Source organism: Callorhinus ursinus, unplaced genomic scaffold (assembly GCF_003265705.2).
Source record: "Callorhinus ursinus isolate GAN/ISIS: 27379988/994484 unplaced genomic scaffold, GSC_fseal_2.0 scaffold41, whole genome shotgun sequence".
Lineage (NCBI taxonomy): Eukaryota > Metazoa > Chordata > Mammalia > Carnivora > Otariidae > Callorhinus > Callorhinus ursinus.
Genome location: NW_027397103.1, coordinates 12,303,073 through 12,442,980, shown reverse-complemented (window position 1 = coordinate 12,442,980; position 139,908 = coordinate 12,303,073). Strand labels below are relative to the sequence as shown.

The following is a 139,908-nucleotide window of genomic DNA, read 5'->3' as shown; positions in this document are numbered from 1 at the left end:
CTCCAAACTTGAGTTTCCTCATCCATAGAAGGGAGAGATGAGTCCCTCCCCGATAGGATTGTGTGAGGATTAAATGAACTATAATATACTGATGAGTCTAGACCAATGCCTGGCATATAGTAGGCACTCAATAAATGTTCACTCATTGTTAGCTCTCAGAGGGATGGTATGCCGGTTAGCTGAGAGGATCCATGTCTGCACGATACCTGATAACAGCAAATGCCAAATAAATGTTTGCCGTATTAGTTGATCAGCAAACCTAACATTCTGAAAGCAATATGAAAGCTGAGGTTCTACAAATGCCTTGCACTGAGCTTTGCTTTGTTCTTACACTCTTGCAAAATCGTGGGATTTGTGCAGCGTACTACTGGCAGGAAATCCCAGCCACCACCCCGCACATCAGCTCTAGGAGAACTGCAGTGTTATATCTCTTGCTATCTGGGACTAAAGCCTAGGAGAACGTTAGGAGCAGGAGGGTTGTCAGACACATTGCTGTTATTTACTATTCCTTAACAAGAGAGTAATAAGCGTTTTCATTGAGGAAAATCGTTGTCTTGAATTACTTGTAATCCCTGGGTCAAAATCATTGTCTTGAATTACTTGTAATCCCTGGGTCAAAATCATTGTCTTGAATTACTTGTAATCCCTGGGTCAAAATGCTTTTACATCGAGGGGAAACATGAGAAAGTAATTTAGGCAAACACAAATGTTCGTGGGGGTGTTTTAAATACACCACAGATCTTGGGGCGCCTGGGTGGCTCAGTCGTTAAGCGTCTGCCTTCAGTTCAGGTCATGATCCCGGGGTCCTGGGATCGAGCCCTGCGTGGGCCTCCCTGCTCCGCGGGAAGCCTGCTTCTCCCTCTCCCACTCCTCCTGCTTGTGTTCCCTCTCTCGCTGTCTCTCCCTGTCAAATAAATAAATAAAATCTTTAAATAAATAAATAAATAAACCACAGATCTTTATCCTCACTGAGTTCTACTTTGTAGACCTTAACATTATTGCCATGTTGTCACATACTGTAGGTAGGCATCGTTAGTACCATAGTTACCTGTATTGGCAAATATCAGTCATCAGACACTCAAAATAGGAACATTTTTGTTTTAGGTCAGTTGAAGACCGTCCTTTCCTTACCAAACAACAGATAAACCTGTCAATTCTTCCAGCTGCGACATCCTGCTACAGTAAAGAAATGCACCAGGGGCACCTGGGTGGCTCAGTCGGTTGAGTCCAGCTCTTGTTTTCGGCGCAGGTCATGATCTTGGGGTCATGCATGGGATGAAGCCCTGCGCCAGTCTCCTCCCTCAGCAGGGAGTATGCTTGAGATTCTCTCTCCCTCTGCCCCTCCCCCTGCTCTCTCTAAAATAAATAAATAAATCTAAAAAAAGAAAGAAAGAGAAAGGAAGAAATGTACCAGATAGTAATTCACAGGGATTCTCTAACCCTCCCAATTCTGGGTGTGTGGTGGAGGAATGATTAAAGCGGGTTTTCTCTTTTTCTCCTCCACCCCAAGTTTTTTTGTTTTTTTTTTTTTTTAGATTTTATTTATTTATTTGACAGAGAGAGACACAGCGAGAGAGGGAACACAAGCAGGGGGAGTGGGAGAGGGAGAAGCAGGCTTCCCTCGGAGCAGGGAGCCCGATGCGGGGCTCAATCCCAGGAACCTGGATCATGACCTGAGCCGAAGGCAGACGCTTAACAACTGAGCCACCCAGGCGTCCCTTCCCCCCTAGTTTTATGTACTTTCTTTTCTTTAAAAAGCATACAATTGTTTTCTGTTCTAATCAGAAAAAATAGTACTTATTAAAAGTATGTTTTTATTTTCTGCTTTTGGTTGCATTAAGCTATTTAGCCAGTAGTGGAATGAACTGCGGAATTCTAGGGCATTACAGTTAAAAAAAGGGGGGGGAGGGGCTTCAAAAGTGAAAAATAAAATGTCATTTGTGAGGTACAATGACATTATTAAAGATTAATTAGAAAACTTTTCTTAAAGTGATTTGTAATCAATTCTATTAATATAAAATGTAGGCATAAAATGTAATTCAACTATTAATGAAAAGCCCTGGTTTTTAAATACTGTACTTCTCATATAAAAATGTCATTGGTATATTTACTCTCTTCTCCATTACTGCTGGAAGCATTCCATGCACTCTTCCAGGAATTACTAACAGCCTTACAAATCATGTTTGGATTATTTGAAAAACAAAATAACTTTTTTTTTTTTTTAAGATTTTATCCATTCACTTGAGGAAGAGACAGGAGAGAGAGGGAACACAAGCAGGGGGAGTTGGAGAGGGAGAAGCAGGCTCCCCCCGAGCAGAGAGCCCAATGCAGGGCTCGATCCCAGGACCCTGGGATCATGACCCGAGCCGAAGGCAGACGCCTAACAACTGAGCCACCCAGGCGCCCCCAAAATAACTTTTTTTAAAAAAGCAAGGGAGCAGGAATCTTTTTGGGGACTTACCTACAGAAGGTAGCCCAAGGGACTGCCTTTAGAAAGCAGATTGGATAGTCACAGCTATCTATTTATAAGAGAATAATTTCATGGTTTTAAAATTAACTCTTATGAGATAATAAATGTCCTACTTTTATGACATTAAAACATACATTATACTAGCTTCCTTTAACCAATGAAAATATCAAATATTTAAAATGTTGCTAACCTTGCTCCCAATATAAAATTACAAGCAAACATCAAATCTTTCTTCTAATAGTTTCATACTTAGAAACTTTATATTAAATACTTCATACCAATCTATTATTATGCAGTATTTGTAACAATATTTTCATATATAGTTTAGCAAGATTTTAAATTAAAGTTCTTCAGGGGCACCTGGCTGGCTCATTGAGTATGAGTACAGCATGTGACTCTGGATCTTGGGATTGTGAGTTCAAGCCCCACACTGGGCATAAAGCTTACTTAATAAAATAAAAGTTCTCCAGAGCTGAATAAAAAATTAACATTTGACCAAATCCAGTTAAAGTACAAACTTGAAGGTAAGCTGAATTAGCATGAAATAAACAAGCAAATGTGAAAATTTAAATTATTTTATTATAAAAATTTATATAAACCATAAACACAACAGTTAAAAATAAAACCTAAACAGAATTAAGCCAGTACACAAAACATCTCAAACAGAAAAGTAGTAACAAGAACCTGATCAGCTTCTTTGAAATTCTTCATCTTTTAGATATCTGATGACTTTCTAGACTTAAAACAGTGATTTCCATTACACTTAGGCTGTGAAATATTAAATATTATTTCTAAAAGACAAATAAGATTCTCAAACTCAAGGATTAACAAATATTTGCCAAGTGATAACCAAAACCTGTGTGAATTTAACAAAATTATAAATCCAAAGTACAAAAATCTACCTGAAATCATCTAGCCAAACACCAAATTACTTAAATGAGACTCAGCTTCTGAGATGGTAGAAAGAGAAAATTAAAATCTTATTTACATACAAAGTTGTGTACACAAATGGGTTTTTGTCAATATACGTTTAAAAACAAACCAAACCAGCCACCACTCCTGAAAACTCTTCTTACACTGTGATGGAATTTGAAGACTTCTAATAACCTCAAGGTTACACAGAAAAATAAGTTTTTTCTCGTTGAAATTACAAATAATTTTTCTTTTGAACCTATCGCACTTGTTCTAGAGAACAGTTCTCCAACATTAATGCTTTTTTTTTTCCTCATTACAAAAGGAAAGAATTCTATCTGGGGGACAGTACTGAACCGTAAAGAATCCATTCTCCACCAAGAAATTCCCCATCCAAACCCAGACACCAGCTTTCACACATAAGCTCTTCACACAACTATCTCTGAAAAGAAAGTCGTTGCCAGGGTACCACACCCTCTCTCCTCACTCACTTAAGATCAGACTTTGTACTTATGCAGCGACAAACAGTTATTACGTGGATGACTATGTCCAAACGCGCAGTGATGGCAGACAAAAGCAAAACTATCTGCTAGTATCTGAAGCTAAATCTCAACTTAGACAATAAGGATGATATTTACAGGACTGTCGTCAAAGTCAGCTGTTGATTCAAGGAAGATGGTCTATGTGGATCAGTGCCATTACTGCATGGTTGCTTTTTCCAGAACTGTGCTCAAATTTCACCGGTTGTACATTTCACAGGCAGAACCCAGACTCGGCTACAGTCAAAAGCCTACAATCAGTCAGGCTAGACTGACTGGCAAAGTGATCATCTCATTAAAAAAAAAAAAAAAAAAGAAAGAAAGAAAGAAAAAAGTCACTAATTTGTGCCTTCTTCTCCCTCTGTGGACAAAAACCAGTCAGAAAAGATTGCACAGAATGACCCCCTCAAATAAAGCAGTCTCCCAAAAGCACAGCATGAGGATAATGGTCTAGAAATCTTTCCTGTAAGAAACTTGATTCAAAATTATCCCACACGCACTGTATTTCTTTCAGGGCCTCCTAAAATTCCACCATACAATTTCTATTAATAGGCTCTAAAAGACTGGGGGGTCGTATGATCACACGGACACTTTCAGTTTCTTTTTCTTGGCCTTCAGCACAGGAGGCAGAGAAATCTTAAAGGCTGTCCTGTAACGAGACAGAGAGGAAGACCCTCTTAGGAGCTCTGAATCTCTCCCGCGTGAGCCAGCCACACCAGCCCAGGGATACTTACTCGCACGTCGTACAGATAGGACTGAAATTGCAGAATACTGTAAATGTGAAAAACAAAACAAACGGGATGTTGAAAAAAACCACCCAGTTGACTTATTTTCTGCCACCCCCGCCCCCAACACAGAAAACTCTATACTTGAACTTACTTGACAAGCACACAGAACAAACATAGCCAATTTCAATGAGATTTCGATGGCAGAAGCAAGCTGCCCGGTAGTCCACATGAACGGGGGGTGGGAGGATTAACTGAGATCTCTGATCTTGATCAGGAAGAAAAACCCACTAAAAAAAGAAAAGAGAGAGAGAGAGAGAGAGGCAAGGAAATTTTATTTAAAACATGGGGGAAAATAATCAGAAGCTGCAACACAGGTATCAGACACTAGCCAGTGAACACTAAGGTAAATAATAAATTAGGATTTTCCTTAGGAATCCATCAAGAATCGCGTTATTCATTCCGCAGTTATGGAGCACCTCCCCAAGCAGCCACTGTCGTGCGAACACTCCTACAACAGTGTGTATGCAGCTGCCTTCGAGGACGACCCGAAGTGTCCACTTCTAGCACCCATCTACTTCCTCTCCCACTTACTAGCATCAGTCATTGTGCTCCCCTTCATTCCCCGGGAGAGAGGGGCTCACCCAGACGCAAGGTGTTAGGTTCCTTACCAGTAAATACTGCAGAAGGGACGGCATCTGAGGCACCTTCAAGTATAGTCCCCCCGTGATGTCACAAGCCTGCAAGACACCCAAAGGGCTCTCTGCCAAACCGGCCCTCGCTTAGCTTTTCCAGACAGATGTAATTCTCACCAGCAATGCTTCGGGTCTCCAAAGGAGAGGGGGATATGACGATGCCAATCAAACGGGCATGGTTTCCCAAGGGTGCATGAGGACCAGAAACTTCCTGCTGCCTCTCAAGGTGTTCAACTATTTTTCCCACAGGCAGCACACTCTTGCACCCTTTGAAGACCTTAGCGGAGCACAGTGCATGCCCTTTCTCCTCTGTGTTTGCTACTGATGAAATTTTTATTCCGGCTGCGTTTACTCAGTTTCATTATATTTTTAACAACAGCCTTGAGATCATTCTCAGGCCATAAAATTCACCCTTTAAAGTGTGGGCTTCACTACTTTTTACTGTCTTCAGAGTGGTGCAACTGTCACCACTATCTAGTTCCAGAACATTTCCTCACCCCAAAAAGAAACCCCATACCCATTAGCAGTTATTCCCAACCCCCTACCCCTAGGCTACCAGTGACCCACTTTCTATCTCCATGGATTTGCCTATTCTGGACATTTCGGATAAATGGGCTCGTACAATTTTCCCTTAGCATCATGTTTTCAAGGTTTATCTACACTGTGGCAAGATCAGTACTTTATTCCTTTTTATGACCAAATAATATTCTATCGTATGGTTATACCACAACTTATTTAACTCCATTCATCCACTGGTGGACACTTGGGTGCAAGCAGGGGGAAGACAGAGAGTCAATCAGTTAAGTAAATGCAGAAATAATGTCAGAGGTTATGATCACTTCGATGAAGACAACTGAAGTTGGGTAAGGGGACAGGGAGTGACACTGGATGGCCAGGGAAGGCTTCTCTGAAGAGGTGACACAGAAGCAGAGACCCAAATGAGGGCAGGGAGTAGACCAAGCAAGTATCTGAGGAGAAGCCTTAGAAGCAGAGGGAACAGCAAACACAGACACCCTTAGGCGGCGGCGGGCCTATAGTTTTAAAGCAATAGCAAGGAGCCCAGTGTGGGTGGAGTAAAGAGGGAGATCCCATGGAAACAAAGAGATACCCAGAAACCATACTGTGCAGGGGGTACAGACAGCCATGGCAGAACTCTGGGTTTTAGTCTATATGTGAGGGGATGCCATGCGAGGGTTTTAAGCAGGTGAGTGACAAGATCTGATTTATATTTTGAAAGCTTCATTCTGACTGTCTTGAGAACGGACTTCAGTGGGCAGGGTAAGCATAGAAATAGAGACCAGTTAACAGACACTATAATCCTCCACTTGAGGGGTAGCAACGAAGGAGAAGACATACGGTGGGATTCAGGGACTATTTCAAAGATCAAGTCAAAAGGATTGGCTAATGGGTTGGAAAGGGAGGAAGAGAAGAAACAAGGCAGAGTCAGGATTTTGGCTTGGATTTTTGGCTGATGAACTGAGCTGCCACTTGCTGCGATGGGGAGGCCCCTGGGAGGCAGCATGGAAAAAATCAGTTCTGCTTCAGACAAGTTAAAGTGGAGACGCTGCTGGATGCCCAAGGGGAGACGCTGCCTGAGCAGCTGACTATGCAAGTCTGGAACACAGAGAGCCTGCATCTGGCCCAGACATAGCAATGTGAGGGTTGGGGAGGCAGAGCATTTAAACTTAGGGTATAGCCAAGATCTTCTAGGAGTTAGCAGACACTGTGTAGAGTGAAATGTGCAGTTAAAAAATGTATTCAACCTTTTCGATTTTTTAATTCTGAACTATAACCATATGTGCAAGAGTATATATATATGTAACATGTAAGTGTGGTTTAAATAAAACGAACGCCGTGTATCTACCATCAAGCTTAAGAAATAGGACAATTTGGAACCTCTGACATTAGTATACTTTCTAATCATATCTCCCCTTCCCACTCTGTGTCCTCGGCAGTATCCTAAACTCAGCATTTCCCAGTTTTGTGCTTTTAACTCATCTTTTAGCAAAGAATATTTCTTGTGGTCGAAAAAAACATTTATCAAAAGTTCAGCAATTTCTTCAGTCTTATTTGTTTCTTCTTTCCCCTTTCTGGTTACCTTAGTTTGCAGTTTCATATATTTGACTGAAAAGCAACATCTAACAGTGCTCTCCAAGAGAAATAAAATATGGGCAACATGTGATACTTAATTTTTCTAGCCACGTAAAAAAAGGAAAAAAGAAGATAAAATTAATTTTAATAATTTTATTTAACTCAGTATATCCAAAGTATTATCAGCTTAATATGTAATCAATATAAAAATCTTTATTTTACATTCTGTTCTTCATATTAAGTGTGTGTTTTACACTTAACAGTACACCTCAATTCACCAGACTCATTTCAAGAGCTCAACGGCCATATAACTATCATATAGGACAGCATAGATCTGGGGTATGATCCTAGCTTTATAAAATCCTCTGCTTAGCGATCCATTCTTCCATCTATACCTATAGAGATCTGTTATGCTCTTTACCTAATATTAGCAACGGTAATTTTAAGATGATAGGATCTAAAGGGATTTTTTACCCCTTTAAAAAATACTTTCCTGTGTTGCTTGAATTCATTTCAATATGTGACTCACTTTTACAGAATCAATCATTATGTAAAACGTAAATAAAAATTCTGAAGGAACCAGAGAGTTGTACACCTGAAACTAATGTGACATTGTGTGTCAACTTACTTCAATAAAAAAATAAGGACCAGAGAGATGTTCGTGGTCTAAGCAACAGCATCACACAGGCTAATTCCTAAAAATGTGTGAAGGTTGGTGACAGACATTTAACAATAAAGAGAACACACCATGCTCCCCTGACCACCAACACCACACTTCCACTGAACACGTACCTGTTGGAGGAGTCCTGAATCCGAGTCTAAAACACAGGCATCAATCAAAATATTCTGAAATGAACATTCCAAAAACATTATAGGAATAATAAAAATACTGACTTACACTGGGAACCTACTATGTGCTATTTTTTTTTAGACTATTCTTAAAACAGCTTATTTGATATGCAGAATAACTCTGCAAAGCAGATATTCAATCTGCATTTTGCAGCTGAAGCACCCAGGCCTTGGCCAGGCTGTGGTCACAGAGCCGGGGGGGAGGGGCAGTGCTGTCACCCCCAGTCTGTCTGTCCCCAAAGCCCATGGTCTTTTCACTACATCATGCTGCTGCTCCAACACAGAGAATATTAGGCATGAATATGGTAGCATTTTGGGTTAAAACTTAAGTGTTTTTTTTTATTAAAGATTTTTATTTATTTATTCATAAGAGACAGAGAGAGAGAAAGAGAGGCAGAGGGAGAAGCAGGCTCCCCGCTGAGCAGGGAGCTCAATGCAGGACTCGGTCCCAGGACCCTGGGATCGTGACCTGAGCCGAAGGCAGATGCTTAACCATCTGAGCCAACCAGGTGCCCCAAAACTTAAGTTTTAAGAAAGCTTATTTTTTAAACATATCAAAGAAAATGTAGTAGTGATAATTCATTTGAATTAGTGTAAATTCATTCAATTATCTGCAAAATAAAAAATATAAATTCTTGGTAAGACCTCCCTAAAGCAAAGAGATAGAGGAATTGAGGCAAGGCACACAGCAAAACTGTAAACTAGGGATTCTTAGCCTGAGGTCCAAGGATGTGCTAAACGGGGTTACACGAATACCATGAAACCATAGGCAAAACTGTGTTTCAGTGTACCTTTTTCTGGGAATCCATAAGATTCATGGGGTCCAGGACCCAAAACTGAGAAATGATTAGTTTAAAATATGAATTCCAGATTCTTCATCCACTGATAAGGCCATTTAGTCAAAATATCTCTGTATGTAGGTCATTCAAAAAATAAAATTCATTATGAAACAAATATTTTCTAAAAGAAGGCTCCCAAGGGGGGGGGAGAGAAAGAGAGAGGCAACCCAAGAACAAGCTCTTAACTATAGAGAACACACTGATGGTCACCAGAGGGGAGGGGGGGTAGGGGAAACAGGTGATGGGGACTAAGGAGTACACGTGTCATGATGAGCACCAGGTGGTGCATGGGCGCGTTGAATCACGATAGGGCACACCTGACACTAATATAACACTGTATGTTAACTGTGCTGGAATTTAAATTAAAACTAAAAAAAAAATGGGCACCTGGGTGGCTCAGTTGGTTAAGCGACTGCCTTTGGCTCAGGTCATGATCCTGGAGCCCCGCATCAGGCTCCTTGCTCAGCAGGGAGTCTGCTTCTCCCTCTGACCCTCCCCCCCTCATGCTCTCTCTCTCATTCTTTCTCTCAAATAAATATTAAAAAAAAAACGGGAAAAAAAAGGGATGCTCCCAATTCACCTGCTTTTGTGCTGCAAAGATGACATTCATGAAGTTCATATACTGCAGCGCGCTGTCTTCTGCAGCCTTAATCACCTAAAAATCATATCCGCATGAACACCTCACAGGCACACCCGAGTTCTCACTGCAAACACAACCAACGCAGCTTTTCTAATCTGCCTGCCCAGTTACCATTCTTAAATAATACATACAGCGTAAAGATGACTGCAAGAACCTCCCCAGTTCCTACCCTCCAAGAGATAGTCCCTGTTAATAGTTCCAGACAGCACCTAGGTGGGTGCGTGCACGCATGCACACACACGCACACACACCCGCGCACACAGACACACCCTGGGATGATTATCTAGTGCTCTGCAACCTGTTTTTTTTGTTTGGTTTTTTTTTAAGTAAACTCTGCACCCAACATGGGGCTCAAATTCACAACCCTGAGATCAAGAGTCACACGCTCTACCCACACTGAGCCAGCCAGGCACTGCTGCAACTTGCTTTTTGGTTCCACAGTATCTGGGGGAGTGGGGAATCTTGTATCAATGAATTTGGATGTATATCATCCTTTGTGCTAACTTCATAGAGTCCACTGCTGAACCAATTATCTATAGAGGAAACTGAAGCAGCTTCCAATCCTGTTTTAGACAATGCTCTGGTGAACATTCTCATATACACTTTACACAACTCTCTGACTAGCTCCTAAAATAATCAGGGAGATTGCTAAAGTATACCTCCTGATAGAGGTTACCAAACGTTCCTCCAAAAAAGTTGTACCAATTTACCCTCCCGTTGGCAATGCAAGAGAATAACCCATCCCCAGTCCTGCCATCAACGCTGGGAACTGCCCATTTGTGCTGAGCAAGAAGCAAACAAGGAAAACCATGTTACTGGATGTTTCTATTTCTTTGCTTACCAGTAAGGCTGCATGTATTTTCAAATGCTTACTGGTTATTTGCATTTCTTCTTTTGCAGGCTGCTTATGTTTTCTACCTATTTCTTTAGAGTAAACCTTAACTTTTAAAATTTAATTGGTAAGGGCAGGGTGCCTGGGTGGCTCAGCTGGTTAAGTGTCCAACTCTTGATCTCAACTCCGGTCTTGATGTCAGGGTCATGAGTTCAAGCCCCGAGTTGGGCTCCACGGCCAGCACGGAGCCTACTTAAAAAAGTAAATGAGTAAGATAAAAAAAGAAATAAAATTTAATTGATAAGAGCTCTTCTTCATTTTAAAACTACTAAATTAATCCTCTGTCGGGTAGCTATGCTGAAAATACTTTTCCTTCTAGCTTCTCTTTCATCCTTGCTTTGGGGATTTGATTTTCTTGAGGTTTTAAGCTTCACATCATGCTCAGCAAGCTCCTCCCCAACCTGAGATTATAAACAGGTATTTTCTTTCAGCACTTCTATGACTTGAACTTTTCCAGTGACATGTCTGACCTTTACTAGAATTACTTAGGTGTGAGCAATGAGATCTAACTTTGTCTTCCCCCAACCAATGGCCAACCAATTGGCCCAGCACCTTTAACTGATAATTCATTTTCTTCCCACTAACTTAAGTTCTTCCTTTCCACAAGTCAAACTCCTCTGTGGACCTGATTTTATTTCTGGAGTCTAGTCTTCCCCATCTACCCTGGGCCAACTACTGCCCCAGAACCACACTGTTACTGTAGCTTTGCCATGTGTTTTAAGGCCTAACAGCAAGTTCCTGCTTATTATTCTCTTTCAGAAAGCACCTGGCTATTCTCATTGATTTATTCTTCCAGACAAGCTATTGAAAAAAAAAATTTTTTTTTTAAATTTTAAGTAATCTCCACACCCAACATGGGGCTCGAACTTTACTACCCCGAGATCAAGAGTCACACAGTCTACCAACTGAGCAAGCCAGGCGCCCCTTACTGTTGAATTTCTTAAAGCACTTGGCATGGAGTCGGCTTCAGATTCCCTCTTCCTCTGTCCACCGCCCTCTCCCCTTCCCCCGCTCTGCCCCCATGACATGCATGCTCTAAATAAATAAAATCTTTTAAAAAAATTCTGAGATTGCATTGAATTTACAGTTTAACTTTGGAAAAACTGACATCTAAGAATAAAATATGGCCATTCTTTCAATTCTCTTGTCTCTCAGAATTTTTCATCATAATCAATTTTACACATCGCTTGCTAATTTATTCTGGATACTCGTATTTATTATAAATGGGTCTTACTTCCCATTATGCTTTCTAATTGGTTATAGTTGGTATATAAACATAGTACTGATTTTTTTAATCTTACCAAAATCCTTGATTTCATTTCCTGATTATCTATAAAGAGATAAAGACAGATTACAATTTAACTGAATCTTACTAAACATGTTACAAGGTTTTATTACCAGTATTTTCAAACAGTCCACCAAAATTATAGCAGTAAAATAAGGATTCCAGATCTTACAAAAAGACACAGACACCTACCTTTAACATCCTTGCTCATTCTATGAATGTCTGATTTTTTTAGCATTAAGGAATTTTAAAATATTATTTAATTTCATGAAGATTTATAGTAAACAGAAAAATAACCTCAAATTTTAAATAAATCCAGTATCCACCTAGCTGAAAAAAGAAATGCTCTATTTCCCATGATAAACACACAAGAGTAATTAGGGGTTTCCAATTACCGACTGTAATCAACTGAGCTTTGTAACCTGACCAAAACATGACCTCTGTCCCAGAAAATTAAAATTACCAAGATTTATCCTTCTGTGATTATCCACCACACCCTAGCTTTGAATACTGGGATGACAAGTAAATCGATAAGCCAGATAACAAATGTGAAAACCACACACACATGACCCGGCACCCCCAAAGTCTAGGGCACAGGAATCACTCAATACTTTCCAAAACAAAGAAATTAAATTACACAAGACAGGGAGAATACAGGGGCGCCTGGGTGGCTCAGTCGGTTAAGCATCTGCCTCCAGCTCAGGTCATGATCTCAGGGTCCTGGGAATGAGTCCCACGTCAGCCTCTCTGTTCAGCAGGGAGTCTGCTTCTCCCTGTCTCTCTCTCTCTCTATGCTCTCTCTCAAGTAAATAAATAAAATCTTTTTTTTTTTTTTTAAAGACTGGGAGAACATCACACAGACAACATCAACATGCTTAGGACAGTGTTGTTCACTCTATGCTAAGTGCAAATAACCTGTGGGCCTCTGGAGAAACCACTCATTTATTAACCCTCAGGATCACTAAATGGTTTTTTTTTTTTGTTTTTTTTTTTTAGGTTTTATGGTTTTATTAACACAAATATGATGTGCACAACAAGCCGTCTATTCATTTTCTTCGCTGCGCAGCCTGGCGTTGGGATTGGTGACTCTGATTGCCAGCTGGGCTGCTCTTTCCACAATAGCTTTGCGGTTCTTGGAGGAGACATTGTGAGCAATCTCTGCACAGTAAGATTTGTTGCACATCAGCAGCACTTCAAGCTCCTTAACGTTGTGGACTAGGAACTTCCGGAAGCCACTGGGCAACATGTGCTTTGTTTTCTTGTTGCTCCCATAACCAATGTTGGGCATCAAGATCTGGCCCTTGAATCTTCTGCGCACCCTATTGTCAATGCCTCTGGGTTTCCGCCAGTTGCGCTTAATTTTGACATAGCGGTCTGACTGGTGCCGGATGAACTTCTTGGTCCTCTTTTTAACGATCTTGGGCTTCACCAGAGGTCTGAGGGCAGCCATGATGCCCAGTAACAGATGGCGGCCACCTCCACAGGCAGCGCCGAGAAAAAGAGAGCACTAAATGGCTTTTATAAATACCAAACACACTGCTCCTAACTTAAGGAAGGTGGAAAAAACAAACACCCTCCCCAATTTGTCAAAGCAAGATACAAGCATCCTGAAGAATTTGTTGTGAGCAGAAGGACATACTAGAGAAACAAGAGTTTTCTTTACATTTCTAATTTTTACAGCTTATCTTAAAAATATTCCAAAGCCAAGATAAACTATTTTCTGGTTACCGACCACTTTAGGATATTCATGCTTTTCCTTAATATGGACACCCAAGGTTCTAAAAATTATCACAAGTTAAGATATTCAGAAGCCACCTTCTGAGTAACTAGAACACCAAGGATACAGCAAAGAGCTTTGGCGAGGGATCCTGCCAGCAGCGTTTCTGTATGTTGACCCTTTATGTCACCTACAAAAAAAAAAAAAAAAAAAAAATGTGAGCAGAAAGGGGTCAAAAATGAAAGCTCTGAATTTGAAAAAGTAGGTGGATGGGCGTGTCAGAAACTAGGAGTGGAAATGGTGGTACAGCTGGGGGGGAAAGATAAGGAAACTGATCTGGGCGCGTGAGCCACGCCGTGGAGCATCTACGTGCAGACACTTGGTGAAAGAAAGGCTGGATTAGAGACAAAGACTGGGAAGTGTTCACATAGAAATGATAATTAAAGACGAGTGGATGAAAACACACAGAGGAAGAAAAACTAAGAAAATAATGTGCGGAATTAAAAAACCTACTTTTTATGGGACAAGATAAAAGAAAAGTCAGAAATGGAAGAATGGTCCAAAAACAGAGGAAAAACAAGTCAAAAGGATATCGTGAGATGCTAAGAGTATGTTTCAAGAAGTACAGGCTGGTGGACAGCGTGAGATGCTGGCAAGGCAGGTAAACAAGGCACAGGCTTTGAGGAAAATGATTTTACAAAAGAAGAGAGAGAACACAAGTAAATCTCTCAGGAACCCCAAATCTCTGGACTTAAAGCCTCAAGGACCACCACATGCAACTGCAATTGTAAAATAATAATGGAGAAAGAAAGCTGTTACTCTTGGTCATGAGATCTTTAATCTCTTCAGCAATAACTTCATTCGCTGCTGTGAACAACTCATATTTCCCGTCCTTGCTCCCTGAGGGGTTGAATTCAGAAGAAGGGTTGCCAGGCTCTCCAAAAAAGTCTCCAAGTCTGCCATTCTTTCCAGGATATAAGAATCGACTGAAACAGTGAGGGGAGAAAACACTGAGTTACACCAGGACTCTGTCCTCACTCAACATTCAGATGAAATTCAGCAACCAACCAACCACACCAATTCTGCCTCACAAGACTCTGTAATAAATTTATTTTTAAGAAATGTATAAAACAGGCAAATTGGCAAACATGAGTCTACCACCAGAGAATGTTTTAGTGATCCCACTGCTTTCTAACAAATGAGAGGAAATAAAGTGTGTGCTGGGTCCCAGTCTCTTGAAATGCTTCAGGGTCGTTCTCATTCTATTTTCTCAGATACCAACTGGGAAGAGAGTCATACCAAATTCTAACTTACAACCAGTTTTTTATTTGAGGTATATTTATCTACCCCAGTAATAAAAATCTGCTCCAAGGGTCCCTGAAAAGATTCTCCTAGGGCTTCATGATTTTTATAGTAATCCTGTAAAAACACGTATTTGATTTTTCTAAAAGTTGGAATACTTTGCTTTTTACAGTTTTTCTTTTGATGTCTTAACCAAATCGGTATCATCTTTTTCATTCAACTCTGAGAAAAATGCATGGTGATCATGGGAGCAGGAGCACTTAACTGGTGGCCCACAGGCTCTTTCAACACACCAAAGAGAGCAGCCCTAAGAAATGAGATATTTGAGAACTATCCACTGACCTCATATGAAATACGCTGGTACACAAGAGTCACTTCTACCAAGATGTGACATTTAATCAAGACATAGAAGAGCCGTGTCTTACATGGAGAATATGATTCTGTGGTCAGCATATACATGAAAAGTAAATATGGTGAAAATATGTACCATATACATGGTCATGTTTGCAAGGCATCTGCAAACCTATGCACCCATCCTGAAGAGAATCACACTTCCCATTTCACCTGCCCACCTGGGGCAGACTCACGCAAAGAACAGTAATAGGAGCTGCCAGCCTTGCTTGATAATTCTCCCTGTTTTTTGCCTACCATATGGTTGAACCTGAGTAAGTTACATGTGCACAAGATGCAAATCTATTAGATACCAGCTAATGAGGTTTCCAATATTCATTTCTATCAAAATGTACATGTACTGATTCTTGATGCTGTTAGTCTTGCTCAATGCTACATTAAAAAAAAATTCTGCAACACAGAAAAGGAATAGTACATGCTGACTGGCATAAAGACCTCACAAATGTTAAGCACTGAATAGGCAGAGTAATCACTAAGGTCATACCTTTCTTGAATGTGACTTGCTATCACAGCAAGTTTGTTGGAACGATTCATGAATAAATGAGAATTTCCCAGTACCATCACAGCATCTATACATTTTGATAAAGTAAACTGTTGAAAAACAGAAAACATTAGAAAAGGTAAAGTAGCTATCCAAATAACTAGGTTAGGTCTTGAAATGATAAAGATTTCATTTAAATTGTAGACCATTATTCACTGCTAAAAATTTGCTCAGGAGCTCCCTTCTCCAAAGCCATAAGCAAAAACACTTGAAAACTAGTTTTCTAATTTTACTTATATGAGATGATTTCTACATTATTCCACAAATATTTTCTGCAAACATTTAAGGAAAGCAAACATGTCACATATTCTGTGATAAAATTACTAGCAAATTATTACTACGCACAGAGTAGATGATTAATACATATTGATTAAATTGGTGATTTGTAAAAGTTTTCAATTCATTCACTCACTAAGTATGCTAAGCCCCTGTTATGTGTGTTATGTGTCAGGCAAAGATCCCTTCTTTCATGGAGCTTACATTCTCATAAGTACTATATTACTAAAAAATGTACATGGGTATTTTTATAAACCTGGAATAAAGCATGTCTCTCTTAAAGAAAAGGATACTTCTGGCAGCAAATAAAACACTGATAAATTCCACTTTATTAAAAAAAAAACATAAACCAAACCTATTAAAATTTCCATACGGCAAAAAAATGTAAACAAAAGTGAAAGGCAAATTACAAACTGGGAAAATATAATATCAACATGTGACAGGCAAAAGATTAACCTTCTAATATAAAGAGTGTCCACAATCAGTTAAAAAAAAAGGAGAGGAAAATGGGCAATGCCCCAAGGGAAAAATACAAAGGGTCATCAAATACACTAAAAGCAAATTGAGGGGCGCCTGGGTGGCTCAGTCGTTAAGCGTCTGCCTTGGGCTCAGGTCATGATCGGCCCGCATCAGGCTTCTTGCTCTGCAGGGGGCCTGCTTCTCCCTCTCCCACTCCCCCTGCTTGTGTTCCCTCTCTCACTGTCTCTATCTCTGTCAAATAAATAAATAAAATCTTATAAATAAACAAATAAAAGCAAATTGAGATAGCTTTTATGGTACATGATATTGGCAAAAGATAAAATAAGGAAAGAGAACATCTCGTGTGGGTTCCAAAAAAAAAAGGCATTCTCATATACCACTGATGAGAGTTCAAAATAAAACAGTATTCTTGGAGGGCGCCTGGGTGGCTCAGTTGGTTAAGCGACTGCCTTCGGCTCGGGTCACGATCCTGGAGTCCTGGGATCGAGTCCCGCATCGGGCTCTCTGCTCAGCGGAGAGTCTGCTTCTTCCCCTGAACCTCTTCCCTCTCATGCTCTCTATCTCTCATTCTCTCTGTCTCAAATAAATAAATAAAAAAATCTTAAAAAAAAAAAAAAAAAAAACAGTATTCTTGGAGAGTAACAGGGTAATATGCAGTGATGTGCTGTTCTATCTATAAAATGGAATACAATTCAACGATAAAAGGAATGAATTACTGTAATAACATAGACAAATCTCAAAATAATTATGCTGAGTAAAGAAACCAGACCAAAAGTAATCCCACTACGTATTGTTTAATTCCATTTATATAAAATTCCAAAAGTGCAAACTAATCTATAATGACAAAACAGATCAGTGGTTGCCTGGGGGTGGGGACAAGCAGAGAGAAGTGGTTAGACTAAATTACAAAGGAATGTGAAGAAACGTCTGGGGGTGACAGATTTATATGTTCGTTATTTTGATTGCAGTGATAATTTCACAAATGTATACATATACAAAAACATAACAAACCAAACACTTCAAATATGTGCTGTGCACTGCATGTCAATTATATCTTGATAAAGCTATTTTAACTTTGACTTTTCTTTTGCTTTTTTTTTTTTTTAAGTAGGTTCTATGCCCCATGTGTGGCTTGCACTCATGACCCTGAGAGTAAGAGTCACATGCTCCACTGACTGAGCTGGCCAGGCACCCCTTGATTTTAAACAAGACACCATTAAGAAAATGAAGAGACAAACCATAAAGTCATAGACTAGGAGAAAATAGTAAATCATATATTTGAAAAAAGACTTGTATTCAAAATATATAAAGAGTTCTTATAACTCAGGAATAAGAAAACAAACAGCCCAATTTAAAAGTTGGGTGTAATAACTGAATATGCTTTTCAACTAAGAAAATAAAAGGACAGCCTATAAGCATGTACTACATACATAACAGATATACACAATATCTATCTATAGATAATAGTCATTAAAGAAATGCAAATTAAAACCATGAGATACCACTATCTACTTACTAGAATGACTATAACAAAAAAGACAGACAGGTGTTGGCGAGGATGTGAAGACGCTGGAACTCACACACGGCTCAAGGGAATGGAAAATGGCATACCCACTTTTTAAGTCTGGCAGCATTTTAAAGTTAAATCTAAACCTACCACGTGGCCCAGCAATTCAACTCACAGGCATCTACTCAAGAGAAATGCAAACGTATGTCCACACAAAGACTTGTTTGAGAATTATCAGCATTATTCATAATAGTCAAAAAGTGGAAACAATCCAAATGTCCATGAATAGATAAATAAGTACATCCATGCAATAAAATACTATTCAGTAATAAAGAGGAACCACCAATACATGCTACAACATGGATGAACCTCAAAAACATTACATTAAGTGGAAAAAAACAAGATCGAAATATTACCTAAACCAAAACTCGCCCAATATGAAAAATATCCTTCAAATAGTTTAATAACTATTAAAAAAAATCAAATCATAGTTTAAAACTTCCCCAAAAAGCAAACTCCAGGCCCAATTTCACTGGAGAATTGTACCACCCAAGCGTCCCTATACAGGACTTTTCCGATAAAAAATATAAAACTCTAGGGCGCCTGGGTGGCTCAGTTGGTTAAGCATCTGCCTTCGGCTCAGGTCATGATCCCAGCATCCTGGGATTGAGCCCCACATCGGGCTCCTTGCTCAGCGGGAAGCCTACTTCTCCCTCTCCCTCTGCCTGCCACTCCCCCTGCTTGTGCTCTCTCCCTCTCTCTGTCAAATAAATTTAAAAACTCTTTTAAAAAATGTTTAAAAAATATATAAAATGCTAATGAAAGAAATCAAGATCAAAAAAAAGAAAAAACCAAGACCTAAACAAATTGGAAGACCTGACATAACAGAGACATAACAAGGCTATGCTGAGTATGTCCTCAGATTGATAAACAGGTTTAACCTAATTCCTATCAAGATGCCAATAAGATCTTTTATAGACATAGACAAGTTCTTTCTAAAATTTATATGGAAAGGCAAAGGAACTAGAATAGTTTAAAAAACAATTTTGAGAAAGGAGAATCAAGTCGCAGGAATCAGCCTGCTGGAGCCCAAGACTTACTATGTAGCTACTGTAATCAAGACTCTGTGGTACTGGTAGAGGGAGAGACACATAAATAGATCAAGGGAAGAGAAAGAGCACCCAGAAATAAACCCACACATGTATACCTACGTGATTTTTGACAAGGCTGCAAAAGCCATTCAGTGGAGAAAGAGTAATCTTTTCAAAAATTGGATTATACACAGGCAAAATAATGAACCTCAATCTAAATTTCACAGATTAAAAAATTAACTCAAAATGGGGGCACCTGGGTGCAGTTGGTTGAGCAACTGACTCTTGGTTTCAGCTGGGGTCATAATCTCAGGTTGTGAGATCAAGCCCCACGTCGGGCCCCGCACTCAGCATGGAGTCTGCTTAAGACTCTCTCTCTCCCTCTCCCTCTGTCCCTACCCCTGAGTGCTTTCTCTCTAAAAGTAAACAAATAAAACCTTTTTAAAAAATTAACTCAAAATTGATTGTGGATTTTTTTGAAGACTTTAAGTAATCTCTACACCCAATGTGGGGCTCAAACTCACAACCCCGAGATCAAGAGTCACAGGCTCTACCGACTGACCCAGCCAGGTGTCCCTGGATTGTGGATTTAAATGTAAAACTTTTCACAGAAGACACCAGTGAAAATCTTTATGATGTAGAGCAAGGTTGAGAATTCTTACAGCACCAAAAGCATAGGCTATATTTTTTAAATATCGAGAAACTGGACTTGATCAAAATTAAAGACCTTCTGCTCCGTGAAAGATCACCAGAAGAGGATGAAAAGACAAGCTAAAGATGGGGAGAAAATACCTGCAAACAAGATATCTGACGAAGAGCTTATATCTCAAATACATAAAGAAATCTCAAAACTCAGTCGTTAAACATAACCCAACAATCCAACTAGAAAATGGACACAGGACATGCACAGACATCTCAGGAGGCTTATCTGTATGGGCAACAAGCCTATGAGAAGCTGTGCAACGTCACCAGCTACTGAGGAAATGCAATCAAGACCACAATAAGGGATCATTACACAACTATGAAAACAGCTAGTACAAAAACACGTCAGCATCGAATGAGGGGAGGGAGAGACTGCATCTCTTACACTTTGCTGGGGGCAATGTAAATCCATTCTAGAGAACAGTGTAGCAGTTTCTTATAAAGCCAAACACAGGACACATGTTCTAGCAGTTGCAATCCTGGATGCTTATCCCACAGAAATGAAAACCTCCATCCACACAAAAACGTCTATACAAATTTTCAGAGCAGCCTTTTATGTAACAGCCAACACCTGAAAAAAACAATGCAAATGTAGAGCTTTCCCAGGTGAGTGAAGGAACAAACTGTGGTATCTCATACCCTGGAATACCACCTGGCAATAGAAAGGACAAACTGATACACGAAACAACCTGAAACAATCAAGGGCATTCTGTTGAGTGAAAAAAATAAACCAACCTCAAAAACACTTTATGAACTATTTACAGAACTAAAGCACTGGAGAACAGTAGTAGATCAGTATCTACCACGGTTCAGGACCAGGGACTGGCTACAAAGGGGTAGCATCTATAAAGGGAGCACTAGGGAGCTCCTGTGTGTGATGGAACAGTTCTCTGTCTTGACCGAGGTGGTGGTTACACAAATGTATACACATGATAAGACAGCACAGAACCACACATATACATGAGTGCAAGTAAAACTGCTGTGATCTGAGTAAGGTCTCAAGAGCGTACTGATGTCAATTTCCTGGTTTCGCTATTGGACTCTAGGTACATGAGATGCTATCACTAGGAGAAGCTGGAGCAAGGGTACACGGAACCCCTCTGTTACCATTTTTTTTCTTACAATTTCCTAGGAGTCTATAATTATTTCAAAATAAAACATTTCAAAATAGATTTTTTTTAAGATTTTTTTTTTATTTGACACAGAGAGAGAGAGAGTACAAGCAGGGAGAGAGCGACAGGCAGAGGCAGAGGAAGAGGGAGAAGCAGGCTCCCTGCTCAGCAGGGAGCCCGATGTGGGGCTCGATCCCAGGACCCTGGCATCATGACCCGAGCCAAAGGCAGACGCTTAACCGTCTGAGCCACCCAGGCGCCCCTCAAAACAGACTTTTTTTAAAGGACTACCTATTGCGTGGACTATTTTAAATGTCCAGAAAAGGCAATATAGAGGCAGAAAGCAGATCAGTGGTTGCCTGCAACCCGGAGGGTAGAAGCAGTGACTGAACAGGCATGAGGGAACTTTCTAGGGTGACAGAAATGTTCTAAAATGAAATTGCAAGGCGGGCCTAAGGGGGAAATACATAGCCATCCAAGCCTCACTCAAAAAAATAGAAAAATTCTGAATTCACCAACTAACTCTACACCCTAAAGAACTAGAGAAAAATCAACAAACGATGCCTAAGCCACGCATTAGAAGAGAAATAAGATTAGAGCAGAGATCAATGAATTAGAAACCAGAAACACAGTAGATCAGATCAACGAAACTAGAAGCTGGTTCTTTGAAAGAATTAGTAAGATCGTTAAACCACTGGCCAGACTTATCCAAAAGAAAAGAGAAAGGACCCAAATTAATAAAATTATGAATGAAAGGGGAGAGATCACGACTAACACCAAGGAAATAGAAACAATTATTAGAAATTATTATCAACAACTACATGCCAATAAACTGAGCAACCTGGATGAAATGGAGGCCTTCCTGGAAACCTATAACCTCCCAAGACTGAAACAGGAAGAAACTGACAACCTGAATAGGCCAATAACCAGTAACGAGATTGAAACAGTGATCAAAAACCTCCCAAAAAACAAGAGTCCAGGGCCTGGTGGATTCCCTGGGGAATTCTATCAAATTTTCAAAGAAGAAAAAATACCTATTCTCCTGAAGCTGTTTTTCAAAATACAGAAACAGAAGGAAAGCTTCCAGACTCATTCTATGAGGCCAGCATTACCTTAATCCCCAAACCAGGCAAAGGACCCCATCAAAAAGGAGAATTTCAGCCCAATATCCCTGATGAATATGGATTCCAAAATTCTCAACAAAATCGTAGCTAATAGGATCCAACAATACATTTAAAGGATCATCCACCACGACCAAGCAGGATTTATCCCCGGGATGCAAGGGTAGTTCAACATTCGCAAATCAATCAGTGTGATAGAACACATTAATAAGAGAAGAGAGAAGAACCATATGGTCCTCTCAATTAATGCAGAAAAAGCATTGGACAAATTACAGCATCCTTTCCTGATTAAGACTCTTCAGAGTATAGGGATAGAGGGAACATTCCTCAAGTTCATAAAATCCATCTATGAAAAATCCACAGCGAATATCATCCTCAATGGGGAAAAGCTGAGAGCCTTTCCCTTAAGATCAGGAACACGTCAAGGATGCCCACTCTCGCCACTACTGTTCAACACATTACTAGAAGTCCTAGCAACAGCAATCAGACAACAAAAAGAAATAAAAGGTATTCAAATTGGCAAAGAAGAAGTCAAACTTTCTCTTTTCGCAGATGACATGATACTTTATGTGGAAAACCCAAAAGAATCCACCCCCAAATTACTAGAACTCATACAGCAATTCAGTAATGTGGCAGGATACAAAATGAATGCACAGAAATCAGTTGCTTTCTTATACACTTACAGTGCAACTGTAGAAAGAAAAATTAGAGAAACGATTCCATTTCCAATAGCACCAAAAACCATAAGATACCTCGGAATAAATCTAACCAAAGAGATAAGGATCTATACTCTAGGAACTACAGAACACTCATGAAAGAAATTGAAGAAGACACAAAAAGATGGAAAAACATTCCATGCTCATGGATCGGAAGAATAAACATTGTGAAAATGCCTATGCTACCCAGAGCAATCTAATTTTTTTTTTAAGATTTTATTTACTTACTTGACAGAGAGAGAGAGAGAGACAGCAAGAGAGGGAACACAAGCAGGGGGAGGGTCAGAGGGAGAAGCAGGCTTCCCGCTGAGCAGGGAGCCCAATGCGGGGCTCGATCCCAGGACCCTGAGATCATGACCTGAGCCAAAGGCAGTCGCTTAACCAACTGAGCCACCCAGGCACCCCTACCCAGAGTAATCTATACCTTCAATGCCATCCCGATCAAAATTCCAATGACATTTTTCAAAGTGCTGGAACGAACAATCCTAAAATTTGTATGGAATCAGAAAGACCCCGAATCGCCAAGGAAATGTTGAAAAAGAAAAACAAAGCTGGGGACATCACGTTGCCCGATTTCAAGCTATCTTACAAAGCAGTGATCACCAAGACAGCATGGTACTGGCACAAAAACAAACACATAGACCAATGGAACAGAACAGAGAGCCCAGATACGGACCCTCAACTCTATGGTCAAATAATCTTTGACAAAGCAGGAAAAAATATGCAATGGAAAAAAAGACAGTCTCTTCAATAAATGGTGCTGGGAAAATTGGACAGCCACATGCAGAAGAATGAAACTCAACCATTCTCTAACACCCTACACAAAGATAAACTCAAAATGGATGAAAGACCTCAATGTGAGCCAGGAATCCATCAAAATCCTAAAGGAGAACAGAGGCAGTAATCTCTCTGACATCGGCCACAGCAACTTCTTTCAAGATACATCTCCAAAGGCTAGTGAAACAAAAGCAAAAATGAACTTTTGGGACTTCAGCAAGATAAAAAGCTTCTGCACAGCAAAGGAAACAGTCAACAAAACAAAGAGGCAACCCACAGAATGGGAGAAGATATTTGCAAATGACACTACAGATAAAGGGCTGGTATCCAAGATCTATAAAGAACTTCTCAAACTCAACACCGAAAAAACGAATAAGTCAAAAAATGGGCAGAAGACATGAATAGACACTTCTCCAAAGAAGACATACAAATGGCTAACAGACACATGAAAAAATGTTCATCATCATTAGCCATCAGGGAAATTCAAATCAAAACCACACTGAGATACCACCTTACACCAGTTCGAATGGCAAAAATTGACAAGGCAAGAAACAACAAATGTTGGAGAGGTTGTGGAGAAAGGGGACCCCTCTTACACTGTTGGTGGGAATGCAAACTGGTGCAGCCACTTTGGAAAACAGTGTGGAAGTGCCTCAGAAAATTAAAAATAGAGCTACCCTGTGACCCAGCAATTGCACTCCTGGGTATTTACCCCAAAGACACAGATGTAGTGGAAAGAAGGGCTGTATGCACCCCAATGTTCATAGCAGCAATGTCCGCAATAGCCAAACTGTGGAAAGAGCCAAGATGCCCTTCAACAGATGAATGGATAAAGAAGATGTGGTCCATATATACAATGGAATATTACTCAGCCATCAGAAAGGATGAATACCCAACTTTTACAACAACATGGATGGGACTGGAGGAGATTATGCTAAGTGAAATAAGTCAAGCAGAGAAAGTCAATTATCATATGGTTTCACTTATTTGTGGAACATGAGGAATAGCATGGAGGACACTAGGAGAAGGAAGGGAAAAATGAAGGGGGTGAAATTGGAGGAGATGAACCATGAGAGACGATGGACTCTGAGAAACAAACTGAGGGTTTAAGAGGGGAGGGGGGTGGGGGGATGGGTTAGCCCAGTGATGGGTATTAAGGCAGGCACGTACTGCATGGAGCACTGGGTGTTAAACGGAAACAATGAATCATGAATCACTACATCAAAGACTAATGATGTACTGTATCGTGACTAACATAATAAAGTAAAAAAAATAAAAAGAAATTAAAAAAAAAGAAATGTAGTTTTACCCTGAATATTTCATTGTTTCTCCATCATGGGTGGTTTCTCTGATTATTCTTTACAAAAGTGTACTCTGAGTTTCAATTAAATGATTCTTAAACACAAAAAAATAAAAAAATAAAAATAAGTAAAATGAAAGTACAGTGATGGTTACACTCTTTTATTGTGATTTTTACTAAAGAAACACTGAATTGTACATTATAAAGGATGAATTTTATGGTATGTAAAATATGCCTTAATAAAGGTGATTTTTTTTAATGAAGCTGATTTTTAAAAAAGCACTATAAACACACAGTTAAACCAGAATTATCCACAGTCCTCCTCCAGCAATCTTACCTGAGATTCCTTTAATGCTTGCTTTCCCCACCAAATTGGGTTGGTATCAACTACAATAACTAGAAGATTCAATTCATCTTCTGAAAATATTAACAAAAAATATACACATTAGCCTCATGAAAGCGTTTCCAAGCCAACACTCCCAATTTGTAAATTAAACCCACAGCAAGCACCACCACATGCCTTTACATGTTTATCATTCTACAATCATGAAATTAATCAAAGGTCAAGTGCTTTTATTTTTTTTTTTTTACTTTTTATTTTTTTAAGGGTTTTATTCATTTATTTGACACTGAAAGAACCAGACTGAGAAAGAGAGAGACAGAGAGCAAGCCCAAGCAGGGGCAACGGCAGGCAGGGAAGAAGCAGGCTCCCAGGGCCCTGGAATCATGATCTGAGCTGAAGGCAGCTGCTTAAGCAACTGAGCCACCCAGGTGCCCCAAAGGTCAAGTGCTTTTAATGATTTAAAGCTCTGTGGGCCCGTAGCAGGCTCTTGCCAGCCTTCTGTCCCACTACATCATTCAGGCATTAGTACGTAAGCTCCCCGTGAGGGGGGATTCTTCTCTGTCTTGTCATTGCTTATCTTCTGCTCCTGGCACAACAGATGCTCAATAAATACCTGTTAAATGCACCCAAAATATTCACATTTTGTCCGTTCAAGGACAGAACCCACTGACTAACTGGTTAATATTCAACAGCAGTAGGAGTCCCCCATTTCTGTCTTAGTGTAATATAGTGGCTCAACTTGCCACAGGGCCTTTGCAGTCATTCAAGACTCACTTTTAGCACCCGGACTCTTCTCTAAAGGAGCTCCTCCATGATCATCCCCCTAATCACAACGCAGTGCTGCATCCCAGTATACTGTCTTCACAGCTCTGTCACCCTTCCAAATTGTTCTGATTTACTTGCCTGACGTCTGCCTCGCGCACGAGACTGTAAGCTCCACGAAGGCCCCTGACTGCCATGTTCTCTGCCGTATTCCCCAGCGCATAAAACAACGCCTGGCACACAGGCCATTCAAAACTACTTACTGAATACATGAACACATTTGCTACTCCTCTAAAGACCAAACAGATTGCCCCAGCCCCCCAAAGTAATGCTCCATCTGGGCGGTCCTGGCTAGGCCGAGTCCGCCCAGTCCCGGGGTCGCGGGTCCCTCCCCGCACACCCCTCACCGTCTGACACCATGGCGGCCAGGCTCCCCCGACGGGCAGGTAGCAAGCAGTCAAGCGCTCCTCCCGGATCCTGCGCGCCCCGACTTCCGGCGCTGCCGAGTGACCCGCAGGCGGCTTGGCCCAGGCCGCGCGCCGTACCCACGGCCCCGCCCCCAAGGCGCCGGAAGTGGAGTGTGGAGCCGCGCTGCGTGCTGTCAGTCTCTGTGGCCGCGAACCCCTTGGTCGTGGGATCCGTCCAGGCAGCGCGGGCTGTCCCGGTCCCCTTTGGCTGCGCGATCCGGAGAACACAATGGACAGCAATGGTAAGTCGGGACGGACGGGCCTGCCGGGCCTAAAACGGAGCCGCACGGGGGTCCCTCCATCTGGCACGCCCAGGCTGGGCTCGGCGAGAAGTCACTTTCCAAGTTTCGGCTGCTGGACTGGATGTGCTGCTTCTAGTGGCGACTCGATCCCTCTCGCGGTCCCTGTATCCGGGGAATGGGTCCTGAGAGTATCCCCAGACCTTCCTGTCCCAGCGCTTTACAGCGCCCTCCTCCAAAAAAGGGAGATTTAGACGAGGTGCGCAGATCTCGGTAGTCGTGATTCCCTCATGTGAAGTATGAGTAAGATTCCCCGCCTTACTGGATCTGGTACTAGAATTTTTTTTTAAAAAAAGACGTATTTGATGTGCTCATCTAGTATGGTTATCAGGGTGTTTTATTAAGTGAAACACAAGGGCAAACTAACATATATGATACTTCTCATTAAAAAAAAAAAAAAGAGGGGCGGGTGGCTCAGTCGTTAAGCGTCTGCCTTCGGCTCTGGTCGTGATCCCAGGGTCCTGGGATCGAGCCCCGCGTCGGGCTCCCTGCTCAGCGGGAAGCCTGCTTCTCCCTCTCCCGCTCCCCCTGCTTGTGTTCCCTCTCTCGTTGTGTCTCTCTCTGTCAAATAGATAAATAAAATATTTAAAAAAAAAATAAGAGAGGGATGGACCTCTGCATATACATGTACGTATGTAAGTAGGTGAACAGGCTTGAATTGGCACAGACTGTCTGGGCAGGTGGAGGGAAAATTGATTAAAGTGATTGACTCTGGGATTCTCCCAAGACTTGTAGTCAAGGATAAGAGGGAGGATGACCTTCGACTATCATGTGGTGGTGCTTAAATTTTATGTCTTTTGTGCACAGATAGTTTTTCAAAAATGAGAAAGACAGCTGATAAATGCTAAAGTGGTGTCATCCCTAGTCCCATCAACATTTATTATAATGCCCCTGAGGCCAAACACCCTGAAAAGAAAGTATGTTTAAAATTAGTTTGCTTCTGGGGTGCCTGGGTGGCTCAATCTGTTAAGCATCTGCATTTGGCTCAGGTCATAGTCTCAGGGTCCTGGGATCAAGCCCCACATTGGGCTCCCCACTCAGCAGGGGTCTGCTTCTCCCTCTGCTCCCCCTTCCGTGTGTGTATGTGTGTGTGCACGCCCTCTCTATCGCTGTCTCTCAAATAAATAAAATCTCTCAAATAAATAAAAATAAATAAAATTAATTTGTTTCTTAAGGTCAGCAGTCATTGAAAACTCTCTGGCCTTACATCCTGCTAAATGAATTTGATGAATCACTTTTTTCTCCCTCCCCAGAGTTAATTGAATACTTTAAGTCTCAGATGAAAGAAAATCCTGACATGGCCTCAGCAGTAGCTGCCATCCGGACTTTGCTGGAGTTCTTGAAGAGAGATCAAGGTGAAGAGGGTCATATTTGAACACTCCTCTAGTAACTGTCAGAAGTGTAGAAAGTTGGGGCGCCTGGGTGGCTCAGTCAGTGAAGCGTCTGCCTTTGGCTCAGGTCATGATCCCAGGGTCCTAGGATCGAGTCCCGCATCGGGTTCCTGCTCAGTAGGGAGTTTGCTTCTCCCTCTCCCTCTGCCCCTCCCCCCTACTTGTACACATGTGCATGCTCTCTCTCTCTTGCTGTCAAATAAATAAATAAAATCTTAAAAAAAAGAAGTGTAGAAAGTGAGACTGTGTGAGGGCCTACTTAAGGTAATGCAGCTCCAAGTTCAGCTTCTCCTTCATTTCAGTCTTCATTTTAACTTGGAAAGAGCCCACCAGTTATCATTAAATGGGTCCCCTTTCATAAGTGAGATACACTTTGAATCAAGAGTGACCATGTTACATATCAAGCTAACCATGAAGCTTAAATTATAGCAATAGTTCAGCTTTGTAAGTGTTTATTGAGCTTCTGTCTTGTGTCAGATTATGTGCAGTTGCTACAGAGTGTTCCAGAATTCTAGTATTAGCGTCATTCATTGTGATCGCCTACTCATTCAGGCATCGTAAATGTAAGTTTCTTGGTTGAGCATACGTCTTTTATAAGCAAAATAACAATAAAAATAATAGTAATAATAACACCTTCTTTGATCCGAAGGGCTGGCCTAAAGACATCGGTCTCTAAGACAACCTTCATTGTCTTCCCATTGTACCTACAATAACACCCAAACACCTAAGTCTTGCCTACACCGCCTCTCTGACCTCATCTGCCACTTCTGCTTAATTTCCTTCCATGCCGTCCCTCACTAAACTGTGCTTCAGCCCTGGTGGCCTCTCTCTGTCATGTCAAGTTTGTTCCCATCTCAGGTCCCACTGGATCTTTACGTGGCTGGATCCTTTCTTACTCAGATCTCAGTTTAAATGGCCTCCACTCCAGAGGCCATCCCTGTTAGCTCTGTCTAAAGTAGCCCCACGTTTCTCATCATTCTGCTGTTTTCTGTCCTCATTCAGTCTGTAATTTGTGTATTTCTTTGTGTGCTTGTTTATTGTCTGCTGCTTCCACTAGAAGGGGAGTCCCATCAGAGCAGGGACCCTGTCTGCTCACTGATGTGCCTCTGGCATACAGGATGCATCCAGTAAACACTGGTTGCATAAATGTATGAATCACAGACCCACCAAGGGGCTGTGATACTAACCTGAACATCGCATTCCTCATGTGATCCATTCAGGGGGGACGATCCAGGGCCTGCGAGCGAATCTCACCTGTGCCATAGAAACTCTGTGTGACGTGGACTCCTCCGTGGCCGTGTCCTCCGGCGGGAAGCTCTTCCTGCGCTTCATCAGCCTGACTTCCCTGGAATACTCTGTAAGCCCTGCCCTCCTTGGGTTACTTTCTCCTTCTGGGTTGGGCTGCAGGTATTCTCAGCTTTACCTGGATGTCAGCTTTACCCCTCATTTTGCTCTTTTCTTCCTAGGAGTACTCTAAATGTAAAAAGATCATGATTGAGCGGGGAGAACTTTTTCTCAGGAGAACATCCCAATCGAGAAATAAAATTGCAGATCTGTGCCATACTTTCATCAAAGATGGGGCGGTGAGTAGATTTTCTCACGTGTGGTAATTGGGAGCAGGGACTTTGGACTTAGACTCCTGGGGTGAAATCCCTCCTCTGCCACTTACTCGCTGTGTGACCTTGGACAAGTTACTTAACCTCTCTGCTGCAGTTTTCTCATCTGTTAAGTAAAGGTAAGAACAGCACCTACCTCATCAGGTTTTTGTGGGAAGAGGTATTGAGATGATCTAAAGACTCTGTACTAGGCCTGGCACATAGTAAGCACTATACACATGTGTAGACGTTATTACAGAGGCTGTCACATTAAACCGGCTGAGAAGGGCACCTGGCTGGCTCGGTCAGAAGGGAGTGCGAATCTTGATCTCTGGGTCGTGAGTTTGAGCCCCACGTTGGGTGTAGAGATTACTTAAAAACAATAAATAAACTTTAAATAAAATAAACAGGAAGAGAAAAAAACCACTGGGACAGCATGGATGGTTCATGGTTTAATAAGATGTCTTTACCAAAGAAGTGTTTTCATTGTTGGGTACGTACTAAATCGAAATGAAATCAACACACCAGCTGTTGGCACTGGTTCACCCTGACTGTCTTCCCGGTGAAGGTCAGTGCCCGGCTGGGATGTTGTCTTTAATTTCATTTCCAGTGCTATTTCATAGATGCAGAACTGCCAAGGGTTTCTAGGTGAAGTGAGGATGGGAGCTGCAAGTTAAGCCAGTCCCCCAGCAAAGGGGCAGTAAAACTTTTATGGTGCCTCTCCCATGGCGTCCCTCTTCCGCCATCCAAGCCTCCACGGACCACAACAGTGTTTGCTTGCGTTTTGACTCTGCAGTCTTGTCCTCTGTGTTATTATCCCCTTCCCAACCTTTGAAGTGTGCTCTTCACGAAGTGACGCAATAGATGTGAGCGGAACTTGTACAAAAGCCAGTTGTGCACAGAGTCGCTTTGGGCCACATGGAGGCAAGGTTGTGACCGCCTCTCGCTGAGGCCTTCTCCTTCCACCAGACTCCCGCGCTCAGCATTCTGCAGGTTTCACGTGCTCTGGTGGATGTGAGTGTGTTAATGCCCACGTGCAGCAGTGCTGACTTTAGGCTGAGTTCAGAGCAGAGCTGCCCACGCTGGAAACTGTAGACGAACCACTTGGGATCTTATTCAGTGCTGATTCTGACTCAGCAGGTCTTGGGGCAGCTGAGAATCTGCATCGCTGACAAGCTTCCAGGCGAGGCCCAGTAGGGCGCTCTGTCCACATCCATTTTGCATTATACAGATCCGCGTAGTCTGTTCATTAGAACAGAGCTGAAGTGAGTGTCTACCCATTGGATCTGGCCTGCAGATGGGTTGTGTTTACCCCCAAATGGTGTTTCCAAATTTAAAAAAATTAGTTAGCCAACACTTCTATCTTGGATTTTCAAGAGAAAAATGAGATCATCTGGCAACAGTGGGACCGTGTGACAACAGCTGGAGCTCAGTCTCTCCTGTTTGCTGCTGGCCCCACCCGAGCTGCTGCATTTCTTTCCGCAGCCTGCCTTGTGCCGTGGGCCTGAGTGTGCGCACCATGTCTTAGAACTAGGAGAGCCAGCCCGAAGGGACCGGACGGAGCCTTGAGATAGGCTTTTGCGTCTTGCGAGCAACACCACGTGGAGATTCCCCTCCCACATTGGCTGTGGGAAGAGGTGACCCACAACAGATGGGCCATCAAGGATCTCGCTTCTGATCCCAGCCGACTTGCGAGACAGCGTAGCGAGAAGCCCGGGGTACCAAGAACAGGCGCCAGCGTGGCACACGGTGCGCATGATCGCTGTGAGCCTTGCCCTTTTGACGGCGCTTTCTTGGTCCACAGAGAATACTGACTCACGCCTACTCCAGAGTGGTCCTGAGAGTTTTAGAGGCGGCAGTGGTGGCCAAGAAGCGTTTCAGTGTGTACGTCACAGAGTCACAGCCTGACTTATCGGGGCAAGTATCATTCCATTCGGTTCTGGGCCCAGCAGTCATTTTAAAGAGCAAACAAAGGATTAGGCCCGGGGTAGGAAGCCCCAGAACATGCCCCCCGCCTGGCCAGTTACTCAGCCTTGCCTTTGTGCCTTTTCCTGCCCCCGAAGAAAAGTTTCTGTGAAGTGGCAGTAGGCCACCGTACAGGATCTAGGGTGTTTCTTTAGGAGTTAAGTCAGAGGAACAGCAATAGATATGTCAATGGAAAGATGTTTATCAAGGAGTAGATAATTCACATCTCCATCCAGAAGAGAATGAAAGAAAAAAACTGTCTCCTCTTTTGCTGAATTTGCATCTCCTATCCAGAGTCCCCAAGAATATAATTTTCCTGAAACACATATTTTCTTCTAAAGAACCCAGATTCTTATTTCCTTAGTCCAGAGTCTTGGGACGCGCCCCTTAATCCCTGAGTATGAACTGAGTTTCAAGCTAATGTGATTTACCATTGTCCAAATTAAATGACTCATCATATGCCACTACGGGACTTTCTTGGACTTTCTCTAACATTCTCAAAATGTCATTTTCCAGTAAGAAAATGGCCAGAGCTCTCTACCACCTCAACGTCCCTGTCACCGTGGTCCTGGATGCTGCTGTTGGGTAAGCTTCCATCTTCCCTGAGCACCGTTACTTGTGGTCACCCACTCCCAGGCTTGGCTTGGAGCGAGGTTTCCGGATTGAAGGTTGGAATCCCATTCATAAAACTCCCCTGGGTAATGTTCTGCCTCCAAATTGATGGCTGCATTAAACCAGCAAGCTCGTGAAAAGGTCTTGATGGTATATGCAGGAGACGAGCTGTAGGGTGTTGCAGAGAATGGGAGTCATTTATGTAGTCTACGGTGCATTTTGTCTTTTTTTTAAAGATTTTATTTATTTGTCAGGGAGAGAGAGAGCACAAGCAGGGGGAGCAGCAGGCAGAGGGAGAAGCAGGCTCCCCGCTGAGCAAGGTGCTCGATGTGGGACTCGATCCCAGGACCCTGGAATCATGACCTGAGAGCCGAAGGCAGACAAGCAGAGCCACCCAGAGTCCCTTACGGCACATTGTAAGAGCAAGGTGCCAAAGCCGGGTTAGGGTCAGCACACGTAATCAGTGCTCCCTCCTCAGCGGAAGGCATGGGCTGTCCTCAGTGGCACTCTGGGGTTCTTGGACTTACCCATGCAACTTCGCTTCTAAAACTGAGGACACACGTTCTGTGAATTGTCAGTGTACCTCACAAAAGAAAACAGGACTAAAAGTCCCTCGGGAAAAAAAAAACAAAACACTTATTAAGGCAGATGATTAAGGAAATTAGGAATGCGTTCAAAAGAAAGCATTTGGAATAATTCTACTTAATTGCCCATTTTCAGAGGTAAATTGGCCTTCACCCTAGCTGAAAGATTGTTGAATTACGTAACATTTTCTTCCAACTTCGGATCACAACAGGTTCTTAAATTTTTGTTTTTTGTATTGAAGTAGATCAGAAAATAGAGTGTACCACACATAGTGAGGATAAATACTGGGTCACGAAATTCTCACGTCAGTCACTACACCTGTACACACACATGTGCTGGGCGGCCGTGTGGAGGGCACATTTACCAGGGGGTTGTGATCACAGTGCATTTTCATGCCCCTGCTGGCAAAACCGCCAACAGTGCCCAGGGTGGTCTCATGGATTGAGTGCTCTTTTGAAGAAAGTAAGTGATGAGAGGAACTTTCGGTGGTGAAAATGGAGTATTAATCTTTGCAGGTGATGCTGCTTGCTACTCATAAGAGCATAATTTTTTTTTTAAATTTCTTTAGCTATATCATGGAGAAAGTGGATCTTGTCATAGTTGGTGCTGAAGGAGTTGTTGAAAATGGGGGGATTATCAACAAGGTAAGAACATCAGTTCCCCACAGCTCCTTGCTCCAGGCAGGGAGGGGTCGCTGACCCACATCCTGGCGGTAGCAGGCGATGTTACGGTTCGCTCATCCAGCCCCGCGTGGCCTCTGGACATCACCGTCGCAGCAAATTGTCTCCGAGTCCCCAGAGGCCACTGCAGTGGCCAAATTTTGGTCACATTTCTTTGATCTGTGTGACTCATGAGAATGCAGTTTATCTTTTCTCAAAAACTATTTTAACTGGAATTGGGTTTGATTGTTGGTTTTGTTTTTTTTTTTTTAACGGGCATATTTGACATCGGTATAGTGTGGTGTTAAAATTTCTCTATTCCTTGCTTAACATGGAAAGATTTCATGATCACTTGTTTTTTGCATGGTGAAATATACATAACATTCGATGTTCACGTGTACAATTCAGGGGCGTGATTTCACGCAGCACGATGACGTTCTCAAAGCCCATCTTTGTTGTAGCAGGTGTCCGCACACCGTCCCTTTTTACGGCTGAGTCACATTCCATTGTGCGCAGAGAGCACATTGGTTTGTCCGCAGACTCCTGTCCACTTGAGTTGTTTCTACGTTTCTGCTGTTGTAAATAACGCTACTACAAACATGGGTGCAGAGTTATCTATTTGAGTTCCTGTTTGCAGTTCCCGTGGGTACGTTCCTGAGTGGAATTTCTGGGTCACTTGATAATTCTGAGGACCCACCAGACTTTTCCATAGTAGCTGCACCCTTTTCCGTTCTCCTTAACACTGTACAAGCATTCCAGTATCTCTACATCCTTGCCAACACTTGTTAGTTTGGCTTTTTTTATTATAGCCATGCTGGTCTGTGAAGTAGTATCTCATTGTGGTTTTGACTGTGTTTGCCAAATGACAAGGATCTTGAGCATCTTTTGAGCATGTGTATATTGGCCATTTGTGTATCTTTAGAGAAAAGTCTATTCTGTCATCTTTTTTAAAAGATTCTAATTCCAAAGCCAGACTTAACCTATATTATGTTCATTCACACACTTTCGAATATGCTATGAGATCTCATCCTTCTACTTTTTCTCTGACTCTCCAGATTGGAACCAACCAGATGGCTGTGTGCGCCAAAGCCCAGAACAAGCCTTTTTATGTCGTTGCAGAAAGTTTCAAGTTTGTACGACTCTTCCCACTAAACCAGCAGGATGTCCCAGATAAGTTTAAGGCAAGAGTTTTTTTACATATTTGAAGGGGTATTTGAGTCTAAACTGAAACCTTTGGGAAGAAGCCGTGTAAGAATATTTCAGTAAGTTACTCCCCTCCCGTCACTAGTTTCTCCAACACTTGGGACACAAAGATCAATTGTTGGCTGAGCTCAAGACTCGGAGAGTCCCATTTGTCCCCAGAACTTCAATCTCTCGGTCTCTCTTAGGCGTGAGAGGGGGCTGCGAGGACGCAGGGAAAGCTGATGGTTCAGTCCCAGCTTTGGAGTCAACTCTCTGGGCTCAGCCCCCATCCCCACCGCTTACTAACCATGTGGCCTGGGGCAGATGCTCTCATTTTACGCTCTGAACTTCAGTCGCCTGTAAAATGAGATGAAAGTGCATTCTGAGCGTCATGACAGTTCTGAGATGATCCAGGAGAAAAGCTTGGCACGTGCCAGGCACATAGTAAGCTCTCTGTAAAGACTCGAAATTGTTATCTCGAGAGGTTTAGAGCTGTGAATCCAGCACACCAGTGAGGGGAGACACAGTTTGGGTTTTTCATTCAAGTGAGGCCGTTGGCCGGTAGGCCGCCATCCTCTGGCTCCGCCGCGCTGCCCTCCGCCCTCCGCCCTCCTCACCAGCGCACTGCCCGGCTGGCTTCCCCCATGCAGGGAACACTTGCAGGTAGTAGCTAGTAGCACGCTGATTGCTCAGGCCAAGCCCACACCACTTCTGAGCCCGGGGTGTGTGGGGAAAACCAACACGTGCTTCCTGTCTCCTCAGTATAAGGCAGATACTCTGAAGACTATGCAGACCAAACAGGATCTCAAAGAGGAGCACCCATGGGTCGACTACACCTCCCCTTCCTTAATAACACTGCTGTTTACAGACCTGGGGGTGTTGACACCCTCAGCAGTCAGCGACGAGCTCATCAAGCTGTATCTGTAGCCGCTGGATCCCTTCCTGCGGGCGCACAGCTGATGCACTTGGGCAGGGTGAGTAGCCTCTTGACCCCTCCGTGAGCCAGGCCACACTAAATTTTTTTTTTCTTTAAAGCTTCTATTTTTAAGTAATCTCTACCCACAATGTGGGGCTCGAACTCACAACCCTGAGATCAAGAGTCCCATGCTCCACTGACTGAGCCAGCCAGACGCCCCTAAAAACTAATTTTTTTTTTTTTTAATGAAGACTTAGGGACGAAGGACCTAAAGCCTTAAGACTTGGAAACTTGATCCATTTCAGCCCCATCTAAAATGTGTTCATGGTTTCCCTAAAACCCAACCTGAGTTGCGTCTATGGTTTCTAGACACTTTCCAGTTTCCAGAAATACAAGTTAATTATTGGCTACTTAACCAATGAAAGACATGCCCAAGTCCACCTCACCTCCCTTCCCTGCACTCCAGACTGATTTGCCAAAAGCATCGATTAAAGAGATGCAGGCCTGCAAGAGAGGCATTCCTACCTGCAGCCAGGCGCCCCTGCAGGAACCAACAGGCGCCCAGGACACGTTACAAACGGTGCCTTATGAGAGGCTGGAAACCCGGGTTGAAATCACATCAGGCATCCAGTGGTGACCAAGAGCCTGGGGCTGCCCTCCCCTCGGGATTGGGACAGACGGGACCGGAAACCACCCAGAAAACCCAAGGAGGGTAGAAACAACATTTAGGAGGAGTAGCCTCCGTGGCTCAGCACGTATGAAGACCCTCCAGAACATCTGTAAACTTGAAAGTCTGCATCTGTGGAAGATGTGAATTTCCTTTAAACGTGTTTGATCCCTGAAGAGCTTTTTAAAAATTGTACTTGGGGAAAAATTCAGCCATCTTTTCAAATAAATTACATGAAAGATTTTGATATGGTGTTGTATGAGTATTGAGCGCTACCCGAGGCCCAAAGGTATTGGCCATCTTGGCGAAGACACTGCAGCCACATTCACATACTCAAGACACTCAATTGGAAGGAAATAGTTTATTCGACACAAAGCATAATTTTTTCCCCTAGAATATGACTTGCTTCCTTCCCCCGCCAAAACTGTGGTGGGGACGATTCTTCGAAGAGAAGAAAACCCCAGCAATAGCAGCTGCCCCACGCAGGTGTTCTGTGCAGTTCCTCGGAGAGAGAACTCAAGTCCAGGGGTAGGGACACCAACGAAGGTCAGGTGCCTGAAAACACTAAGGAAACTTAAAAAGCCAAAAATCAAGTATACCTCAGTATCTTTATGTTAGAAAATAAGTATAAAATAGCCACAGAAAAATGAGCTTTAATTAAGATGTGACCCATCAAAATAAATACTGACCTCTGTTATTTACACTCAGTCTTACACTCTTCCGTTGGCCTTAAAGGCTGGTGTGGTTTTCATAAAACAGTCATGAGTGTGAAGTGTAGGCCCCCTCCCGACCCCGTCCCCAGTGTGAACATGGCTCGCTTGGGTGCCGGCTGCAGTATGGCGCACAATGAAAGCACGTGGCGCTGTGCGGGGCCGCTCGCCATGATCCCTGCACTTGTGTGTGCCCTGGGGCCAAGGTCAGCAGTCCTCTTCCGAATCAGGGATCCCCAGATCTGCTGTCGGGACTGTTCTCTTGCCACTTGAAAACAACCCCTTCTCAAATTCTTCTTCAGTAATTTTGCCTTTCTTAAACTTTTTCAAGAGCCTCGTGTCGTTGAGAAGTTCCTCCATGTCCTCGTCTTCAATATCACAACCCTAAGTGCAGAGAGCAACAAACCACCGAATTTCTCAGGGACCTGTTCTCACGGCAACAACACACTCTCAGATCAGCTTCCACAAACCCGTCATGCTCCCACCCGAGGCCCAACAGAATACAGAAATACAAGAGCCCCACGCGCTCCCCACTACTAGACACTATTTTGATAAAACTCATTCAGAATTCTCAGCTGAGTGTTCAAGTAATAAAGAAAAATGGTACCTCTTCTCTCTTCCTTTTTTCATTCATTTTTTTCTTCTTCTCCTTTTTGGCCTTCTGCTTTGACCAAGCTTTATTTTTTATGAATTTTTTTCTGCCTTCATTTTCTCTCTTCTCTTTTCTTTGTTGCTCCAGGAGTTTCTGCCTCTGCTTCTCTCTAACTTTATCTTTAAATGGGATGGTGTCTGTGTTAACATCCGCAGGCGTGAAATCTGGAAAATGCCTTCCCCTCAGCTCTGGCATCTTCGGCATCCTTAGCAGGGCAAACCCTCGAGCGAGACGAGCAAAATCAAGATCTGATTCAACCAAAAGGGCAGAGTTAGCACACCCAAAATAGAACCATGAGCACCAACCCAAGGAAGATGGCTACTGGCTAACCAAATGATCTAATGGGTTCATTTTAATTAGAATTAAAATAATTACATTTTTACCAAAAAGGGATAGTCAGCAGTGAGTCTGTTCTGTCTACACAAACCCTAGGAAGACTTCTTTTAAATATTCTCAGAAAATACTAACCCTGACATACGCCTAACATTTTTATAAGACAAAGCAGTTTCACACCTGCACTACTTGTAAGGCCGTAGGTGTTTAAGGAGACAATCACGTGAAGCGCACCTTACCCTTTAATCTGAATATGAGGTTGCATTCGTGCTTCGCATAAGCCTGGACGTAGGACACAAAGGCTTTCATGCCCTTTTCAAACACAGCTCTGTCGGCCAGGGCCATGGACTTGAGCTTTGGAAGGAGGTCTCCTGTGTTTTTCTGGAGTTTCATCTCCTGCAGGGGGCACTGCACACCGACCACATGCTCACCTCCTCTGTCCGGGATCCCCTCACCTCCAAAACCCCATCAGAGCCAGTGCAAAACCAAAGGCAAAACAATCCACTGTAATCTTCAATCAGAGACACTGACTGAAGCCCAAATTCCCAAGTATTTTACTTGGCCTGACATTTTTTTAAAGAAAAGTTTAAAATTTACTAACAATCCTCATTTCTGGTTGGAAAGTATCCAACAGCAGGTCTGGGTTCCCAAGTATACGGACACCAGCTGGAGCTGAGCAGTGGCTGCCACCCTGAATGGAGCTCGTGCCTCCCCACAGCCATGAGGCCAGCTAGCTCCTGCCCTTACATCACCACCTGGCCCCTGAGAGTGTGCAACCCCTCCTCTGAGTTCCGGACCGCTTGCTGGAAAAGAACCTACCAAGTATCCTGTCACTGGGCATGCTATATGAAAAAAGGAGACCACTTACTTTTTGGTTAATTTCAAGGAAATTGATATAGGACTCTTCCATGGGAAGGAGGAACACGAGCGCGCTGCCACCACGGCCAATGCGGGCTGTACGGCCACAGCGATGCACAAAGGCACTGTGAATGGAGGACGGGACCACGATCACCATGTGAGAGTGGGCGGAGCGGGGGCCTAGGGCCGCCAGACTCCACGGCTCAGCCCAACCCTACCCCTCACTAGGGTCACAACACAAGAGCTGGCAGTTAAATATGGACTGCAAACCAGGTAGGATTCTGCAAGACACTTAATGTGAACTAGAAAACTCTTAACATGTATGCCTATTTGATGACACAGGTAACACAGTCCTAGTAGAAAACTGGGAGACAAAAGCATAGAAAAAGTATAGAAAAGAAAAGTGGCCTGTAATGATCGTTATCGCCAGGAAGTCTATTCCCCCACATTTTCCTATGTTTGGAAGCATTTATGAGGAATATATGTTTGCTACGGGAGAGTAAGACGTTCATATACGGCGTCATGTATTACTTTCCTTTAAGCATCTATCAGATGCACTTGTGCAAGAGCTTTAAAAAGCATGTGGAGGGGCGCCTGGGTGGCTGTCGATTAACCATCTGCCTTCGGCTCAGGTCATGATCCCGGGGTCCTGGGATCAGGGGGGAGCCTGCCGCTCCCCCTGCTTGTGCTCTCGCTATCTGTCTCCCTCTCTCTCTCTGTCATATAAATATTTAAAAAAACTAAGCCATTGTTTAAAAAAAGAAAACCCGTGAAAATAACAAATTGCATACTATGGCATCACTATTTCCACACACCAATTGACAGTTCACCTGTTCATCCATTTTTGCTATTTAAAGTAATGTTTTGATGAACATCGTTATGCATATCTTCCTCAGAGTTCATGGGGCCAGATTCCTGACAAAGAGGGTCACATTCCGTCACTCCGTACCTTGCGCTGCTGGGAGGGTCGTACTGCAAAACCCAGTTTACTTCAGGAATGTCTATTCCTCGGGCCATGACGTCCGTGCACACTAAAATTCCACTAGAAAATGAGAAAACATCGTTCTGAGCAAGGGGGCCACCAATGTCATCACCACCAGTCTTTCCCAGCCCTCAGGAGGAGGACGACAGTAATGCACAGGTTCCAAACCTCTCACAGAAGCAAGCAGTTAGGAATCACATTTTGACTTGTTTTTCCTCCTAAGGATATCTAGGACTTCACAAATTCCCAACAAAAACAGGAGGTAGGGGCGCCTGGGTGGCTCAGTTGTTAAGCGTCTGCCTTCAGCTCAGGTCATGATCCCGGGGTCCTGGGATCGAGCCCCGCATCAGGTTCCCTGCCCGGCGGGAAGCCTGCTTCTCCCTCTCCCACTCCCCCTGCTTGTGTTCCCTCTCTTGTTAGGTTTCTCTCTGTCAAATAAATAAATCTTTAAAAAAAAAAAAAAACAGGAGGTAGGGAGGAGACCAGAAAAGACTTTTTTAAATGAGCATACTTCTCTTTAAAATAAGCCAAAAACTGTAGCAAGTCTAATCCTGAGGTGTAACAATCCATTCTATCACTCTGTCTAGAAGAGTGCTTTTAACAACACAGCCAGCAGGCTCTTAGAAAAGCAGAAAAATGTTACTTCCACACATAAAATTAATTACGGCCACTGAGAGATGCGAGGTCCCAACTGTGCAGTGACCAGACGACAACCTATGAGACTTCAATGAATTGCTCCCATCCGCACCCTCCACCCGTTCAACCAGTAGGTATCAAAACCCCCTGGGCCAGGCGCTGGGCCAGATACTGGGGAACCCGGGAGTGAACACAACACACAGGTCCCTGTTCTTATAGAGCTTACGATCTTGCAGGGAAGCTCATGATAACTAGGGATGACGGGGTCAGGCCGGGGCCGGGGCCCCCCCGGGGCCACACAGCTGTGATAACTACGCAGAGGAGAGAGAGGGTTCTAGGCAGAGAAAACAGCCCGTGTGAGGGTTGAGATGCAGAGGGACCTGCCAAAGCATAGCTCCGAGGCAGCTAACTCACCTTTGCAGTTTGCGGAACTCCATGAAGATCTTATTGCGCTTGTGTTTCATCTTCCCATGAATGCACATGATCTTCACACGCTTCACCAGGGCCTCCAGAGCCTTTCCATAGTATTCCACACAGGCGCAGGTGCTGCGAGAGGGGACAGCGGGCTCAGAGTCGCTGGCCACCTGGGTCCCCTACTGCTGGGGAAGGGAAGCGGCAAGCACCAGATGCAACAGAGAGGACCCGATCCTCTTTGGGAGAATGGCTACTGACAACATCCACCCTAAGCTCTACATCTGAAACCCTCCTGGAGTTCTGACATCAGGACAAAACCCCACCGTGGCAGCCACGGGGCTGGCTGCTTCAAGGCCATGCCCAGCCACTTCCTCCCTTGCCTCCCTCTACGGCAGAGGCTGGGACAGCAGCACACGCATTTCCTCTGCCTCTCTGGAGAGGAGCGGCTGCCCAGTGACTCACCTTTGGCCCCTGAAATGAAAGCCTGAGTCAGCTGGGGAAGCGGGGCTTCTGAGAAAGCTTTCTGCTCTTCTGATGTGAAGAGTGCCCTTCCCCTCCCCCTGCCTTTCCTCCTTTCTGTTTTCAGTGCAGACTGAAAACAGCGGGCATGACAGTGGCCATCTTCAAACCAAGGAAGGGACAGACATGAACAAAAGGCCAAGAAAGTCGCAGAAATACTGACCTGGACACTGGGGAGACATAACCCAATGTCAGGACCTGCCTAACCTCTGGCCTTCTTTCTACAGGAGAAAAATAACTCCTCCCGCTTAAACCACAAAAGTTGGGTTTTCAGTTACTTGCAGCCAAACACATTCCTGAGACAATTCCAAACCTTAGGGCTACATGCATCTGTACATTCTGGATGTGGCTGAACCCCAGATTCTCCTACCACAACATCCAGAAGGATTACCTGAAGAAGATCAGGTGTTTTTCCTGCTTACGATTTCGAAGAAAATGTACCAGCTGGTTAAATTTCTCATCTGCCTTACATACCTGCAAAGTAAAAAGGAAAACCAATTTAAAAAAAAAAAAACCTTACTGACAATAATAATCTCTGTAGCTGTTTCCAGTTTCAGCCTTAAATGTTAAGGAATCTGATTTCCTCCACGGATAGAACACATGCTAATTGGTCTACCTAGCTCAGAATGGGTATCAGTATGTGCTGCTGACACATACAAGTCACAGAGTCATGTAACGGAGAGACGCACAGTCACCTAATGCAATCGTCCCCAAATCCCAGTATACGGACAGGGACCACACCAGCTATATCCAGGGTAGATTTTTTTTTTTAAGTAAGTTCTACACCCAACATGGGGCTTGAACTCATGAGCCCAAGATCAAGAGTTGCACACTCTCCAGACTGAGCCAGCCAGGTGTCCCTCCAGGGTAGATTTTTTTTTTAAATGCAGATTCTTGGGCACAGCATACAAATTCAGTAGGTCTAGGATTGGACCCAAGAATCCATATTATTTAGGAGGCCCCAGGAGATTCTGTTACATCTCCATGTTCAGAAATCACTGCTCTAAGATGAAACCAGGTTTCCAGAAGAGAATGTACAAAATTTGAAACACCTCCACGGAGAGACTCCAGTCTCTCTTAATATAATCAAGTGCTCCGTTCAGGCCCCTAAATGGGAGACATCTAAACCCATCTGTATGCACGTCCCTATTTTTACCAAAACCAAATTCTCAATTTGGAATTTCTTCTCACACACTCAGATCTCTCTAAATGCAATCACTGAAATGAATACAAAAGAGCAGAAAGCAATTAAGAGCCATGGTGGGTGTCCAAAACTAACATTTATTAGTACTTACTACGTACTAAGCACGGGCCTAATCTGTATTAATCTGTATTCATCAATCAATCCTCACCACAACCTATGAAGTGGGTAGTACTGGAGCCCCCTTTGCACAGGTAAGTGCATCCAGTTCAATTAGTAAGGGACAAAGCCAAGATGTGTACCTGGGCTTTCTGTCCTGGGCAGCCCTGCTCTGGCACCCGCTCAGCCATACACACTACCTACGGACCCCTCCCTCTGCCCGGGAAAGGCCGGCCTCCTGACTTCACCAGCCCAGCCCAGAAACGCCAGCAATGAGGAAGGCCCCCCAACTCAGGTGAGCCTGCTGGATTTCAACACCACGCTGTCCAGCAGACCCCAGTCAGCATTATGACCGACCCGCAGGAATCAGCAAGGAGATCAGTGCGCACCATGTAGTAGTTCTCCAGGCGGGAAGGAGTTTTCTGAGTGCTGCTGGCCGCTACACCTTTCTCCTTCACCGAAATCCGGACAGGGTTCCGGAGGCCTGCTCGCACCAGGCTCTCCACTTCCTGCGTCTGAGTGGCAGAGAAAAGGCCTGTTCTCCTCTGCTTTGGCAAAAACTCCAGGATGGTGTTTATGCTAAAAAAGAGGGCTCAAACTTAACCCCTCATTTATCAGCGTAATCAACAAATACCACTTTATGATACTAAATAGATATTTAAAAGATTAGGAAAAAAGCCATCACAGTATTTACAGTGACGTTAACCAGGGGATGAGATTATGAGCAATTTTTATTTATTTATTTTTATTTCGTCTTTATACTCTCGTTTTTCCAAGTTTTCTCCAATATGAACACATAATTATACTTTTATCATGTGGGGCAATTAAAAGAGAATGAAGACAAAAAACTTTGGGACTAAAAACCAATGAACTATACATTTTAAGTAGCTAAACTATATATGAATTATATCCCAATAAAGTTATTCAAAACACACACACACAAACTTTCAAAGAAATCATGAAGGAAAATGCATCTTAAGAAGCAGAACTGGAACTTAAATTGTGTGCTAGAATTTGAAGGTTCAAACAACCTAATGATTTGAAATTCAAAGGAGGCCAAGAAAAGCAGTCATGAAGTGGTAAAGGAATTCCACTTTGCTCTCCTTTTTGCCAGTATCACCCAAAGCCAATGAAGCCCACAGTCCAGTACCTTGCCTCAAACCCCATGTCCAGAAGTCTGTCTGCTTCGTCTAACACCAGGACGTCAAGGGACCTCACACAGTTGGCCAGATCCAAGCCCTCCGCCTTCCTCCGAAACATGTCCTCCAGGCGGCCTGGAGTGGCCACAACGATGTTCCCACTTTGAAAATACAGTCAACATTTACCACACTCTCTGGATCTCGGGAATATCTGTGATTCCAAATACCAAGTTTTGTAAACCGCCCCCCCCACCCCGCCCCAAAAGTCATCTAAGTTCCAGTAAAGGGAAATACAGCCATGAGTGAGGAGACAAGGCTCAAGGCAGAAAAGTGAGGGCCATGAGGGAGGCAGACGGGTTCCGGGCCAAGAGTCAGGGCGGGGTTGGCACATGCTGGACTGCTGGCCACATCTGGCCTGCACACAACCATGCCCATCCGTTCATGCATTGTCTGTGGTGGCTTTCACACCCCAACAGTGGAGCTGAATACCTGTGACAAACCATGTGGTCCACAAACCTAAGATATTTACCATCTGTTCCTTTACAGAAAAGGTTTGCTGACCCCTGACCTAGAACAAGTTATTCAACCACTTTAGGCCCCAGGTAACTCATCTATAAAATGAGAATGTTAACAGATTTAGAGAGAATTTTATGTTAAAGATCACAGCCACGGACAAAAGGCCAAATACGGCCCCTATACACGGGCTGACCTGCAAGAAGTTCTTTTGTTTTTGGGGGTTTTTCAATTTCTTTTAGAAGGATTTTTTTTTTTAAGATTTTATTTATTTATCTATCTATTTGGCAGAGAGCAGAGAGAGAGAGAGAAGAAGCAACGGAAGCAGCAGAGGGAAAAGCAAGACTCCCCACTGAGCAGGGAGCCCAATGCGGGGTTCGATCCCAGGACTCTGGGATCATGAGCTGGACCTGAGCCGAAGGTAGACACTTAACCAACTGAACCACCTAGGTGCCCCTTAAAATTTATTTTCAAGTAAGCTCTACACCCACCGTGGGGTTCAAACCCACAATCCCAAGATCAAGAGTTGCATGCTCCACTGACTGAACCAGCCAGGCTTCCTAAGAAGTTGTTTTCTGTTTTTGTTTTTGTTTTTTTTAACGTGAATTACATGCCAATGGTTAAAAAAAGTCTGGAGCTAACACATAAAAATCTGGAATTCCATATTCTTTTTTAAAAATTCAGTATCTGGCAATACTGAGCCCCGAATCCCACAAGGCAACTATCAGCTAGAGATAAGGTATTTGGCCACATACTGGGCAGTTCCTACCCATCCCATCCCCAACCCTGCCCTTTCACACCTCTGACCCCTGCAGAACTTGACTTTGTGACCCCTGCTGAAAAGCATCTCACAGAATAGCTGGGCAAATGCTCAATAGAAGCAGTTCTCTTTATTAAGATTCTCTAACAAATTGGGCACAAAACTTATCACTGCTCATAATAAACCTTATTCATGGTGGGGCTGAAAAAAATCCAAAGGTATTCAAATACCCATCTGTTTATTAAACACCTGTGTGTGCTCAGCACCATGTGAGGCTCTGAAGATGCAATGCCGCAGGACAGACAGCACCCTGACTGCTGGGCCTGCCTGGGAACACAAGAAGCCTAGCCCATGCAGTGCTCTAGAGGAAAGCTGGGTCTGTGCGGCAGCAGAGGCGTGAGAAAGCAGCGGCAGTGGAGAATGGTGGCCTGGCAAGCCCTGTACGAACATCAGGATCCTTCCTAAAGGCCAGTAGAAGCCAATAAAGAGTTTTCAATGCGTGACATGATCAGGCTGGCATTCTGAAAAGGCCACATGGGTTGCTCTGTGGGCAGTGGATTATAAGAAGAGTAGAAACATATAGGAGAGAACGCTATTGCAGGAGCCCAGGAGAGACGGGGTGGTCTAGATCAGAGTGGGAGAGGGGGCGAGGGAGAAAATCAAAGGGCTAGAGACGTGTGCTCTGGAGAGAAAATGTGAATGATTCGGTGATGGTTAACGGGGGCGGGGTAGAAGGGACAGTGAGGCATCAAGACCAACTCCCAGACTTCAGGAGAAGCACAGGGGTAGACAGATGACTGGGAAACTCCAAATGACATGCACCTTTGGGGATAAAAAGCACCCATTCCAGACATGTTTGCAAACAGCCAGGAAATGCCCAGGAGATGCCAGGCAGATGAGCAGCTACCTGCAGGTCTGGGACTTGGGGTGAGGTCGGGGACCACCAGGAGTGAGATGAGACCACTTAGAGACCCCGAGTGAGAAAAGCAAGGGCCCTAAGTCCCATAGAGTCAGCCTGGGGAGAGAAGGGGGGCCACCCCGACTCCCTTCTCCTCTGCAAGGGGAAATGCCCATAAGGAAAGGACCTTATGGGAAGGAGCCAGCAGGCAAAATGGGAGGGTGGCCTAGAGAATACAACTTTTTGGGGAGAGCGGGTTGCCGAAGGGAATGCTCCCCGTTAGGCCTAGACCAGGTATCACTTCCTCTTGGATTCTGTGCCAAAAACAAGCAAGGAAAGGAGCAGAAGCAAGCAAACTTACCCTTGTTCCTTAAACCTTGCAACATCTTCTTCAGGATTCCTGCCCCCAATCCAGAGAATCTGGCTAAAACAAGAAACAGGTCTTCAGCAGGTCAGGCAAAGTAACAGCCCGTGGCTAACAGGGACACTGCATCCAACTCACCTGAACTGTGGGAAGGGCTTCGTGAAATGCGCCAGGACTTCATCTATTTGAATAGCCAGCTCCCGAGTGGGTGTGATGATGATCGCCCCAACCTGCCCATGGGCGGGGAAAGGAAATAATGAGCACAGTGGGCCCGCAGAGCTGAACCCACACACCAGGACCAAGCACCTCAGAGAGCCAAGCACTTCTGGGCTTCTTCAACTCCAGTCCCAGTGCTTTTCAGTGACTGCGCTGGATCACAGCCAGTTCTCATTACTGACAAACACGGGTTTCGAAAACACTGAAACGCTGCCTCTGGGGTAAATGCAGGGTAAGGTTCCGGCGAGCCTCGGGTCATGTTTTATCAATGAATCAATCAATACAGAAGCTGGTTTTATGTGTGCTTCTGTTTCAAGACACCTTGAATAATACACAGTTGATTTATCAACGCTGAATTTGCTGCCAGTCACACTGTAACTCTTGCCTGAATGAAGAGTATCTCGCACACTTGTTTTCTCCAAAAGGGCCATCCCAGCCTTCTGGCGCTTAGGAACACTAAACGGTGCTTCAGCTCTACGCTTGAGGCCATTTTAAACACTGAAATCACCAGCAAGAATACAAAAATCATAGCGGTAAAGAGACTGTGAGAAGGACGCCTTTTACAGCCTGAGAGCTAAAACGAGAAGGCAGAGTGTTGCCCTGTTCAGACTCAGCTGGGAACGTGCCCAGCACGTGACTCCGATTCTTTGCTTCTCTGCACAAATCCGTGAATGAGAGAAAACACAGTAAGTACTGATCTGGGGAGCCACAAATAAATTTTAACAAGCAGGCAAATTCAGAAATATAGTATTTACAAGTAAGGAGGATAGATTTTCTTTTCAATCTTTTGACCAGCTTCTGTGAATTGTGAACTCCACAACGACTAAGTGAAAACAGGCCACTCAGCTATCCTCACCTGATTCTTTTTCAACTTCTCTTCCCTTCTCAGAAGAATTTCCAGGATGGGGATGACAAAAGCGAGTGTTTTGCCACTACCTGTGACCTGCCAAGACGGAGCAAATTTGGTTTGCTTTTCCTCAGATCATTCTGGAGGGAAAACAGGGGGGCAAGCTGCGTTTCCATGAGGTACTCACCGCCTCTGCAGCGACATCTTTGTTTCTCATGAACAGAGGGATGGTTGCAGACTAGAGAAAGAGATGCAAAGCCCAGGTTAGAGAATGCCAGGCCCCATGGAGGTGGCCCAAGGCCCTAGGAACACAGTGGGTGGCCGGGGTCACAATGGACCCCACCACAACGGAGACTCTGACTACAGTCACCACAAGGCACCCCAGGAGGATGGGCTCCGAGGCAACATAGTAGCGGTTTCTACACGGTGTGGAGGGGACAGTCAGCTGAGCTGGGATTCGGGAGTCCTGAACACTAGCCCTGCCTCACCTCCTTTTCCTCTCTGGACCAGGAAGTATTTGAAGACACTGAGTTTTAGGGTCCCTTCCAGCTCTCATATCAAAAAACAATGATTCCAATAAACCCTCTCATTTTAAACACTGCAGGGGACCTCCAGGTCTTGTGAAAAGCAGACTCAGGTCTCAGCTTTGAGGTCATCCCCTTCAGGACCCCACTCCTGGTCCTCAGAGCCTGGGCTCACCCATCACAGCACAGATAGCACTTTTCTAGCAACCTCTATGCAAGTGGTTCTCAACCTGGATGATTCCTATGCCCTCAAGATACACGCAGCAATGCCTAGAGATGTTTCTGGTTGTCAGAACCCACAGGGGGGAGGGTGTGCTACTAGCACGTAGCACGTAGAGGCGAGGGATGCTGTTAAACAGCTGACAATGCCCAGGACAGTTCCCCACCACAGACAATTTGCCAGTCCAAAATATCAAGAGTGCCGAGACGGAGAAACTCTGCTCTAGACTCTGTTGTCCAAAAGAAACATGATGTGACCCACATACATGGTTTTAAGTTTTCCAGTAGCCACATTAAAAGTAAAGACATAAAATGAATTTTACTAATGTGTTTTATTTAACCCAGGAGATCCAAACTATTGTCACTTCAACATGTAATGAATTTTTAAAAAATTAATGATATGTTCCATTCCTTTTTTTTATACTAAGTCTTCAAAATCCATTGTACCTTTTACAGTTGGAGAACATCTTAATTTGGACTCACCATATTTCAAGTGTTCAAGAGCCTCATGTGTCTACTGACTCCCACAGTGGATGGCACAGCCCCTGATTACCAACACTGATGGCAGGGACTGGGTCTCCCCGCACTACAGTCCCAAGGCAGGGTTCCCGGCACTCCCAACTTTCATCTCCAGCTTCCTCCTCATCTTTCCTGAGGATCTCATGGACATCTCAACTCAGTAACTCTTGAATTTCCCTTGGAAACGTGTTACCTCTCCCTCCCTTCCCCATCTCAGTAAACAGTACGGCCACCCACCCAGCTGCTAAAGACAAAAACCTCAGACTCCCTCTAGATTCCTCTCTTTGGTAACCCCTATATCTGGCCCCCCAACAACCCAAATCCTCTCTTGAACTTCACTTCTCAGCATCTACTGCTACCTCTCTACTCCAAGTTGCCACCTCTCCTCACTTGACACTGGCCCCCTGACCGTTGAAGTCCATTCTCCACACAGCAGTCACCTCCCTTCCCTTCATACATAGTTTCCCATTAAGATGGCTTCCCACTGCATTTAAATAGAATACAAACCCCTCCGAGACCCTGCACAATGTGGACCCTACTTTGCTCATCTCTTACACTACGCCTGATGCTCCCGCCAAAGGCCTTTTTTCTATTCCTCCCAGGTCACCTCTAGCCCCAGGACATTTGCACTGGCATTTCTCTCTGCTGGCATATCCTGCCCCAATCACCTCACAGCCAGCTCCTCAATCATTCCCGTATCAGCTCAATGAGGGGCCTTCCCTAACACACCACCTTAACCTCCTGTCCTGGACCTTACTGTCACTGTCACATCGTTGTGTTTTAGTTCCTTAGTGACACTTATCGCCGACTGAAATTACCGTATTCTTCTACTCCTTTCTCCCTCCCCTGATTAGAAAATAAGGTCCATGCCTGGGGACCAACACTGCAAAATCCCCAGAGCCTAGAAAACCTGATACACCGTATGTCAACAAATATCTTTTGAGTAAATGAATAAATTGGGCCAGAACCCTTCACTTGGCCCACATAGTAACAACGGCAGGTAATATTTACTGAGCTCCCATAATGTGTCCAACACTGTCTTATGTAAGTCTCACAGCAATCCTACGAGACACGTATGAAGAAAACAGCACAGAGAGGTTAAGTCACCTGCCCGAGATCTCACAGCTAGAGGGGCAGAGCCGGGATGCAGCGGGCACTTGGGCGCCACGACTCCCAGGCGGAGGGGTCGCGGAGGTCAGGGCCCCCCACCCGCCGGGGTCATTAACCAGGGTGGGCAGCCTGAAGACGCGGCAGAAGTCCCAGGCTCGGAGCCTCCCTGCCCCGCCTGACACCCCCCCCCCCGCCCCGGCGCACCCTTCGCCGCCCGGCAGCGCCGGGTACCTGCACCGGCGTCATGTACGGGAAGCCCAGCTCCCACAGCGAACCCAGCACCAGCGGGTGCAGCCGAATCGGCAGCGACTCCCAGGAGCCCTCCGTCACGTGCTCCATGGCTCGCCCCCTCTGGCAGCGCCGCCACCGCCGCCACCGCCGCCACCTGGACGCCACCCGGGCGCCGCCGGCGAGCACTTCCGCTTCCGGCCGCCCGCGGGACCGCCGGCAACCGCGCTCTGGCAGCAGAGTTCCGGAGGGCGGGGAAAGGGTCCTCGTGGCCGAAGCGGGAAAAGCTGACTGCCCGGCAGCGAAAGTGGGCGGCGGGGCGCAGGCCCGAGTAGTTCCGTATGTCCTGCGCAGCCACCTGGGCTCGGGCGCCTTCCCACCGAGAGCAGGCATTTCGGCGGAGGGATTCTGCTCCGGCTCGCTGGCTTTCTGCGCCCATCAGAGGCAGGTGGCAGCACAAGACCGCGTCCTGGCCAAGGGACAGGTGGGTCTGGCGGGAATGGACAAACACGTGCCCCGGGCCCGGACCCCAGGTCAACGGATATGCTTAGTCGGGTGATGGTCGGGACCCAGTGCCCGCTACACAATAAATGTTGGTTTACTTCCGAGAAAGAGCCCCAAACGAGAACATGATCTTCCCGTTCCTGGGTCCACCGTGGGCTGGGGCCGCTCACTTGTCCACGCACACATTCGTTCAGCAGTTTTCACTCACCGCCTGTTACATGCTGGGCTCCGTACTTAACAAATGTCATCCCAATCACTGAAACCGCTCATCCTGCTTCACCTTCCCTCCATTGCACTTACCACTAACATGCAGATCAGTCGGCATAGTAGGTTCGTCTTCCCCACTTAAAGGTAAATCCCACGATAATCTCTTTAACCCAGCCGCTACAACTGGCAGCAACACAGCAGTCACTCAAATATTTTTAGGATGGATAAATGGAATAGTACTCATACAGATTCCAGTCATCACAAACTAAATGAAGTGAAACATAAAAAGCCTGAGGCAACGTTTCCACCGAAACAGGATCACACTTCAAAATATCTTTGACAACTGTTTTAAAATGGGACTTCCACAGTTCTGAAAGTAAAGGCAGAGGGAAAGAGCACACTTGCATTTGCATTGGGGGCTCTACTTACTAGTTTTTAGACCCTTGGATGCTTTCCAAGCCTGTCTCCCTATTTCCAAAATGATTATAATAGCACCCAAGGTAAGGGCTGTTTTGAGGAATAAATGAGACAGACTGCATATAGCACTTAGCATAGTGCCAGTACATTCCACAATGTTCAACCAATGACAGTTTACTTTATTACTAGCAGGCCCTAGTAGAGGAATCCTACTGCTAGTAGATCCATAGAGGAAGAGCAACAGTTTCTAAAAGCAGAGATCTAATTTCTGATTCCACCTGTCTTATCTGAGGGCCTTGCACAAATCACTGAATCTCTCCTAAACTTATTTCCCACATCCATAAACCAGGCAGTTGGGTATAACTCAAGTTTTTTTTCCAAATGAAAAAAAAAAAAACTTAAGAGGTTTAACTGAATCATCAAAAGAAACCACACAAGGAAAATATTGGGTTCCTACTCACTGTCCTCAAGTGTACAGACATACAAAGTGACAGACATCTGTAACAGGCATAGTAACTCAGAAAACACGGACATGTCTCATTTCAAATATGAATAGAAAGTTGATATTTAACAAATGTGAATTAATCATTAATATGAAACACAGAATACTGTTTTTAAAAAGAATTGTTTATTTACTGAACCTGGGGCAGATTAGATACACAACCAATTTTAAATGTACATCTTTTAATTCAATTTTGAAGTGTTTTCACACACACCCAAAAAAAAAAAAATTGGCATTGCAACAGTTGTCTTAAGGTAAAATATAGTCACCTTAAACTGTTGCAAGCATTTTCACCTAAGGTTGAAAAATTGTTTATCCTGAACATGAAAACCTGTAACAAATTTAAATTAATTATATAAAACTCATTACTTGTAGTTTTCCCCTTGCAAAGATCCAAAAAAAATGTACAAGTAACTAATATACATCAGTCACAACATAATCCTGGATCACCCCCACACCACAACCAGATGCTCCTTTAATTTTAAACCCATCATCAGAGACCAAGAGAAAGTCGTTTCATTGTATACAAAACAAAATTCACATGTGCCAAAAAAGACCCAAGAAAAACAAAATCCTAGTACTGACAGTGATGTCCAGTACCCTAATTAAACAGTGGCCAAAATGCCACTGATCAAAAATAAAATAGTGGCTGTATATCATTGCAATGAAATCCAAGAGGCTTTAACCCTTTGGCATCAGAAATCCAGATTCTTCCAATTATGTGAATGCACACTTCCTACATGCCAAGAGTGGAGAAAGTGGATGTGCCAGCATAGAAAGAAAAGAGCTACCACTGGCTGCAACACCCAGAGAACTGGCTTTAGTAGAGACTGCTTGCAAGGTGAGGCAGAAACCCAAAAATGGTTATTAGCTGCTTGTGTCATTAATTGGAGGTGACTGAGTCCTAAGGTTCAAAACACAAATTTAGGAGGGGAAATGTGGTTGGGTTAAGTCTTATCTTTAAAGCAAAAACAAGATAGACAAGTATAAAAGTACCAACCTGGTAACACTCCAGTCAGAGTTCTGCCAGTAGGCTGGGTAGAAAATATCAAGATTCAGACAGTTGTTTCTCATAAGGACTCAACAAAAAGAATCTTTAATGACTTGAACTGCAGGATAAGAGATCCAAAGAATGCAGTCATTTAAGTGAAGTACTATCCATGAAGTACTTTTCTGAACTGCATTTCATCATGAAAACAAAAGGAAAGAAGATATAACCGGAACTATATGCCTGTATTTCATTTACAGTGTTGGACAGATCTGTATAATGGATGCAGAATTCAAATAAGAAATTATGCCAATCAAGTGTCAAATTTTCCCTCTAACTTTCCTAAAAAGGTGTTTTCCCCCAGTATCTATTAATCACAAAGAAACATAAGCTGTGAATGTACAGTTTCAAAAATAAAAATGTAGAAACTAATGACATTATTATCACCAAGATGTCTGGTAAACAGTGAATTATGATTTTGAGACCATCAGGAAAAGGCTTTTTAAACAACCCTCCGGACTTCAAAAAATCTCTTCAGGTAGTAGATCTGTCCCAATGTCATGGCAACTAGAACAAGAGCTTCAAAGAAGGACCAAAGGACCACTCTGCTGTTTGTGTTGTCGTTGACTGTGAGGACAGACAAACAAACAAAATTTAACCAAAAAAAAAAAAAAAAAAAAAAAACCAAAAAAAAAGCATAGGCATCATAAATCATCCTAGTCCTTACTCTAGGAAAGTTAATATTTTGCACACCAAAGTACTCTAAATACTTTTGTCTTTTGTTCGCAACTCAACAAACTTAGAAGCAGAAAATTTTAGCTTTAAATGGGACCGTAAAGATTCATGGAGTATGGTCAAGCCTGCTCTGCTTGCGTATGGGGAGCAGAGAGGAAGTGACTTGCCCAACTGCCCAAGTGACTTCAACCTCTAGGGTTAAAACCCCATACAACCTTCTTTCTCCCTCACATTAAAATATTCCTACATTAGGGGCTTCTGGGTGGCTCAGTTGTTAGGTGTCTGCCTTCAGCTCGTGATCCCAGGGTCCCGGGATCGAGCCCCGCATCGGGCTCCCTGCTCCGCAGGAAGCCTGCTTCTCCCTCTCCCATTCCCCCTGCTTGTGTTCCTGCTCTCACTGTGTCTCTGTCCAATAAATTAGAAAAAAAAAAAATCTTAAAATATTCCTACATTATAATCTTTTTTGCTGAATCAGAAAATGCACTTAAAAAAATGGAGAGATTATTTCAGGATCATACAGTTATCCAAAGCACTACCTACTTAGTCAAAATGTGTCAATCTAAGTGGCTTTTTCCTTAAACATTTATTCAACAAATATTGAGCACCTATTATGTATTTGGCAGCTGTTCTACATGGAAGAGGTTTCTCAGTTTCATGGACCAATACTGGCAGTTACTACCAAACTGGAACCAGTCTCATGATCTATCCCACTCTTAAGCTAAGGATCTGATCCTTAAAGCAATAGCCATGACCACTCTATTCATGTCACATTCTTTCAACTTTTTTTTTTTTTTTTTAGATTTTATTTATTTGACAGAGAGAGACACAGGGAAAGAGGGAACACAAGCAGGGGGAGTGGGAGAGGGAGAAGCAGGCACCTGGCTGAGCAGGGAGCACGATGCGGGGCTGGATCCCAGGACCCTGGGATCATGACCTGAGCCAAAGGCAGACACTTAACAACTGAGCCACCCAGGTACCCCGACATTCTTTCAAATTTCTGATCAAATTCTACAGCCTTAACTTTTTAAAATTACTAGGTAGTTTCTGATTTTTCTACAAATGGCCAATATTAAAAACAATTATAACCAACTCTATAGTAACAATATTAATCAGCTGAATAAGTGAGTGCCGTATTTTAGATATATGCATATCATTTGTAGAACATTAACTAGATTATAATAGCTACTGGATTAATAATCACTCAAAAGAAGTGAACAGCAATTAACATGTTCCCAGAAAGATAACTTGCAGTTACCAAAAAATGTGGCTTTTCTCCCCAGAGTAAGAAGAGACACATGGCCAAAAATATTATTAATTGGAACCCTAAAAACCACCAAAGCTGCAATTTTTAGTACTAATTCCACGGCATGAAGTTTACTTCTGCTGAAAACTTAGTAACCAATATCTAGCATAACTGTGAAGGACTAGCATTTTAAGATCTATGTCTGAAAGGGGAATGATTGAGTAAAGACTTCAAAATATTAAGCCATCATGTAAAAGAAATATTTATCTCTCCCTTCACTTTACCTGGAAAAGTGTGTATATAAGACACTGTCCTCATACTATTCACACATTAGCGGTATCTAGAAGTAACACAGTATAACCACAACACTGGAGTAAAGGAGAAAAAACGTCTCATTATGTTCACCTCTAAGGATTAAGTGCTGTAGGAAGATGTACAAAAAACATTGTGAGAACTATCTGATTTGCAAAAATAAACAGGATGCCTAAAATTCTATTTGTCTGTGAAACAAATACAGGAGCATCTCCACTCAAATTAAGTGCAGAAGAGTAAGGCTGGATGCCCCCAGAGACCGGAAGACAGGTCTTCCTCTGACTGCTGTGTTCCCAAGAACCTCCTATACCTTTAAAGCCATCTGGTCTGAACTCGTTAAAATGAAAAGCAGTGTAAACTCTTGGCCCTCAAGACTCTGCTCAGTGCCCTTCTCATCTCAGAATGGGCTGGGCCACAGTGGAGAGCAAGGTAATCAACAGATGGGTCTTGGCCAGGTGAGGGGAGAAGGTGGCGATCCCAGAGGGTGAAGAGGTTACCAGTGGAGGCAAAGAGGAGAAGGAATCATAGTGGAAGAGGCAAGAGTGCGTGTATACAAGCCTTGGCCCACCTCATGCCCCACTCCACCCCTGAACAGTGAGAACAGGGGCTCTCACTTCTCTAATCCGTTGTGTTTACTCATTCCTCTCCCACCAAAAGGCAAGGTGTGTGCTCTAGGTCCTAAAGGCTTATTTTCATCCATGGCAAGAGACGTAAGAGAGTAGGGAGAACACAAACCACATCTTGAAGAGGTTCAGCCTGTGCCTCTCCTCTGGAGTCAACTCCTCTCTGCTCTCTACCCCAACCTCGGAACAAAGACTCCTGACTTCAACCACTTTGCATCCGCAGATGACCTTGCTCCCGTGAGATCTAGCCCCAAGAACTATTTGGAGGATGAAAAACACTGAACCACAGGTGTGCACCTGGATCTAAAATACGTTATCTGCTGTGTGTGTCAATATGGTACCTCTTATGGTACCTCCCCTGAAAGGGGAATGACTGAGTAAACACTTCAAAATATTAAGCCATCATGTAAAAAGAAGTACTTATCTCTCCCTTCACTTTACCTGGAAAAGTGTGCATATAAGACACTGTCCTCATACTATTCACATATTAGCCGTATCTAGAAGTAACACAGTATAACCACAACACTGGAGTAAAGGAGAAAAAATGTCTCATTACGTTCACCTCTAAGGATTAAGTGCTGTAGGAAGATGTACAAAATCATATCATGGGCTAGACAGGCTTTTGCAACCTAACATGGGATTCCAGTCACTGTTTCCTCAGATAAAGACATTCCCCATTCCCAGTTTACAAACTCAGGAACCCAAGCTGAGCTTCACCTGGTGACTGCTTAGATTCATGTTGTAGTGCTCTCTATTTTAACTAGCCTAAACCTTCCATTTTAGGAAAAAAAGCTAAATCTCAGCATATATTAATACATTGGCACAGAAATGTTAAATTTGTGATAAAAACCAACCATTTTATATTTTTCCTTTCCGCTTTGGGAAAACTATTAGTTTATTCCTTAGCTGACCACAGATTTTTTTAAAAACTCTTAAAAGCTCATGCTAAATCTTTTTTTTTTTTTTTTAAGATTTTATTTATTTGAGAGAATGAGAGACAGAGAGCACGAGAGGGAAGAGGGTCAGAGGGAGAAGCAGACTCCCCGCTGAGCAGGGAGCCTGATGTGGGACTCGATCCCGGGACTTCGGGATCATGACCTGAGCCGAAGGCAGTCGCTTAACCAACTGAGCCACCCAGGCGCCCAAGCTCATGCTAAATCTTAACAGCATTTTTTCAGTTTAGAATGAACATCCCAATAAAAAACTAGACTAGTACAAAGCTCTACAAATACGTACTCAAAAAATATCTCTGTAGAGGTGCTTTTTCAAGTCAGTGCTTTTGTATAATAATGTTTGTAAAATACCCAAATGAGGAAAATGCAAGCAAGCTGTTGGGTAATACACCTTCAGGATTTCATGGCCACCAGACACTGTTGCAAAGTTACAGCATTAACTTACTCGCTCTGTGTATTCTCTCCCGAACTTCCATGTACTCCTGTTCATGCTTTACAGCTGTCATTGCCACTGCTAGCTCATTAATCATTTCTTCTAGCTTGTTCTGGTGAGCTACAGAAAAATGTTAAGAACAGATTAGCACATATTTGGCAATCTCCTTTTGAAAAAATACATATAAAGCAGTATTCCTCAAAATATTCTCAGAGAAGGCATACAAAAGAAGCTGTTTAGAAATGGCTCAGACATCATGTTGGACTACTGATGACAATTTAATTCTCAAAGCATTTTTTTTAACATCCATTCCCAGAACAAAAAGCTCTTTCAGGGTGGAAAACATACTATGCAATGCTTACTAACTAAAGGAAAACAATTAATCCTAAGAAATTTCCTCTAATGAACTGCTGCTAAGTTCACTTTATTGACTAACAGAAGAAAAAAAAGAAAAGAAAAAAAGACTGAGGAGGGAAAAAAAAGAGAGAACACAAAATATAAAACAAAATTCCTAACAATAATCTTATAAATATTTAACTAAAATCAAAACCTATGCTTTAGAATCCTATAACTCTAATGTTAATTTAAGAGCAGCCTCAAAACAGACTTTTAATCTCAATGAAGCTGAGCAGACAAAAACCAAGACATTCTTGAAAAAATCCACACCAAAATTCAAACATTCTTCTATGGAAATCAAAGCAGTAATTTCACTACAGTGGGGAATGGCAGGCAGTATAAGTGAAAAGACAAGCTCTCAGTTGCACAAGGTTTAAAATCAGGTATCCTTTTTAGCCAAAAATGAAGACAAGGTGAACTAACAGTTCTGAAGAGTAAGTGTATGCTTCTAGACAGTGCTATGTTATGACAATGAACACACAGTTAGGAAAAACATATCTACCACAAGGGAAGAGTCCCATTAGAGGGCCCCTACCCATGTTAAGGCAGTTAGGCTAGAATCTCAAATCATCCCTCACTGGCTTCATTCGGGAAGCCCTGAGCATGACATGAAACCTTAGGATCAGGGTCTCTCAGGAATGGCATTGTTGACATTTTCGACCAGATAATTCTTCGTTGTGGGGGGTTGTCCAGTACATTTTAGGATCTTCCATCCAGCCATGAGAACCAAAAATGTCTCCTAATAGGGGCACCTGGATGGATTAGTAAGTAGAGCATGAGACTCTTGATCTCAGGGTCGTGAGTTCAAGCCCCACAATGGGCGTGGAGCCTACATAAAAAAAGTCTCCAGATACTGTCAAATGTCTTCTTGGGAGCAAACACTATCCTCAGTTGAGGACCACTGCTTTAGAACACAGTTTGATTTCAGAGCTTCCATTCACTGACATTAGCAAACAAAAGCAAGAATTTTAAATATTAAAGGTTTAAGAATAGGGTGCCTGGGTGGCTCAGTCAGTTAAGCATCTGCCTTCGGCTCAGGTCATGATCCCAGGGTCCTGGGATGGAGTCCCACATCAGTGGGGAGTCTGCTTGTCCCTCTGCCTCTACCCGCCGCTCTGCCTACTTGTGCTCTGTCAAATACATAAAATCTTAAAAAAAAAAAAAAAAAAAGGTTTAAGAATAATTCAAGAGTCACATTCATCAGCCAACATTTTCTAACTATTTAGAAAGGACTAATTTCCAGAAAATGAACAAGCACAAACCCCTTCAAAACTCCGAATTCTCGAGTTAGTCAAGTCCTACACTGTAAATGGCCCCGAAAAACAAGCACAGGAATTACTAAGTAGTAGGATTCTCTAAATTCTACATATTTCAAACTTAACAAATACTTTTTTATGACATAAGTACTCTACTAACTGCTTAATATCTAGGACAAATATTATCACATTAATACTAGGAAATGCGTTGAACTTCTAGTTTCCACATATCCTGATGTACACTGTACACCCCCCCCCCCGCCACCGCCCCAATCCAAATGTGCTGGTTCTTGGTAAGCAATTTATCCAGAAGACTGGGTTCAGGGTTTACTGCTGGTCAGTGGAGAAATAAAAATTAACTAAACTACAACATATGGCTGAAAGAGCTTTTGTCACCATCTGCAGAGACAGCTTCTAGAACTGCATTTCACAACCAACCAAGTTTCAAGTTACAAAACTTCAATAATGGTTAAAAAACAAGCCACTAAAATACTTCTTACAAGGTGAAGAGCATCATTTGCCATTAGCTATGTGTAAGACTTTTACTCCTCCAGTTACAGTCGAATCTTTCCACCCTCAGCATTCATTTAAAAGCAACAAGGTATGATGTTACTATGGAGATGTCAATCACTGTATTTCCAGTGCCATTCATTTAAAATGACCTAACATATACCTCCCGTCAACCAAATAAAAACAATCACTCTAAAACTCTAATTAGTTGTAGGGGTCTGTTTTTAATTAAGAGAAAAAAACACTCTCATGCTAACACACTGAGGTTAGAAAGAAGGAAAGCAGAAATTAGCAGCAAAGAAAAATATGCAAGACAGGATGCGGTCAAAAAGCCGTCCACCTACCATCCCAGGTATCTCCACCACCTAAAGAAAGTGTAAGGTACAAACACACAGAAATAAAGTTTAACTCAACCAGCCGTGTATAAATGAGCAAACAATGACGTATATACCGGGATTAGCAAATCAACACAACAAACAACCTAAAACACACCTAACCTACATGCTCACAAAAGCACAGACTGACGACGAACAGTTGCCACAAGAGGCAACTGTAAAGAACTAAAACAAATATAAACTTCCAGAAACTCATTTTTGTTAATCTGGAATCCTGGAGAAATAAAATGTGTCACAGAAGTTTTTGGTTTTAAAGACAGTGAATCAACATAGAATAAGAAATCAAAATAAACACTCCATTCAGATGAATAACGATGTACACAATATTAATTCTTGAAATGGGATGTAAATCTTCTGAATATTCATCTCACCTTCTGTTTCCATGTCTTGTCCTTTGGGAGCCTCCCCGATATCAATGGTGAACATCACTATCTTTGGAGTCATGGTAGACATCCTGTTGCTGAAACAAAACTTATATGTTCCATCCATGTGAGCAGCAAATGTGTATTTCCCACTGGACTCTCGGTCTCCTTTATAAATTCCTTTATTATCAGGCCCTGTAATCTGGAGGCAGGAAAGAAATGCACATCACAAAAGATTTAAAATCATACTCTTCGTACGTGCTGTCTATTGGCAGTAGAATATTCGCTAAGAAAATGTAATTTTCACTTAATGACAGTAATCTCTTTGGGCTGCAGTTCTCCCACTTATGAAACAAGGCTGGACTAGATGGCTCTCCAGGACATCTTTGAATCCAGACTACACGTTTCATTTATCCAACTTAAACATGAACCCCTCAGAAACAGAAAGAGTACCTTACGCATTGTCTCCAACTGGCCTTCTAACCCCAAAACACATGCAAACTATTAATATCAAAACATGAAAAAAAAATCTTTAAAACTAAGAAATGTGAGCAAGCTACACTTTTAGGTTTTCTTAACTGACTGCTGCAAACCAGTGAAGGAATCTGCTTTATCTGAGATACCAGAAGGCTTGAGAAAAAAAAAAAGACCAGACTGGAAACTAAGAGACCCTCGTTCTCATCCATCTGCTAAAAATCAACTGTTAGGCCTTGGTTAATTAACTTAGTTCTTCTTTGAAAGCCTGTCACCTGCAAAACTTGGGAGACTGGAATAGTTTACCTCTAAAGTCTTAACTAATTTTACGTCACCCCTTCCATTATCCCCTTATCTTTGGACTTCACCTGTACTGTGTAATTGGTGCCCAACTCTGCTGTTCACTGTCAAATGGAAAATCCTTGAACCCAATTAATCATGTTAACAGTGAATTTAAGTATTAATCACATCTGGTTTCCTAAAAAAATAAAAATAAAACCGAATCATTTGGTTTAAAAAAAGACAGGAGAAAATTTAGGGACTGCTGGCTTCTTAAAATAAATTCTTGTTTTCTCCAGATACTTCATCTGCAAGCATTACCCCTAAACTGAATGACCCAACTCCACCTTTCCCCTAGTTAGAGACGGCCCAGGGAGGTATCTGGACGTTTGCATAAAAACAGGTTAAACGCTCAGCCTTTTTCTATGAAAAATAAAGAAAAGTACAACGCAAATGTCTGCCTAGCCTTTTTCAGTATGCTTTCGCTTTACTTTTTCTAAAGTTTCCACGTCATGCCCCAACATTAATCCGTAACACGACGAAGTGCAGCTGCAGACCCAATGGAGACCCGCCGTCTGTTAACCTCAACATTTTAAGTGCCTTCTGGGCCCCAGGCTGACACGCGGCGCCTGGCCGACAAAGCTCGGCGACGGGTTCCACGGGGAGCCCACCGTTCAAGCTGAGAACCCAAAGCGACGAAGCAACGACTCTATCCGGACGGGATCCTGAGGCATGGAACCCGGGCGGGCCGCGGGTGAAAGGGCCGTTGGGGGGTCCCGCGGGCGTGGGCCGGACGGCGGCCCGGGCCCCTCCCAGCACTCGGACAGCGGCCTCCACGCCCCGCGCCCCCGCAGGCCCCGCGCGGGCCCCAGCGCCGCCAGCCCCCGAACGGCCCCGCGACCCCGCCTGGGCCCCGGGCAGCGTGCCCGCACCTCCACGTCGATGTCCAGGAAGCCGCCCTCGGCCACCTCGAAGATGAGGCCCATCTTGGTGCCCGAGGTGACCCGCTCGAAGAAGCACTCCTCGGCATGCGCGTCGATGCTGACGAAGTAGCCCGAGGCCGTGGCCAGAAGAGCGGCCAGGAGCACCAACAGCTCAGCGAGCGTCACCATGGTGGGGCTGGGGCCGAAGCCAGGACCGGGACCGCGGCCTCCAGAGCCGCCGCCACCGCTGCCTTCTCAGCCGCCGCCGCCTCAGCTCCGCCCCTTCCGGCTGCGCCACCCGAGGGGGCTGATGCGGGCGCCGTGGATTGGCGGGCGCCGGCAGCTGCCACGTAACGGACGCACGGCGGCCGCCGAGGGACACGGCGGCTCCGCCCAACCTGAGCCTGACGGTGGCTCTGAAGGGCCAAACGTCGTTGTCCCCACCTCCCTCCTCTTTCCTGCGCAACCTAAATTTCACGTGGACCACAGGAGAAAGCGACGGTATCAAGAAACCTCCTGCGCCCAGCGCAACTCCCTAAGACTGTCCAAAGAGATGGTGAAGATTTAGAGGCAGTAAGAAGTAAAAGGAGAGGGGCGCCTGGGTGGCTCAGCCAGTTAGGTGTGGGACTCTTGATTTCCGCTCAGGTCACGATCTTAGGGTCGAGACCGAGACCCGGTGGGGCTCCGCGCTCAGCAGGGAGTCCGCTTGAGATTTTTCTCTCCCTCCCCCGCCCCAGCTCGTTGGCCCGCTCAGTCGTTAAGCATCTGCCTTCGGCTCGGGTCATGTTCCCAGGGTTCTGGGATCGAGCCCCGCGTCGGGCTCCCTGCTTCCTCTGCCTGCCGCTCCCCCTGCTTGTGTTCCCTCTCTCGCTGTTTCTCTGTCAAATAAATAAATAAAATCTTAAAAAAAAAAAAAAAAAGGTGTAAAAGGAGGCAGGGGGCTCACCCCAAGGGCTTTGAGATTTTCTGTTGGCCTCCCCTTGACACCAGAAACTCGCTAACGAGCTCCAAACCGGTTTCCAATTACCCAGTTTTCCACCGGTTTGATCCAATTCAGATGCCTGGTAACCTTCCAGAAGACCTCGGAGGTTACCATCTAATTGTTTTGTTGTTTTTTAAGATTTTTTTTTAAATTTTATTTATTTGAGAAAGAGAGAGAGCCCAAGGGGGCTGAGGGGGAGAGGGAGAGAGAGAAACAGACTCACTGCTGAGCAGGGAACCTGACGGGGGTGGGGGGGGACTTTATCCCAGCACCCTGAGATCATGACCTGAGCCAAAGGCAGTCGCTTAACCAACTGAGCCACCCAGGCGCCCCAAGATTTTATTTTTTAAGCAAACTCTACATACCCAAGGTGGAGCTGGAACTCATAACCTTGTGAGGTTAGCCCTTGGGGTGAGCCCCCTGTCTCCTTTTACATCTTTTTTTTTTTTAAGATTTTATTTATTTGACAGAGAGAGACAGCGAGAGAGGGAACACAAGCAGTGTCCCATGCTCCATGGACTGAGCCAGCCAGGCACCCCACTTCTAGTTGTTAAAACAAAAAACCCACCTACCAGCTTGCTGACACATCCGACTGTGCCCACTTAAGGGAAGAAATAATATCCTCTGATTCAGAGAAGCCTCCTACCCCTTCTGGGAAAAACCCGCAAGTCAACTTCCATGCCAGCCCTTTCCACCCTAACCCCAGAAACCCTGACCATGAGTCCTAATGGCAGAAGATGCCTTCAGAGCCTGAGCTCGCCTTCTGCATTCTCTGGCCATTGAATGAATTACCTGCCTGCCATCCAATACTGCTTGGTTACTTGGCAGACAGTACTGAGCAGGGAAAGCACTTACCCTTTGGGAAGCACCCTCATCCCACAGAAACCTATGGGGAAGGATGGAGATGGGTGTAGACCGGGAAGGGGCACAGGGAACATCCTGAGATGTTGGAAAAGTTTAGTATCTTTACCTAGTGTTTACATATTATTTTTTTTAAATCAAGAAGATCTAGATTTATTTTGCTGTATGTATGTAACACTTCAACTACAAAAATATTTTTCTACCTTGTTCAAATCCTCCAAAACTAGAATTCTTTCAGTTCCCCAAAGTGTTGCTGCCACATCAGGCCCCCTTCGCTCTTGCCAGCCGCTAGGACAATTCTCTGCATTTTGCTTCCAGACATAATTCTATTCATCCCTCAAAACCCAACTTAAATGTCACCTCTTTTCTTCTCTAGACTGTCCCTAGATATAGCTCTGCCACATACAAGCCCCATGCTCTGTGCTTTCGATGCAGATTTGTGCAACTGAATTACGATTATTTACCAGTCCATGACCCTTGTGAGCCACCAGCCTTGGCACGTGTATGCTGTGCTCACAGGGCCACAAAAGACCTCACTCATGACATACGAGTTGAGTTCATTGCCCTGGCCTGGGAATGGGGAGACCTGTGTGGTTACTCCAGCTTTGCACATAGCTGTGTGATCTTACTTATGTTCCATCAACTTTGAGCTTCAGTCTCCTCACCAGTAAAGAGGGGATGATGACCCCATGTGCCTTGCTTGTTATCATGAGGACCAGATGACAAGGTGTATGTGAAGGTGCTCTCCAAATTTGAGGGATTATTTCCTTTTTTTTCCCTTTTTTAAAGACTATCAAGCAATAGGGGGCAGTAGTGGCCCAAAATCCAGTTTCTCACTTTAGGTGTCAAGAAATAGGTGCTCAGTTACAGCGATGGAAGCTTCCTTGCCATCACACTGTGTTACTGAACTCAAGTGTTCTCATAATAGTCCCCTGATTCCCCACTGTCCACACTGTGGCGAAGGCCCTGGTTCTCCTGGCAGGTCAGTTCTGTAGTGTTATTCTAGGAGCCTAGAGCCTGTTTCTCCAGCCTCACTAACCCACTTATGTGCTTCCATTTCCCTGTATTAAATTTCTTTCTGATGATAATACCTACAGTAGCTTCCTACTAAACTGAATTAATCTGATGGAAACAGCCTTGTGGACTTCCCAAGCAACTGAACTCCATAGAAAAGTGCCAAGAACAATTCTGTTTTTACCCAGAAATTAAATGTGTTAACTTTCATTTTCAAACTGATTCAATATTCTAAATCCACTTATCAGGAACTTAAAATGTGGACATTTATCATCTTGGTGGACCACAATGAATCGTATATTGTGGGGATTTTATTATATAAATCAGGGTACCCAAATTCAAATGCCTTCAGGGATCAGGCAGTTTATGTGACTGAGCGATGGCACCAGCTGAAGGCAATAGGGAGAGGGGAGGACTGTGGCAAATTGGAGCAAAGATGCTGTATCTAAGTACAGTTAACTGGGTGGGGGGTGGCTCAGTGGTTAAGCGTCTGCCTTTGGCTCAAGTCATGGTCCCAGGGTCCTGGGATCAGGCCCCACATCAGGCTCCCTGCTCAGCGGTGAGCCTGCTTCTCCCTCTCCCTCTGCCTGCCACTCCCCCTGCTTGTGTGCTCTCTCTCTTGCTCTCTCTCTCTGTCAAATAAATAAATAAAAATCTTTTAAAAATAAAAAAAATTAAAAATAAATAAATACAGTTAACTCCAATGTTGGAAAACACAATGGTGGCCAAACCAAAAATGCAGCCAGAATCCTCTGGAAATTTATCTTTTTTATATTATAAAAGTAATTAACTGTGCTATCTAAAAATCGGAAAAGTAACTTTAATCACAGTATCATCATAAAATCACTGTCAACTGTCTGGCATAGTTCCTTTTTCCTACAGCACCACTCTCATAAATTACTCATGAAGCATCATTATTTCAGTATCTGAAGACGGGCTCTAGGGACTTGCCAGGTCACCCACAGGAAATGTGTGCACTTAGGGTCCTCGGCGCAGACTGGCATATGCTCGTGTGCCTTGGTGTGCGTGAATACATTCAACACGGCCCACGGTTGGCACATAGCAGGTACTTAGTAATAATATGAATGATGAATGAGTCTCTCAACTGGGGTCTGGCCCAGAACCTACCAGGTGGTTGTCAGGAGTCAGTGAGGTGCAATAAAAAACGGATCTTTCCTCCCTCCCTTCCTTCTTTCCTTCTTTCCAGCTTTATTGGTATATAATTCACGTACCATGAAATCACCCTTTTTGGGCGCCTGGGTGGCTCAGTCGTTAAGCGTCTGCCTTCGGCTCGGGTCACGATCCCAGGGTCCTGGGATCGAGCCCCGCATCGGGCTCCCTGCTCCGCGGGAAGCCTGCTTCTCCCTCTCCCGCTCCCCCTGCTTGTGTTCCCTCTCTCGCTGTGTCTCTCTCTGTCAAATAAATAAAATCTTTTAAAAAAAAGTCACCCTTTCTTTCCACAGAAAAATTCTCAGTTTATTACCTCTCTCATGAAAAACCTGCACCATCACCACAGATCAGTCACTACAGAATCTTGAACTCCTGTTGTCCAATCTCCGGCTCACTGTTTGCCCACACCAACCCTGGCTTTTGCAGCCCCCCCGACTTTCTTCATTCTGTCTTCACGTTCCTCTCACTGGTTTCTTGACGTCTTTTTCTTCTCATACAGGTCATGTCTTGCAAGTCTGTGTTGGGGTTCATTTTTCTTTGCATAATCCAAGGAATCGTAAATCATGCCAAAGCCAGTTGTCTTGCCTCCAGTAAGGGATAGAAGCAGAAAAGATGTTCACCTTCAGCCCAGAAGGCTGACCTATAGCCTGCATGGTTTTGACAAGGATCGAATATGTGCTGGTTGCTACATTCTTACAGGGTCTCCTGACTGCCTGTACCTCTCACAGACAGTTCATATCAAGCTGAATGATGAGCACCAGAGGAATCTTAACAAAAGTAGTTTTATGAGTAGAAATTCAGAGAAGACATTTATGATCTAATACTCCCTGCCCATCCCCTCCTGTTGAGCCTCTTAAACAAACTTAGTAAGTTGCACCGTAAAAGGTCCCAAGGATTCTTTCATGACCACCCCACTCAACGATCCTGCAAGACCACTGCCAAAATTGGCTCTGAATCCAAATACAAAAATGACACCCGACGTGGTCTTATACATCTTGGCTAGTTTTTCCCGAATTTCTGTCTTAGGTACCGTTTTGTCTTTCCAGGGTGAAGAACATCCATGACCATTTATTTCGGTTGAAGTAGTCAGTTGGTCATGAACTTCTTGGTCCGGATCGTTGCTGTGTATTCATGATGGCGGCCGAGCTACAAGCAGCCGGGGAGGAAAAGAGCGGACTCACCCTTTTAAAGTGTGATCTCAGGGTTGTGAGAGCCCCATATTGGGTATAGAGATTACTTAAAGATAAAAATCTCTTAACAAAACAAAAAACCAAACAAACCTTTCTGTTGGAAAGATCTAGAATGGTTTCTGTTTTCTGACTGATACAAACTCCTGTCCTGAATTATAAACCAAAGGTGAAATTAGCATCTGTAAAAATGAAAAGTCTAGGAGTGTCTGGCTGGCTTCGTCAGTAGAGCACGTGAATCTTGATCTCAGGATCATGAATTTGAGCCCCATCTTGGGCACAGAGATTACAAGAAAGAGAGAAGGAAATTTAAATGTGAGGCTGCCAGTGAATGTGAAGGCTTGGCAACATGACCCTGGGCCCCTGTGATAGGTTCTGCGTGCACATTACCTGGAAGTAACTAATTAGAGGAAAAGGGTAATCCAAGTAGAAAGTGCTACAGAAGAATAGAAGAGGGCCATTCTTGATGATAGAACCCAGCGGTGAGGATATTAGTGAAGCGAGGAAGAACAATACTTAAAGATTTGGGAAATTAAGTGAAAAGAAAAGGATAGTTCAGATCATAAAAATGAAATTGAAGTATTAAAAAGAGAACATTTTTAATACCAACTTGATTATTGACTTCATTTCTACAGTGTGAAGAAGTACTACCAACTTCCTGGTCCCAGACTAAACATTGATTTTTGCGGGGGGGGTCTGCTCAACATCTATTCTCCCTTCTGTAAGAGCACTTCACTGGTTCATTGAGAATTCCTTTCCCCCCATCTTATCCAACACCGCTCTGGTGGGCCGTCCCCACCCTCTGACTCTGTGCTTGACCAGTCAGCAATTTTCATGTCCATAAGCACAGTGATTGTACCAAGGGTAGGTATGTGTCCCAAACTGAGCCAATGATATGCAATGAAAATTCATTGAATTTTCTAAAGTTATTGGTGGTATGTAACCCCACAGGTCCTGGAGACCACCTTTGCCTCCATGGGTAGATAACCTGCATGAAAGTAATGTCAGCATTATGGAAACCCAAAGCTGAGGGGCAGAGAACAACAGAAGTCAGATGACAGTGCTATCACTAAGCCCCTGGATCCAGCTGTGCCTGAAGTCCACGTTCTGGATTTCCTATTTATGTAACTATTTGCTTAAGTCAGTTTGAGTTGTGGAGGACTTTTTGACAAACTCTGGAAATCCAAAACAAGAGGCATTACAACTACAGAAATTTTCCCCATGTCTGTTTGGAGATGCTCATGATAATCAGGCTCAATGCTATAAACGCTTTTAAATCATTTAGGTCAATTACTGGCAGCATGGTTTAGACATTTTGAACAGTATGTAAGGAAAGACTGTTTTCAAAGACTAGGTTATGGTCTAGAAATATAATTCTCTTTCTCTCTTTTCTTTAAGATTTTATTTTTAAGTAATCTCTACACCCAACATGAGGCTCGAACTTAAACCCCGAGATCAAGAGTCACATGTTCTATGCACTGAGCCAGCTGGGTGCCCCTAGAAATATAATTCTCAGCCCTGTCACTCATTAAGAGGATCACACTCAATTCCTTTCTGGGAGTGTCTTTGGTTTCTCACCTGTAAAATGGAGTAACATCTCCTCAGGAAGGCTGCTTGCTGTCTGCTTTGCAGACTCCGTGTCTGAGCCCTGCTTTTCTTTTCTTGCCTTCTTCCCCAGATGACTGCAGTATGGCCACCGGCAGCCCCAGGCTTCTGGCCTATTTTCTCAGCAACCTCATAGGAAAAGCAACGAACCCAACAAAAAATTACCTTTTGTGAGAGGTCCGGGAGGAGTGTCATGGAATCTCACTGGACTGTCTGAGGCCAATGCCCATCTGTGGGCCAACCACTAGGCCCACGGGTTGGATAAAGCAGATTGGTCAGGCCTGGGTTTCTCCTTCCCGGGAACCAGGGAGCAGGGGAGGTGTGGTTCCCCTGAAGAAGACTAGAAAATCCTGGGGATCCTGGAGGAAGGGAACAACACGTGTACCCTCTCCACTCATTGGACTCTGAGCTGATTGAGGGCAGGGACCGCTGCCCTAATTTCTCTGTGCATTCCCAGAGCTCCTCCTCCTGGCACACAGCAGCTTCTCCATGGCTGTGAGCTTCCAGCCTGGATAAAGCCCTTTCCCCTTTTCCGTCCCACCCTCTTCTGGAGCCTGGTTTCATCTCCCAGAAACAAGGAGTTCTGTGAGGAGACAGAGGTTCCTACAAAATGCTCTGAGCTTTCAGAGGGAAGTACTGTTTTTACCACAGTCCCTACTCAAAAGTCCCTCAACTGATGAAGGGATAAACAAAAGGTGGTCCATCCATAGGATGGACTATGATTCAGCCATAAAAAGGAACGAAGGGCTGACACCTGCTACAACGTGGATGGACCTTGAAGAGAGGAGGCTCAAGCTGGTCCCAAAAGACCAAATATTCTATGGTTCCATTTACATGAAATATCCAAAATACTGAAGTCCACGGAAACCGAGAGTAGATTAGTGGTCACCTCGGGCTGTGGTGCGGAGGAGGGAGGAAACAGGGAGTCACTGCTCATGGGGTTTCCATTTGGAGCGATGATAATGTTCTGGAACTTGACAGTGGTGATGGTTGCATGTTATCTGTGAATATACTGAAAATCATGGAACTGTTCCCTGTAAATGGGTGGATTTTCATGACATGTGAACTATATCTCAATAAAGCTGTTTAAGACAAACATACACACAGGGAAGCTTTCATCCTCTGAGGTGTCATCTAGAAATAGCCGAGAGAGGAGAACAGTGCCTGCCATCCAGGAGCTGGCCTGGCATGGTCAGCTGGCCTCTGCGCTCTCCCATAAATAATAGTTTCACAGAACATCAACATCAGACAAGGCCACCTTGTGACATGGTGAAATAAGACAAAACATGAGCATGGTCCAGGCCATGAAATACCAAACATCTCCCTCTCTTGGCTAAAAGGAGTAACAGCTGCTTCTTGACCAATTACAGCCTCTCCCTGGCTCTAGTCTGTCCTCTGTCTAGGTAAGATTTAAGGGCTCCAGTCATAGGATTATCCCTGCTTCCTGACAGCATGCGCTAAACTCCTCAATCCTTAAATTTTCCCCAGAATCACCCAACCAAAGCCCAAACCCTACGTATAGTTCTTTCTAATGCCCCGACGTTCTCCTCCTGAGACACCCCACAGTCCCCTCCGGGGTGTGCGTTCTCCCGCACTGCAGTGACTATTAAATCCACCTGGCTTAACCACTAGTGTGTTCTTGGTGCTCTTTGGCTGGAGGACATTGACATTTTCCAAACTTCTGCTTTTTATGTATGTATTTGACACCAAAGACAGCGCAAAGGGAGCACAGAGGTCAATAACATGCTCTCTGGCTGTGGACAGACCTGGCCTGAACCTCAGTTCATCCACTTACTGTGTGACCTGTGGCAAGTTAATTCACCTCTCTGAGCCTCGGTTTCCTCTGCTACAAAATCATGTCGTACTTCTGCTCAAAAACCCTAGTGACTCCCAAAATCATTCCCTGGGGGCCCCGCCCTCCATGCTGGCTGTCTACTAGGGCACTTCCCTTGCAAAGCCAATCAAGCCCGCAGACCCCCTTGCCGGCCCTGCACCCTGCACCGTGCCCCGCACACTCCTGATTCAAAGCCTCGGCACTTCCTGTTTCCTCTGCCTGAAACCACCTTCCCCCCTGTTTTCTCCTGGCTTCCTCCCTCACTTTAGCCAAGTCTCGGCTTCAATGTCACCTCCTGAAGAAAACCGGCCCCCCCCAATTTCACCATCCTCTAAGGCAATCCTTCTCAACTTGGGTGAGCAGCAGAATCACCCAGAGACATTGGTAAAATCACAAAGGCCCAGCCTGTTCTACTTCCCACAGGAAGGGAAAACAGCACGACCATTTGGGAAAACAGCTAAGTGTTTCTTGAAAAAATTAAACATACACTTAACAGGGCACCTGGGTGGCTCAGTCGGTTAAGCGTCTGCCTTCAGCTCAGGTCATGATCCCGGGGTCCTGGGATGGAGCCCCGTATCGGGCTCCTTGCTCAGCGGGGAGTCTGCTTCTCCTTCTGCCTCCTCCTGCTTGTGTGCTCTCTCTCTCTCTCTCTCTGTCAAATAAATAAACAAAATCTTTTTTTATTTTTTTAAGATTATATTTATTTATTTGAGAGAGAGAGAATGAGAGACAGAGCACATGAGAGGGAGGAGGGTCAGAGGGAGAAGCAGACTCCCCACCGAGCAGAGAACCCGATGTGGGACTCGATCCCGGAACTCCAGGATCATGACCTGAGCTGAAGGCAGTCGCTCAACCAACTGAGCCACCCAGGCACCCCATAAATAAAATCTTTAAAAAAACAAAACAAAACAAAAACACCATTATACTGAGGAAAGAAGCTGGACCCCAAAAAAGTGCATCCAGCTTCCCTCCTGTGATGGATGATTTTGAGTAGAGAATATGGACATTTCTGGGGGCATAAACCTAGACGTGGAACTGCTGGGTCACAGGGCAGGTGTCTGTTCAGATTTAGTAGACATGGCCTCTTTTCCAAAGTGATTTCCACAAGTACTCTTTAACAGCATTGTCTGAGGGTTTTGGCCTTGGCAAATCTGAAACCTGGAAAGGGCCTCGTGTCCTTGAAAAGTGGAGAATAAAGGGGCACCTGGGTGGCGGCTCAGATGGTTAAGCTTCTGACTTCAGCTCAGGTCATGATCTCAGGGGTCCTGGGATCACGCTCTGTGCTCAGCAGGGAGTCTGTTTGTCCTTCTCCCCTCCCCCTGATCCTGCTGTCTCTCAAATGAATAAATAAAATCTTAAAAAAAAAAAAAGAAATGTGGAGAATAAAGAAGGGCTAGGCACCCCTTGCCCCAGCCCCCAAAGAACAATGGAAATCATGCAAAGGATTTAAGTCAGAAAATGGCACAGGCAAAATTGCCTTTTAGAAAGATGCAGGACTGCAGGGGGTAACCACCAGCACACGCCACGCACCCAGGGGTCTGCCATGGTGAGCTGTGGCCTCCAGCCTCCCTCCGTACCCCCGATTTGTAGGCAGGAATGGGGGCGCTGAGCAGATGAGGATGCAACATGTTTTGGCCACTCACTTCTCGTCAAGTTGAAAACACCAAAAATTGTGTCCATTTGTACAGCAACGTTGTTTAAAAGAGCACAAACCAGAAAATCCTGCCAATGTCTATCAAGGGAGAAATGATCAGGTAAATTACAGTACATCCATAAACCAAAAAACTATACAATCATTTTTTTAAAAAAACGAAGCAGGTATTACCTATCAAGAAAAAAAAAAGACTGAGGAATGGCTAAAATCAAAAATACAATAAACGACAGGTGTCGGCGAGGATATGGAGAAAAAGGAACGCCCATGCACTGTTGGTGGGAATGCAGACTGGTGCAGCCGCTGTGAAAGACAGTATGGAGTTTCCTCAAAAAGTTAAAAATAGAACTACCTTATGATCCAGCAATTGCACTAATGACTATTACCCAAAGAATACAAGAACACTAATTCAAAAGATATATGCACCCCTATGTTTATTGTAGCATTATTTACAATAGCCAAGATATGGAAGCAGCCCCAGAGTCCATCAATTGATGAATGAATAAAGGAGATGTGGTATAAATATACAATGGAATATTGCTCAGCCATAAAAAAAAAAAGGAAATCTTGCTGTTTGCAACAACATGAATAGATCTACAGGATATAACGCTAAGTGAAATAAGTCAGTCAAAGAAGACAAATACCATATGATTTCATTCATATGTGGAATTTAAGTAACAAAACAAATGAACAAAGGAAAAAAAAGACAAACCAAAAAACAGACTCTTTAACTATGGAGACCAAACTGATGATTACGGGGGGCGGGGCGCAATGGGGGAAATACGTGATGAGGATTAAGAATGCACTTATCATGCTGAGCACTCAGTAATGTATAAAATTGTTGAATCACTATGTTGTACACCAGAAACTACCATAAAGCTGTATGTTAACTGTGCTGCAATCAAAATTAAAACAAAATAAAACAAAACACAAAATTAGAACTTATGCTACTAAAATATATATGTCATGAGCTAAAACCTATTGGGATTCAGATTTATTTGTAAAAATAACAATAGTAATAAATAAGGGGCGCCCAGGGGCACCTGGGTGGCTCAGTCGTTAAGCGTCTGCCTTCGGCTCAGGTCATGATCTCAGGGTCCTGGGATCGAGTCCCGCATCGGGCTCCCTGCTCGGCAGAGAGCCTGCTTCTCCCTCTCCCACTGCCTCTCCCCCTGTGTATTCTTTCTCTCTCTCTCTCTCTCTCTGACAAATAAATAAATAAAATCTTTTTTTAAAAAATAAAAATAAATAAATAAGGGGCACCTGGCTGGCTCAGTCAGTAGAGTGCCTGACTCTTGATCTCAGGGTTGTGAGTTCAAGGCCCGAGTTGGGTGTGGAGCCTACTTAAAAAAGAAGAAGAAGGAGAAGTGGAAGAAGAAGAAGAAGAAGGTGGGTCTATATATGCTGAGCTGGCAAGATAATTACAGGGTATTATGAAGTGAATAAAACAAATCGCATACTAATATATATGTCATGCTTCCATTTAAAAAGTAAATGCATGTTTAGATAAATGTAATGTGCATATTCTCAGGGGGAAAATCAGGAAGAACCTGGAGCAAAGTGTCAACAGTAGTTACCTGGGAGGGGAAATGAAATGGGGGGAATTCTACTAAGTACATAATTTTGTCAATGTTGGAATGGTGGGTATGACAGACCCAGCTCTGTTCAACCCACCCGGGATACTTGCCTTGCTTCCCAGCACAAGCAGCATCAGCCACTGCTCACGCTGTTCCCACGGTTGCAAAGCTGTGCACAGTGTGACAGCCCCCTCAGCTCCTAACATTTCTGATGGCCTCAGATGCTCACACAGACAAAGGTTGTCATTGCCTCAGCACCCAGGACCCACCTGACTGGAGGGGGTCCGCCTAGAAATGGGGGGAGGTTAATGCCCCATAGGGAGGAGTCAAGAGAGACAGACACACAGGATCGGGCAGATAAGTAGCTCACTGTCCCCCGTGTACCCCCACCCCGTATGCCCAGTACTACACTCCATGGGATGGACAGTAGGAGAGCCTGTGGTTTCATCCCAGGAGAGGGACATCCCAGGAGACTGAGTGACCAGCTTGAGTGTTTTTGCGAAGCCAGCCCAACCTTGGTAATATTCCACCTTGAATCTGTTCTCCCTCCTTTTCTGCCTTACTTCTCTTCTCTCACTCTTGCTTCTCTGGTACCGTACCCTCCAACAAAGCATTAGCTCCTAATCTTTGCCTCAAGCTCTGTTTCGAAGGAACCCATACAAAGGCAATAGGTGGTTTTACGCTTGGTTAATATTTTTTCTTTAAACATTTTCTTTAATTTTTTTAAAGTTTTTTTTATTTGAGAGAGAGAGAGAGAGCACACAAGCAAGGGGGGAGGGGCAGAGGGAGAAGCAGACTCCCCGTTGAGCAGGGAGCCCGATGTGGGGCTCAATTCCGGGACCCTGAGATCATGACCTGAACCGAAGGCAGACGCTTAACCGAATGAGCCACCCAGGCGCCCCAACATTTTGTTTAATTAAAAGCCCAAGCATTGGATGAGACCCCTGAAGCAAAGAAACACAACCAGGTCACTTTAACATGATAGAAAATCTACCCAGACTAGCATTTCCAGGTAACCTCCCTTCAGGTAGAAATAGGTATTAAAATTCAGAGAGGTGCTAAATGCACTTTAAAGAATCTTGTTGCTTGGGTTTGATCATCCTGTTTTCCAAGATGGATCTGGGGAGCCTGAGTATAAACTCCTATCCAATGCCCTTGGAGGGAGGTCGACTATCAAGCAGAATCAATGCAGAACAGACCGTGAGTCTCATGTGACATCACCAGGGCTTAGACACAAGGGTGACATCAGAATTGTCCATGATCATCTCAAGTCCCTCAAAGAAGGAGGAGGGGAACGAGGGATGAGAAGCCAGAACAGCAACCATGGGAAGTCAGGAGGGTGATGTGGGTGGGAGAGGGGGTGTGAGGCTCTTTCAGGTTGTCAGCCCTTGGGATCGAGCTCAAGGAGCAGGGCAAGTAAAGCAGAGTTCTGTGGGAGACCACTCAGACTCCCCCAAAATAGGAATACTCATAAAACAGTAGTCTGTCCTAGTCAGCGTGGGTTGTTATAACAAAAATACCATAGATTGGGTTCTTTGTCAACACCAGAAATTTATTTCTCACAGTTCTGAAGTCTGGCAGTCCAAGATTAAGATTCTGGCAGATTGGGGTCGGGTGAGAACCCCCTTCCCTTGTTCCTAGATTTCACAAGGCGGAAGGGCAAGGGAACACTCAGGTCTCTTTTATAAAGGCACTAATAACACCTAATAGCATCACCTTGGGGGGGGCAGGATTTCAATACATGAACTTGGGGGGACACAGGCATTTGGTCCATTGCACTGTCTACGGCAGCAGGACAGGGAAGCTATACTCAACTGTCCCCGAGTTGCCTCTCGAGCCCTAGTGTGGTTTCTCAGGACCCTGTGGCCTGATTTTCCAGGAAGCAGTGACTTCTCCTTCCACATAATCACTGCTTCTCTCTGCCATGTGCCCAGCCCAACGGACTCACAGAGAGAGGAAACGTCTGCCCCTACCTGTGGGTGGTCCCCAGCACCCACTCGCCCTCCCTCCCCACTCCAGATCTGTTCCTCTTAGTGGCATTGGATCTCTCTTGTCCCACCTATGGCTGAAGCACAAGCAAGCTAATACTTTGTCATTCCTTTTATTTTATTATTATTATTTTTTTAATTAAGCTCTTGGCCTTAGGTGGGGCTTGACCTCACAACCCCAAGATCAAGAGTCACATGCTCTACTGACTGAGCCAGCCGGGCGTCCCACTTTGCTACTCTTTTAGCCCCCAGTCTGCTTTCTTCTAAAATCTGTTTTCTTATGAAAATTCTCTAATAATACAGAAGGAGGGAGAACGTATAATGAACTTCCATGTACCCAGCTTCAACAATTATTAACAGAATGGGCGGTCTTCACTGCAACCACATTTCCAACCATCCCACCCTCCTAGTGGGCTATTTTAGAGCCATTCACGTTGTACCATTTTATTCATAGATAGTTCAATAGGCCCATAGTCTTTAAATTCCGAGTTATTGAGAGGGGATTTGGGTGCTGAGCAGATGGACAGAGGAAAGGGCCCTCGAGTGACCTGGAACGCCCTGGTGTTTCCCAGCCATTCAGCTCTGGCCCACATTTGCACCCCTGCCTCAGCGAGAGTCGTGTGTTGTTTCCTGCTCAGCATCTGAGCTGCCTTTCCAAGTGTGGGCAGGGCAGTCCATCCCCGGGTGACTCCTGGTGAAAGTAGAATTCTTTTTTTTTGACAGAGCGAGACACAGCAAGAGAGGGAACACAAGCAGGGGGAGTGGGAGAGGGAGAAGCAGGCTTCCCATGGAGCAGGGAGCCCGATACGGGGCTCAATTCCTGGACTCTGGGATCATGACCTGAGCCGAAGGCAGGCGCTTAACGACTGAGCCACTCAGGTGCCCTGAAAGTAGAATTCTGTTCCTTCTACAGGAGCTGAAAAAGTTAAATGTTGTCCTTCCCTGATCTCCGGGCACGAGCTGTGACACCAGCTCATCCCCTTGGATGCTCTCACCAGAGATTTGAGTTTGGAGATGCACTGTGGCACACAGGAGACCTCAAGGAATAGCAGGTGGCAGGTGTTTATGTGTGAGATAAAGTAGACATAGATCAGACTATGAAAGTCTGGGTCAGCCACGGTAAGGGCTCTGGGCTTTATTGTAGCCTGGCATTGACGCCTGGCGGGATAAAATGCAAACTTCCTGTACATTTGTACATTTACAAACTTACTGGCTGTGCAAAATTTCTGCTGTGCAGAAAAGAGATTAGAAGGGAGAAGAGGGGCGCCTGGGTGGCTCAGTCAGCTGAGTGTCCGACTCTTCATTTTGGCTCAGGTTGTGATCTCAGGGTCGTGAAATCGAGCCCCGCATCAGGCTCCACACCAAGCATGGAGCCTGTTTGAGATTCTCTCCCTCTCTTTCCCTCTGCCCACCCCCCACACTCTCTCAAAAATAAATAAATAAAATCTTTGGAAAAAAGAATTGAAGGGACTTGGTGGCCCTAATTCCTAATTCTTCTCATAGCTCCTCACACCACAGCCAGACGTCAGCTTTGATTTCATGATGCCATTGCTCGGAATGGGATGTTTCAGTGGTAACAAGAGTAGCACTACCTGGACAATAAGAATAGCAACAGCTAATGTTAATGTAGCCCTTACCATGAGCCAGCCTCTGTTCTAAACATTTTACATATCTTCACTCATTTAATCTCCACAAACATCCTAGAGGGAGATGGGATTGACACTATTCCCATTTTACCGATGACAAAACTGAGACAAAGAGTCAGAGGCAATGACTTGCTGGATATCACGTAACATCCCCACTACATCCGATATGAACTTGACCCCACAGTCAATCAATCCCTGGTGCCCTCTTTAACTTCATTCCACACTGTTCCCCGTCCAGTCCCGTGTCAGTCTGCTGACTCACACACAAACAGAGCCTGTTCCTCCCCTGGGCCTCACATACATGGTTTGTGGCTTTCTCTTCTTCCCTCCCATAGCGTCTGATTCCACTTATCTGAAATGTCCAGAAGAAGCAAATCCACAGACAGAAAGCAGGCTTTGGAGGGTGCAGGGCTGCCCGCCTCACCTGGCCCGCAGAAAGTGCCAATGGCTGTGAGGTCCCTGGCCAGATAAAGCCCTTTGCCCTTTTCCTTCCTATCCTCCTCTGGAGCCTGGTTCATCTCCCACAAACAAGGAGTTCGCCGAGGAGGAAACGTTTCTGTGAAGTGATCTGAGCTTCCAGAAGAAAATTACCATTTTTCCACAGGCAAAACAACAGGGAAGGTAGAAACACTCCAGAAGTCCGCCGATGGATGAATGGATACACGGAATGTGGTCCATCGGTACAATGGGAGATTATTAGGCTACGAAGAGGAATTACATCCGGCCACAACACGGATAAACCTTCAAAACATTATGCTGAGTGAAAGAAGCCAGGCACAAAAGGCCACACGGTATATGAAATGTTCAGAACAGACACATCTATGGACCCAGAAAGCCGACGAGTGGCTGCCAGGGGCCAGGGGCAGGAGGGAGTGGAGACAGACTGCTAATGGGAACAAGGTTTTGGGGGGAGGTCGTTGAGAATGTTTTGAAATTAGAGAGCGGTGAAGGCTACAGATCCCTGTAAACATACTAAGAACCGCTGGATTGTACCCATTGAAAAAGGTGGACATTATTGCATGTGATTCATATCTAAATAAACATTAAAAATGAGTCCATCTGGGGCGCCTGGGTGGCTCAGGCAGTTAAGCGTCTGCCTTCAGCCCAGGTTATGATCCCAGGGTCCTGGGATCGAGTCCCACATCGGGCTCCTTGCTCAGCAGGGCACCTGCTTCTCCCTCTCTCTCCCTCTGCTTGTGCTCTCTCTGTCAAGTAAATAAAATCTTTAAAAAAATAATAAAATAAAATATTTATAGTTGAAAAAATACAGTGGGTGTGACTCTTTTTCCAAATGAATTGTGCTAACACACCTGGTTTCTGGGACACACTAATTTCTTGATTCTCCTCTCTTTTTTCAACCCTTTCTTGCTCTATCTGAAATCAGTTTATTTTTGATTTTACTTGTTTCCTTCTGTTCCCCACAAGAGCAGCAATCCTGTCTTTTGCATATTGCCACATCCCACAGGGTTAGCATAGTACCTGGCATATATGAAGAGCTAAATACTTATTGAATGAATGAATGTCAATATAGGTCTTATCATTGCTCTGGTCCTGAGTCCCAGGTCCACATTTCTGATTGTGAACTAGACAGCGACGTCTACACCCAGACCAAATATCTCCTCCAGTTATCTTCAACGATGATGGTGATGATGATAGAAACTAACTGTTCTATAGCACTGGGTGAGGCCAGCACATACGTTGATTCATTTAATAATAACAATTACCCTCTATGATCCCACTTAACAGAGTGGGAAGTTGAGGCCCCGAAAGGTCATTTGGTTTGCCCAAGCTCACACACCTGGTCAGTGACTGCACCGGGGTTAGAGCACAGAGAGGCTCTGGAAGCTTACCCACCAGACTTGCCTGCCTCTCCTTACTTAAGACTAGTCATTCTCCTAAGCACTTGGGCTCACCATTTGGGGTTACCTCAGACTTCTGTCTCCCTCCTCCTCCCCACCCTTTCCTGCCCTGGTCTTAAGGTCAGGCTTCAGGCCGGCTCTCCAGATCCTCGATCATTGTCCCTCTCAGCCAATGATGCTAATTACATCTTTGCTGCCTTGAGGGCAAAACTGCCCCAATCTGGGCATTCATTATTTATTCCTTCGTTCAACATGGGCACCCACCGGGTTCAGCTCCATCCCTCCCAGCTGTGGGACCTTAAGCAAGTTAATTACCTCCTGCAGTGGGTTGAATGGTGCCACCCTGCCCCAAAAGATACTTCCTTGTCTCAATCACGGAACCAGAGATGTTCTTTGGAAAAAAGAGTCTTTGCATATGTGATTAAGTTAAGGATCTTGATGTCCATCGACAGGTGAATGGATAAAGAAGATGTGGTATATATACACAATGGAATATTATGCAGCCATCAAAAGGAATGAGAGCTTGCCATTTGCAACGACGTGGATGGAACTGGAGGGTGTTATGCTGAGTGAAATAAGTCAATCAGAGAAAGACATGTATCATATGACCTCACTGATATGAGGAATTCTTAATCTCAGGAACAAACTGAGGGTTGCTGGAGTGGTCGGGGGTGGGAGGGATGGGGTGGCTGGGTGATAGACATTGGGGAAGATATGTGCTACGGTGAGCGCTGTGAATTGTGTAAGACTGCTGAATCACAGATCTGTACTTCTGAAACAAATAACGCAACATATTTTAAGAAAAAAGAAAAAGAAGAAGATAGCAGGAGAGGAAGAATGAAGGGGAGTAAGTCAGAGGGGGAGACGAACCAGGAGAGATGATGGACTCTGAAAAACAAACTGAGGTTTCTAGAGGGGAGGAGGGTAGGGGGATGGGTTAGCCTGGTGATGGGTATTAAAGAGGGCACATTCTGCATGGAGCACTGGGTGTTATGGGCAACGGTGAGTCGTGGAACACTATACCAAAACAAAATATGTAATATATGGTGATTGACATAACAATAAAAAAAATTTTTAAAAAAAGTTAAGGATCTTGAGATTAGATCATCATGGATTGTGCAGATGGGCTCTAAATCCAATGACAGGTGTTCTTTTTTTTAATATTTTATTTTTTTTAAGATTTTATTTATTTATTTGACAGAGAGAGACACAGCGAGAGAGGGAACACAAGCAGGGGGAGTGGGAGAGGGAGAAGCAGGCTTCCCTCCGAGCAGGGAGCCCGATGCGGGGCTCGATCCTAGGACCCTGGGATCATGACCTGAGCCGAAGGCAGACGCCCAACGACTGAGCCACCCAGGTGCCCCTTTTTTTAATATTTTATTTATTTGAGAGAGAGAATGAGATAGAGAGAGAGAGCATGAGAGGGGGGAGGGTCAGAGGGAGAAGCGGACCCCCTGCTGAGCAGGGAGCCCGATGTGGGACTCGATCCCGGGACCCCAGGATCGTGACCTGAGCCGAAGGCAGTCACTTAACCAACTGAGCCACCCAGGTGCCCCCCAATGACAGGGGTTCTTACAAGAGACACAAAAGAGAAGATACACATGGAGAAGGCCACCTGAAGACAAAGGCAGAGCCTGGAGTGATGTGGCCACAAACTAAGGATCCCCGAGTCTGGAAGACACAAGGCAGGATACTCCCAAGAGTTTTCAGAGCGAGCCCAGTCCTGCCAACACCTTGATTCCAGACTTCCGGCCTCCTGAACTGTCAGAGAATACGTTTCTATAGTTTTAAGTCACCAAGTTTGTAGCAACTTGGTATATTAGCTACAGGAAGCGAATGCCCCTATTTCTCACTGGCCTTGATTTAGGATGGGGATAATCACATGTCCACCTCATTAGGTTGCTGTGCACAGATCTGACCTCTGGTTTTAGCACTTACCAGCTGCTCAGCCTTGGGCAAGCTATTTGAGCACTCCATGACTCAGTTTCCTCATTTGTAAAAGTGGGATAATAATACTTTTTTAGGATGTGGTGACGCAGCTGTTCTCAAACCTTCCGGTCTCAGAGAGCCTTCTCCAAGGGCACTCTCAAAAACTATTGAAGACTCTAAAGAGATTTCATTAAGTGTGTTCTATCTATGGATATCTACTGTAACTAGAAATTTAAACTGATTTTTTTAAAATACTGATTAATTCAAAAGCAGATACATGACATTTTAACATGCATATTTTTAATACAAGTAACTATGCTCCCAAACAAAACACTGAAAACAGTGGCGTTGTTTTGCATTTTTGCAAATCTCCTTAATGTCTAGCTCATTGGAAGAGGGCAGGATCCTCACATCTGCTTCTGCACGGTTCAATCTTACTGTGAGATGCTGTTCTGCGTTAAATATGCCAAGAACATCTTGCCTCATATTGATATAAAGCTGGCAAAAGGGACCACCTCACGGAGACCCTCTGGGTATTGGAGACCCCCAGTGGTCATTAGGCCACGCTCTGAGAACCAATAGAGTACAGATTAAATGAGGCAATATTTATTCGTAAAGCACTTAGAATTAAATACGAAATAGATGTCCAATACATTTTCAACTTAATTTTTTTTTAAATCAGTATGTGCCAGGTTGGTGGGGGTTTTAGGGCTATAAGGGCGTTACAGTATTTTTTAATGCCTTCAAGGAGCTCCCAGTCTCATGGGGGAGGCGTCTGCGTAACCACACGGTTAAAACTCAAGCGTGCGAGGGGCAGTTCCGTGGGAGAAGGCAGCGGGCTGTGGGAATGCAGAGGAGGGTCCCTAAGCCCTGCGTGGCGCATGGGAAGGGTGGGAGGACTTGGTGGGTTCTGGAAAGACTCTGCTGGGGGCGGGGTGTCGGATGGACTAGGGCATTTAGCCAAGTCAAAAGGACAGGGGGCTTGGACAAGAAAACTCGCGGTGCCGAGATCCAAACCCCGGCCTCACCTCCTCTGTGAAGCGGTGTTTATGTCACAAGGAACTGCTAAAGGACGTGGCTCTGCGGGCGGGGCAGCCCGGCTTCGGGGGCAGGGGACCCCCCCACCCTTCCTCGTGCCCCTCTCGGGCGCCTGTACTGGAGCGCAGGGCCCGGCGCCACCAGGTCCGCCTGTGACCGGGTCTGCGGGCTGGGGGGTGGTGGGGTGGGGTGGGGTGGGGTGGGGGTGCGGGGGCGGTGGTCCTCGCTCTCTCCCCAGCATGGGCCCCATCCCCGAGTCCACCTCGCGACCCCTCCATTCCTCTCCAACGCAGAGGCTGCCCCTCCGCTCGGCGAAGCGTCCAGAGACCAGCGTCCGCCCCACCACCCACCGCCTCCGCCCCCGCCCCCTCCCCTCCGGGCTAGCCTCGACCCCTCCCCGGCGGGAGTGGGAGAGGAGGAGCCAGGACCGGGCCGGAGCAGGGGGCGGCGCGACCGGACGCACCGGGGGGGGGGGGGCGGCGAGGAGGAAGGTCCGGCGGGGGTGGGGGGTGCCGCCTAGTCTGCGGGTCGCGGTGCGGGGCCCGCGGGCACCCGGGCGCCCTCGGGCGGCGGAAGCCGGGCGCGCCCCTCGCCAGGCCGGGATCGGGGCGGGGCGCGCGGCAGCCACGCGGGGGGAGCCGGTCAGCCGGTCTCGCCGCCGCCACCAAAGTTTCCTGGAGGAGCCGCGGCCACCCTTCCTTCTCCGGCCCCGGGCGCAGGGGCGACCCTCGGGCGAGAACTGTTTCCGAGGGCGACGGGGCCCCCTCTCCATCTAGACCCCGCGCCTCCATTGCGCCCAACTCGGATTCCCAACTTGGGAGGCGCCGCGGGCCTGCGCACGCGCGCCTTCCTCCCCGCTGCCGCCGCCGCCGCCGCCGCCGCCTCCTCCGCCTCCGCCTCCGCCTCCTCCTCCTCCGCCGGGGAGCAGGCTCCGGGCCGAGCCGCGCGCCGAGACTCGCCCCCCGCGCGCAGCCCTCCGGCTCGCGGTCCGCCGTCCCCGCCCATGCGGACGCGGGCCGGCCGCCCGGTGCGCCCTCGCCAGAGGACCAGCTGAGCGCGGACCGCCGGCGGCGGCGCGAGGTGGGCCCGGCCCGGCGCTGCCCTCGACAGCGGCAAGTTTGGGAGTTGCACTAGTTTGCGGGGTGGGGGAGAGGCCGGGCGGGGCGCCATGGAGGAGGACCGGGGGTCGTCGTTGGCGGCCGAGTCGGCGCTGGAGAAGAACGTGGCGGAGCTGACCGTCATGGACGTGTACGACATCGCGTCGCTCGTGGGCCACGAGTTCGAGCGGGTCATCGACCAGCACGGCTGCGAGGCCATCGCGCGCCTCATGCCCAAGGTCGTGCGTGTCCTGGAGATCCTGGAGGTTCTGGTCAGCCGCCACCACGTCGCGCCTGAGCTGGACGAGCTGCGCCTGGAGCTGGACCGCCTGCGACTGGAGAGGATGGACCGCATCGAGAAGGAGCGCAAGCACCAGAAGGTGGGCAGCGAGCGGCCTCAATATGCCCATCCGGGGAATGGGGCCGCTGGGACCAAAGGGCCCTTCAGCGTCGGGCAGCTTAGGTGCACGCTGTGTGTATGCAGGGACTAGATGAGAAGGGACCCGACTGGCTGAAAGACGAAGGGAGGGAGGCCCCTGGCCCTCTTTTGTCCAGCCAGCACCACCTGTCATATACCGTTTCAGAGATTAAGGGCAGTTCTTCGGAGTCAGACCTGAGTTCCAGTCCCACTTTTACCATGTAATAGCGGTGTGACCTTGGTTAAGTTACTCAACCTCTCTGTGCTTTACTTCCTCGCATGTCAAATAGTGATAGTAGTAAGACCCACCTTATAAGAATTAAGTGGGATATATCTAGTGTTTAGATAATATTATTTTCCAGAAATGAAATAAGCCCTCTGCCCTTCAGTGTTACCCAAGAAGATCTGACATCAAGCCCCTCTGCTTCTCACCCCAAAACCCCCCAAAGCAAAGGGGATATGACCTCCAGCCAGGGAGCTCATTGACCCCCCAATCTCTGGGATTCTATTTGCAAATTGTTTCCCAGGGTTTCTTCTAGTTTATTAATCTGAAGTGCTTTCCCCTCCTTGGTTTTATCTTTAATCTTCACAGAACTCTGCAAGGCAGGTACTATCTTCATTTTACAGATGAAGAAAATTGGTGGGGGGGGGGATTTGTCCCACGTTAGTGCTGAGAGAATCCCAGCCCCAATGGAGGTAACTCTAGTGCTTCTTCCCTGATTTGGGCTTGGACATGGTTTGGGGCAGCTTTAAAGCTAAGCCTCTGCTCTATGAACAAGAATCCCTCCAGGAACGTGAATCAGGGCCTCCCTACTGGGCTGGGAGTCTAGACAAAGTGCCTGGGGAAAAGGAAGTGGGAGATGTGTGGTTTCCTGCCCCAACCTCAGCGCAAGGAAGATTCTGTCAGACCCTTTGGACAGAGAATAGGAGGAAACGCCTTTCCTTGGAGGAATCAGGGTGCCTGAGTGGGCTCCGGCTTGCTGTGTGGCCTCAGGAAATACACTTGGCCTCTCTGAACCTCCCTGGCAAGCCATAACCTATTGTGTTTCAAGGAAAATAGCCCCATCGGTGGCTGTGTCTTAATCTGGGCGCAGAACTGTGAGTGGCTAAGAGCACTAGTGTTTGCGAGGTTTAAAGGTGTTTGTCCTCACAGGTCCCTATGCCCTGAGGTCAGGAAGGAAACTCAAGCTCCCAAGTGTTAGGCAACATTTCCAAGATCACACTGAGAGCTTGAAAATGCCCCGGCCCTGTAATTAATGTCAAGTTCCCCAGAGCAGGGACTTTGGAGCTAGATGGCCTGGTTTTAAACCCTGCCATGATGTGATCTTAGGCAAGTCACCTCGCTTCTCTGTGCCTGTTTCCTCAGCTGTAAAATGGGGATGATAATAGCACACATCTCATGGGGTTGTGGTGGAAAGGGTTGGTTAACTTATATAAAGTGTTTGGGACAGAGCCTGGCCCATTGTGAGGGCCTTAAAAGTGTTAACTGTTGTCCTTAGGCCTGGAGAGGCTTTCAGTGAGGTGTTCATAGAGACCCTACCCCCATCTCCGGCACCCCTCCTCCGAGTCCAGACCCTCACCGCCCCATCTCTTAGAGAGTTGGGGGAAGGGATCTTTGAAATCCTATCATGTGGCTGCCTCTTATTAACTGGGGCCTAGGAGCTTAGCCCAGGTCACTCAGAAGTCCTGGCACCTGTGTCCCCACCCTTGGCGTTTGAGTTCTGCAGCAACTGGGCTGGGAGACGCCGTTGGGAGCCATCGGAGGCCACTAGGCCTGGAGTCAGATGGAATTCCCAACCAGCTGCACTTGTCGCTTCTGGAAAACGCTATCAGCCAGGAAGTAAACCCCAGCGTGTTCAGAGCTGGGGCTTTTGTTGTAAACACTGAGGATGGTCTCTCATAAATCAGAGGACGAAACCCTTTTCCCATCCCAGCCCGGATCCCCTTTTCTCTGTATTCTTAGGATCAATAGAGACTCATCTGATTTTTTTTTTCTTGTGGTCTCAAAGGCTCTTCACGGTGTTATTTCCACAAAAATCTTCTGAGCGTGTCCTTGGTCTTATCAGTTTGTTCATTCCTCCTTCCTTCCTTTGCCTCGCCCCCCACACTCTTTCTCTCTCAGTATACGTGGCTCCAGTAAAGCATGCACCCGGCCTTCCACCGACCCTTCCCCCAAGCACACCCCCAAACTCAGTCAGTTCTGCTCATCACACAGACTCAGGCCACCGTCTTAACACATTCGATCTGCTTACTCAGTCTGCAACCCTGTGGATGGGCCACGGCGTGCAAGGTGCCTTCCTGGGTGACATGGGCAGTGTAGAGACAGAGGAAGCTGCATCCTCACCTCAGGCAGTGGGTGGGTAACTGGGAAGACAGGAAAAAATACAACTAGGCTTAGAAAGTGATGGCAGATACAGTTGTCTATAATGGTAACAGTGTATGTTGTTCATTTACTCATTCAACCCATGTGTTTATTGAGCACGTACTGTTCTGGGCACTGGGGAGACAGCGGTGACCACAACAGGTGACGTTTTTGCCCTCATGGGCCTGACTTTCTAGTGCAGAGCTGTCCCATAGAAAAATTATGTGGCTTGTCCTCTATTAATAAAAAGACACAGATGAGGTTAATTTTAATAACATATCATATCAAAGCCCACCTATGCAAAATACTATTTCTATATGTAATCAACATAAAGAAATTATTTTTTGTTGAAATCTGATTGATATGATATGTGACACTGTGTTAGTTTTAGCATCATGATTTGATATTTGTGTATATTGTGAAGTGACCACCACAGTAAATTTAGTTACCATCCATCACCTCACAGGGTTACCCTCAAAATTTTTAAAGAAATATTTTGCATTTTTTTCACTATGTCTTTGAAATCTGGTGCATATTTATCCCTTATTGCACGTGCCAGTTCGGTCCAGCCACGTTTCAAGTGCTCAGCAGCCACGTGTGGTTTGTGGCTACTCTGTCAGATGGTGCAATTCTAGTGTGAGGAGATATTTTTTCAAAGTTTTTAAATTTTCAGCTTATGATAAGTGACATGAAGAAAATAAAACAGGGTGATATGAAAGAGACTGGCCAGGATGGGGGTCTAATAGATGGAGCAGTCAGGAAGGCTTCCCAGAGGAGGTAACATCTGAGCTGAGATCTGAATCAAGTGTGGGTGAGGCAGGGTGGGGCGTTCAAGGCAGATGCCACTGCAAGTGCAAAGGCCCTGAGGTAGGAATGGGTGTGTTCGGGGAACACAATGGAGGGGGCACCTACACGGCTCTGTCGGTGAAGCGTCTGCCTTCGGCTCAGGTCATGATCCCAGGGTCCTGGGGCCGAGCCCCAAGTCGGGGTCCCTGCTCAGTGGAGAGTCTGCTTCTCTCTCTCCCTCTGCTGCTCCCCCTGCTTGTTCTCACTTGCTCACTCGCTCTCTCTGTCAAAAAAAACGGTTAAGCGTCTGCCTTCGGCTCAGGTCATGATCCCAGTGCCCTGGGATCGAGTCCCGCATCGGGCTCCCTGCTCAGCAGGGAGCCTGCTTCTCCCTCTGCCTGCAGCTCCCCCTGCTTGTACCCTTGCTCACTATCTCTCGCTCACTCTCTCTCGCCCACGCTCTCTCTCTCTAACAAATAAATAAATAAAATCTTTAAAAAAAACAAAAAACAAAAAACAACAACAACAAAAAAAAGGGAACACAGAGAAGGCCCATGTGGCTAGAACAGAGTGAGTAAGGAATAGAGGTGGGAGGTCAGATCAGGGAGATGCAGGGTTCTGATTATACTGGGCCTCGTAGGCCAGCATATGGAATTTGAAGATGGCAAAGGAAGGAATCAATCAATCAGGGGTGACTTCCTGGAAGAGCCTTTTAGCTGGTATGGGGGCTAGATTAAATTCGCCGTGGTCAGCTCAGAGGCAAGAACCATACCCCCCGCCCACCCCCTTTAGGAAAGGGGGAAAGAAAAAACTCTAGTGGTTAAAGTCTGTATTCATCTCCTATTGCTGCCTAACAAGTTACCACAACTTACTGGCTGAAAGTAACACGAATTTATTATGATAATGCAGAGTTGGATATTTATGGGTCATATCAATATGGATAATACTGCATAAAATTCTGGAGGTCAAAAATCACACATGGGTTTCAGTGGGTTAAAATCAAGATGTCAGGAAATTCATTCCTTCTGGCAGCTCTAGGGGAGAATCCACTTCCTTGCCTTTTCCAGCTTCCAGAGGCCACCTGCACGCCTTGCGTTTTGGCCCCTTCCTCTATCCTCACAGCTGGCAGACGACTTCGGATCTCTAACTCTCACCTCTGCTTCTGTCACCACATCGTCTCCCACTCTGACCCCCCTCCCTCCCTCTTTCACTGAGGAGGACCCTTGTGATTACATTGGGCCACCTGGATAACCCAGGAGACTCTCCCCACTCTGGGGAGCCAGATGCGCAGTCAGGTACACCTGACCATTGCCCCCAGGGGCCTCTGTGCTCAGCCTGCGCCAGGTGGGAGCAGAGAGAGAGCGTGGGAGAGCCTGCCTCTGCTTCCAGCCCACACCTGCGCATGGGCAGGCCCCAGGCCCGCTCCCTCAGTCTGCCGTCTGGCCCTGTCCTTCACCTCGCCTGGTGACCTTGAACCAGCTGGGCGAATACTTAGTTATTACCTTTCATTTCCCCACTGCGGCAGGCTTCCTGACAAAGGAGATGGGGATTTAGGGATGTATTTAAAAGATGAACGGAGGCCGTTTATCCGGCCACCTGGGCCGGCTGGTGACAGGCTGTAGGAGGAACAGAAACCAGCAAACACATCTTTAGTACTTTCTGGGTGCTGGGCACTCTTCCAGACATTGACATCAGCTTCATGACAGCCCTCGGAGGTAGATATCACACTATTTTCCACATTTCCAAGGCACCCAAAGGTCAAATAACTTCTCCGGGATCAGCTACTAAGTGGCAGAGACAGGATTCAAACTTGGGTCAACAGGCTCCAGTATCTTTGCTTTTTAAACCAGCACTGTGTCCCTGCAACAGCGATTGTGCTATGTTTAGTTTCTGGTTTTACCAAAGATCTTTTTTTTTTTGGTTACAGCTTTATTGAATATGATTCGCATACCATATAGTTCACCCATTTAAAGTGTCTAATTCAGTGGTTTTTGGTCTATTCAATAGAGTTGTGTAACTTCCACCAGAATCGTTTTTATTTTTTTTTAAGATTTTATTTATTTATTTGAGAGAGAGTGAGAAAGAGAGAGCATGAGCAGGGGGAGAGGGAGAGGGAGAAGCAGGCTTCCCGCAGAGCAGGGAGCCCGACGTGGGGCTCGATCCCAGGACCTTGGGATCAGGACCTGAGCTGAAAGCAAAAGCTTCACCGACAGAGCCACCCAGGAGCCCCCAGAATCAATTTTAGACATTTTCATTACTTGGGAAAGAAAACCCATACCAATGAGTAGTCATTTCTTCCCCCACTGACCCTCCCACCCTGGACAAGTGCCCGTCTGCTTTCTGTGTCTGTGGGTTTCCCTGTTCTGGAGATTTCCATCAGTGGAGTTATACGCTGTGCGGCCTACTTGCACTTAGCATCATGTTTTCAAGGTTGATCCACGCTGTTCATCCGTTGGTGGACATCTGGGTGGTTTCTACATGTTGGCTTTTGCGGATGATGCCGCCGTGAACACTCACATACAGATTTTTATGTGGACATTGTGTTTTCATTTCTCTTGGGCAGATCCTTGGATTGGAATTGCTGGTCACGTGGTAATTGTTTAACTTAATAAGGGGCTGCCAGGCTGTTTCCCACGGTGGCTGTACCAGCGGGGCCTGAGGCTTCCAATTTTTTCATATCCTTGTCAATCCTTCTGTCTGTTTCTTTGATTACAGCCATCCACAAAATGATTTTTAATAGACTAATCCTAGTTATCCACACGTCAGCCCCTTGAATCTTTATATTTGGCTCCCCGGCTAAGGGAAACTGAGGCTCAGAGTTGTAAAGTGCATTGGTTGCCCAAGATCCCTTGAAGAGATGCCAGTATCAGACATACAAGGGGCACTGGGGCCAGCTGGCATCCCCAGCGTCTTTGCAGCCCCTTTGTCCCTTGGAGACAGGTGGGTCCTGACTCAGGGTCTGTCCACAGATCAGGGCCGTGACGTCCCCGGAGAGGTTGGGAATGTCAGGGTCCCCGTGGTGCAGGGCTGCTCATCCGCGTGCTCTCTCTGTCTAGATAGTTACGAGGTACAGTTGCGGCTCTTGAGGCTGTTTTAAACCTGGCCGAATCCTAAAGCACAAATGCAGGCCTTGCCCAGAATAAGGGCACCTTCTGTTTCTTGCAGAGTTGCTGTGTGGACTAGTGGTGGCCCTGTTCTCGGTGTGCCCGCCTTCAGGGGGAGCCCTGGCAGGCCCGAGCCGCTCCCAAGGGTGGGGGGGTGTGGATATGAGGCTGCTGCCTGGGCAGGCTGTGACCCGATGCTGGCTCGTCGCCTTTGCAGGAGCTGGAGCTGGTGGAGGACGTGTGGAGGGGGGAGGCGCAGGACCTCCTTTCTCAGATCGCCCAGCTGCAGGAGGAGAACAAGCAGCTCATGACCAACCTCTCGCACAAAGATACCAGCTTCTCTGAGGAGGAGTTCCAGAAGCATGAAGGTAAGGGGAGGGGCCGTCCTGGGAGGTTGGGAGAAGGCTGCTTCTGCAGTGATCATAGGCACAGGGGATATGCAGTGGACAAGACAAAGCCCTCGTGAAGCTTAGGTGCTAGCGTGGAGGAGCAGGATGATGGCTATGTAAACAGATAGACGGCATGGTTTCGGATGGCGACCAGTGCTCTGGAAGAACCCAAACTGGGGGGTGTGATGGAGGTGTAGGGGGGCAGGGCTTCTTTAGATATAGTGATCAAGGAAGGCCTCTCTGACAAGGTGACATCTGAGCCCTAATGAAGTGATGGAGTGAGCCACGTATCTTGGGAGAGAAGCAAGTTCAAAGGCCCTGGGGCATGAGTTTTATAGAAAGCCAGGGAAGGCCAGTATAACGGGACAAGATGATCGAGGCCAAAGGTGGTTAAAGATGAGGTCAGAGGGGTCAGATCACATACCCCTTAGAGACCAGGGTTTGGATTTTATTCTAAGTGTTCTGGGAAGAGACTGGACTCCTGCCAGAGGCACGCATTGAACAATGAGCAACCCAAGATAGTAAACCAGATCGGAAGGGCCCTGGAGCCCCCGAACTGTCATTCATCCTGCAAACAGGTATCTAGAATGTTCACTCCAGGCCCTCTGCTGGTTTTGGGAAAGCAAAGACAGACATGGGATTTGGTATGGGCCCTATGGGCTGCATCAGCTCTGTTGTCCCCCACAGCCTCCTTCCCAATCAGAGGTTGCCTCTTGCCTCGGGAATCTCAGACCTCTCTCTTCTGCTTGAAGAAACTCCCTGGGTCTCCACACAAGCCCCCTCCTCCTGGATGGGGTGAGAGATGGGCTTGCATGGAGGCTGAAGTTCAGAACCATAGTTACACTTCTGTGAGACTAAAGTAGCACACTGATAAGGACTGTAGGGCCTGAGAAAAGAGGAAATTTTGATCCAAGTGCTGGAATTCTGTTTTCCTTGGGTTTCCTTTGTTGACATGTGATCTGGGCAATGGATGCAGGACTCTTAGTGGTTGTAAGCATTGGCTCCAGAGCCAGACTACCCAGGTGTGAATCCTAACCCAATACTTACCTCCTAAGTGACCTTGATCAAGTCACTTGACCTTTGTGTGCCTAAGTTGCTCCCCGAGTAAAAGTGAGAGAAGTAACCGTAGGTCACTCATAAGGCTGTGGTGAGGATTGGATGAATTACTATCTGCAGATCGCTTAGACTAGTACTTGGTACATACACGCAGCAAATCTGAGCTTTTGGTTACCTAGTCCAGCCTCCCTATCGAACAGATGAGAAAAAATGAGGCTGAGGGAGGCGCAGTGAGGTGCCCAGGGTCACACAGCAAGCTAGTGGCGAAGTCAGGACTGGAGCTCAGGTTGGCTGAAATCAGCCCCCTGAAGGAAAGCTTGTTATCTCTCTGGGACCCCTTGATCTGGGGCCACCAAATGGGCCACCGTGATATTCTAGTGCCCAAGGGCCAATGATTCTGGACAGAACACCGCTCATTCATTGACCCTTTGTAAACTCATTTGTCAACTGACGTACCTGCTCTCTGCCTGGCGCTTGGACTGCCAGGTTGGAGGCTGAGAGGCACATGCTAGGGCCTGAATCTCCCTTCCATGATGGCAGAAGAGCTTGGCTAAAGGAAAACTATTTTTCTGATTGCAACACACTGATACCAACTGTGTGCAGTCCCCCCTCCCCCACATCAACCAATTTTCCAACTCTCCAGGCACCAATAATTTAATCCAGTTATGACACTGTCTACCATGGAGTTAGCATCAGGCTCCACAGGTTAAGGGATCAGTCCAACAAGACTGCCCTGACTTCAGGTGTCAGTTGGCAGGTAATGGGTCCCCAGGATACTCACTTCTGTCTAACTTGGCTACAAAGTCAGAGGTTCCCACACACACCCCCACCCCGCAACAAGCTCAATACTTTCTGGAATGGCTCATAAAACTCAGAGAAACATGATTCCTGGCTTATAAAGGATACAAAGGATATTATAAAGAATACAGATGAACAGCCAGATGAAGAAAGGTACATTGGGTGAGGTCTCTGGAAGGGTTCCAAGCTCAGAGATTTCTGTCCCAGTGGAGTTGGGGTGCATCACCACCCTTTGTGCACATGGATATATTTATTCATCAACTGGAAGCTCTCTGAACCCCAGAGACTAATGGAGGTTTTGTTATGTAGGCACAAATGATTAAATCATTGGCCATTGGTGATTAGCTCAACCTCCAGCTCCTTCTTCCCACCCCTAGAGGTGAGGGGTTAGGGCTGAAAGTTCTAACCCTCTAATCACTAATCACACATGGTTGGTTTTCTGGCAACCAGACCCCATCCTGAAGCTCTCTAGGGGGACCACCAAGAGTCACCTCATTATCATAAACTCAGATATGATGGAAAGGGGCTTGTTATGACAACAAAAGACACTCCTCTCACCTCTATTAGGAAATCACAAGAGTTTTAGGAACTCTGTGCCAAGAATGGAGGTCAAACACCAAAATATATATATTACATATTTTCAATTTACGTATATTATATGTATTTAATTATGTTATTATATATGGATATATATATTTCTTATTATGTTGCAGTATCTCGATGGCATAATGGTGCACACTCAGTCCCTTGAATGGAGGCAAAAAACAAACAGAACAAGTATAACAAAGCAGAAAAGGAGTAGATTATAGGATGGGAGATTTAAACCAGTTATACTGGAGGTTATATTAGATGTAAATGGACTAAAAGTTCTAGATAAAGACTATCAAAAAAGATTTTAAAAATTCAACTACATGTTGTTTCTAAGAGACTTCTCGTAAAGGTTGACAGTAAAAGGCTTAGAAAAGATAGACCGTGCAAACACTAACCAAAAGAAAAGCTGGTGTAGTTATATGAATGTAAGACTTTACAAAAGAAAATAGACTTTAAGGCCAAGATCACTCTGTAATGAAAAAAGTTCAGTTTATCAGGAAAATGTGATTTGCAGTTTCTGCACACCTAATAACTTGTCCTCAAAGTTTATAAAGCAAAAGTGAACAGAAATATGTCCAGAGTACACAAATCTATAGACAGAAAGTAGATTGGTGGGGGGCCAGGGGCTGGGAGGAGGTGAGGAAGGAAGAGTGATGGCTCACGGGTATGAGATGTCTTTTGGGGGTGATGAAAGCAGCGGTGACGGTTGCACAACTTTGTGAACATATTAAAACCCACCAAACTTTACATATACTAATTTACATATACTAATTTAAAAAGTGGGCAGAAATAAAAACATATCCACAATCATAGTGGCAGATTTTAACATGCCTCTCTTAGTGATTGATAGAATAAAGCAGCAAAAAAAAAACCCCAGTAAGTATCGAGAATATGATCAGTAGATTAGTAGAGCCATGTCCATGTCCATGTGTGAGGGGAGGAGAGGCCAGCCCCAGCCCCGCAGCTCCTGGCCCAGCGAGCCCAGGGAGATGCAAGGCAGACAGACCGTCTGGAGGGATGATCCTTCTCCAGCAGGTGGACATAAGCAGATGAGGGTGGTTGCACATATGGAACACCTGCCCAGGGGGCCCCAGAACTAGACAGAGGTGGAGGTAAAATTTGAGTTTCTTCCCTAAAAAATGGCATACAGCTGGAAAGCTGAATAGCAGAAAATTGCTTGGGCATCTTGGTTAACATTTCCTGTCAAAGGAGACCTGAGCCTGAGGAGTTCTACAACTGAAGCCCCAGTGTCCAGCCTCAAGACTTGAGGACACGGATGGCAGTTTTTCCAATGTTTTACTTTCTAGGAAAAAAAAAGAAAAAAAGAAAAATCATTTTCCAAAGTAAAAAAAAAAAAAAAAATGCACGCATGTTGTTGTTTTTTTTTTTTAATCAGACAACGCCAAAGTGTTAATGGTGAGAAACTTGGTCTCCCTTGCACTCCTGACTCCTGTTCCCAAGCAGTCTGCCTAGAACAGGAAACCCTTTACCCTCTTTCGGCAGATTTTCTGTGCAGGTTCAAATGTACATACACAAATGCAGGAGGAGAATGTCCTTTTCCGCCGCGTCACAGATGGTAACATATTCTAGACTGTTCAGCACCTTGGGTGTTGGGTGTTTTGTTTTTGTTTTACTGTTTTAAGATACATTTTTATTTTGGAATAATTTTAGATTTACAGAAAAGTTGCAAAGATAGTACAGAGTTCCCACAGTGCCCCTCACAGTATCCCCTAATAGGGACATGTTACCACGGTCATGGGTCACAACTAAGGAACCCAAATTGGTATGATACTGTTAACCAACCCACAGACTTTATCTGGATTTCACCAGATTTTAGGTGAATGTCCTCTTTCTGTTCCAGGATCCAGTCCGGGATGCCACGTTGGATATAGCGCACCTTGATTTTTTTCACTTACTGTATCTTGCAGAATTTCCCTATCTGTATAGATCTGTTTCTTTCTTTTAGGAACAGTAAGGCATGGCTCAGTGGCTCAGTCAGTTAAGCGTCCGACTCTTGATTTCAGCTCAGGTCATGATCTCAAGGTCCTGAGATCAAGCCGCACTGGGCTTGGTGCCGGGCATGGAGTCAGCTTAGTATTCTCCCTCTGCCCCTCCCCCCCACTTATGCGTGCACTCGCTCTAAGTAAACTAATTAATTAATTAATTAATTTTTTAAAAAGAACATGAAGCCAGTAAAGCATAGGAGTTAAGACCATGAACTCAGAGGCCGGATTGCCTGAGTCCGAATCTGAGCTCCACTGGATTCCACCTGTAGCCAGATTAATGACCTTGACGTAGATTGATTTCCTCATTTGTAAAATGTGAATATTATTACGAGGATTAAATGAGTTAGTACGTGTCAAGTGCTTATCTAGGAAGCACTAGATAAACATTTGCTATTTTATAACAGCTTCATGGAGATGTCGATTTGCCCACTTAGAGTCTACCATTCGGTGGCTTTTAATAGATTCAGAGTTGTGCAGCCATCACAATTTTAGAATGTTTTTGTCACCTTAAAAAGAGACACCATAGGGCACCCGGGTGGCTCAGTCAGTGAGCGTCTGCCTTCGGCTCAGGTCATCATCCCAGGGTCCTGGGACCAAGTCCCGCATCGGGCTCCCTGCTCCGCGGGGAGTCTGCTTCTCCCCCGCCTGCCGCTCCCCCTGCTTGTGCTCTCTCTCTGACAAATAAATAAAATCTTCCAAAAAAAAAAAAAAAGAGAGAGAGACACTGTACCCTTTTAACTACCACTGCCCAACCCCTCCCACTTCCATCCCACCCCCAGACACAAGCAACCTCTGACCTACTCTCTGCCTCTGGAGATTTGCCTGCTCTGGACGTTTCGTGTACGTGGAATCAGCTAACGTGGTCTTCTGTGTCGCGTCTTTCATCAAGTGGGCGTCCTCGAGGCTCATCCACATTGTAGAAGGTGTCAGTGCATCATTCCTTTTTGTGGCCAAACAACATCCCATGGTGCGGACGGGCCCCGTTTTTTGTTTATCCATTCATCTGTCGATGGACACTTGGGTTGTTTCCAGCGTTTGGCCATTGTGAATAGTGCTGCTATGAACATTCCAAGTTTTTGTGCGGATGTGTGTTTTCGGTGCTTTGGGGTGTAGACCTGGGAGTTGAATTGCCGGGTTGCAGGGGAACTATGTTGAATTTCCTGAAGAAGCCACAGCCATCTTTCTGTGCGTGGGGCTTCTGCAGGGCACCGTGAGGCCTCTGAGGGGGACCGGGGAACTCCCTTGCTGGCCCCGGTGCCGCCACAGGGGCCTCGGGGGCCGCAGGCCATGGCCCTGAAAGCCCAGGGCTGCTCCTCTGCACATCAAGGCATCTGTGTGCGTGCAGCTCACCCCATGTGGGAGAGCTTTGCCTCAGCTCTCCACATCCCTGCTGGCTTACCGTGAAACAGCCCACACGGGCACCATCTGACACACTTAACTGGCATCTAGCGTGGGTCCGGCTCCCAAACGGTTAGCTCGGGGAGGCCTGGGCTTTCCAGGCAGCACCACCCCCCGCCCCGCCCCGCCCCACCCCGAGTGGAGAGACCGGGCAGATGCCAGGCATGCCTTTCCCGGTTATTTTTATTTTGCACGGGAAACCATGGGAACACAGCAAGGACAAAGCATTTCTTCCACCTGCGAGAGGAACAGACGTTGGGCACAGGGGTCCCTTCGGGGAGGTGGAGCCTCCACAGTTAGACTGTGTGCCAGGCACCACCGTGAGCAGTGTGGCAAGGCCTAGGGGCTGGCTGCAGATTTAGGGGCGCTGTTGTGAGATGTGTGAGTGGGATGGGAAAGCCTATTTAGGGGAGCCGACCCTACGTGCAGCAGTGATTAACAGACCAGTACGGGGCACGGGGGTACTGCACTCAGAGCCACCTCAATACTCTGCTGTCTCCTGCTCCCTGGAAGTCTCCAGATTAAAAAGCACGTCTCTGTCCCTTGTTTTCGGAAATCTGTCTTGTCTGCTAGAGGGCAACAAGAAACGCTACTGGTTGGCGCCCACGGAGATGAATTACAGGGATCGAAGCCATTGGACCAGGGACACGCAGGCACAGGGTCTGGAAACAATTCTCGGGCTCCGGACAAACAGCTTTGTCACCGGAAGTCAGGAGGAAGACTGACCCCCATAGCCACTTTCTGAAGGGCAGCCTAGAACTGCAGTGTCCCGAAAAATACAAGGCAGTGTGTTCTCAGGGACTGCTGGATGGAGCAGCCCTTTGTAAGGAGACTGTGCAGCGGAGTGAGGCACACCTGAGTTCAGGTCCCAGCCCCACCCTTCCCAACTGGGTCACCTGGGGAAGGGGGACCAACCGTTCCCACCCTCAGGTTCCTCACCTGTGACATGGGAACGGCAACTCCAGACTCCCAGGATGGTTGAGAGAAAAGTATATACAGCATCAGCCTCGCAGCTGTCCAGTAAGGCATGTCCCTGAGGGCAGTGGTGTTGATTTTGCACGACCCGTCAAACCGTACATGGAAGCCAGGAGTGACTGGTCTGAATTTTAGCTCGGTAAGAAACTGGCTGCACACCCTCGCTGGGCCTTCCTGGATTAGTTTTCTCAGGCTAATGTAACAAAGCACCCCAAACTGGGGGGCTTAAAGCCACAGAAATGTGCTCGCTCACAGATCTGGAGGCCAGAAGTCCAAAATTAAGGTGTCCTCAGGGCTGCGCTCAGTCCAAAGGCTGTAGGGGAGGATCCCGCCTTGCTTTGTTCAGCTGCTGGAGCAGCCGGGGCTCCTTGGCTTATGGCTGTGTCCCTCCAGCCTCAGCACAGTCACACTGTCTCGTTGCCTCCTCTGTTCTGAAGCTCCCTCTCCTTTCTCTTATGAGGACACCAGTGTTAGGATTTAGGGCCCACCCTCGTGCAGCGTGACCTCATCTTAGCTGCAGGGACCCTGTTTTCACACAGGATCACATTCTGAGGTTCCAGACGGACATAAGTTTGGGGGAATGCTATTCTATCCAGTCCACTTGCCGATAACATAAGGATCGTGGGCTGTGGGAGGCCGGCAGTATGGCAGTGGTTTGCAAGAGAGTGGGTGCTCTGCAGCCAAGACTGCCTGAGTTTGAGTTCCGTAGTGCCACTGACCAGCCGTGCAGCCTGGCGTGAGTCTACCAGCCTTTGTATACCTCGGGTTGCTTTGGTTCTACAATGGGGACAACAGGAATCCCATTTCGGAAGGCATTCCCAGGATAAAAGGAGCTAAGTACAGCGTAGATTATATTCTTCTAGAAGGAGACTCTGATGTGACGATTCCTGTGCCGGTGATTTATGAAGGGAGCACCCCCAGAGGAGACCATTGGGGAGTCGAGGAAGTAGGAAGGGAAGTGGGGGGAAGCATGCAGCAAGGGTGGGACTCGGGCAGAGCCTGTGGAGGGCTGTGAGCTCTGGAGTGTGACACTCACCTTCCTGCCCTTCGAGCCCGCCGGTTTAGTGGCCCCCGGTGCCTGGTCAGTGGCACAGGCACATTGAAAAGGAGTGCGGGCGGACACAGGGACCCGAGGGCGTCGGCGCACCAGCATTGTCCGCCCCACAAGCACTCAGTCCCGTCACTGCCCGTGGCAGGTGCTCAGTAAATGTTCGCTCTCCTTGTCATGCTCATCCCATTGGGAAGGCACTGTTCTGGTTCTGACGGGGTGAAGAGCACATTGGTCTGGTGTCAGGACACCTGCATTGCAGCTCCCACATGGCTACTGACGAGCAGTGAGGTTTGGGGCAAGTGGCTCTCAGTCTTCTTGGGACGTTTTTGTCTTCAGCTATCAAGGGGTGCAGACAGTATGGGCATGTGGGTGGTGGTTGTTTGGTCTTAAAAAAAACAAAACCTAATGCATGTATTGATATTGTGAAAGACTGTAACAAAACTCAAAAGAAATACATGAGAATTCCCTCTGCCTCATTCTCAGGGCACTTGGCAGAGGTAAAACCATTCCTTTTTATGCATCTGCATACAGAGTCCATGCCTGTTTTTTTTTTTTTTTTTTAATGAGCCAAAGCTGCTACCCAGACATTGCAGGGAAACATGTATTTAGTTTTTCAAATTAAAGGGATTGTGCCATATGGATTGTCACTTGCCTTTTTTTTTTTTTTTACAAATTAAAATTATGTGTTCTTTGGGTTGCCTTTTTTAAAAAATTGAGGTGAAATTCACATAACATAAGAGGAACAATTTTAAAATATACAGTTCAGCATTTAGTACATAATTTACTCACAGCATTTAGGCAACCATCACCTCTGTTTGGTTCCAGTACATTTTCAGTGCCCCCGAAGGAGACCCCGCACCCATCAGTGGTCAGTCCCCAGTCCACCCACCTGTCTGTTCCCCCAGCCTCCGGCAGCCACGAGGCTGCTCTCTGTCTGTATTCTGGACATGTCCTGTAAATGGAATCATACACTGTGTGGCCTTTTATGTCTGGCTTCTCTCACTTAGCTTCGTGTTTTCAAGGTTAATTACATTGTAGCAGGGGTCAGTCATGCCTCTGTATGGGTGGTTAATATTCCATCGTGTAGATAGACCACAACTGGTTTATCCGTTCAGCCACTGATGGACATTCAGGCTCTTTCCACCTTTGGGCCATTATGAATACTACTGCTGTGACTTTGTCACTTGCCTTTTTGATTTACCCATTGTATCTCAGCCTTTTGGCCGGTTATCTGTGGTGTGGAAGGAAGGTCCTGTGTGTTTAACCATTTCTTTGCTCCTGTGACCAACTTTGGACTTGTTTTCTTCCTGCACTTGCTCAAATGCACCTTTAAGTCTAGATCCAAGAATCCTAAATTGCTAGGTGGCTACATTTGTTCAGCCCTCTTCCAGCTTTTAACAAGGTCTGTGGATCTGTTAAAAACATAACCACCTTCTTTTAACTTCTCCAGGCACTTTTGTAATGACTCTTGGACTTTATCTGAGCCGCAACCTTTGGAACAAGGAGGACTAACATTTCCATTTTGTGGATAAAATGGCAGCTAACACTGAGGCCTGTTGTGAGCACTTCACATAGATTAACCCCTCTAACCTCACAAGAGCCCTCCCCCTGCCCCAGGTAGGGGCTGCCCATGATCCCACCTTCCAAGTGAGAAAATGGGCCCAAAGTCAACGGTAGACAAACGGCAAAGCAGGGAATGAGTCCAGGAAATCTGGCTTCAGACCCCAAGCTCTTAACCACTTTATTCTCCAGCCTCGGGTTAAAGCCGGGGTGCCCCGAGGGTGAACAAGGTAGCTGGGTTACGGATCCAGGTTTCTTTTCTCCAGATCCACACTCCCCTATCCCCCACCCCATTTCTCCAGGAGCGGAATCTGTGCCCCCAACCTGCCACCACCAAGGATTAAATGAACTCAGCCCTTGATGCCCTGGCCCAGAGCCTGTAGTAGGACAGGTGCTCAGAGAGCAAACAGCAAATGTGTTTGTGGCTTTTTCAGATTCTGCTGCCACCTGATTCCAGCCCCAGCATGCATGCACACATACATGTACACACGCGTGCACGCGCACACGCTGTGTCTGAGAAATGCCCTTCCGGGAGACGTCAGTGGTGTGCTCTTGTCCCACCGGCAGAGCCCAGGCCCTGCCTTGCAGCAGTGGCTGAGGGATGTTAGCAGGGGCACGCGCCCAGTGCCCAGGACCTCCAGGGGGCCTTGGGACACCCCACGAGGGGTACGGCGAGGGGGGCCTGCAGCCTCTAGGCTGACGCCGCACTGAAGGAGGAGGAGAGCCTGAGAAGTCACCGACTTTGTGAGCTCCAAGTGGGGCTCGTGGCTTGTTCTTCATGCTGTATTCCTCTGCACGCTAGTACCCCGCTTTCTCTCTGTCTTCTGCTATTAATGGGCATTTCAGTTGTTTCCAGTCTGGGGCTATTACGAATAAAGCTCCCGTGAACGTTTTTGTATGTGTCTTGTGCCGTAGAGATTGTCACTTTCCTTCTTCACTGACCAGTGTGTCTCAGTGTTAATTAGCCTCCTAGTGTCTGGTTGTGCAGCCGTTTATGGAGCCGCCCTCCTCCTGTTGGGCGTATACCCGGGAGGCGGCTGCTGGTGCGTACAGCATGTGCCTCCGCTTTGGTCGGTAACGCCCGTGTTCCAAAGCCGCTCCGAGCAACGATGCTCGCGCGTTCCTGCGGCCCTACCTTCTCCCCAGCACTCAGCACTCAGGACTTTCCATTCTAGCCGTTCTGTCGGGATGCCTGCCCCTTCTTTCCATCCCTGCTTCCCCTCCCCACCCCAGCCCGGCCTGGCATCTCTGCATCTCTCAGCCGCATCGCTTAGGACACCCCGGCAGGTCAAGGAGGAGGCTGGGTGCTGGTCTCGGTCCCAGGCCCGCCCGTAAAGAAAGGATTCTGCTTCGTCGGCTTGTGTGATTTCCTCCTGCCCTTTGTATGCACAGCCTTGTTGGAGAGGTAGGAAGGTAGAAAATGTGCAGATGGACACGTGTAAGTCTCAGAGAGGTTAACGTTGCTTCAAAAGCCAGAAGTTATATGCTGTGTTGGAAGCTAGACGTTCCAGCTCATCTTTCTCTTACTCTCTGGAGCCTCCCGGTCATTTGGCCATCAGCGTCCTTGTTATAATTCCTTTCCCTCCGGCCTGTCTCATTTGCATAGTGCACACCTGCCCTCTGACAACCTTTCTTCTCTGGCTCCCCCTCCCTGGTCTCCCTGGCCTGACCCTCCTCCTGCTTCCTACAGGCCCTACAAAACCCTGAGGCTCTTATTGCCCCTTCAGGTGAAAATCCAACCTCCTTCCTGGCCATTGAGGCCCCACGTGGTCTAGGCTTGCTTGCAGCTCAAGCTCCCGCTGCCCCTTGCCCACTGTGCTTTGGCCACTAGCTTTGGTCACCAGTGTTGCCCTTCAGCTCTCCCGACTCGCAGTGTCTTCCCCCAGGGTCTTTGCACCTGCTGGTGCTTGCCTGCAATGCTTGTCCTCGTCATCTGCCCGCCCTTTGGTCCTTCAGGTCTCAGCGTAAATGGCTCTTATAAGAGGGCTTTCTGCTCCCACCGTCTACAGTGGGTCCCCTCGAGATGCTCTACAGGCCCCATTACATCTGCCATGTCACTTATCATGGTCTGTAATGACACCATCTCTGTCTGATGTCTGTGAGTCAGTCAGAGCACAAATGTGTTTCATTTATTGACCATCACGATCCTAGTGATTCTAGGTCAGTGTCAGGTACACAGCAGACACTCCATAAACGCTGCGTGTGTGTGTGTGTGTGTGTGTGTGTGTGTGTGTGTGCAAAAAGATGGGAGGGTGCTCCAAGCAGGTGGGCCCGTCAGAGAAAGTATGGACCGGAGTCTGCCCCATGGTGACACTTTCTGGTGACCTTAGCAGAGCCTCTGAGTCTTGTCCTGCAGTGGGAAGGCAGTGTGGCATCATGGAAAGGACATGGGACGTGAGAGTCTGAAAACTGGGGTTGGAGTCCCGGCTCTGCCAGCACTTGGCTGTATGTCTTTGAACAAGTCTGTCTCTGGGCCTCAGTTTTCTGGTTCTATAAGATGGGACAGATGTTAAAAACCAACAGTAATGGGCGCCTGGGTGGCTCAGTTGGTTAAGCGACTGCCTTCGGCTCAGGTCATGATCCTGGAGTCCCGGGATCGAGTCCCACATCGGGCTCCCTGCTCGGCGGGGAGTCTGCTTCTCCCTCTGACCCTCTCCCCTCTCATGCTCTCTCTCTCTCTCATTCTCTCTCTCAAATAAATAAATAAATAAATCTTTAAAAAAATACATTAAAAACCAACAGTAATAACACCCATTCCCAGTGGCTGGAAACAACACTAAAATAGGGGCAGGGATGTAAAGCAGTTTGTCCTTCATGGGCTTAGTGGGAGTGAGTTGTGCTTTGGGAACGTGCATGTCTGGGGGGACTGACTCCCCCGGGCTATTCCATCAGCCCGGAGCGTCTCCCACGCGGAACCCTAGCATACAGACGGTTGGGGCAGGATGGCCGCCCTCTGGGACATCCGCGTTTGTGCCTGTCACATAAAATCTCAAAATCTTCAAGGGCAGGACCCACGTCTTAGCTGGGTTTGTGGCCCCGGCAGCATCACACACCTTTCTGGACACCACAGATGCTCGTTCTTCATGGTGATTACCTGCTTGGGAATATCCAGGGCAGGGGAGGGGAAAGATTCAGATGGGATGGAGCAGCTTGGACGAGGGAGTCGTGTCAGGGGAATAGTGGAGGAGTCACACACAGAAGAAACGACTCTTCTCAGATGCCTGGAACATCAGCCCCATGCCCCCTGAACACAGGAGAACCAAGTTAGCCTGCGGTTGAGCCTGACCACCACTGCTCCTGGGAAGCAAGGATTAGCTGTCTGCCCCGGTGCCTGGAGGAGGCCAAATAATGGTCCCCCAAAATATCAGGCCCTAATCCCTGAAACCTGCGGATGTTACTTTATACGGTAAAATCTTTACAGATGTGATTTCGTTTCAGATCTTGAGATGGGGAGGTTATCCTGAATTATTCAGGTCCTAAATGCAATCGAAGTGTCTTTACAAGAGGGGGGCACAGAGAGGTCTCACACACAGAAGAGGAGGAGGCCGTGGGACCACGGAGGCAAGGACTGGAGTGATGAGGCCACAAGCCAAGGAACGCTGGCAGCCACCAGAAGCTGGAAAAAGAAAGGACCCGTTCTCCCCTGAAACCTCCGGAGCGAGCACAGTTCCGGCAACATCTTGACTTTGGACTGATTTTCAACTTCTGGCTTCCAGAACTATGAGAAAAAAAATTTCTGATGTGTTAAGCTATCAGATTTGGTTGGTCATTTGTTACATCAGCCACATGAAACCAGCACAGTTCATTAACTCACCAGACCACTTAGCGAGCACCTACTGTGCGCCAGGCACTGTGCTAGCTGAGGCAGTCCACAGTGACTAGGTCAGTCAAGGCCCTGCCTCCTGGGGCCGACAGTATACTTGGGCGCCAGGGGCAGGAGGAACAGAGGACGAACGAGTAACAGACACCCCTCCTTGGCTATGTGCCAGGCATCATCTTCCACATGCTTCCTGTGTATTCACTAAATTAATCCTCACAGCAGCCGTCTGGGGTAGGGTACTGCTATGCCCGTCTTGTAGATATGGAAACTGAGGCAGAGAGGCTAGTCCGAAGCCACGTAGACCACAAATGGGAGAGCCCAGTGTGTACGCTCAGAACCTCTGCTCTGAATCATCTTTTGTCAGATGATAAGACCTATGAGACGGTAGTTGTAACATGTGCAGTGAAGGCAGTAGACAGGATGGGAAGTTCATTTAGGGGGGCAGGGAAGGAAAGGGCCTCTGTGGGGAGGGGACGGTTGAGCTGAGGCCTGAACGAGGGGAGCCAGCTCAGGGGACATTGAAAGGAAGGAAAGTGCCGGCCCAGCGTCCTGAGGTGGGGATGAGCTCGGAGGGACCCAGGGACAGGAAGCAGGTGCTGGCTCCAGGGAACAGGGCACGGAGAAGGCTCGGGGCCAGCGGCGTCTCGGTAGGAAGCTGTGGTTGGGTTAAGCCGGGGAGGCGGAGGGGGAGGCTCACCTGCTGGTCTCGCTCGCCCCACCCCAGGCATGTCAGAGCGTGAGCGGCAAGTGATGAAGAAGCTGAAGGAGGTGGTGGACAAGCAACGCGACGAGATCCGCGCCAAGGACAGGGAGCTCGGTCTGAAGAATGAGGATGTGGAGGCTGTAAGTGATGAGCCCCTACCCCGTGTCCACCCTCCCAGCCGGCAGATACAATGGGAGACTGGATCCTCCCTGTAGGCGGTTCCCCTTTTCTCCCTTGGGCTCACGCTGTGGGCTCTGTGGGGCGGGGGTCCTGCCTGAGGCCGCAGCTGTGGGGAGGACCCTCAGCCGGTCCGCATCGTAACAGCAGGAGGGAACGTGGCACTGCCTGGTGACCTGCTGCTCCCGTGCCTTGGGGAGCTGCCGAGGCCCAGCCTGGCTTTGTTCTGACCCCAAGGCTTCCTCCAACCCACCCTCTTCGTGCCCCTCTGTGAGCAGGCCAGCATGGTCCAGGCTGCTCCAGGAACCCATACAGTGTCTCCACCTGAATTAGAAAGACACCCCTTTCTCAAGGCATGTTACTTCCATCTGTTGGGAAATCATCATGATATACTGACAAAACACTCATCTTCCATCTCTCATAAAATTATCATAGTAAATATACAAATTGCCCATCTCTGGCATCAACAGTTGTAAGAATATGAACAAACTTCAAACGAGTCAGGATGTCTCCAATATGATGGCACGCCTGTAGAGGATTTGCCCTTGTGCAGTACACAACATGAGCTACTGTATGAGCAGCCCCATAAATGGCCTTCCTCTTTCTCCAGCTGCAACAGCAGCAGACCCGGTTGATGAAGATCAACCACGACCTCCGGCACCGTGTCACAGTGGTGGAGGCCCAGGGGAAGGCCCTGATCGAACAGAAGGTAGAACTAGAGGCAGATCTGCAAACCAAGGAACAGGAGATGGGCAGCCTACGGGCAGAGCTCGGGAAGCTGCGAGAGAGGCTGCAGGGCGAACTCAGCCAGAACGGAGAGGAGGAGCCTGAGGTAAGTGGGAAGCCAGCCACTGAAGCAGATGGGAAGGTAGGTCTGTGAGCTGGCTCGAGGTGGGCAAGGCTGCCTTGCTTTCCCCATTACACTTGAGGGAAGTGGGAGGAACCTGGGAGGAGCCATGGTGTGTAGCTAACTGTGTGGATTCTAGAGCTGGTCTGCTTCAGTTCAGTCTAACCTGTTAACTACCTCCATGACCTTGGATAATTTATTTAGCCTTTCTGTGGCCCAGTTTCTTCGAGTCTAAAATGGGAATAATAATAGTACTTAGTGCCAGATTATTACGAGAATTAAATGAGTTACTTCATTTAAAGTGTCAACTGCCACAATAATCTGGAGGAGTCAAAAAAGCTTTTCGAAGGAAGTGACTAAAAGAATGAGAGTAAACAAGTGAATGGAGAGTGAGTTCCAGGCAGGGGAGTGGCACATGCAAAGGCCCTGTGGCAGGAGAAATTGCAATGGAATCGAGAAAGGATAAGGAGGCGAGGGTGGCTGGTATGCAGGGGAAGGAGAAGGAGGAAGGTCTGAGTGAGGTCAGAGAGATAGGTAGGGGCCAGTCCTGCGGGCCAGGTAGGCCACAGAGTGGAGTTTGGTCTTCTACCTGAGAGCACTGTGCTGAGTACTGTGGAGCTTCAAAGAGCTTACAACCCAGTGCAGGAGACAGACTTGGGTGCCTCCAAGTGGCGTCACACTTAAGGTGGGAGGGAACTGTCTTAGTGGTAAGAGATTGTCTTCGTCTGGGTTCCCTCGAAGCAGAGCTTGAGAAAAGGAAAATGGGCAGGAGATCAGAGGCATGAGACAGGGGAGAAGGAAAAGTGAATTTGAGTGTGTGTTATTGGGGCTGCGGTGGAAGCTCAGTCCTGCTGGGACCTCTGAGAAGCACAGAGACCATGTCCCAGAACAGTCTTTCTGGAGGAGAAAGGCTTGGAACATAAATTTATCCGCCTGCACCTGCCCCCAGTAGCTGAGGGTAGCCCCCAGGGGTGTCATCTCCCTGATATTCCTGGGCAGAACTTACAGAGCAGATCTCAGGGCACGAGTGGGAAGACATGCAGTGTGTGCTTGAGGCGGGGCCCCATCTGCATGGGTGGGACTACACCACAGCTGCAGCGAAAATCCACATGGGCCCAGGGCTGCGACATGAGGTGCCAGAGGTGTCTCCCCTGTAGATGTGCCCCCCCGGGGGTGGGTGGGTGTCAGCAACGCAGAAGTAGGACAGTTACTCATGATGGGGGTGGTGTGCAGTTTCATGGAAGAGCTGTCCCTTCAGCTGGATGTCAGTGTTCACAATGCTAAGATTTTGAGAGGTAGATGGATGATGGATATGCTGCTTCAGAAAAGCATAGTGGACTCTTAGGGAAAAGCTCGGGGCTTACTCTTTCTTCCAGCAAATACTTACTGACTGTTTCTTGTTTGCAGGCACTGTGCTAGTTTCCGGGGTTACAGGTCAGGGAGGTAAGACAGATGAGCTCACCACCATCAGGTTGGCCCAAGTGCCAGCACAGTCAGTAGGTGTCTTTCAGGCCAGACGCTTCTAGGTTCTCTGAAGGACAGGAACCTGGGATACAGTTAGGGAGGTAAGGGAATGAAGTCTTAAAAGGGAGAGATTAGGGCTAGTTTTTGGCCAAAAGTGACAGAAGCCCAAATTAAAATGGGTTTAAGGATTTAAAAAAAGAAGTTTTGGTTGTATAGCTAAAAACTTTGAGTTAAGGATGGCTTCAGGTATAGCTGGTTCCAGGTGCCCAAATGATGCTATCAGATGTCTCAGCTTTGCTTTCCTCTGTGTTGGTGTTGTTCTCAGGTAGGCTATGCCATATAGTGGCCCTTGGTACTCTTATCAGCTTAGCAACCCCAGTGAAAAGAAGTTGCCTCTTTCCCAAATTCCCAGCAAGTCTCAGGAAGCCCTCTCCTCAGCCCATCACTGAACCAGTCATGGTGGCCTGAGGTCTAGAATTTGCATAGTGTCCATTCCTGAGTCATATGGCTACCCCGCGTGGTGTCCATCCATGCCGCATGCGCTGAGAGTGGGGATAGGGGCATTTCTCCAGAGGACAGCTGCAAGGACTCAGCCCCGAGAAGTACGGAAACAGATGCAGGGCAGGCAGAGACACAGCTGTCGCCTGCAGTGCCCGGAAGGCCACACACACAGCTCTGGGCAGTGGGGACTGTGGATCCCTCCACAGGCTTCGGCAGGGGAGTAATGGGATCAGCTCTGAGTTTATGGAGGACAGTTTGGGCAAGGAGGTTGCTGATGGCAGAACATGGCTGTTGGGAGCCCTTTGCAATAATCCAGGCAAGAAAGCAAGGGCTGGACCAAATCTATGGCAGTGGGATGTAGGGGATGAGGCAGATGCCAAAAACAACCGCTAGGCGAAGCCTGCTCCCCTGGTGTACCCCTTCCAGCCTCTTGTGCCCCATGAGAACTCAGGCCTGTCTCCTCCTGGGCAGGCAGGGCTCGGTCGAAACCCAGGTCCTGAGGACGCCACCCCAGCCACAACACTCCAAGCCCTGCTCCAGATCTATTTAGCAACAAGGACAGGGACATGTCACACCTCCTTGGCCCGCCTGCCTGTCTGTTTCAATTCCTCTTGCTGGAACAGGGGGCGGCGGGGTGGGGGACAGAAATGGAGGAGTAAAGTCAGGTAGCAGTTATAATTAACCCACTGAGCTGCTTTGCAGAGTCTCTTCCCAAACTCGGGGTGCCTTTGCTGGGTTTGACTCCCGCCCTCAGAGCTGGGTGGAGTTCAAGTGCTTGTCACTCAAATAGGGAAGCCGCAGGCCGTGGGGGCTTTCCACCTGCAGCTGTGTAACCTGGGGCTCATGCATCATTTTGGTGCTCAGCTTCCCGTCTGATAAGTGAGGGGAATGAGCTTGACTCGGTTCAGTAGATCAAATAGTGTGGCTGGGATCGAGGGCCATGGGATCGGAGGAGGGCACAATGAATTCTCAGTGGGAAGCAAGGGCAGGGCAAGTGTTCAAAGGCATTGAGAGGGGTCTTATGGGATGGGTAGGATGTCTGGGGTGGAATGTGGGGTAGGCCACTCCAGCCAGGAGGAAGAACGTGAGCCAGACTGGAGAATGAGCAGGTGTGGCTGGGGTGGTGGGTTAGTCCTGGCACGAGATTGGTAAGAGGAGATGGGAGCTATGGAGGGATTCAGAGCTGGGGAGGAGTCCGTTCTCATCAATGCCTAGATTACTCCGGTTCTCCCCACTGATTCATGCCATCCTTTCTGAGCTATATCACTGTCATTTCACTGTGATCTCCAGTAAACAAAGCTCCTGGTATATTTTTATAACATAGTTATTGAGATATAATTCAATTATTGAAAGTATACAATGCAACGGGTTTTAGTATATTTACTCTCTCATACAACCAACACCACTATCTAGAACATTTCCATCACCGTAAAAAGAAACGCCGTACCCACGAGCAGCCCCTCCCCATCTCTGCCTCCCGCAGCCCCTGGCCACCACGAATCTATCTTCTGTCTCTACGGATTTGCCTGTTGCAGACATTCCAGGGAAACGGAGTCGTGGGACATGTGGCCCTGACCAGCTTCTTCGTTCAGTGTGTTTTCTCTCTCATCCAGCTCCTTATGTTTTCACATGGAAGCTTCCTGCCTTTCACAGGTAGACACAGAAACTCCTAAGAAAATGATTCGGTGGGCTCCCTGTCTAAAGGACTTCATATAAAATCAGTAAGAAAACTGACGTCAATGGTTACCTACTTGACATCTCTGCCTTACAAATTCTGATATCTTAGTGTGTGTTTGTTTAAGTGAGCGGGGAAAGCAGATGGGGCCTAATGGCTGGCGTGTGAAGCCAGGTTTTCTGGCTGAATGTGTGCATGGTGGGCCTAGAAGTTACCGGGGGTGACCAGGGCACAGTCACTCCCTGTTGGTGGGCCAGGGGCTGTTCAGAAGTATGTTCGAGGGGCTGCCGGAGCATTGTGGCCTTGATGTGCCCAGGCGGGGGGAGTGGGTCCAGGAGGCCAGGCCTAAGGACGCAGGGCCCTGGTGGAAGATGTTGCCTCCATTTTGGCCACTCTGGTCCTGCTGCTTGTCAGCGGGTTCTCTTGGGCCTCCTGGGGAGTGCCTGGGGCCTCAGGGCATCTCCCTCTGTGCCCAAAGTGCCTCCGGGGACCAGAGGACAATCCTCGATAACCCCAGGCACCTCCATGGTCCCTTGTGGAGGAAGCCTACCTAGAAGACCCACTGCCGATGGGCCTGATTTCCGTGTTGGAAAGAGCCTTTTCAGTCTCTCTCCCAGGACAGGCCCGTCCAAGGGCACTGCATTAGTGCCTGCTGGCTTCCAGGAAAGCTGCACTCCCAGGCAATGGTCCCGGAAGTCGGGACTTTCTTTGCAAACCTGTCTGGGAATCCCCCAAGCTCTAGGGCATCACGTTGCTACCCTGATTGAAGAGCCATCCTTCCTCCAGAGAAAAAGACCTCAGGCCTGAGGAAGCCCTTCGGTGTCTTGGGTGCTCACAACCCATGCGGGTACGCAGAAACCGGCTGTGTCCAGAGGGAGTGTGTGAGCCTGAGGTTTGGGTCCATGGCCTGGCTGCCAGCGCCTATGGGGCCCAGGCACGAAAGGAAAAAGGGGTAGAGGCTGAGCAGGCATGGAAAGAACACATAGAAGGCAATAGCTGCCACGTAGGACCAGCCCAGTGTTACCATGTGGACCCAGTGTGACCCAGTCTTTTCAGTATTTTTTCCAAAAGGAAGCCCAAAACCCAAACTTTAGTGTGAAATCCCCCAATATAAAACTGTTGGAAACTAATTCCAAAAAGTTCTAGAACACAGTGAAGGCCAAACAAAATGTGTGTGGGGGCTGGTCTGGGCCCAGACTTCCTGGTGAACTCCTACACATTCGTCAAGACCCCATGCACAGAAACCACATCTGCAGTAACGTCTTCCATGATCCTTCCCAGTTAGAGTTTGATGTCCTTGCTCCTCTCTTATCATCTGACCCTGTAAGCTTTCCTGTGTGTCTCTTCCTTCCACTCCCACCGAATTCATCTCATCAGCTCAATGCCCAGCAGGCACAGAGTTGATGCTCAGTGAATGTTGAATGTTTATCAAGACATCCAGTATTTATTGAGACAGCCATTTACTTATGGAATATTTATTACAGACCTTCAGGGATGCTCTGTGGTTAACCTGGGCAGGGGAAGAGAAGGGAACTGGTGTTAGTGCCTGCTGTATACCAGCTGCTTGATGCACGGTCTTGGGTAGAGGACCCCGTCCGGCTCTGTGGCTCTGTAGGAGGTGGACGCTGAAGACGAACCCTGAGGACACAGCCCCCCTGAAGGTGTGTCATCAGCAGATGCCTCGAGTACCTTCTTGGGACGTTAAATCGTCCAACATTTCCTCCCCTACTTCTTGGGTGGGAGCCCCACTCCACTGCCCATCTGTCAGGTGTCCATTTTCTACTGCAGGCACATGCCTCCCCTGCTGGGCGACTCTTCTGTCACCTGATCTGCCCTGGGGGGTGGTGTCTCCTTTCAAGAGTCCTTTCCCAGAACAGCCCATCCTGACTTCCAGGACACGGGCATCTCGGCTCTCCCTTCCTGGGTCCTTCAACGGCCTGCCTTGTGTCACCATCTGGGTCGGAGTGCCTTTCCCCCTGTGCTGCTGTGGGGGTTTGGCGGGGGGGGGGGGTGTCTCTTTTTCAATCCCATATTCCCGTTCCAGAGCTTCCCCATTGTTGTCCTGAACTTGTGTCCACTCCTTCCAGTGGATGATGGGATATCGGCGGTTCAAGGGTGTCAGGAATGCCGGGAGAGTATGGGCCACCTGCAGATCTGGCCAACTGACTTGGGGGCAGCTTGCAAAAACTTCCTTGCTTTCAAACAATGGGGGAAAAAAATACAAGAGTTGGCAAGGATGTGGAGAAGGTGGAACCCTCCTACGCTGCTGAGTGAAAAGTGGGGCAGCTGCTGTGGAAAACAATTTGGCCATTCCTCAAAGAGTCACACATAGAGTCACCATGTGACCCAGCAGCTCCATCCCTAGGTACCCACCCGGAAGAACTGGGAACAGGTGTTCAGACAAATCCTTGTGCACAGATGCTCGTGGCAGCACTATTCACACTAGCCAAAAGGTGGAAACTGCCCAAATACCCATCAGTGGATAAAGGATACACAAAACGTGGCATATCCATACATGGGAATAGTATTCAGCCATAAAAAGGAATAGAGCCCTGACTCCCTACAGCATGGATGAACCTTGAAAACATGTTAACTGAAAGAAGCCAGGCACAAAAGGAAACATACTGTATGATTCCATTTATTCGAAATGTCCAGACAAGGCAAATCCATAGAGACAGAGCGCAGATGGTGGTCACCAGGGGCTGAGGGTGGGAGGGATTAGGGAATGACTGTTAATGGAGTTTCCTTTGGGGGAGATGAAAATGTTCCAGAACTAGACAGAGGTGGTGATTGCACAATGTTGTGAACGTACTAAATGCTACTGCATTGTATATTTTAAAATAGTCAATTTTATGCTAAGTGTATATTACCACAGTTTGGGTTTTTTTCGGGAGGGGGAACCTTCTTCCTGTGAGAAAGAGGGAGGACGGGGTTTGGGTCTGGCCTGGGGCAGGTGACTTAGCATGGTAGTATCCATCTGAGTGACCTGCGTGGAAGAGAAATGCCCTGCATCTCACACCTGCTGTGCTGCTACCTGCCCCTGCCCCCCACCCCACCCCGGGCTTCCACTGACCTCCAGAGCACAGATGCCCTTAGCCTTGGGGGAGGAGAGGGCTTGACCAGAAGGCCAGTAACACATAGGAAAACATGTGACTTAATGCCAGACGAAAAAGGAAGAGAAAATTGTGCATGAGCTGTGATTCTAACAACTCTGGCTAAATTAGCAATGGCCTTATTAGCAATGGTCTTAGTAAGAATATGAGGCAAGAATGTGGGAAAAGGAAAGCAGATTGATGAGGGTGGCAGCATTTGAGCCATGCTGTTTCTTCTCCTTGGACTTCTTGTAATGTTATTTGTAAGAAGACCCTGAGTCAGGTGGGGAGGCACCAGGACAGCAGGTCTAGCTAGTGAGAAGGCGAACAAGGAACAGGTGGCCGCTGGCTTTCATCTCCAAAGGGACACCGACTGCACAAACGTGAGCACAGGCCGCCTGCGAGTTCTTAAAATAGCGCCCCCGGCAAGCTGCAGAGGCCCTGGGAGGGTGGGAAATTCGGGCTCTGGCAGGATGTGGAGGGGGCGCTGCTGGTGGCCGCCAGGAATTCATTAGCAGCATCTCTGCCTCCTCCAGACGGAGCCAGGCGGGGAGGAGTGTGCCTCGGAGGCGGAGAAGGTGGCCATGGATCTCAAGGACCCCAACCGCCCCCGGTTCACGCTGCAGGAGCTGCGGGATGTACTACACGAGAGGAACGAACTCAAGTCCAAAGTGTTTCTCTTGCAGGAGGAGCTGACGTACTACAAGAGGTGAGCATCCCCGGGAGCTCCCAGGCTGGCTGCTTTCTGGGGTTGTAGGTCTTGGGAAGACAGGGATTGCACGTGTCTCCGTTCCGGGGACCCTGTCGGGCCAGAAGGACCTACACACACACCTCACAAGCCCTTTCTGAAACCCTTAGGCCCAGGTGCGTTTTATGATTCAGAACTTTGCAGCTGTGAGAAAGGAATAGTCCACAGATGGTGTATAGATAACATCCGCCCCCAGGATGTGGGGCAGCTCCCCAACATCAAACACGTTAATATTTTCACAGCAAAAGATGTGAATGTTCGTACTAAATGGGATAAATAACCATGATAAGCAGGCTCATGAGAGCTCATTTCACGTTCTGCCACCAAATGAATGACCAAAAAGTGAATTTTCATTTTTAGAGCTTTTTGGATTTTAGAATTATAGATGAGAGATGGTGGAGCCATACAGCCTAAGTATTTGTTCGTTCAGCCCACGGCCAGTGAACTCCTTGCATTTACTGGAGCTGCAGTGTCTGATGTGGTAGCCACTAGCCCTGCGGCTATTCACATTTCAGTGAGTCCAGTTCCTCAGGTGTGCTTGCCACATACTTGTTCAGCTTCATACACACTATCCCTCTACTGGTTTCTTAAAACAGTCCACACTTGTTTCTACCTCAGAACCTTTGCATATGCTGGTCCCGCGGCTGGGAAAACGTTCCCCTTGGCTCTTCTCATGGTTGACTCCTGGTCATTCAGGATTCAGGTCAGGGGTCACCTCCTCAGAGAGTTTTCCTTCCCTGTTACCACTCATCCAAAGGAGTGCCCTGTTCCAGTCACTGTCACTTTACTCGCTTTTACTTTTTTTTTTTCATGGACCTTTACCATCTTACTTTAATCCTATTCATTAATGTGCTTGTTTTATTGTCTGTTTCCATAACAGACTATGACAACATGAGACGAGAAAGCATTATTTGTCTTGTTCATGGCTAAGTTTCCACGTTTAGAATGGAGCTTAGCACAGAGTAGGTGCACAACAAATACGTCTTGAATGGAAAGCCAGAAGGAAGGACAGATGCACCAGCTGTGGTCCCTGATCCAGTAGGGAAAATAAGAGATGCACAGAAGATATAGTACCACGTATTTTTATTGAAAACCCACTGTATGCCTGGCACATAAGAAAGTTCTACTGATACTGTGTGCACTGGCTGTTCAAAGGGAGAGATCACTTCTCAGGGATGGGGTAGAAATCAGGAAGGCTTCATGGAGGGGGTGGCATTTGGACTGGGCTTTCCCTAAAGGATAGGGTACTGTTCAGGTGTGGGAGATGTTGAGGGGTGGGTGCCATATTCCAGATGGAAGAAACCACAAAGGTATGGAGACAGCATTTGTCAAGGACAGGAGACAGGAAATAGTTCTATGCGGCTAGATTCTTCAAAGGAAACTGAAAATTGCCTTTTTGAGATGTGGGTTCCTTTCCTGAAATTCTTCACATTTGACCAACTGGGCCAAAGAGACCACAGGCACCCCCATCCACTGCCTCCAGGGCTGACCCCTTCTCTTAGCTGGCCATGCCCATTGCTAAGAGGCCAGACCCCCAGGCAGAGAGACTGCTGGGGTACAGGCCACTTCTGCCGTCTTCCTCGGCCCCCTATCCTGTTCCCAGTGTAAGCCCTCCCAGGCCATCAGACAAATACCCTTCTGGAATGTTCCAGCTCTCACAGAATTTTCGACTCTCTTATCTCACGCCTCCCAACTCTCTGCAGTGAAGAAATAGAAGAGGAAAATCGAACACCCCAACCTCCACCGGTTGTCCACCCGAGAATGTCCCCCCAGCCGGAGTCTGGGATCAAGCGACTGTAAGTGACATGCTTCTAGAGTGTGGGGCTGCTCGCGCACAGCCAACCCGGTGGTTCACACAGCCTCTCACTTCTGGGCACCTGCTCCGGGGCCAGGCTTGTCACTAACCACCTCCTGCTGAGACAGGCTTAACCCCGGAGCACGTGGGGCCTGGCGCTCGACTCTGAGTTCATCTCTGCCCCTGAATGCTGAGTTCCTCCGGGGGGTGCCCAGGCAAAGAGGTTTGGGTAAGGCTGAGAGGATGGAAAGGGGGTGGGGCCTGTGGCTGAGGTTCAGGGCTTGATTGTATCAGGTGGGGCATGTCTCCGGGCAGCAAATAAGGCTGGCGGGGGAGATTCATGCATCCGAAGGGCCTGCAGCCCCAGCTTGCAAAGGCCTGGAATGGGCCTTGGTCCACCCCATCTGTGCATTTCTATGAATTCCCACCCTCCCGTAAGAAAGTATTTATTCCTACATAATCCATGCAGAGTCAGGCCCTGTTTGCTATGGGGAACACACAAGAACGAAAGAACTCAGCCTTGCATTCAACCAGACTTAAAGCTACTTGAGTGGTTCTCAAAGACCCCTTTGAGATTCAGAGAGTTTGTAAGACCTTCTCCCTGGGGGAGGAGAAAAACCACACATACAGCTGTGCATGCAGTTTCAGGTTTGTTGACCGTTGCAGCCCTTCAGATAAAGGGTGAAAAGCTCTGGTCTGGTTGGCTGTGGTCTGCTAAGAGCCTACTGTGTGCCAGGTACCATTCCTGCAGAGAGATGAGCTCATCGAGTCCCCACCATACCCCTGTGAGGTAGAGCCACTGTCATTCCCATGTTAAAGCTAAGGAAACTGAGGCAGCTGCCTAAGGACATTCAGCTATTAAGAGGCAGAGCCAGGGTTCAAACCTAGGCAGCCTGGCCCCAGAGCCCACATTTCAGACCATCTGCACATTCACACCATTGTCTTGTAGCCTTATTATCTCCCCCAAGAGGGTCTTCCTGGCTCCTGGCCTTCCAGCTGTACCCACGGCTTATTACAGAGGAGGCCTCCTCTCTTTCTCCCAAACTCTGGCAGAAGCTTTGTGAAAGCAGGCGGCATGGGTTGGAAAGCCACCGGGAGCATGTGGGGAAAGCAACTGGGGTGTTACTTGGGTGCTTCAACCTTTAAAAACCAGTTACATTGGGAAATTCTTGGCTAGCTCTGACCCTGTGAAGTGACTTGATGCTCAGCGATGGTGGATGGCAAGGGCAATGCAGAATGTGTGCAGCCCTGTGACTGCCCGAGCCTCTCCTCTTGGGAGGGGGTGGTGGCCCTGTAGAGTGTGCTGAAACTCAACTCAGAGTAACTTAAGAAAACTGTTGGCTAAGGAACCCAGAATTCCCAGGCCAGGCTGGCTTCAGGCTCAGCTGGATCCAGGCCTCGTCATCAGGGCTCTGCCTCGGTCCCTCCACCTCTGGCTTGGTTTTCCTTATGTGGGCTGTACTCTTGGACACGCTGTCCCCCAGGGTGGCAACATGGCAGACATCAGCTCAGGCTTCTACTTTCTTTGCTCTGAAACTCCATTGGGAAGAGAATTTTCCACAGCAGTCATGGAATCGAGTCTCATTGGCTCAGACCGGGTCACATGGCCTCTCTGCCAACCACAGAGCAGTGCATCCATCGGCCAGGTCAGGGTCTCCTCCTCATGCCTGGGGCTGGGACAGCTCTAACTCGGTCTGGTTCCGATGGACTGAAATTAGGGGACGGATGGGCCCCACGCAGATTAGAGGGCTCGTTAGACAGAAGGAATGGGCGTCCACTGTAGCCTAATCATGGGGGAGGGGGTCTTTCAGGCTCAATGTATGATGGACTCAGCACCCAGGGAAACTCGCCTTCGGGTAGGGTTTCTCATCCAGTGCTAAGAAATGGGATTGACTTTGCTTAAAACTCTGAGCCATCTGCCAGCCCCACGCACAGGTAAGGATGAGCATAATCAATTTTGTGTTTCAGCAGCTATCACTTTGGGTGAAGAGCTGGGGGAGCGGAGAAAAAGTTCATGAGCCCTCATAGTCCGCCCCTGGGCTAAGGAGGGGCAGGACCAAGACACCATCCCTGTGCTTCCTAGAGCCGTTCATTGGCACGTCTTTAAAACTCAGGCCTTTTTAGCATCTTCACGTGTTCCGCATGCACAACGCCTCCGGCACTGTAATTCTAAGACATATGCATTTCTAAGCCTGCCTTCCAAAGCCGGGCTGTCCTGATTTTGTAGTTTTCTGCTCCAGCCCCCTTTCCTCACAGAAAGGCAATTAAGAGTTGGCTTTTGCAAATCCCCAACTGGGTAAAATCCAGAGGCAAGTAATCAGAATGAGCCAACAATCTTCTTCCCACTGGTCCTTCTACCCACACCTGAGGAAGCTGTGGTGTCAAATCCTCTCTTCCAGATTGTTTCACAAAGGATGCTTGGCCCTTCTCCCCTTTAGTGTGGCCTCTTTCTGCTCAGCAAGACCTTGGGCTCTGAGCCTGGCAGTAGGAACAGCTGGAACTGGGGAGCCAGAGAGAGAGAAACAGAGGGAGAGAGATCAGAATCCCCCGTCCAGGGGGTGCAGGTGGCCAGTCCCGTGGCCACCCCAGCCTTCTAACGGACGACTGGATGACCAGGCTGGCACAAAAGGCTTTTGACCAGCCCAGGCAGGACACTGGTGCCTTTGTCCAGCTCGGCTGCTGACTGGGGCTGCATCAGTGCGGCCCCTGAGCCCAGAGCCAGGGGCAGGAAGGAATCTTCCCTGGGGGCTGGGGCAGGGAATGGCGGTTCTCAAGATGATTCCATGCCTACCTCCCTTTCCGTCCCTCACACCTCTGGCACCCCTTAGGGTCCACTTGTCCCTTCGCCCTTGCTTTTGTGGCATATTAGTCACACGGCCTCTCCAGTACAGGTCATGGCTGCTTTCCAGCTCAGCTTCACGCCCTTGACCGGTTTCCTCCATCCACCAGCAAGTGAGCAGTAACTCCCATTGAGGTTTGAAGGGGCTTTATTCATCGGCTCACACCACCTGAAGTAAGGTATCATCCACCCTGGCAGAAACTCAGAGCTGGGACGATGAGCCCCATTTCTCAGATGCGTCACGGGCCCGGAGAAGCCCATTGACTTCCTTTAGAGCAGACCACTGGGAAGGGTCAAAGTTGGGCTTTGAACCCATGCCTTCTGCCTCCCGCCTCCCCTCCCCCATTTCCTCACCCTGTGCCAAGTCTCTAGCTGCGGGCGGACTGCCCAGTTCCCTTATCGCTCAAGTGCACCGCAAGCCAGGGACGTCAGTGTCTACGTTTCTGGGCTGAACTGGTGAAGGGAACCAGAAACTCCTGCTTCTGGTCAAAACAGAAGACGGTCCAAGAATAGCTTGTGACCGAGCAGCTGCTGGCCGGAGAGTCCAGGTTGGCACCGCCTGGGAAGGTCACGAGGGAGCACAGAGTGACTGCAGTGTTGTTCCCAGTGGCCGCCAGGCACCAGCGCCCCCCTTTGTGTGGTCTGCGTCTCTCGGTCCCTACCGACTCACACACGGCAGCTTTCTGCGGAGCTGGGGCCGGAGGGCTGAGTCAGGGGGCCGGGGGGGGCGGGGAGCAGGGACAGCCACGGAAGCGATGGAGCAGAACAGCTGGTCACGCACCGGCAAGGGTGGCCTTCGTAGTAGGCGGCCCCGAAGCATCAGACAGTCATGGCAACAGCGCATTCTGTCTCTGTCCTACCCACCGCCCTCCTTGCTTCAGCCCAGAAATAGCTTCTTCACAGCCGCCCGTTGCACCGCCTGAAATGCCACCGTCGCAACTTCATTTGGATTGAGTCTTCTAGAAATCCTCAGTGGGGAGGAAGTAGGTAAAACCAGCATAAACGTTCAACCGAAACAAGCCAGCCTTTTTCGAGGAAGGGGCTGTCCCTGTGGAGGAGGTGGTTCCTGCAGGGAGGCACCTGGAATAGGAAAGAAGGGGGCCACGTGTCCAGAGACACATTCGGTCAGTCAGCCAGAACCCTCCAGGCGTCCCAAGGCCCCTGGGCACTGGTCTGACCCCTGATGGGGCCCCAAATGAAGGCAGGCAAACATGTCACCCTGGGTCTGGGGCCACCCTGCCCGATGACGGTGTCTTTGGGGGTTCCTGCTAGGCCGAGAGGGGTTCTGGTAGAGGTCGGTGCAAAACCGTGTGGCTTGGAGCCCCTTGACAGCCTGGCCTCAGGGGATTGGGCCCATTCATTTGACAAAAGGTATCCCCTTTTCTCATCACCACGAGAAGATACCCATGTGGGTTCCGCCAAGATGCCAACTCCCAGCTACTCCATGAAGTGTATTGGAGGTAAATCCAAACACAGATAATCCCCAGCCTCATCTGAGACAGTCATTCCTCTCTCTTCCCAGCCAGCATCTTAAAAAAAAAAAAAAAAAAATCGGAGTTCAAAATTAGCTCTGGTGGCTTGACTGGAGTCTCTTCATCCTCCTTGCCAAGACAGGAGACTGATGAGGATTCACTGTCAGCTCTGACTTACACAGGCAGGTGGCTTATGCAGGCTCTCTGCCTCAGTTCCCCTGCCCGGGCCACCCGGGCCACCTCATCTTCTGCCCTGGATGCCCCCTGGCTGCCGTCTTTGGGGCGCGGAGCCTGCAGTGTGTGGCAGTCGGAGGAGACGTGCTGGAAGACACCCGAGGGTGTCGCCACTAACCCACAGCAGGTTTGGCTCCTTCCTTCCCAACCCCAGGCCTGCTTTTCAGCCCTGAGGCCGCCGCAGTCAAGTATCACAAGCGGGGAGCCTTCCACAGCCCAAACGCTTTGTCTCAGGCCTCTGGAGGCGAGGAGCCCCAGACCCAGGTGTCGGCAGGGGCGGTTCCTTGTGAGGGCTGTGAGAGAGAACGTTTTGTGCCTCTTGTAGCTTCAGTGGCTTGCTGGCGATCTTTGGCCTTTGCGGGCCCGCAGAAGCATCGCCTGGACCCCGGCTTTCATCTTCACCTTGCGGTCCTCCTGTGGGCGCATCTGTGTCCAGATTTCCCCCTTTTAAAAAGATCCCCTCTTCTCCAGTATAACTTTATCTTAATGTGTTACCTCTACAAGGATCCTATCTCCCAAAGAGTCGCTTTCTGAGCTACTGGGGGTTAGGACTTGACCGTGAATTCTGGGGAGGGGGACACAGTTCCATCCATGACATCTGCCATAAGCAAACCCTTCAGCTGGCCTGTGTGTGTGGTGTGTTTATTTTTCATGCCTCTCTGTTTTTATGTTCTCTGTGTCTATCTGTACTTCTCTAACCAGGATCTTTACAGCGATAATGCCCATGGTAGCTGCTGGACTGATAATAGATGACCCCACACTGCAGCCCGTCCGAAGACTTGTTTCCCTTGTAGGCACTGGGTTTTTGTGGGTTCATTTTGAGCTGTGCCTCTGGAATGTGTGCTGCGGCTCTGCTGAGGCTGGTCCGCCTTCCTTGGCCATTTTAGCTGCATGGCCGTCACCCGCGTGTTCCCATTTGAAGTGGGTGTCGAGTGTGATTTCAAACGTGCCCTCATGAGTCTCGACCTGCACGAGTGAAGCCATGGCATTCTCGGCTCTGTCACCGATAATTCTTTTTGTCTTTTTTCTGTTTCTATTCTAAAAACCACCTTGTCCATGATCCAGTAAAGAAGGTCCTTTAAGTGACGGGTCAGTAATCAATGCCCACTGTGACCCTCCCCCCCCCACCCCTGAGTGACACTAACGCTGTGTTTTCGACCTTCACGCCCTAGCTTTCTAAACTGCTTTGTTTTGCCAAGCCATCGTCAGAAAGCCATTTGGTCGTCTTTTTAAAAAGGAAGAGCAGAGGAGGGGACCAATTCTTTGTTTCTCTCTGTGTCCTCTTGGACAGGGAGTGGCACGTGGCTTTCCTGCTTGAGTTAGGTAGAGGTGAAATGTAACAGTGATGTGTTGCTGCTGTATCTTTGGCCAGCTAATTGCCTTGATTACACCATGGAAAGAGCTCACAAATAACCCAGTGTGAACCTTGCACCTTCATTTGTCAGTGCACACATCTGTTGTAGAGAAAAGAAACTTTAGCCGGAATTTCTCCAGATACACTCGGCTTGCCCCAGCTTTCGATGAAAGACCACTTTATTCCTGGTAGGAGGTGATCGTAGGGTCCAGTGACCACAGAATAGTAAAATCATTTGCACCCAGATGTCATTACAACTGAACTCCATAGGCCACAGCACTTAAAAAAAAAAAAAAAAAAAGGCTAATAGGTGAACAGACAGAACTAAAAATAGTTGATCTGAAGCTTCAGTTTCTCAGCAGTGTATTCCTATTCCTTCCTGCCCCCCTGAGAAACATAACATAGCTATTATCTCTCTTACCAAGTTCAGAAACCAAAATTCAAAAGTAGCAGAACTCGGTGAGAGTGGAATGAATCTCATTAGAAAGTAGGAGTATCAAAGGACAGTGGACAATTCTGGAAAGGTTTTTGGGAGAAATTCAAGGTGGGCCACATCAGGTTTACTGGCCAGGGTCCTGGTCTTTGTGGAGGTGGGGCCAAAGCAGACCTTGTTTCAACTGGGCCAGTTTTGGGGCGCCTGGGTGGCTCAGTCAGTTAAGCGTCTAACTCTTGATTTCGGCTCAGGTCATGATCTCAGGGTCTTGAGAGATTTTCTCCCTCTCCCTCTGCTCCCCCACCTTTGCGCATGCTGTCTCTCTCTTTAAAAAGTCACACGCTCTATGGACTGAGGCAGCCAGGCACCCCTAAACTGGCCCATTTATTTTTTTAGGGAGAGAGAGAGAGAGAGGCAGAGGGAGAGGGAGTCCGAGCATGTGACTCTTAATCTCAGGATCGTGAGTTCAAGCCCCACATTGGGTGTGGAGCCTACTTAAAAGTAAAATTAAAAAAAAAATTTTTTTTTTAATGGGCCAGTTTATAAGCTTGCCTGTGATTTCTTCATCTTTTTTTTATTTTATTACGTATGTTAATCACCGTACATTACATCATTAGTTTTTGATGTAGCATTCCATGATTCATTGTTTGTGTATAACACCCAGTGCTCCATTCAATACCTGCCCTCTTTAATACCCATCACCGGGCTAGCCCATCCCCCCGCCCCCCTCCCCTCCAGAACCCTCAGTTTGTGATTTCTTCCTTCATCCCTGAGGCTTCAGATGGTTCACTTTGATCAATGATCGGTTATCGCAGCTGTTTTTGGTTTTGGTTTTGTTGTTTTTTTTTATTTTTTTATTTTTTAGAGAGTGTGGGGGCGGGCGGGCAGGAGAGGGAGAGACAGAATCTTAAGCAGGCTCTATGCCCAGCGGAGCCTGACACAGGGCTCGATCTCATGATCCTGAGATCATGACCTGAGCCACTCAGGTGCCCCAGTAATCACGGCTGTTTTAAAAAGCCCTCTTTGTCTACATTAGCTGCTGCCATGTAGCAAGTTACAGTGCTAACTTCTTTTTTTTTTTTTAAAGCAGAGGGTTTTTTTTTTTAATTTTTTTTAAAGATTTTATTTATTCATTTAAGACACAGATACAGAGAGAGAAAGCATGAGCAGGGAGAGAGGCAGAGGGAGAAGCAGGCTGCTCCCTGAGCCAGGAGCCCGACGTGGGGCTCGATCCCAGGACCCTGGGATCATGAGCTGAGCCGAAGGCAGACGCTTAACCAGCTGAGCCACCCAGGCGCCCCCATAGTGCTAACTTCTAAAGGCTTTTGCCCTTAAGTCAGTTTTTGACACTGTAAATTGGTGTTTTCCCCAATTCCATCCGCATACAATATTCACAGTGTTTATCCAGTGACAGAACCGTGTGTACTGTTCCTTTTCAGTTGTCTCATTTTTCTAAAATACCTACTTTTGGCTCCTCTCGAGCAGTAATATCCACAAAATCGGGGCTTTGATGTGCTGCGTATGTACTTTCCCGATTCACATTACATCACAACTTAAAAACATTCATCTCTTTATGTCAGAATCATCTTAAACTCTGCGTGGCTTTCAGTTACTACCTTCTCTGCCTCATTAGGGTAAGGAAAGTCCAGATGTATGTTTCTAGTCATTTTTTATTTCCACTGGTAATGGGAAGAGGCCGTCAGCAGCGCTTAAGTAAGAGAGGAGATGCATCACACGTCACCTATGTGCATGCCCCATTCACACTGTGTCACCTCCCAGGTTCAGTGACAACGACATGCAGAATCCCCTGCTGCTTTCTCAAATAACTCTGACCCGCGCCCCCACTTTTTCTTTCACACCTTGAATTGACCTGCTTCTTCCACATTTGCTACTGTATGTCCTGGCATGGCAGAAACTCTCTACAGCGCACAGCAAAGGACCGGCTCTCATTTTTTTCTTTCTCTTCCAAAAAGGTTTAGCTTCTTCTCCCGAGACAAGAAGCGACTGGCCAACACACAGAGGAACGTGCACATCCAGGAGTCCTTTGGCCAGTGGGCCAACTCCCACCGTGATGACGGTTACACGGAGCAAGGACAGGAAGCCCTGCAGCACCTGTGACCACAGCCCCCCTCTGCCCTCGGACCGGAACTGTCCCCTGCCAGCGCCTGCAGCGGAACCTGGCAGCCCCAGGTGTCACGACCTTGCACACCTCTGGGTTCAGATGCACCCTCAGAACTGATCCCTCAAACAGACTGTCTGCTTTGAGGAAGCACACCGAAAACCTGATGCCAAACTCTAAAGACATGTTTATTTATACCCAGGGCTATCACCGTTTATAATAGATGACTGATTCCTTAGGATATATATTTAATAATACCATGAGCAGAGGTCAGACTTTTGCATTAACTTCAGAAACACAAGCTTCTTTAAGCCAAATACATCACATGCCACTATAATTGCTGTTTGACTTGCTTTGTATGAAATTCTATGTGTAGAGGTTTTATTAACACATTTGTCATACTTAAGTGGGAGGCAGGGAAGTGGTAGATTTTCATTAGATCATTCATGAAATTGTCATGGTGGTAGCATAATATACAGGATGCATCCATTAGAAAAGCGGGGCCTCTGAAGTCACCAGACGAGCTGGCCCCGCTTAGATGTGAAGCAACAGAAAATATGGATGACAGTCCAGCCCAGAAACTGGAGATGACTTGCAAGAGCCAGTGGTTCTGTTTTGCACCTTGTTACTGATACTGCCTAGAGCGTGTAGCGAGTGCCTTGGAATCAGCTGTGAGTTATGCAGTACTAACCAAACAAAGTTGCTAAGGATGAGACATTGCAACCTTTCTCATTTGTAATTTTTTCCCCTTGGCTTCTTTCTTCCTTTTAGTCTTCCATATATCAAACACTTAGACCCCTATAAAGACAAGTGTACAAGAGCGGATTTGGAATGGGGTGGGGGAGCCTAGGGGATGCAGGACTGGGGAGGAGGGGGGGAGGCTCGCCAGTGCGAGGGTGGTGGGTGCAGAGATTGCTTGGGGACCGCATGTCGGGCTGACTCATGGGGCTGTGGTGGCAGACAGCCAGAAGCCTGCATCTGGTGAGCTGGGGTTTCGCCAAAATAGCACTGTCTCTCTACCCACAGAGAACCCAGGGCACAGGCTGGGTGCTGACAGATTGAGAGAGGTAGCATTTGCTAACAGAACACTCAAGTACGTCTGACGGGTCCACTATCTACACATTGCTAAGAAACCATCAGGTGGGTTTAGAGTCGACCAGGACTCTGTTTCCAGACTGCTGAAAATAACAGTCAGACAGGATAATGTTGCTTTTGCACAGGGGTTCTCAAACCTGACTGCCCACAAGAATTATCGGTTGATTCTGAGAGTATAAAAGCAGGTGTATGAAGGAACCCCCCTCCCCCTGGCCAACTTTAGTTGCCCTTTCCCCCAGGAGTAACCAGTGTTGCCAGTTTCTTGAGTGTCTTTCTTGAAAGAGCTTATAAATATACATGCAGTTATGTAACAAAATGTATTTTTTCCTTTTTTTTTTTTTTAACATAAATGGCAGCATACTATATATGTGCTATTCTGTACCTTTCTTTTCTTAGAATACCCTGGAGATGACCACATCAGTACATAAGACGTGGGTCTCCATGTCCCACAGGGACATTTGACAATGTCTGGAGATGTTTTTGGTGTTTTGGTTGTTACAACTGCTATTGTCATCCAGTGGGTAGGCTCCCAGGATGCTGCTCAACATCCTACAATGCTCAGGATAGTGCCCCACAACAAAGAATCTAACAGATGTAATAGTGCCAAGATCGAAGGACCCCTGGTCTACCATGTGGATGCATAATCTGTTCATGTTTGTCCATGCCCCAGTGGACAGGGAGCTTCCTTCCAATCTTTTACTGCCTAGAACAGCACTGTGCACATTTTTGCACACGTACATCAGTCTGCAGAATAAACTAGAATTACTTGCTAGGTGATAGGGTGTATGCCTTTGTCATGTGGCTACTGCTAAGGTCCCTGCTGTGGGGGCTCTACCAATTTTTTTGTTTTGTTTAGTTACCAGGGCCCATACAAGATGAAGCCTGAATGTCAAGGATGGGGTCTGAGTGTGCACATTTGTTTAATCCATCCATGTTCTGGTACCCAGGGTTGATAACCGCTGGCTTGGACGATGTAAACACCATGACTGGATTTCTTTCTTCTGATGCTGTCTCGACACATGCTTCCTTGATGTGGAGCGCTCTTTTAGCTGAAGTACCTACCAGCTCCAGCCCATAACACACTTTTGGTGCCATAATAGGGAGCACTTTGTGAAACCTGAGTGAAATCAGAAGGGTGTTCCTGCGCGGCTGTTTTTTGAGACGTGGGAGATGGTAAAATTCTGCACTGGAAGTTTACAAAGGAAAGAGTATTTTTTTTAAGATTTTATTTATTTATTTGACAGAGAGGTAGAGAGAGAGCACAAGTAGGCAGAGAGGCAGGCAGAGGGAGAGGGAGCCCGACGTGGGGCTCAATCCTAGGACCCTGGGATCATGACCTGAGCCGAAAGCAGCCGCTTAACCGACTGAGCCCCCCAGGCGCCCCAAGAGTCTACTTTTCTAAAACCGTTCTAACAGCTAACAGTAGTTTTAAGATAGAGCAGGTTCCCTACGTAACAACGAGATTCATACTCCAAATGCAAAAACCTAGTCATGAATATGGTGAGTCTTGATACTAAGTCATTTACTTTGCATGAAACATCTTGAATTTTAAGAACCTGAGCTTTCAAAGATACAGCCATTGATAAAACAAAAATGCTAAGTGTCACTTTTGTGAAAATCCTGTGAAGAGCATGGTACTTTTCAAAGCCCTCAGAAACTGAGGTCAATATATCCAGCCCCCAAACAAATGGGAGGCTGGATGTCCAAGAGGGAGAAGACAAATCAGTCTGTCAGGACCAGACAGAAGCCTTTCAGAGATTCCATTTGTTTTACGCTCACTTCTTTGGAGCTTCACAAACCAGAGCCCCAGACGCCTGCAACTTTGGTCTTTCATCTTAAATGCCAGCCTCCCTGCCCAAAACAGGGAAGAAAAAAAAGGCAGTCAGCATTTGACTCAAGAATGGAGTTATATTTGTTCAAGAGTAGCTGGCTGCTGACCCAGGCCACTGCTCACACTGGTTTTGCTGTGAAGTTCTGGACATTCTCCCCGAATTCACTTTTCTATCCCATTTTTATTTCAGCTCGGCAAGCCTTTATAGATATAAAGATGGAAAAGATACAAGTTACTCTGACCAGATTCGGGTTTCCCAGGAGTCTGAGAGCAATGCAAATGATTTTTGGTCATCACCTCTTTTTGCCAAGCCCCCACAGGGGTCAAATTCCAACAGAGAGGAGAGAATCAAAATCCCAAAAACAAATCCTTTACTGCCAAATTAAACGAGAATTCTCTACTGCCACATGCCCTTCTGTATAGATGCCGGAGAGGAAAAAACTGTTCCTCAAGTTTATTAAATAATGGGTCCTTAGAAGAACAGGATGAAGAGAAATTCATAATATCAGCAATGTTCAGCTTGAACCTCGGTTCCAGACTGAAAAGAAAACTTACTCCAGACCTCATCACCATCAGCAAATTTTATTCAAGCACTGGACATACAAACTGTATAAAAGCAACACAGATCTCTCTGTGCTTCTATTTATGCTGTGTCTTCATCTGGGTTCTGGTGGTGGTGGTGAGTCTCTATTTACTTCGGTCCCTCTTCTCCCGACCCTTGGTTCTGTCTTCTCTGAAGTCCCTCTCTCTCTCCCAGTCACTTTCTGGCCACACCCTGGTTGGCTCTCTGTCCTGCCATCTCCTCTCCCGGCCACGGTCGTGGTCTCGGTCTCTTGCCCGAGAGTCCCAGTGCCTTTCTCGAGACCGAGATCGCTCCCGCTTTTCCCTTTTTCCCTCTCTGTATTGGTCATTTTTAACAATTGGCAAATTAATGGGTTTTCGAAAAGGCCGATCACGCCCCCCAAATCTCAGTTGCCCGGATTCCTTTTTCCCCCCCAGACCTCCTCCAAGTCGCCGAGGGATCCACCCTTTGAGGGTCCTTTCCAGTTCATAGTCCACAAATATCTCATGCTGGTCAATAACCAGGCCGTCTGCATCTCGGTAAGCTTTGATCAGAGAACGCTCCTCTTTGTATTCAATGAACGCATAGCCCTTTGAAAAGCCGGTGACCAAGTCCCTCACCAGCCGAAGCCGCCGGATGTCCCCATAGCGGGAAAATACTTCCTTTAACTTCTCCTCTTTGGTCTGCAAGTTTAGTCTCGCCACAAACAGGGTGAGGAGGGGGTCTCCTGTGACGCCTTTGTTGGGGGTGTACCGTGCCAACATTGCCCTCCAGACAGCGCGATCGTGTGGGTCTTCATCAGTGCCATCAATGCTGCCAGCTTTAAGCGGGTCATACTCCTTGGCAATGGGCATCCAATCACTCATGTTCTAGGTAGGATCACAGCAAGCCTTTATGTAGCACCTATTATGAGCTACTCATTTAATCCTTATAGCAACCCCACGAAGTAGATACTGTTATTCACTCCTTTCAATAGGGAAGGAAGCAGGACCCAGAGCCTGAGGCCTCCCACCTACAAAGTGGGTGGAAGAGTATCAAAGCCAGACAGTGGGGCTCCAAAATGTTGTCACCCACTGCTCCACCCTCCATCCCGGGAAGAAGCAAAGGGCAATGTGCTTGAATTTGATCCATCTGTGTATCATCCAATTTAGTCACATCAGGACACTTACCAACCACATAATAACATGGCAACATGGATCAAAACACAGGCTTGCCTTTCAGACTAAAATGGTCATTGGAAAACCAGCCTGGCAACTGCTATGAAAAATGGTGTTTTTAAAAACTCTTTACTGCCAAAAATTTCAAACACGTACCCATGCAGAGAATGGCATAGCCCTCCACAAACTCATCCCGACTGACCAACACGTGGCCAGTCTTGTTTCATCTGTGCCCCACTTAGATCCCCACTCTTAGATTCCTTTGAAGGAAATTCTAGATATTACATGCTCATCTGCAAATGTTTTGGTATGCGTCATTAAAAGATAAGGTAAGGACTTTTTTTTTTTTTTAAACACAAAACTACAAGGGAAAATGGCGCTTTTGATGTAGTATTTTGCAATAGGTAGCAAAGCTAAAACTACAGTGACTCAGCAGCAGCAGGCTCTGGTTCAAAAGGAGTATGTGATTTCTTCCCAATCCCCTGGCTGATAATCTGTTCATGCCTTAAGGCATGGGAATTGATTGCAATGGTGATTTTAGCCCCACAAGCATACTGCAGTTGTCATTCATTCTGATACAGGATACTTTTTTTTTTTTTTAAGAGGGTGGGAAAGTTTAAGTTGAGAGGAGAGGCTGATAACATGGTACTTGATTCACATTCTGGTGAATCTGCTGGGATAATAAATACAGTGCTTGCCAACAATTCAGACACTGCTACTGCTCACATGACCACCTCTATAAAACGTTAGAGCTATTACTGAAATCTGTTACCTTAAAACCAGGACTCCAGGTGCTTGGCTGGCTCAATCAGTAGAGCATGTGACCCCTGATCTAGAGGTCATGAGTTCAAGCCCCACGTTGGGTACAGAGCTTACTTTACAAACCAACAAACAAACCAGGGCTCTGTCAAATTTATATAGTAATCTCATTCGTGACATCTTTCCATGATATTTATTAAAATATCTATAATTTTCCCCCTCTTACTCATATTTTCCTCAAGGATCTTTTTGCTTTTCTTTTTCTTCCGTTGATGGGTTATGTTAGGGGAGTGATTATTTATGGGGTTGCACTATGGAATTATTTTGCCAGTAAAAAGACCAAACACAGAATAAAATCCAAAGTCAATGGCACTGCACTCAAGACCTTTGACCGTCCCTTAGCCTCTTACCACAGCCCATGCAAAATCTGTTTTACCCAGCATTGCTCCTCATTCCTGAAATGTGCCCTAATTCCCCAGCTCCAGGGCTTTCCCTGTGCAATTTCCTCTCCTGGGAACAGTTCTTCCTTTCCACAGCTCCACTTAACGGAAATTCTATTGGTCCTTCCAAGCCCAGCTTCCAGCCTCTTCCCCAGGAAGCAAATTTATCTGTCCCACAGCTCAGGGCACCTCTTCTGTAATACCAATCACATTGCCCCCCTAACGCACAGTAAACACTCTTCAGTCTACCGCATGCTTTACTTTATCTTCAGATTCTAGGGTACTTCCTGATGAATACTGAGGAACTGAACCAACTCCAATCAAAATTCAGTGGGTTTTTTGTGTCCAAATCAGACAAAAAGGATGATTTTATTGCGAACTGAGAAGCAAAACAACTTTATACTGTCTGCCACCACACTGTAAAAGGAGAGCATATATGCCTGTCATCGGTAACCAGCAACTTTGGAGAAGGCGCCTCCGGTATCCTTATCGGTAAAAGGATGATAAAACAGCGGGAGCAACAAGATGAAAGAGGATTTCAGTCCTGTCTGGGTGCTGCCTCTAACTCACTTTGTATCTCTTCTCTCTCATGGCTGGAACTTCTCCACATGAAAAAAAAGAAAATAAGAGAGAGCACTGTGTTGTTTGACTCTCTCCCTGCTCTAGTATTCTCTTAACAACTCCTTTCTACTGGTCCTACCGTTCTAGACCACACTCCCTACCCTCCATCACAGGGTTGGAGGAAAACACACACACACACACACACACACACACACGGACCATAATAATTACAGTTAACTTGTACTGAAGACTTAGGAGGTGCCAGGCACTAATGCTAAGCACTTAATTCCCCTCACATCTCAACACTGTCAGGACGGAGGTTCTACTATTACTGTCATTTCAGATGAGGACGGAGACACACAAAAAGCTTTCTTTTGTCCCAAATCACAAGGCTAAGAAGTAGCCTTGCCAGGGAGTTACATTCAAGGGCTTTTACCACTCCAGAACTTGACTTGAGCTCTTAGTGTTTTCTTAGATGGCTGTCACAAAATATACAACTTTGAAGATGGGGATAGCAACAGCAACAACAAAAACCAAGAGGATTCTGTGTTTTTGAGGCTGAGGAAAGAATCCCTTCCCCGATCAACAAGAAAAGGTCATAAAAGATCCATCAAATAAAACTGATATTATTCTACATAGAACTCCTTTTCAGAGCTTTAAGAATTCTTTGATGTAGGAAAGACATTAGGGTTCCACGCCGACAGCCAAGAAGGTATTCTTGAAACATCTTTGGTACAAAAAGGTGGTTTTATTAAAGCACGGGGACAAGACCTGTGGGCAGAAAGCTGCGCTGGGGTCATGAGGAGTGGCCCATTATATACTCTCAAGCTGGGAGGAAGTTAGGGATAGTCTAAGTCTCTAGCAATTTTGCAAGCAAGGTTTCCAGGACCTTGAGGGGGCTAGCTATTGTTGGGAAAGGTAATTTATTACTGTCTAATAAAACCTTAGTCATGAGACCCTTGATGTATATCGGTGGATCATATGCTTGGGGGATGACTGCCAACACGTACCTTGAGGGGGTAGAGATAAAGGAAGTTTCCAAAGGAATTTTTATATATTAAAGTAGACTTACAGGATCCTGGGGTTTGGGCTAAGATTGCCTTTTGCCTTTAGCAAAGTATCAGCATCGAGGCAGTTGAGTCCCTAGAGGAATGTCACTCTGCCTGTTTCAAGGACTTGTCAATGGGCTGTAGGTAGTGAGGAAATTTAATAATTTTTCTTCTGCCTTTGTTTCCCACATCATTCTTCAAATTAAAATTTGAAGAGAATTACAAAGGAATAGTCTGAATTTTGTTTCTCCTTCACGGGTATACTTCTATCAATACTAAATGCCAGGGTGCCTGGGGGGCGAAGTCAGTTAAGTTGTCTGCCTTCAGCTCAGGTCACCATCTCAGGGCCCAGGGATGGAGCCCCACATGGGGATCCCTGCTCAGTGAGGAGTCTGCTTCTCCCTCTCCGTCTGCCCCTTCCCCCCCACCCTGCTTGCTTGTTTGTTTTCTCTCTCTCAAATAAATAAAATCTTAAAAAAATACTAAATGCCAAGGGGGGTAAACACACACACACACACACACACACACACACAAACTAAATGCCAAGAGACCAGCAGGCTTCAGGGCTTCTCATTCATCTTTCTGGGAGTATTCCCTCCGTTGCATTATGTTGAGATTTCCTACAATTTCTTTGGATTTTTAGATAAATGTCATTATTTCAAAAACGGGAATGAGATGTGAGAGATGAATGGTGGGGGATGAAGGTGGATGGGGAAACTAATCTTAATTAAAGACAAAAGTGTGAAAATGAACGAGAACACGGGATCGGAGACAGAACACCTGGTTTAAGACCTAGTCCGGTCTCGGGCAAAGTTTAAATCATCTGTAAAACGTAGCTACAAGCCACTTCACTAGGTTTTTGTGAAGATTAGGTAAGACATTGTCCGTGAATGTGCTTTATAATTAGAAATTATTGTACACATCGGTTATTACGAAAACGTCCAACAAAGCGTGCCTCCCCTTACTAAATCCCGAGCTTAGAATATTCCCGCGCTTTGCATCCAAGTTAACTGAAGTCGGACCCGCGGAGCCCTCCCGAGCATGCGCAGTGGCGCCGCGGCCGCGAAGGCGGAAGTCTGGGGGGAAAAGCCTATACTCCCAGTAGCCCCGCCGCACCTCAGCCTTGACCGAGGGCCCTCGAGGCTGCCCCCCCGCACACCTCTCACCATCTGAGTCGGAGAACGGGAGAAGAGGCCCTTCTTCCACCCGAGCTATCGCCCCCGCTTTCCGTCGCACAACCCCAGAAGGGCTCCCCCTTTGCCAGGCTTCAACATGGCGGCCCTTACACGAGTGGACGCACCGTCCGGGCCGAATTCCCTCGTCCTTCCCGCCGGAGTGGGCCCTGCTGCCACCCGGCCGCTCCCACTCACCTCAGCAAGGCTCGGGCTTCCCTTCCCACCTTAGCCAGCGGACTCCGCGGACTCGAAGCGCCAGGAGATTCCTCGCGCCTGCCCGAGCGGTCCTTTATATTGGAAGAAGCAGATTCGCCACGAGCAGTGTTTCTCGCTTTTGCTTTTAAGAAATTTAATCCACATATGTTGAGCCTCGAGGGTATATCATCACCGAAGAGAATGGGCCTTCCGTTTTTCTAACTTTTTGCACGACGACAGAAACTGCTACATTGAACGATTGAGTTGAAAGACTATCGAATGTGCGGTTAGTGGTCTGGGAGGAGCCGAATCGCCTTTCTTAGGGAAGGGAATCTGTCAGCGCGGCGAGATTGTCAGTTCTCGGACTCACTTTAGGAACCGGATTATGTTATGGTGTCTTCAGAGGATGCGTGTGCTGGTTCCCACCGCAGAAGAAAAGCGGTCAGGGAAGGGTTGACAACCCTGACTCCATCTTGCACCAGCCACCATTTTGTGGAGTTCTCGGAAGAGCAGCCCCTCTGGGAATCACGATGAACCTTCTGAGGTTTGAACACCTGGAAGGTTCCCTGCGTCTCACAGACACGAGCCAAAAAACGTCAACCGATCACTCGGCAACCCACACCAACGGAAATTTCTCCCTCCCTGGGGGAAACAAGCTTTTAAAAACGCCTCTAGGGACGGGCACACCAACTGAGTTGGATGGTGCTTCGCAGTTTGCAAACCCAAGTAAAGAGTTGTCTCCTTTTTCCTCGCTGTTTCTTCGCTCATAGGCTCCCTTCTGAGGTTTTTCCTGAACAGTTTGGAGCAGCCGAGGGAAAAATGTGACGCAACCTAGGCACCTCCTGCGGACCTCCGGACCTGCCAAAGTGAGCACCACAGCCCCGCTTTGCTTCTCTTAGGGCGGCTCCTGTAATGGGGGGTGGTAGTGACAGGCATGGTCCTCGCCTCCCCAGCCTCCCACCTCGGTAGAGCTCAGGAGACTTTTCTTTCTGTCCTCTTTTTTTTTTTTTTTTCTTTAAGATTTTACCTTTAAATAATCTGGACACCCAAGGTGGGGCTCGAACTCACGACCCTGAGATCAAGAGTCGCGTGCTCCATGGACTGAGCCAGTCAGGCGCCCTGAGACTTTTTTGGGGGTGGAAGTTGCCTCACTTCAGAACTGTTAGCAGTTCAGGGCAAGGTTCCTCCAATACAGAATGTGTACCAATCTCTCAGAGCTTTTGATGATCCGCCTGCTGATTGTACAGATAAAAACTATGGCCCGGGGGCACCAGGGTGGGTAACCGTCCGATTTCAGCTCAGGTCACGATCTCAGGGTTGTGAGACGGAACCCTGCCCCAGGCTCCTCCTTCGGTGCGGAGTCGGCTGGTCTCCCTCTGCCTCTGCCCTTCCCCGCTCGTGCTCGCCCGCCCTCTAAACAGATCAATAAAATGTTTAAAAAACAAAAAAACGTTGGCCCCCGGGAGCTGTAAGTTTCCTCAACCTGGGTCCAAATCACAAAATATCATTTAAAACTTCACTGGCCTCCTTGGGGCACCCTTGATATCCCTAAATTGTGTATTTAAGAGCACAATTGGAAAGGTGAAGCTGTCGTACTTCACAGAATCAACGGAAGCCTATTTCATTTGGTACTTAGAAGCCCCCCAAAAGAACCTACTCAGTCGTAGCCTCTGCAGAAGAAAAAAACTCAAAGAGAGATGAAAACAATTAGAACAACTCAACACTGAATCAAAAATTACCCCACATCTTCCATTTCCAGTTCTCTGTCCCCCCACAGCATGCCTTCTATTTCCTCTGCTATATGCAGATCTTTCCAAACGTCCTTTCTCCCCTCTGAAGTTTCTCCTTCCCCAGCCCTGCCACCATCCATCCTCCCAAAACTATCATAGCACCTTTTAAAGTCAAAGTTACTTGTCCTGATCCCAACAACCAGGTCCGTCCTTTCACATCCTAGTCCTAAACAGAACTTCTTAATCTTGCAAAAGACTTTCCTAACCCAAAAGAAAATTCAGAAGAGTTCACCTGACAATTAATTTGTTGGACTATCAATGCCCTTAATGCAGGCCCTTCTGACTTTTACCAACTAGTATGCATGCTCGTTGGACCTCTACAGGCCCAAGAATGGATAAATAAAGCTGGATAGGAAGACCCCCCCCCCCCGCAGGATTTTAAACTTCCTCATAATGAGGCCCTAAAATAAAACTTCTAATATAGCTGCAAATTTAATCAAAATGATTCCCCATATGTGGGCACCTCAAATAAATTAGAAGGCAGTACAAAACAAAAAAGGAAGAACTTGTTTTAGAGTTTTTTGATAGATTCGAAAAAGGTTTTGTCCAAAATTCTGGAACCCTTAGATTGGATAAAGTATCAAATTGTTTAATTCAGTGTTTCTAGAGGGCTTCCTTTATTCAGTCTTAACTCTGGTCAGACAACATGACCCTGACCAGCAGACCAAAACTCCTCATGATCTAGCCACCACCACTAACAGATTGGCAAAGATGATCGACTAACAACAAAAATAAATTTTAAATAGAACAAATGGCTAACCTTATGGCTCTACAAACAGCAAACCCCAAATCCATGTCATAGTTAAAACATCTGGGGATGCCTGGGTGGCTCAGTCGGTTAAGCGTCTTCCTTCCACTTAGGTCATTATCCCAAGGTCCTAGGATCTAGTCCGAGTCTTGCTCAGCAGGGAGCCTGCTTCTCCTTCTGCCTGCAGCTCCCCCTGCTTGTGCTTTTGTGTTCTCTCTGGCAAATAAATAAAATCTTAAAAAAAAAAAAAAAAAAGTTAAAATATCTGGCTCAACTGATAAAACATGTTTCTTTTGCAAAAACCTGGACATTTCAGGGGTCAGTAGGGTGAGCCACTCTTGATCTTAGGGTCCTGAGTCCAAGCCCCACATTGGGCATGGAGCCTACTTAAAACAATTATAAACAAAAATACCCTGGGCCTTTTTTTTTTTTTAAGATTTTATTTATTTATTCATCAGAAAGAGAGAGAGAGAGAGGCAGAGGGAGAAGCAGGCTCCCAAGGAGCAGAGAGCCCAATGCGGGACTCGATCCCAAGACCCTGGGATCATGACCTGAGCCGAAGGCAGACGCTTAACCATCTGAGCCACCCAGGCACCCTACCCTGGACCTTTCAAAAAGGAATGCTTGAAATATAAAAGATGGCTCCAAAAGAACAAAAAAATCTTGGGGTGCCTGGGTGGCACAGTCAATTAAGCATCTGACTCTTGATTTCAGGTCAGGACATGATCTCAGTGCTGAGATCAAGCCCTGAGTCTGGCTCCTCACTGGGCGTGGAGCCTGCTTAGGATTCTCTCTCCTCCCTCTGTGCACCCCGCCCCTGCAACCCCACTCACATATGCATACATGTGTGCACTGTCTCTCAAAAAAACAAAAACGAAAAAATCAAAAATCTCAAAAACAATTCCTCAATCAGATTAGAGATGTTCTAAGGACAAAGGGGGGATTTTTTTCCCCTTTCTCCTAGCAAATACCACCGGAGAAACTCCCATAACAATTCAGAATGAAGATGGTTTTATTCTTTTTTTTTTTAAGATTTAATTTGATTAATTAATTTATTTCAGAGAGAGGGAGTGTGAGCAGGGGGAGGAGCAGAGGGGGAAGGACAGGCAGACTTGGCGCTGAACCCAAAGTCTGACTCGGAGCCCAGAGTCTGACGTGGAGCCCAGTCCTACCACCCCAAGATCATGACCTGAGCGAAAATCAAGAGTCAGATGCTGAGCCACCCCACCCAGGTGCCCCTAAGACATTTTATTCTTATAGACACTGGAGCAACTCCTTCAATCCTCAACCACTGATCTGTTTTCCAGTCCCCAGCCTCAAGAACACAAAAGCACTTAACCATCAGGGTCAGGGTCACTAATCAGCCACCAACTGTCTCATCTCAACCCCTAGAGTTCATTCTTGGCACTTGACAAGGCAACCATTCCTTTTTATTGGTGCCCTCATCCCCAGCACTTTCTTTTATTTTTTAAGTAGACTCCATACCCAATGTGAGGTTCAGACTCAGGACCCCAAGATCAAGAGTCACTGCTCTACCAACTGAGCCAGCCAGGCACACACACCCCTCCAGCACTTTTGTTAGGAAGAAATTTTTTGCAGGCATACCAGGCCCATATTTCCTTTGACCAAAAAAATGAAGTGCCGTTATATCTGCCTTCTCAATCTTCAGAATTCCTAACTGATCTGCCCAGTACTACCCTCCAGTAAGTCCACTGCCCCCCTCCCCATTCCTAATGCACTCCCTGATCAATTGTGGGTAACCTCTTCTACCAGTATAGGACACATAACCTCGGCTCCCCCAATAACTATTCAAATTGATCCATTAAAGGCCTTACCCACTATTAAGTAATACCCTTTAAGCACTATGGCCATTAAAAGAATAACTCCTATTATTCAAGACTTTATCAACAAAGGATTGATCATCCCCACTACTAATCCTTGTATTACCCCCATTTTTCCAGTTAAAAAGCCCCATAATAGAGGAAGGCATTTTGTTCAAGACCTTAGGACAAGTACCAATACAGTCATACCCTGTCACCCTATTGTTCCTGACTCCCACACCCTCCTCTAATATACCAGCTGAAATTACTACTTTTTCTGTCATTGCCTTGTGCAGTGCCTTTTTCAGCATCCCTGTCAGCCCCCAAAGTCAGTATCTTTTTACTTTTGCATGGAACAATCAACAATACACTTGGATAGTCCTACCCCAGGAATATGCTAAAAGTCCTACCTATTTGCTGACCTAAAAGATCTTGATTTCCCTGGGATATCTACACTTTACAATATATAGACGATTTATTACTATGTTCTCCCACCCTAAAGGCTTGTCCCACTGATGCTCAATGCCTTCCCAAACAATTAGCCAACAAAGGACACAAAGATCTAAAGATAAATTACAGTTCTGTTCTGCTTCAGTCAAAATCTTAGGCCACCTTTTCCTGGATGGGCTAAAAATAGAACCAGACAGAATTACTACCTTCACCCAGTTCCCTCAACCCCAGACTAAAAGACAATTACAGGGTTTCTGGGTCTTGCTGGGTACTGTCGCCTTTAGATTCCCAATTATTTCCTCACAGCTCAACCCTTATATGCCTGCCTTGGCAAACCTGATCCATGGCCTCAAGAGGCCCAAGATGACTTTATATCTTTTTTTTAAAGTTTACTTACTTATTTAAGTAATCTGTACACCCAGCATGGGGCTCGAACTCACCAGTAAAGATCACAAGCTCACCAACTGAGCCAGCCAGGCGCCCCACCTTTATATCTTAAAAACAAAAACAAAAACAAAAAAACCCAGCTCATCTTTTCCACAACTCTAAGACACCCTAATTGCCAACTGCCCTTCTTCCTTCTTGTTCATCTGGGAATTCCAAAGGCTTGGAGGCCTACAACATCCCATAGGATATTATAATCTTCAAGTAGACCCCGTGGCCAAACGTTTATCTCCCAAACTCCATGCCCTAGCAGCCCGCCTCTGTACTCATTACTGCTGCTGAAAAACTAATAACCAGATTCTCTCCTGCAGGTATTAGTTCCACAAACAGTTAAAACTCTTAGACTCCCGCCACACCCAACGCCTATCTGCCAGTTGACTTAAAAATTTGAACTAATTTCCTTCCTCTCCAAGCATTTCAGTCTCTCACTGTCTTCCTCGCAATCCTGCTACCTCATTTCCCTTACCCCTCAAAAACTCAACTGAACACAACTTCATCATTGTAACTGACTCATTACTTACCCCTCAATTAGACTTTCACGAAATTCCCTTCCCAAATCCAGATTTTATTTGGTTTACTGATTGATCTTACATTAAAAGATGATCAAGGGCCACCTGGGCGGCTCAGTTGGTTAAGCATCTGCCTTCGGCTCAGGTCATGATCTCAGGGTCTTGGGATTGAGCCCCATGTCAGGCTCCCTGCTCAGCGGGGAGCCTGCTTCCTCTCCCTCTGCTCCTCCTCTCTGCTTATGTGCTCTCTCGCTCTCAAATAAATAAATAAAATCTTTTTTAAAAAAATGATCAATAAAAATACAATGCAGGACACTCTAGTACCACTGAAAAAATTATTGAAGCAGAATCTTTATCTCAGGTTCATGTGGCCCAACAAGCTGAATTATATGCTCTAATAAGAGCATGCCAATTGATAAATAAAACTCTCATCGTCTATACAGATAGCAGATATGCTTTTGGGATCACCCATGATTTTGGTAAGCTCTGGAAGCAGGGTTTCTAACATCCTCTGGACAACCCATAAAAACAAAACTTAGGGGCACCAGACTGGCTCAGTCAGTGGAGCATGGGACTCTTGATCTTGGGGTCATAGTCTTGAGCCCCATGTTGGGTGTAGGAATTACTTAAAAATAAAATCTTTTAAAAAAAAAAAACCCCAAACGTATTTATTTATTTATTTACTTATTTTTTAATTTATTTATTTGACAGAGACAGCGCAAGAGGGAACACAAGCAGGGGGAGTGGGAGAGGGAGAAGCAGGCTTCCGCTGAGCAGGGATCCCAATGTGGGGCTCGATCCCAGGACCCTGGTATCATGACCTAAGCCGAAGGCAGACGCTTAACGACTGAGCCACCCAGGTGCCCCCCAAAACTTACTTATTAAAACTGCTTGACTCCATTCTCCTTCCCTCCAGCTTAGCTCTTATAAACGTTCAAGCCCATTTCAAACTTGATAACCCTAAAGCCAAGAGCATTCATTAGGCTGACCAAGTCACCAAAGATGTGACACTTCAAACTTCTCATTCACAAATATTCATCTGTATGACACATGGGGCACAAATAAAATGGTCCTATGGGCACAACAATACTATTGGAAACCGTCTCTAACTGTTGCCCAACTAATATTTCCAAATGTACTATTTGCCCCCTTGCACAATCCTGGGAAACCATATCACACTGTGTTAGGTCAAGTTCCTCTTCCTGACAGGCCTTTTGACATCTGGCATATTGATTTCATCCAGCTTCCCCAGTGGTAATGATCTATATATTTTCTCACAGAACTGAGGCATTTCCCTGCAGGCAAGCAACAGCAAAAGCAGGGGCCAAAAACCTATTAGAAAACAATCATTCCCAATTGGGATATTCCTTGATAGCTACACTGTGATTGAGGAACCCATTTTACTGGACAAATTGTCCAAGAGGTCTGCAAAATCTGGCCATCTTCCAACATTTTCATTGCACCTACCATCCTCAATACTCAGGATTAGTTGAACACTCTAATGGCCTAATCAAAACCCAGTTGGTCAAACCAACAACTGCCTTTGGTCCACCCCAGTCCAAAGCCTTGCTTCTTGCCCTTTTAAATCTAAGATCTGCCCCTACTAGAAAGACTCAGTTGTCTCCACCACCCAATATCGGCCTGAAGTCATTCATGACCTCTGCCTTCTCCCTTGGTTTGACTTAACTGAAGACTTCCTTACTAACCCTTAGGCTTTAATAAGACTTGACACCAGGGCACCTGACTGGCTTAGTCAGTAGATGTGCACTCGATCTTGGGGTCGTGAATTCGAGCCCCATGTTGGGTGTAGAGATTACTTTAAAAAATAACATATTTAAAAAAATAATAATACTTGACACCCTATAGTCTCTACCCTTTGTTCTCAACTCCTGTGCACATTCAAATGAAAAACCTGTTAACAATATTCTTACTATATGTTCCATCAAAGGGGGAACCCCCTCTGATTGGAATATCAGCTCCATTGTTAAGCTGTCCCAAGCCATAGCCCAGGAGACACCCCCCCCCCCCGCAAAGAATTGCTGGGTGTGTCACAACACTCTAACCAAATACAAAATGCTCCCTCTTTACTCCTCTCCTATCAATAACATTGCCCCACAGATTAAGATCCTATGCAATGCCTCTAATCAAATACCATTGCTCCTCCACCCCAGAAGTACCCTAACCCCATGTGCTTTAACCTCTTTCCCTATTTTGACATTATTCCTGTCCATAATTTCATTTCTTATGTAAGATATGTCCACCTGAGACCTAGTGTGGTCTCTACAGATATAAATCTCACTTTTGTATTAGCTGATTGCTATAATCTATTAAGCTGCAACTATATCTCATCCACCTCCCCTAACGCTACTGCCCTCTGCCAGGTCCAGAGCAGAAGATGAATAATGAAACTTACTATCAATGCTTGGGTCCAA

General features: G+C 46.5%; 7 protein-coding genes and 2 long non-coding RNA genes across 20 annotated transcripts; 3 read left to right on the top strand and 6 right to left on the bottom strand.

Annotated features, from left to right (window-relative positions):
• Positions 1-3,031: 3,031 nt before the first annotated feature.
• GTF2H3 (general transcription factor IIH subunit 3) lies at positions 3,032-26,631 on the bottom strand. 6 transcript variants are annotated; one of them, XM_025889726.2, is made up of 13 exons: positions 26,503-26,631; positions 25,328-25,407; positions 15,852-15,958; positions 14,474-14,640; positions 13,782-13,844; positions 12,130-12,159; positions 11,954-11,982; positions 9,701-9,775; positions 8,225-8,278; positions 5,318-5,386; positions 4,801-4,936; positions 4,656-4,692; positions 3,032-4,570 (listed from the first exon to the last, which is right to left on the bottom strand). In XM_025889726.2, exons 1-13 carry the CDS (start codon positions 26,513-26,515, stop codon positions 4,501-4,503), a joined length of 930 nt encoding a protein of 309 aa, XP_025745511.1. In that variant the 5' UTR covers positions 26,516-26,631; the 3' UTR covers positions 3,032-4,500. The 6 variants fall into 6 exon arrangements, with proteins under 6 accessions (XP_025745511.1, XP_025745510.1, XP_025745513.1 ...); XM_025889725.2 differs by lacking the exon at positions 26,503-26,631 and adding an exon at positions 26,237-26,496; XM_025889728.2 differs by lacking the exon at positions 26,503-26,631 and adding an exon at positions 26,108-26,201.
• LOC112837444 (large ribosomal subunit protein eL32) lies at positions 12,970-13,442 on the bottom strand. Its single transcript, XM_025889731.2, has one exon. The coding sequence runs from the start codon at positions 13,385-13,387 to the stop codon at positions 12,980-12,982; it is 408 nt and encodes a 135-aa protein (XP_025745516.1). The 5' UTR covers positions 13,388-13,442; the 3' UTR covers positions 12,970-12,979.
• Positions 26,632-26,647: 16 nt separating the features above from the next.
• On the top strand, positions 26,648-36,680 carry EIF2B1 (eukaryotic translation initiation factor 2B subunit alpha). Of its 3 annotated transcripts, none has more exons than XM_073881270.1 (10): positions 26,648-26,804; positions 28,115-28,216; positions 29,473-29,609; positions 29,719-29,835; positions 31,652-31,764; positions 32,329-32,397; positions 33,578-33,653; positions 34,724-34,849; positions 35,613-35,824; positions 36,233-36,680. In XM_073881270.1, the coding sequence occupies exons 1-9, from the start codon at positions 26,792-26,794 to the stop codon at positions 35,775-35,777; spliced, it is 918 nt and encodes a 305-aa protein (XP_073737371.1). In that variant the 5' UTR covers positions 26,648-26,791; the 3' UTR covers positions 35,778-35,824; positions 36,233-36,680. The 3 variants fall into 3 exon arrangements, with proteins under 3 accessions (XP_073737371.1, XP_025745601.1, XP_073737372.1); XM_025889816.2 differs by having other exon boundaries at positions 36,018-36,680; XM_073881271.1 differs by having other exon boundaries at positions 31,652-31,768; positions 32,333-32,397; positions 36,018-36,680.
• A 99-nt stretch (positions 36,681-36,779) lies between these two features.
• On the bottom strand, positions 36,780-50,355 carry DDX55 (DEAD-box helicase 55). Of its 3 annotated transcripts, none has more exons than XM_025889721.2 (14): positions 50,178-50,355; positions 47,762-47,812; positions 47,584-47,670; positions 46,650-46,741; positions 46,509-46,571; positions 43,988-44,137; positions 43,227-43,416; positions 41,929-42,011; positions 41,019-41,150; positions 39,936-40,028; positions 38,997-39,111; positions 38,368-38,536; positions 37,751-38,043; positions 36,780-37,527 (listed from the first exon to the last, which is right to left on the bottom strand). In XM_025889721.2, the coding sequence occupies exons 1-14, from the start codon at positions 50,283-50,285 to the stop codon at positions 37,351-37,353; spliced, it is 1,803 nt and encodes a 600-aa protein (XP_025745506.1). In that variant the 5' UTR covers positions 50,286-50,355; the 3' UTR covers positions 36,780-37,350. The 3 variants fall into 3 exon arrangements, with proteins under 3 accessions (XP_025745506.1, XP_073737367.1, XP_073737368.1); XM_073881266.1 differs by lacking the exon at positions 50,178-50,355 and adding an exon at positions 48,801-50,104; XM_073881267.1 differs by lacking the exons at positions 47,762-47,812; positions 50,178-50,355 and having other exon boundaries at positions 43,988-44,111; positions 47,584-47,671.
• A 1,556-nt stretch (positions 50,356-51,911) lies between these two features.
• TMED2 (transmembrane p24 trafficking protein 2) lies at positions 51,912-61,972 on the bottom strand. The gene is made up of 4 exons (XM_025889710.2): positions 61,696-61,972; positions 60,020-60,212; positions 57,104-57,211; positions 51,912-53,419 (listed from the first exon to the last, which is right to left on the bottom strand). The coding sequence occupies exons 1-4, from the start codon at positions 61,873-61,875 to the stop codon at positions 53,295-53,297; spliced, it is 606 nt and encodes a 201-aa protein (XP_025745495.1). The 5' UTR covers positions 61,876-61,972; the 3' UTR covers positions 51,912-53,294.
• Positions 61,973-62,106: 134 nt separating this feature from the next.
• On the top strand, positions 62,107-67,016 carry LOC141370649 (uncharacterized). The gene is made up of 2 exons (XR_012374898.1): positions 62,107-62,259; positions 66,760-67,016. It is a non-coding gene; the product is annotated as an uncharacterized lncRNA (long non-coding RNA).
• Positions 67,017-82,561: 15,545 nt separating this feature from the next.
• RILPL1 (Rab interacting lysosomal protein like 1) lies at positions 82,562-123,604 on the top strand. Of its 3 annotated transcripts, none has more exons than XM_073881264.1 (8): positions 82,562-83,504; positions 90,012-90,162; positions 104,163-104,281; positions 104,929-105,150; positions 112,434-112,606; positions 114,349-114,441; positions 120,051-120,074; positions 122,746-123,604. In XM_073881264.1, exons 1-8 carry the CDS (start codon positions 83,196-83,198, stop codon positions 122,888-122,890), a joined length of 1,236 nt encoding a protein of 411 aa, XP_073737365.1. In that variant the 5' UTR covers positions 82,562-83,195; the 3' UTR covers positions 122,891-123,604. The 3 variants fall into 3 exon arrangements, with proteins under 3 accessions (XP_073737365.1, XP_073737366.1, XP_025745467.1); XM_073881265.1 differs by lacking the exon at positions 120,051-120,074 and adding an exon at positions 119,688-119,775 and having other exon boundaries at positions 122,746-122,883; XM_025889682.2 differs by lacking the exon at positions 120,051-120,074 and having other exon boundaries at positions 82,568-83,504.
• On the bottom strand, positions 83,493-86,965 carry LOC112837420 (uncharacterized). The gene is made up of 3 exons (XR_003211720.2): positions 86,817-86,965; positions 86,029-86,140; positions 83,493-85,906 (listed from the first exon to the last, which is right to left on the bottom strand). It is a non-coding gene; the product is annotated as an uncharacterized lncRNA (long non-coding RNA).
• Positions 123,605-126,383: 2,779 nt separating the features above from the next.
• SNRNP35 (small nuclear ribonucleoprotein U11/U12 subunit 35) lies at positions 126,384-132,378 on the bottom strand. The gene is made up of 2 exons (XM_025889684.2): positions 131,716-132,378; positions 126,384-127,248 (listed from the first exon to the last, which is right to left on the bottom strand). Exon 2 carries the CDS (start codon positions 127,243-127,245, stop codon positions 126,505-126,507), a length of 741 nt encoding a protein of 246 aa, XP_025745469.1. The 5' UTR covers positions 127,246-127,248; positions 131,716-132,378; the 3' UTR covers positions 126,384-126,504.
• Between the last annotated feature and the right edge of the window lie 7,530 nt (positions 132,379-139,908).

What these genes read in the sequence shown, in the direction of transcription:
- GTF2H3 (XM_025889725.2), bottom strand. Translation starts at nt 26,318, where the DNA reads ATGCGCTGGGGAATACGGCAGAGAACATGGCAGTCAGGGGCCTTCGTG. An exon ending in GTGCGCGAGGCAGACGTCAG is followed by an intron (nt 25,408 to 26,236) that starts GCAAGTAAATCA and finishes TAATATTTTCAG; the next exon opens with AAGATGAATTGAATCTTCTA. An exon ending in CCTCGCCAAAGCTCTTTGCT is followed by an intron (nt 12,160 to 13,781) that starts GTATCCTTGGTG and finishes TAAAAAAATCAG; the next exon opens with ACATTCATAGAATGAGCAAG.
- RILPL1 (XM_073881264.1), top strand. Translation starts at nt 83,196, where the DNA reads ATGGAGGAGGACCGGGGGTCGTCGTTGGCGGCCGAGTCGGCGCTGGAG. An exon ending in GGAGTTCCAGAAGCATGAAG is followed by an intron (nt 90,163 to 104,162) that starts GTAAGGGGAGGG and finishes GCCCCACCCCAG; the next exon opens with GCATGTCAGAGCGTGAGCGG. An exon ending in GAGTCTGGGATCAAGCGACT is followed by an intron (nt 114,442 to 120,050) that starts GTAAGTGACATG and finishes TCCATGATCCAG; the next exon opens with TAAAGAAGGTCCTTTAAGTG.
- EIF2B1 (XM_073881270.1), top strand. An exon ending in GTTCTTGAAGAGAGATCAAG is followed by an intron (nt 28,217 to 29,472) that starts GTGAAGAGGGTC and finishes TGATCCATTCAG; the next exon opens with GGGGGACGATCCAGGGCCTG. An exon ending in CTTTCATCAAAGATGGGGCG is followed by an intron (nt 29,836 to 31,651) that starts GTGAGTAGATTT and finishes CTTGGTCCACAG; the next exon opens with AGAATACTGACTCACGCCTA.
- DDX55 (XM_025889721.2), bottom strand. Translation starts at nt 50,285, where the DNA reads ATGGAGCACGTGACGGAGGGCTCCTGGGAGTCGCTGCCGATTCGGCTG. An exon ending in AAGCCCTTCCCACAGTTCAG is followed by an intron (nt 46,572 to 46,649) that starts GTGAGTTGGATG and finishes TTCTTGTTTTAG; the next exon opens with CCAGATTCTCTGGATTGGGG. An exon ending in GACCCTCCCAGCAGCGCAAG is followed by an intron (nt 39,112 to 39,935) that starts GTACGGAGTGAC and finishes CTCCATTCACAG; the next exon opens with TGCCTTTGTGCATCGCTGTG.
- LOC112837444 (XM_025889731.2), bottom strand. Translation starts at nt 13,387, where the DNA reads ATGGCTGCCCTCAGACCTCTGGTGAAGCCCAAGATCGTTAAAAAGAGG.
- TMED2 (XM_025889710.2), bottom strand. Translation starts at nt 61,875, where the DNA reads ATGGTGACGCTCGCTGAGCTGTTGGTGCTCCTGGCCGCTCTTCTGGCC. An exon ending in TCCTGGACATCGACGTGGAG is followed by an intron (nt 60,213 to 61,695) that starts GTGCGGGCACGC and finishes TCCTGCCTCCAG; the next exon opens with ATTACAGGGCCTGATAATAA. An exon ending in ACAAGACATGGAAACAGAAG is followed by an intron (nt 57,212 to 60,019) that starts GTGAGATGAATA and finishes ATTTTTCTGTAG; the next exon opens with CTCACCAGAACAAGCTAGAA.
- SNRNP35 (XM_025889684.2), bottom strand. Translation starts at nt 127,245, where the DNA reads ATGAGTGATTGGATGCCCATTGCCAAGGAGTATGACCCGCTTAAAGCT.